General features: G+C 35.3%; 6 protein-coding genes and 1 pseudogene across 6 annotated transcripts; all 7 read right to left on the reverse strand.

Annotated features, from left to right (window-relative positions):
- Positions 1-2,667: 2,667 nt before the first annotated feature.
- On the reverse strand, positions 2,668-4,098 carry LOC143608798 (putative indole-3-pyruvate monooxygenase YUCCA11). Its single transcript, XM_077083737.1, has 4 exons — positions 3,484-4,098; positions 3,128-3,361; positions 2,918-3,040; positions 2,668-2,841 (listed from the first exon to the last, which is right to left on the reverse strand). Exons 1-4 carry the CDS (start codon positions 4,096-4,098, stop codon positions 2,668-2,670), a joined length of 1,146 nt encoding a protein of 381 aa, XP_076939852.1.
- Positions 4,099-7,981: 3,883 nt separating this feature from the next.
- Positions 7,982-9,411, reverse strand: LOC143608799 (putative indole-3-pyruvate monooxygenase YUCCA11; annotated as a pseudogene).
- A 33,560-nt stretch (positions 9,412-42,971) lies between these two features.
- On the reverse strand, positions 42,972-44,514 carry LOC143608800 (putative indole-3-pyruvate monooxygenase YUCCA11). Its single transcript, XM_077083739.1, has 5 exons — positions 43,900-44,514; positions 43,544-43,777; positions 43,334-43,456; positions 43,102-43,257; positions 42,972-42,983 (listed from the first exon to the last, which is right to left on the reverse strand). The coding sequence occupies exons 1-5, from the start codon at positions 44,512-44,514 to the stop codon at positions 42,972-42,974; spliced, it is 1,140 nt and encodes a 379-aa protein (XP_076939854.1).
- Positions 44,515-48,400: 3,886 nt separating this feature from the next.
- LOC143608801 (putative indole-3-pyruvate monooxygenase YUCCA10) lies at positions 48,401-49,831 on the reverse strand. Its single transcript, XM_077083740.1, has 4 exons — positions 49,217-49,831; positions 48,861-49,094; positions 48,651-48,773; positions 48,401-48,574 (listed from the first exon to the last, which is right to left on the reverse strand). The coding sequence occupies exons 1-4, from the start codon at positions 49,829-49,831 to the stop codon at positions 48,401-48,403; spliced, it is 1,146 nt and encodes a 381-aa protein (XP_076939855.1).
- Positions 49,832-63,089: 13,258 nt separating this feature from the next.
- LOC143608802 (putative indole-3-pyruvate monooxygenase YUCCA10) lies at positions 63,090-64,520 on the reverse strand. The gene is made up of 4 exons (XM_077083741.1): positions 63,906-64,520; positions 63,550-63,783; positions 63,340-63,462; positions 63,090-63,263 (listed from the first exon to the last, which is right to left on the reverse strand). The coding sequence occupies exons 1-4, from the start codon at positions 64,518-64,520 to the stop codon at positions 63,090-63,092; spliced, it is 1,146 nt and encodes a 381-aa protein (XP_076939856.1).
- Positions 64,521-68,400: 3,880 nt separating this feature from the next.
- Positions 68,401-69,831, reverse strand: LOC143608803 (putative indole-3-pyruvate monooxygenase YUCCA11). The gene is made up of 4 exons (XM_077083742.1): positions 69,217-69,831; positions 68,861-69,094; positions 68,651-68,773; positions 68,401-68,574 (listed from the first exon to the last, which is right to left on the reverse strand). The coding sequence occupies exons 1-4, from the start codon at positions 69,829-69,831 to the stop codon at positions 68,401-68,403; spliced, it is 1,146 nt and encodes a 381-aa protein (XP_076939857.1).
- Positions 69,832-73,714: 3,883 nt separating this feature from the next.
- On the reverse strand, positions 73,715-75,145 carry LOC143608804 (putative indole-3-pyruvate monooxygenase YUCCA10). Its single transcript, XM_077083743.1, has 4 exons — positions 74,531-75,145; positions 74,175-74,408; positions 73,965-74,087; positions 73,715-73,888 (listed from the first exon to the last, which is right to left on the reverse strand). Exons 1-4 carry the CDS (start codon positions 75,143-75,145, stop codon positions 73,715-73,717), a joined length of 1,146 nt encoding a protein of 381 aa, XP_076939858.1.
- Positions 75,146-144,179: the final 69,034 nt, after the last annotated feature.

Here is a 144,179-nt window from a genome sequence, read left to right on the forward strand (position 1 = left end):
TGCTATTACACCCCACATGTTAAATTCACTTATATGATATGTCTATAGCCACCTTCTTTTTTTTTCTTAACAAACTCATATAAATCAAATAAATCAATAACCTTGTCATTCTCAAAACATGATGGGAACAAATTTGATCAGCTCAAGTAACAGTGTGCAAACCGTTATGTCATAACAGAAAATTTAGGTTTGAGAATGGACCGATGTTATTGAATAGAGGTTGGATCCTACAATATGCTAAGAAAGTAACATATTCCATCAAATGATTCAATGTAAGTGAATCCTCCCTGCGTAAATCTCTTTGCATCTTCATCAATTTGCAAAGTACCCATCCAAATACTCCTCCTTTCTCTGTTCATATCATTCATCTTCAATTCTCTCCATACTTTGTGTACATCATCATCCGTCCGTATTGAACTCCTGCTTTCAAACATATTCGACAAGTAACACACCGATCCCTCAAGATGATATTAAATACGTGGAGTCGTAATTGATCCAGACCTAATATATTCTTGTCAAGATCAGGCGTGTAAAACACACTAGGAATCAGAAAAGATTTGTCAAATATGCTCATTTCTATTGGTAATCAATCATAGAAGCCACAAACAGACAAACTAATTGATGATTGTAAACAGAAATTATGAACAAGAGATTGTATATGGAATGGAAATTATTATTGTTTACACTGATGATTCGATTACAATTGTATAGCCAGCCATATATATACATATGAGGCGTCGCTTTGTAAATCGACACACCGATTCACATCGCTTTTATCTAAACGACGTTTACAAACGACAGCTATTGTACCCCTAACTGCCTAACGGGCCTAATTACAAAATTATATATATTCCCCTGTTAATAATTAATATTTATATAATAAGGGAAAAGATCCAATACAATAATGCCTTAACGTACAATACGTACGGGAATCCATTTTTTCACGAATCGATCCATGAAATCACATCCAAACATCTCGGAATCGTCAATACATATCCAATCAATCATTGGTTTACCCAAAAAAAAAACAGTTTTGAATGGTTAATCGATCAATTTTTCACTTTTTTTTCACAAAGACCGTTTTTGTGCGTTTAAATTTTTGTGAGCGTTTTCTGAGCGTTTTAGGTTTTTTCCTTTGTTTTTTGCCTTTGAGCATCTCGCATACCGTACGTTAAGGCATTAGCGTACTGCACCCTACATAATAATACACATATCATTATATCTTTAGTATCTGTATGTGATTAATACTTCATTGTCCCCCTTAATCACAAACAATCTTAGGTCTTCATCTTCTTTACATGGCCATCTTTTTTTTCTTGAAACCGGGTGGTGCAGACGAGGTTCCCGATTTGGTCTTCATTTATCATGTTCACTACAAGCCTTCAAGATATGTAGGTCCAGGCATTGTTCGCTGTTGCTTCTACATATCTTCCATGTAACATTGCCATCATTAATAGATCATATAAATATATTTCTGTACCATCGCTCAGGTACGATGGAATGGGCTTCTCGAAATAGTATTTAAGGTACACTTTGTGGTACCATTCCACGAGTTCCTAGAACATATTTATGAACTCATTAACTTGTAAATGAGATTTATAAGCCTGCAAAGTGTTTAACAGATTCATACAGTCACTTATTAACGATATTGCTGGAAGAGTTGAGTAATCTTCTTCCATTCTTGAGTCTTGTTGGGCCTGCAAATCAATCGCGTCAAAGTAATTTGCCAAATACTCGCCCCTCTTCACTTTCAAACGCCTCTGACCCATTTGAATCTTCCCCATCAATATTCAGATTAATTGTGACATAAATCTCCTTTAAATATGACTTTAAATCCTTGTTTAGTTAATTGTTTTAGGATTAATATATTATTATTATTATTATCAACGCTAGGCACGTAATACACACTCTTCTAAGGTGTATTTATTCCATCAGAACAGATTTTCATGTCTTCTGTTACTTTTATAACATTATGACATATTTTTTCACATTATTATGGCAAAGTACCCAACCGCCAGACTAACTAATGGTTGGGTATTGTTATTGAGAAATACATAACTTATTCTATATCTGGAATCTGGATTTGTAAAGCAAAAATGAGACTGATCAGTTGCTACGGAGCTAAACTGTTTAGCACTCATGTAATATTTCATTAATGACTTTGTATGCAATTTTATGTTATCGAAATGACTAAACTATATTGACATCTTTTTGTGATTCTTATAATGTCGCAGGTCAGTATTTTTACTTGTAAGATAAACGGCTTGTATTTTGGTCTTACACTAATTTTGTAATGTACGTGTTCATGACATTATGACATTAAACCACACGTCCACCAAACATGTATAAAACTAGTTGGATAAGTTTAAAAAAAAAACAAAACATTTTTAGTTTTTTGATAAATTGTACGTATTTATATACTTTTTTGTAAATGGTACTAAATATGTAGAAATTTCATATTTAGGCTATTTTGATCGTATTATAGTTACCATAGTAATACAATGTAAACATGGAGATAAATTTAATACCAATCAAAATATATCCGATGATATAAATGCATAATTATAAAGGAAACAAGCATTTAAATAGTAAAATCATTAAACTGGTACGTAGTAATCGTAAACGACTACACGACAACATTCAAACCTACATTTTCTAGATAGGAGCTTAGTTCCCATGAACAATGTTGAAGATATCATCAGCAATGTTTTTCGCATCATTTGAGATACCAAATAATCCGGCACTCGCAAATCCAACACAATAAAGACCATGTTCCCCTTTCCAATGATTAGGGCTTTTATGTTTTGGCATTCCATTCTCGTTGAAGAGCCCTCCATCATCCTAGATCAAACCGAAAATGCTAAGATTAAAAAACAAAAGGTTAAGTAAACAAATTAAGTGTTATAACTTTAGTTACCTTAAGCCATTTTCGCACAGTGCTTTTAAAACCCGTAGCAAAGACAATGCCATCAAATTGTCTCTCTTGACCATTTGAGAATTTGATTTGATCACCTTTTATTTCTTCAATAGCCGTCATTACCTAGAGACGAAAAAAAATAACAGCATGATCGCTAGTTAATGTTTTAATGTTATTAGATATATATGAAAACATGATAGAGGGGTTTACCTCAATGTCTCCTGTTTTGATTTTTGAAATTGTCCCAACATCGATAATAGGTGATCGTCCGGTTTCATTTTTGATCATGAATGGTCCTTTGAATGGCCTTTGTATTCCATATACACCAAGATCTCCATACAACAACTTACTCAACATTAGGACCATCTTGTCCACGAAAGAGCAAGGAATATATTTTAGTATATACATTCCGAGTTGCACTAGCTCCTTGGTAAGCACATGTATCTGTCACAACAACAAAAAGAATAGCATACAATATTATATTTATCAAAAATATGCTTTTATTATATAAAACGGCGACAACTTTATATTTAAAAATCACACGGGAGAGCGTTTAGCGCGCATACCGGGCTACGAACAACTATTGATGTTTGAGCACCCCAATTGCACAAGTCATATGCAATTTCCATGCCCGAATTTCCAGCACCAACTACAAGCACATCTTTGTGTCCAAATCTTTTTCCATTATCATACTCGCTCGAATGGATGAACAATCCTTTGAAGCTATCTAAACTATTAACATTAGGAATAATACCTTCGCTATTTTCACCGGTTGCCGCCACAAGAAACTCACACTCGTACTCCTCGACCAAACCCGAAATCCAATTTTTGGCGGTAACCACCCATTTTTGTGCAATCCTATTATACCATGCATTCTCAACGCTGCGTTGGTACAACGGAGCTACATTAAACTGATACACATAGTTTTGCAAGTATTGAACAAACATGTCTTTTGGTACAAATGTGGGTGCGGACAAAGGGAATGGCATATGAGGGAGTTCACAGAAGCTTTTAGCCAAGTGAAGCTTTAAGCGATCATAAGCCTTTTTTTGCCATAAAGATGCATAGCAATCTTCCCTTTCAAGAACAATGTTTGGGATAGAAAGAAGATTGAGACATGCTGATGTTGCAATGCCGGCAGGTCCTGCTCCGACTATCACAACAACTGTTTCTTGTTTCATTTTCTTTCAAGCTCTTTCTAATGAATAATGTATGTTTATTGATGCAATATGTAATGCACAATGCACATACCCTTTTTATAGGAATTACAAAAAGGAGGCAAAAGAGACTATTTCCCACCTTTATTGGAACCGTTACTGAAAAACTTATTTTTTAAAAGTTTGAAATGTCATCCGCGCTAAAATTTCTGAGTTATTATTCATTGAAGTATTCCTGCTTTTTTGTAAAAATAAAAACTATTAGAACTTACGTTACAAACTTAATTTACTTGACTAGAATCTACACGTTCATATTGGCTTAATGTGTGAACACATGAATATGGTAATTAATATCTTTACAAATAAGTAAAAGATGAGATTTCGTGTATTATCATATGCGGTTGTAGAGCACCGGAGTCGTCGTGTCAAGTTCAAACATGAGACAGAGTCGAAACAAATACATTTAAACACTCTAATTTACGATAGTCGTTAGTATCATATTCAAATATCATGCAAAAATCATGTATGCGATATGTAAAATGTATTCAATTGAATTAAACCTTCCGCACACGTGGTTAAACTAAGTTTAAAATTGAAAGCAAATAACAACCATAAAGTGAAGCGATTCAAACATGTTGGAATACATGTGAACGGTTTCGATAGTTAATTTGATAGAACACATGTGAACGACGATATGATGGTTAAACGAAGATTTTGATTAACGTGGTGAATAAAACGGATACAAACAAATCTTTTAAAATACACAAAGGTAGTTATGTAAAGCGTTTAACGGTAACATAGCTTTAACTATGGTTATAAACTGGTTAACAGTTATTAATACCTAGGATAATTGCGTATTAATACAACTAATGTCTTAGGGTTACATAATGCAAATAGCATAATTAAATTTAATTAAATAGGATAATTGTATCATTCCCTAAACTTTAGTTGCCTTGTTAAAAACAAATGTCCTCCCTTTTCCAAATCTTTGAGCACCCACCCTGTCATTGCCAATGTAAAGATCAAAGCTAGTGCTGGCTTTATCTTGTTTATAAGTTTCGTTCTAGCTTTTAGTCTCTTTTGGTCTAAGCGTGCTTTTGTCTTCATCATCCCCATCATCACTTAAGTGCCTAGCTCTAACCGCGTTCTCTGAGCGTTGAGGTTCCAAACTAAAACATCCAAATACTGAATGTATATATATCCTAAGCATAATCACATCTTCAACCAGTATTCCCAAGTTGGTTGCTATTACACCCCACATGTTAAATTCACTTATATGATATGTCTATAGCCACCTTCTTCTTTTTTCTTAACAAACTCATATAAATCAAATAAATCAATAACCTTGTCATTCTCAAAACATGATGGGAACAAATTTGATCAGCTCAAGTAACAGTGTGCAAACCGTTATGTCATAACAGAAAATTTAGGTTTGAGAATGGACCGATGTTAATGAATAGAGGTTGGATCCTACAATATGCTAAGAAAGTAACATATTCCATCAAATGATTCAATGTAAGTGAATCCTCCCTGCGTAAATCTCTTTGCATCTTCATCAATTTGCAAAGTACCCATCCAAATACTCCTCCTTTCTCTGTTCATATCATTCATCTTCAATTCTCTCCATACTTTGTGTACATCATCATCCGTCCGTATTGAACTCCTGCTTTCAAACATATTCGACAAGTAACACACCGATCCCTCAAGATGATATTAAATACGTGGAGTCGTAATTGATCCAGACCTAATATATTCTTGTCAAGATCAGGCGTGTAAAACACACTAGGAATCAGAAAAGATTTGTCAAATATGCTCATTTCTATTGGTAATCAATCATAGAAGCCACAAACAGACAAACTAATTGATGATTGTAAACAGAAATTATGAACAAGAGATTGTATATGGAATGGAAATTATTATTGTTTACACTGATGATTCGATTACAATTGTATAGCCAGCCATATATATACATATGAGGCGTCGCTTTGTAAATCGACACACCGATTCACATCGCTTTTATCTAAACGACGTTTACAAACGACAGCTATTGTACCCCTAACTGCCTAACGGGCCTAATTACAAAATTATATATATTCCCCTGTTAATAATTAATATTTATATAATAAGGGAAAAGATCCAATACAATAATGCCTTAACGTACAATACGTACGGGAATCCATTTTTTCACGAATCGATCCATGAAATCACATCCAAACATCTCGGAATCGTCAATACATATCCAATCAATCATTGGTTTACCCAAAAAAAAAAGTTTTGAATGGTTAATCGATCAATTTTTCACTTTTTTTTCACAAAGACCGTTTTTGTGCGTTTAAATTTTTGTGAGCGTTTTCTGAGCGTTTTAGGTTTTTTCCTTTGTTTTTTGCCTTTGAGCATCTCGCATACCGTACGTTAAGGCATTAGCGTACTGCACCCTACATAATAATACACATATCATTATATCTTTAGTATCTGTATGTGATTAATACTTCATTGTCCCCCTTAATCACAAACAATCTTAGGTCTTCATCTTCTTTACATGGCCATCTTTTTTTTCTTGAAACCGGGTGGTGCAGACGAGGTTCTCGATTTGGTCTTCATTTATCATGTTCACTACAAGCCTTCAAGATATGTAGGTCCAGGCATTGTTCGCTGTTGCTTCTACATATCTTCCATGTAACATTGCCATCATTAATAGATCATATAAATATATTTCTGTACCATCGCTCAGGTACGATGGAATGGGCTTCTCGAAATAGTATTTAAGGTACACTTTGTGGTACCATTCCACGAGTTCCTAGAACATATTTATGAACTCATTAACTTGTAAATGAGATTTATAAGCCTGCAAAGTGTTTAACAGATTCATACAGTCACTTATTAACGATATTGCTGGAAGAGTTGAGTAATCTTCTTCCATTCTTGAGTCTTGTTGGGCCTGCAAATCAATCGCGTCAAAGTAATTTGCCAAATACTCGCCCCTCTTCACTTTCAAACGCCTCTGACCCATTTGAATCTTCCCCATCAATATTCAGATTAATTGTGACATAAATCTCCTTTAAATATGACTTTAAATCCTTGTTTAGTTAATTGTTTTAGGATTAATATATTATTATTATTATTATCAACGCTAGGCACGTAATACACACTCTTCTAAGGTGTATTTATTCCATCAGAACAGATTTTCATGTCTTCTGTTACTTTTATAACATTATGACATATTTTTTCACATTATTATGGCAAAGTACCCAACCACCAGACTAACTAATGGTTGGGTATTGTTATTGAGAAATACATAACTTATTCTATATCTGGAATCTGGATTTGTAAAGCAAAAATGAGACTGATCAGTTGCTACGGAGCTAAACTGTTTAGCACTCATGTAATATTTCATTAATGACTTTGTATGCAATTTTATGTTATCGAAATGACTAAACTATATTGACATCTTTTTGTGATTCTTATAATGTCGCAGGTCAGTATTTTTACTTGTAAGATAAACGGCTTGTATTTTGGTCTTACACTAATTTTGTAATGTACGTGTTCATGACATTATGACATTAAACCACACGTCCACCAAACATGTATAAAACTAGTTGGATAAGTTTAAAAAAAAACAAAACATTTTTAGTTTTTTGATAAATTGTACGTATTTATATACTTTTTTGTAAATGGTACTAAATATGTAGAAATTTCATATTTAGGCTATTTTGATCGTATTATAGTTACCATAGTAATACAATGTAAACATGGAGATAAATTTAATACCAATCAAAATATATCCGATGATATAAATGCATAATTATAAAGGAAACAAGCATTTAAATAGTAAAATCATTAAACTGGTACGTAGTAATCGTAAACGACTACACGACAACATTCAAACCTACATTTTCTAGATAGGAGCTTAGTTCCCATGAACAATGTTGAAGATATCATCAGCAATGTTTTTCGCATCATTTGAGATACCAAATAATCCGGCACTCGCAAATCCAACACAATAAAGACCATGTTCCCCTTTCCAATGATTAAGGCTTTTATGTTTTGGCATTCCATTCTCGTTGAAGAGCCCTCCATCATCCTAGATCAAACCGAAAATGCTAAGATTAAAAAACAAAAGGTTAAGTAAACAAATTAAGTGTTATAACTTTAGTTACCTTAAGCCATTTTCGCACAGTGCTTTTAAAACCCGTAGCAAAGACAATGGCATCAAATTGTCTCTCTTGACCATTTGTGAATTTGATTTGATCACCTTTTATTTCTTCAATAGCCGTCATTACCTAGAGACGAAAAAAAATAACAGCATGATCGCTAGTTAATGTTTTAATGTTATTAGATATATATGAAAACATGATAGAGGGGTTTACCTCAATGTCTCCTGTTTTGATTTTTGAAATTGTCCCAACATCGATAATAGGTGATCGTCCGGTTTCATTTTTGATCATGAATGGTCCTTTGAATGGCCTTTGTATTCCATATACACCAAGATCTCCATACAACAACTTACTCAACATTAGGACCATCTTGTCCACGAAAGAGCAAGGAATATATTTTAGTATATACATTCCGAGTTGCACTAGCTCCTTGGTAAGCACATGTATCTGTCACAACAACAAAAAGAATAGCATACAATATTATATTTATCAAAAATATGCTTTTATTATATAAAACGGCGACAACTTTATATTTAAAAATCACGCGGGAGAGCGTTTAGCGCGCATACCGGGCTACGAACAACTATTGATGTTTGAGCACCCAATTGCACAAGTCATATGCAATTTCCATGCCCGAATTTCCAGCACCAACTACAAGCACATCTTTGTGTCCAAATCTTTTTCCATTATCATACTCGCTCGAATGGATGAACAATCCTTTGAAGCTATCTAAACCATTAACATTAGGAATAATACCTTCGCTATTTTCACCGGTTGCCGCCACAAGAAACTCACACACGTACTCCTCGACCAAACCCGAAATCCAATTTTTGGCGGTAACCACCCATTTTTGTGCAATCCTATTTTACCATGCATTCTCAACGCTGCGTTGGTACAACGGAGCTACATTAAACTGATACACATAGTTTTGCAAGTATTGAACAAACATGTATTTTGGTACAAATGTGGGTGCGGACAAAGGGAATGGCATATGAGGGAGTTCACAGAAGCTTTTAGCCAAGTGAAGCTTTAAGCGATCATAAGCCTTTTTTTGCCATAAAGATGCATAGCAATCTTCCCTTTCAAGAACAATGTTTGGGATAGAAAGAAGATTGAGACATGCTGATGTTGCAATGCCGGCAGGTCCTGCTCCGACTATCACAACAACTGTTTCTTGTTTCATTTTCTTTCAAGCTCTTTCTAATGAATAATGTATGTTTATTGATGCAATATGTAATGCACAATGCACATACCCTTTTTATAGGAATTACAAAAAGGAGGCAAAAGAGACTATTTCCCACCTTTATTGGAACCGTTACTGAAAAACTTATTTTTTAAAAGTTTGAAATGTCATCCGCGCTAAAATTTCTGAGTTATTATTCATTGAAGTATTCCTGCTTTTATGTAAACAAACTTTTAGAACTTACGTTACAAACTTAATTTACTTGACTAGAATCTACGCGTTCATATTGGCTTAATGTGTGAACACATGAATATGGTAATTAATATCTTTACAAATAAGTAAAAGATGAGATTTCGTGTGTAATCATATGCGGTTGTAGTGCACCAGAGTCGTTGTGTCAAGTTCAAACATGAGACAGAGTCGAAACAAATACATTTAAACACTCTAATTTACGATAGTCTTTAGTATCATATTCAAATATCATGCAAAAATCATGTATGTGATATGTACAATGTATTCAATTGAACTAAACCTTCCGCACACGTGGTTAAACTAAGTTTAAAATTCAAAGAAAATAACAACCATATAGTGAAGCTATTCAAACATGTTGGAATACATGTGAATGGTTTCGATAGTTAATTTGATAGAACACATGTGAACGACGATATGATGGTTAAACGAAGATTTTGATTAACGTGGTGAATAAAACGGATACAAACAGATTTTTTAAAATACACAAAGGTAGTTATGTAAAGCGTTAACATAGCTTTAGCTATGGTTATAAACTGGTTAACAATTATTAATACCAAGGATAATTGCGTATTAATACAATTAATGTCTTAGGGTTACATAATACAAATAGCATAATTAAATTTAAATAAATAGAATAATTGTATCATTCCCTAAACTTTAGTTGCCTTGTTAAAAACAAATGGCCTCCCTTTTCCAAATCTTTGAGCACCCACCCTGTCATTGCCAACGTAAAGATCAAAGCTAGTGCAGGCATTATCTTGTTTATAAGTTTCGTTCTAGCTTTTAGTTTCTTTTGGGTTAGATAACACCAAACAGTGGGCAAGATGATACCAATGAGTTTGAGCACAATTTTAAAAACAATGATGAACAAAGTGAAGAAAGTCTTAATGTTGAAAATATTGATGAGCCACAAGAAAACCAAAATATAGATGAAGACCCACAACCCGAAAAATATTAATGATCCCACTAATAATATTGAGCACTTTCAACCAAACCATCTGCACAATGATGGTGATTTTGGGTCAGAATCTGGACATATGATCCAGCCCAGGCCAAAGAGAAAGAAATTCCAACCGAAGCACTTTGATAATTTTGATGTTAAGCTCCCTCCATCTTTAGACCACAAGCAAACCACTTCTGATCAAGGGTCCTCAACGGTACATCCCTTATCACATTACATTTCCTATAATAAGTTTACTAATACACATAAAGCTTTTGTGTTGGCTATTACTTCGGGTAATGAGCCAAAAAATTATAAACAAGCAGTGAAAGACCCGAAATGGGTACAAGCAATGAAGAAGGAATCCAAGCCCTCAAAGAAAATAAGACATGGGTTTTGGAAGTATTACCAAAAGGAAAATGGCCAGTTGACTCAAAGTGGGTCTACAAAATTAAATACAAACCAAACGAGGATGTTGAAAGGTAAAAGGCTCGTCTTGTGGCAAAGGGATTTACACAGATGGAAAGGGTGGACTTTCACGAGACCTTCACCCCTGTTGCTAAATTGGTAACGGTTCGAACCCTTTAACTGTGACGGTGAAATGAGGATGGCATATCCACCAACTAGACGTCAATAACGCCTTCTTGCATGGGGATTTGCATGAAGGCGTTTACATGAAGATACCTCAAGGTTTCGGAAAGCCAGAAGACAATAGAGTATACAAACTAAAGAAGTCACTTTATGGCCTCAAGCAAGCATCGAGAAACTGGTACCAAAAATTCACAAATTCCTTATTGGAAATTGGTTTCAAACAAACAGGGGCCGACCATTCATTGCTTGTCCTTAAGAATAAGACCGTTTTTTGTTGCCGCCCTAATCTATATAGATGATGTTATTATCGTAGGGAATGATTTAAACATGATACAACAAACCAAAGGCTTCCTTAATAACAAGTTTAGCATCGAAGATCTTGGCATCTTAAAGTTTTTTCTTGTTATCGAAGTGGCTAGAACTAAAGAAGGGATGGTGCTAAGCCAACGGAAGTATACACTCGACATCCTAGAAGAAACGTGTATGTTGGGATGTAGACCGAGCGCGTTTTCAATGGAGCAAAATTTGAAATTGGACAAATGTGAAGAAGAGCCACGTGTGGACCCTCATCAGTACCAAAGAATGGTAAGGAAACTCCTTTACTTGCAAGACACAAGACCTGACGTCACCTATGTTGTCAATGTTTTGAGCCAATTCGTTAGTGACCCACGACAAAGTCACATGGAGGCAGGAAATCGGGTCCTTAGATATCTAAACTCCACCCGGGCAAGGATTTTTAATCTCTAAAGAAGGAGGTTTCGATCTCACTGCATATTATTGTGACTCTGATTGGCTTGGATGTCTGATCACAAGGAGATCTAGAACGGGCTATATGTTACTTTTAGGAGCCTCCATATCATGGAGGTCTAAAAGGCAATCAGTCGTCTCACGATCATCGGCGAATACCGGGCAATGTGAAGTGCAGTTAGTGAAGTTTTGTGGATGGGTTGGCTCCTTACCATCCTAGAAGTGGCTCCTACCAGACCAACACCCTTATTTTGTGACAACCAAGTTACTCGTCATATAGCAAATAACCCAGTTTTTCACGAACGCACTAAGCATGTTGAGATGGACTGTTTTTTGTTCGAGAATGTGTCAAATCAAAACACATACACCCCATGCAGATCAACACCAAAGCACAAATTGCCAAATCCTAACCAAACCTTTGGGCGCATAGTTGTTTCGTACACCACTTGGCAAATTAGCATTCGTGATCTTCATGCTCCAACCTAAGGAGGAGTAATGGAAACCAATTTTTACTTCCGTGAATATCACAATTATCATTTATTTTCCTGCCTTAGCTATAGCCTATGTTATTGTCTTGATTACTACGTTTACAATTATATATAGAGGGGATATGTGCCTTCTATTTCTTTGTAACCCTTTTCAATAACAATAATCATCATCATAATTTATTTATAAGCGTGCTTTTGTCCTCATCATCCCCATCACCACATACTTGCTTGGTTCTAACCGCGCTCTCTGAATGTTGTAGTTCCAAACTAAAACACCCAATACTGATTGTATATATATTCTAAGCATAATCACACTTCAACTAGTAGTCCAAAGTTGGTTGCTATTACACCCCACATGTTAGATTCACATATATGATATATGTCTATAGCCACCTTCTTTTTTTACAAACTCAAATAAATCAATAACCTTTCCAATCTCTAAACATAATGGGAACGAATTTGATCAGTTCAAGTAACAGAGTACAAACCGTTATGTCATAACAGAAAAATTAGGTTTCAGAATGGATCGATGTAAACGAATAAGAAAGTAACACAATTATCAAATGATTCAATGTAATTGAATCCTCCCTGCCTAAATCTCTTTGCATCTTCATGAATTTGCAAAGTACGGTTATTAAAGTACCCATCCAAATACTCCTTTCTCTGTTCATATCATTCATCTTTAATTCTCTCCATACTTTCATTGTGTACATCATCATTCGTCTATATTGATATCCTACTTTCAAACATATTCGACAAGACATCGATCCCTCAAGATGATAATAACTGTGTGGAGTCAGATATAATTGATCCAGACTTAATAAAGATCAGGTGTGTAAAACGCACTAGGAATTAGAAAAGATTTGTCAAATATGCTCAATTCTATTGGTAATCATATAAGCCACAAACGAACTGATGATTGTAAACATAAATTATGAACAAGATATTTGATGTGCTAAAAGTAGTCAAATAATTATCAACTAAATTACGCAAAACTAGACACTAAGTAATACTCTAGAATCTTTAAACTCGACTAAACTACTGACCGACGAGTGAACCGATCGACTCTAGTATAGCTAAGTAAGTCCGGATATCAAACCCAAGAGACTTTTTAAATTACGTAAATTAACTAATTAGACTCAACTGACATGACTATTTGTTTATTATTTATTAAAAGGGGGTTTTTTAATTGATTAATATTAAACTAATAAAATAACTAATTAAGACAAAACAATTAATAAAACACAAGACAAATAAGTTTAACTGATTCAGAAAGTAATGAAAAAACCACTTAGGCCGGAATCGCCAAAGTTTCAGTTATTAAATAGTTGGAAAATAATAGTTATGGAACTGGGATCGTAAAATAGACACCCAAAAGAAAACCCAAACATGACCCCTAACCTTTCTCAAGAAGACACCATTGGGTTTCTAATAAGTTTTAAGACACACCAGTTTTATAAATTAAACTCCCTTATGGTTATCTAATTAATTATGAAAGGGTATCTTTATAGTGAAATCCTACCTTATAGTGCGGAAATCGGTGGTAATTCGATAAACTCAATTGACTCGTTAGACAATATTAATTAATCAAACCTAGACGGACTTCTTACAAAGAACTAAATCTAGCAATCTTAATCAACAAAGATCTAGCAATAATCTATCACCTTACATCTTTCTAGGTTAGCAGCACACTTTTATTCGTTTGACTAATAATATTATTCCTATGAGCTTATTCGAATTCAATCATAAACTACTAAAAAATACACAGTAGATGACTGACAAAATCCTATCATATGAAAAATCACCAAGGATTATGTGGAATAATAAAACTAGAACAACCAAAACCAAGTGCACAAACGCATCAATCAAATAAAATCAAATAGTTTACTGAATTATAATACCATAATGAAAGATAAAATCCAACTAGAATCAAACATTAACGATGGTTCATCATAAGCCTAGACAGTTTATAGAGTTTAGTCTAGCATCTTCAAATCAAACAAAACTATATTGATAATAGAAAACATGGTGAAAATAATGAAAACGGAAAAATCAAAGGTAATAAAATCCGTAATCTTCAATCTTGAGTGTAAGGCTCTTCACCGAATGCTTCCTTGCCTTAAAAACCGCCAAGAATCTCGAATAATAGCTCCACTAATCTCCAAATTTGTCTAGTGGTTGTAGGGTATTCTTCATATTAAGGTTAAGGGTGTATTTATAGTGAACTGGCCAAAACCTGACCAAAATTGAAAACTTTCGGGAAAAATAGGCTTGTCGTGTTGCACCATTAAGTATGGGGTACCTAGTTGCGAAGCGCGGCGTGCTCCTATGAGGGCCGGTCCGACCAGTTCTCCTTCCGGTTCATTTAATGATGCGTTATGGCTTCTTGTTTAGGCTTGTTTTGACTCGTTTTTCTCCATTTTCAACTACGATCAACTTTCGGAACCTACAAAACACAAATATATTGGTAGTATACAAATCTTAACTAAAAACGAGCCAAAACTAATGAAATATTATATAAAATATACAAGGGAAGTATATACATTTATCATTATATCAATATTGTATATGGAATGGAAATTATTATTGATTACACTGATGATTCGATTACAATTGTATAGCCAGCTATATATATACATGTGAGGCGTCGCTTTGTGAATCGACACACCGATTACATCGCTTTTATATAAATGGTGTTTACAAACAACAACTATTGTACCCCTAACTGCCTAACGGGCCTAATCACATAATTATATATATATATATATATGCCCCTGTTAATAATTAATATTTACATAAAAATACACACATATATTATTATGGTGAAAGTTAACGTACAAATGAAATTAACGTGCTAATTGTGAGAATCAAGCAGAGTAATTATGTAATTACACTATGATTATGATGATAATTACTCTATGATGTAATTACATAATTACTATACTTGTATATATAATTACTCTACTTGATTTTTACAATTAGCACGTTAATTTCATTTGTATTTGATCAAAACCCTATTATTATATACTTAGTATATGCATGTGATTAATACTTCATTGTCCCCCTTAATAACAAACAATCTTAGGTCTTCTTCTTTACATTGGCATCTTTCATTTCTTGAAACTGGGTGGAGGTTCCTGATTTGGTCTTCATTTAACTTGCTTTCATCATCATACAGGTTCACTCCAAGCCTTCAAGATAGATTAGTTAGACACGTTAAAGTCACAACCAACATCCATTGCTATGTAAGTCCAGGCATCATTCACTATTGCGTCTACAAATCTACCAAGTAACATTGCAATCATGAGTAGATCGTTTAGATCCATATCTGTACCATCTCTCATGTACGATGGAACGGGATTCTCGAAATCGGATTTAGGGTACACAGTATGGTACCATTCCACGAGTTCCTAAAACATATTTTTGAACTCGTTAACTTGTAAATGAGATTTATAAACCTGCAAAGTGTTTAACAGATTCATACAATCACTTATTAATGATATTGTTGGACGAGTTGAGTAATCTTCTTCAATTCTCGAGTCTTTTGGGGCCTACAAATCAATCGCGTCAAAGTAATTTGCCAAATACTCGTCCCTCTTCTTTTCAAAGGTCTCTGACCCACTTGTATCTTCCCCATCAATATTCAAATTAATGTGACATAAATCTCCTTCAAATATGACTTTAAATCCTTGTTTATTTAATTATTTTAGGCTTAATATATTATTATTATTATTATCAACGCTAGGCACGTAATACACACTCTTCTCAGGTGTATTTGTTAAATCAAAACAGATTTTCATGTCTTCTGTTACTTTTATAAACTTACACTCGTTATCTTTCCAATCAGTTTATACTCCAAAACCCAATTATAATTTGTAAACAAAGCCTTGTTACTGATCATATGATTATGGTAATATGTGTTTAAAAACCATACTCTATCCCATGTTTGTAAATTAGTCCCCGAGATTAGGACTCCTTAGTTTGAGTACAATCAAAGTTGAATATTAATGTGGGACTGATTTAGAGGACATTCATACGAAAAATGTCCATACATATTGCAAATATGACAATTAGGCAATGTCTCATGAATGGGATTAGGACTTACAGTGGGCGTTTGAAATTGTCCTTCTGGTTTTGTTTCTTCAGTTAAGGGTCGGTTCGGTTATTGGGTGAAACCCAAACCAAAACCGAAGCTATCGGTTATTTTAGAATACCAACCGATCAATTTTTAGTTATTCGGTTTACGGTTATTTTCGGTTTTGGTTTTGGTTACTTTCAATTATTTTTATTGTGAATAGAAATTACAAAAAAAGAATCAAAAAAATAGAGTACTGATGGTCGGGTAAAAGTCGTGTGTTGTAGTATATTAATTGTTTAGTTTTAGTTTAAATATTGCCACAAGCAAGCAGATTAGCTCCGTCATTCCATTGGGCGAGCGAGGTAGGCTTAGATTAGAGGGAGGGGGACCGTGATAATGGAATGCACGCATTAATAATCTATGATGATCTGAGTAAGCAAGCTCTTTACCCTCAAATTCAAACATGTGGGCGCAAAAGGCTATCCTGCTCTATTGTTACGTAGCAAGAGAAGCCTGCTTTTGTTGCTTCGGCGGCGTCTACTAAATGAGCTCACGAAGCGATCTGGGAGCGAAGCCTTAAATTGAGTTGCTTCGTGAACAATGGTACTTCAAGCGCGTTTATGTGTTTCAGGGTACAAGACATTAAGGATGCTTATCGGGGTCATTTACGAGCTTGGAACAAGGACTTGGAAGAGCGGAATTGATCGGCACGCTTTCCTATGCAGAAAACAAGAAGAAAACAAAATCCTTGGCAGATAACCCCTTCGCGCGACGCGAATGGATTAGGAAAAATTGCTTCGCGTGACGCGAAGCAAATCAAAGTAGATCCCGACTAAATTGTCCTTCGCGCGACGCAAAGGACTACGTTCAAACTCGTGCGCGCGACGCGAACCATCTATAGACGGGAAAATTAAATCTAATTCTAATATAATCAATTTTCAATCCACATTCGACCTATCTTTCATTCCAGCAAGCAGAGAGAAGCCCTATGACGATTTTCCACCATCCCGAAGCTTCGAGTTCATCGGTTCATCGCATGCTTTCATCCTTTCATCAGCTAAGCAAATCTTTCGTGATGCCGATATCAGGCTAAAACCATTGCATTCACTTTAGGCTAGGGTTTGTGTAAACTAACTTTGATCAGATTCTATGTGTTTGAATGATTATAAACTTAATTGAGTGTTCTTTAATCTTGTTTTACATTATCAATTGATTGTTTAAACAGTTTATGCTTTTGACTATCAAAATTTGCATCACTTTTCTAGTTGTGTTCATCAACATTTAGGTTCAGCTCTTATGTTATTGAACCAATAATCGTTAGTCATTGCTTATACTTGATTTTCGTACATTAAACTGGTAATTGGGTAAACCCGGTTTAGTTATGTCAACAATTCGGTTACGGTATCGTTTGTCATCACAACCCAACTATTAGGTTTAGTAATTATTGTGAAATTAATTAACCTGAATCTATGATTAGTCGGTCATCGCATTACCTGTAATGAACCTGAAGTGAATCATTTTCTCATAATTGTTTACAACTCTTAATTTATAATCGTGTGTTTCTAAATCATAATTCTAATACTGCTTGACATCGTTTGTTCGCCCAATTTAATATATTAAATAATTAGTAAAATATGAGTTTTACTTGCACTTTACTTTGATTCCATGTGGAGACGACCTTACTTACCGTACTAGTTATAGGTACTTAAGTTAATAAAATACTTGTTTTTTATTTGAGCACGACATCTACATCAAAATGGCGCCCCCGAGGAATCAACGCGCAAAGTGCTAGTTTGGTTTAATTTTTTTAGTTTTGTTTTATTATTTCTTCGTTGATTTTATGCACCGTGTTAGTGTTTATGTCTTTGCAGGTCATCTTACTGGTTAATGTAGATAAGTATTCCCGCAAGAAAGAGTTGCTATAGTTTGGTCCAGAATTTGAAAAAACAGCAAAGAGAAACCGACCGGCTCAGAAACCCAAGTTAAACCGAAAACAAGAAGCCACAACTTCAATACAAAAAGCAAAAGATATGAGTAACCGAAACAACCCAGACCCGAATGACTACTAACCAGATAACCAAGATCAACCACCGAACTAAGAATAACCCGTTCCTCGAAACAACCCACCACCTAATCGTAACCAAATATTAACCGTAACAGAAACCAGGTAAACTATGGAGGGGTAAACCGTAACTAGAAAAGGCAGCAGAACTTTGATGACAACCGGTCAGTCAAATCCGCCCCACTAAATCGTCAGTGGCCAGCAGAGTTCAGGGAGGAAAGACTCCGGTTAACCAGGCTAATACAAGGGTCGAAGAATGGAACATTGGGATGATGCAAGGTTAGATTATGAGGATGAAGAGGAGTTTGGGGATGAATATGTGGGTCAATATCAGTATCAGCAACAAAACTTTAAAAAAATCAAAACCCTCAACAAAACCATCCAGAAAATCAGCAATATCAAGCACCAAGACGTCTATTTAACCGCGAGCCACAGATTCCCTTTTACGAATTTGATGATGGAGTCCCGACAATATATATTCCACCACTTATTAGGGGATTTCAAAGCCACTTTCATTCCACAAGTGCCACGAATCCTCTACTGATAATTGTTTCTGTTAGAGATAGGAGAACTTTTTCAGTGAGATAGAGCAATTTAACTAGATTATCCAATTTTCATGGAAAATCTACCGAAGAACCATATCTACTTGAGTTTTTTATTCGATCTGTGATACGATCTCAAGTCATTTTCGGGACACGTTGGATTTTACCGACGGTTTAGAAAAAATTATAGTGTCATTACAAAACCGTTGTGTAATTTGCTACTAAAAGATGTACCATTTGTTTTTGATGAAGATTGCTTAAATGCTTTTGATGTGCTTAAAAACAAATTGGTTGAAGCCCCGATCTTGATGTCACCCGATTGGTCACTTTCATTTGAACTTATGTGCGACGCGAGTGACTATGCGGTCGGCCTGTATTGGGTCAACGGGTGGATAAGAAACCCGTTGGCATATACTACATGAGCAAAACCCTTTACAGAAAAGGAGTTGCTTGCTGTAGTATATTCATTGGATGATCTTATATTTGGGGAAGCAAAGTTGTTGTGTTTTCATATCATAGTGCAGTGAAATACCTAATGGTGAAAAAGGATGTGAAGCCGCGCTTGATAAGATGGATTTTGCTACTTCAAGAGTTCGATTAGAGATCCGTGACAAGAAAAGAAGCGAGAATGTTTTCGCGGACCACTTATCCAGATTGTCTGGAGAAGAGGAGGAAAATGCTAGGCCACTATTGAGTCGTTTCCAGGTGAGTAATAGTTTTCTGTTTGAACCTTACCTTGGTATGCTGATATTATTAATTTTCTTGTTGCATATACAGTTCCCAAATTTTGGCCTAAGAAGAAGAAGCAGCACGTTTTATCACAGGTAAAGTATTATGTTTGGGAAGACCCGGACTTGTTTAGGGTGGATGGAGATCAAGTGATGAGAAATGCAATCAGGAGGAAGAAGTCAAGAATGTCTTATACCACGCCCAATCATCATCTTGTGGTGGGCATTTTGGTGGACAAACAACGGGGCATCGAGTACTGGCTTGTGGATTCTATTTTCCCTCCCTCTTTAAAGAAGCAGCTGAGTTTGTCCAAAATTATGTTAAATGCCAACAAATGGGTGGCATTTCCAAGAGGGACGAGATGCCTGTGCAACCAATCTTTGTTATCGACATCTTTAATGTTTGGGGGATTGATATCATGTGCACATTCCCAAATTCCTACGGGAATTTATATATCTTGGTGGCGGTTGATTATGTTTCTAAATGGGTAGAAGCAATTGCCACCAAGACAAACGGCCATACCGTTGTTTGCAAGTTTGGTCAATCAAACATAGTTTCACGTTTTGGTATTCCCCGAATTATAATTAGTGATATGGGTTCACAATTTAAAATATTTAACATTGGCAAATTGCTTAAACGGTATGGCGTTAACCACTGCATAACCACTCCATATCATCCTCAAATGAGTGGCCAAGTGGAGGTTTCCAATAGGCAAATCAAAGAGATTTTGCAAAAGACGGTAAGGCCCGATCGTAAGGATTGATCAAACAAGCTAAACGGTTTGTATTTGCATGTTCACTAGTTAATAAATACGAGGCATATGCATAGATAATAAGATATAATATTTGGTTTGATAGATTGAGTTTTGTTAGACTATACTAGATCTTATTACTGATGTGAAGCTATAGATCTTCTCTTGTTTGCTGGCAGCCTTAAAATTTGATATGGACCAATGAGTTCACTTATCAAGAGTATGTAAGTATTGTGTGGATTTTATTTGGAAAGAGGTCAATTAAAATGTGTGGGGATAAGTTGTGTAAACAACCAAGAGCGGAGTGAGTAGTGACAACAAAAATACACATTAGTTAGTTTTTATTATTAGGGGTGGGGGTGTTTATTAACATGCTACACATCTTCCCTTACAAATCCCATTTGTCTTTTGTCGTGTCCCCTTTTCAATCAACCAATGCCTCGTTTGTATAAACTTACTATTTTGACTTGATTTTTAACTAAAAAACAAACAGCTTAAGAAAGATAATCTAGAAGGATTGTGAATCGATCATGTTTATGCAAAACTTTGTGTTCGTATACATCATTGAAAGTTGAGTTATTTTATACAAGTGTACAGTACTTTTAAGTAACTTTCACATTCCATTGTTAGCTTCGTGTATATTATAATGTATATTGATGTAGATGTAAATGAACTGTCTTTGTTTTAAGTTTTCTATAATGATGATATAGTTGCTTCATGGTTCGGCTATAAAGGCGACCATGATTTCCCTAAATCGAACAATTTTGTGGATTTTGAGTGTTTCGATTACGATTCAATCATGAACATTCCGTGGTATTGACTTGATGTTTATTGTCGTGGGAGTTTAGACAGCAATAACCTATTTCTTTTATCAACCTTCATTTATGGGCAGTTTGGTAAACTATTCTTATCATTGGCATTTCTTATGATAACAACTAACTAGTGGGATTACCCGCGCTTCGCTGCGCGGGCAAGAAACTAACCATTGTGAGTACATGTTATTGGCTCATTATGTTACATCCGTAACTAAATATCGCAAATCCATAGTGTATTTTTTCAATTATAGCATCATTTGTAACACCATTTTTACAATAATTACTAACATCATGATCTCCTTATATCAATATATTAACCATGTAAAGAGTAAATCAACCTGTTTGGAAAAAAAATTCAAACAAACAAATCATGACAAACTAAATGACATTGAAATTAAAAAAAATGCAATAAAAAGTTTAATGAAAATAAAAATTAGAAATGAAAATTTTACCACCACCATACAATTGTAGTGTTATTTAACGCCTAGATCGGCTCTCAGACAAACCATATACGGGCAAAGCTATTGGAAACAGCAAGTCAACGGCCATTTCTTTGCTTCTCTCTCTAAAATCACCATTTAACCATCGTCGTCAACACTCGCGAGAAAAGAACCGGATGTCACACCCCAACCTACGACGGAAATGTCGGGCGTGAACTGATTGCTCATAGCTCTCAAGGTTGCTATCATGCAACAATATTATAAATTTCACTATCTATTTAATAAATTTAAAATAAAACTAATATTCATTACAATATCCCGAAATACAAATAAAGCATCAAACAAATATAACCATAAAAATAATTGTCTCATTAAATTTTCTCTAATATAATTCCTTAAGTGATCTATTCACATCACACAATGACCTGCATATGCGTTGAAAATAAAGTAGATTTGTCAACATAATGTTGAGTGAGCAACACACCAGTTTAGTGTACATATAATATATCAAAATAAGTAGTGCAACAAGTCATATGAGAATAACAAATTAACCAATGAGCAAATATAAATGAGATTTCGAGAAGCACAAAGGCTACAACGACTGGCGTATGATCATACTATTTCTGAGATTATGCTGGACCTCTGCGAATGCGATTCACAATGAGCACATAAGCACATAACAAGTATGGTATACAATTCGTTAGCACATAAGACAATAGTTGCAGTTTTGTGTATAAGTATATATGAAAAATATATTTACGCATATGTCCCAAAAACGTGGAAAACGAGTAAAATATGAGGAATGTGGTACTCACCTCAAAGACGAACAAAGGTGATTGAGATAATAAGAATGCGGGAAATCACACGCGAATGTTAAAGCCTAATGAGGAACAAAGAAAACGGATACACTAAGTAAAGTACAAGATTTATTACGACAACTAGATAAACAATATTAAGTTCAAATTATAATAATCTACCTATTCTAATAAAGTAAAATAATTGTGACACGTGTCAGTTTGTGGTTAATCCTTACAATTTTTTTCTCTCCAAAACTAATATATGTCATATATCAATAATTATACACTTTCCTTTTATACTCCATTTATATTATATCTAATTAAATTATTTACTTTTCTTTAAACTCTATTTATATTATATCTATACACTTTTATACAAATATATATTTACATATTATACTAACTAGCCTTTGAACCCGTGTATTACACGGGATTTGTCAAATGACGAAAATAAATATGTTATGTTATTTTAAAAAAATAAAATAAGTTAAATGTAAAAATAAAATAAATAAATCAGGTATGATATTTTAAGTGTGATTCTTAAAATACTTCTCATGAATGAAATTGCGTGTAGCTTAACATACCATATAACAAATCTAAAAGATTCATTGATGACGATAAACCGAGTTGCTATAAATGCAAGGTCCTACAAAAGTCTTTGAGGCTATATTAGTTTTTATTGAAGTTGTTTTGAAATGAACCAAAGTCACCATTTTTTAAAATGACCCATGCGTATTCGATGATTGTCTCATGTCAAATCAAAACGAAACATGTGATACAGTTGTAGTCCGAAATGCAAAAACACAATTTGGTAATGGGATTGCATGTCTGAAAGGTGTCTTCACATTAAACGCAACATGTGATGCAAATTTTGTATACAAAGAAATATTTTCAAATTTGTAATCATCAAATTGAGGTCTCATTTACCATGTAAATTAATGTATTAGACAAAGTAAACAATTTATGAATTATAAATTTTCACGTTTCACGATTTATAAAATGTATCTTTTTCATGTTTCACTACTTGTACTACACATGGTGAATAATTTGAACTTAATGTAATTTTCGTGTAATGATATTTAAAAGATAATGATCAATGTGCATATAGACAATAATCTAGAGTATAATGTCATCAGATTACATATATGCACACTTAAATATATACTTTATGCAATGTTGAAAAACCACAACCAACCCAATAATTGATTATATTTAGCATCAATTTTTCTTGAATGGTGATTATAAACTTGGCATTTATACACCTTTAAATAGTTAATAAAATCCATCTAATTATGCTGTGGCGCAATTGATAAAATGGTTTTAACTAATGGATAGTTAGAATGAATGAGATGAGATATTAGGAAGTATGATGAAAAATTAGGCTATGAGTGAATGTAGAATTGACACGTAAGCATCAACATTTTCTATTAGTAGAATAACATAAGATTTGTTTTGTTGAAATTGATTATGTAATAAATGTATATTAAATAAAAAAACAAAATTTTACAGTTTCCCAAAAACAAAGAATTCGATTTTATAACTTTTTAGAAAAAATCTAAATTACAGGACTCCAAATTTCTTTAAGTATAACTGATCATTGTTTCAAATTTTCAATGCTTAAAAGTTTTTTTTTGAATGACTACGTTTAGAATATTAAATTAAAGATACAAAATTAATAATCACATTAGTTGGAAATTTAAATTAATTAGCATAATTAAAATTTTATATATATGAAGTGAGAAGTCTCGCATAATTCAAACTGAATTCACGAGTCGTTATTATTAAAACATGTGTTGACATCTTTAATAAAAAGTAATGTATACATTAAGCAAAGTTATATTTTAGGTTTTATATTATTGTAAATAGTCATTAATGTATGTATTATATCTTGAGATGTAACTTATGGGTCAAACCATTTTCATCAATGACCTATGGATAGCATGGATTAAGGAGAAGGGAGATTAGAAGATTAGTATGAAATTTTAATGTTGGAATGAATATGGTTAGGACATCTAGGCATCATTATTTTTGTTTATTAGTATTGTAAGATGTAGATTATCTATAATATATATAAACAAAAACATAAAAATCCTACGTGTCGCGATGTGGTCGTTCCCCCCTTTTTTGTAGTCACCAGATTTGCTTGATTTTTAAATGGAAGTTTCTCATTCATTTGACCCGAATTCACGGGTATGAGTCTTATCAAACCCAGATATTTCTTAAACGGGGTATAACATCTCATTAAAATAAAAACTAATCTCACCAAATATTTGATACAAAAATCCAATAAAGTATGGATATACTAAAAATTAATATCCGATTTATTTAAAAAAAGTTATATATTATTTATAATTAAAAAACCAATTTTATAGTAAAAAAAGTAAACGGGTCTTGGGTCCCATCAAACTCATATAGCTTTTAAACCGGGATATAACATCTCATTTATTTGTGAAACAATTTAATATCAAACCATAAGTATATTATTAACTTTCATACAATAAAAAATAAAAATTCAAAAAATAGATAAATATTAAAAACAAATAATATAAAACAACCCCCGTAATACGGGGATAAAAACTAGTATAATATTATATATAAGGATTTATTATTTAAAATAATTAGTTTGATTTATGAAAACATAACTTGATAAATATTATTTTTAGTTTTATAAATATATATATATATATATATTTGTTGGGTGCAGATTTTTTATCCTCAGGATTTGTTATGATTCAAGGATTCCGAGCTGTCCTACCGATGCGAATATTCTGAGGATGATATTTGACTAATTCAATTGTCCTATATTATTTTTGTTTGTTTTGCAGATAAGACCACGTGTTTAATATGTTAATATGAACGTGGGTTTGCAACGTTTAGTTCTGAAACTTCGTCAACTCAAACGTGGGCAGCAACGGATCATGGAAGACTTAGTCTAGGGTTTATTCCGAATTTCTCGGAATTTCAATTGTACTCTTTGCTTATTTAAACGAGCTGATAAGATCGATTAGAACACACACTACACTGCTTTAGCTACTAGCACTCATTGTAACACTTAGCATCTGATTTATTATCAGCTCCACCACTTGTAACCACCTTTTTGTTATTAATAAAATTGACAGTGATAGTTTTCACCGTTCGGGGTTTTTTGTGCCGGAGATTCTTACAATCAAGGGCTTTTTCCCTCGTAATCAAATCGTTGTGTTCACTCATTTTTCAATCAAGCACTCTACCTCACGTACTAATTTGATCAAAAGTTACTTTGTTAATTTTTTACCAAAACAATTTGGCGCCCACCGTGGGGCAAACGGTGCTTTGATCATAATTAACTCTCAAACTAAACCCTACTCTCATCCACAACATGTCTTCCCAACCGAATGTTGTTTCTTCTTCTGTCACAATTTCAGACTCCTCCGTGAGGCCTTCTATGCCTCCTCCTCCTGCTGGTGTTATTCCGAAGAAACCGGACAACACTCAGAAGAAAGCTGCTACTCCCGTGTTCTCAGGAGAGAGACCGTCTCCCCCGGATCCCATTATGGTGTCCAACAACGACCTTCTGTCTCTGTATAGACGGTTACAGGAACAAATGGGTTACCAGAACAAGACCAACCAGATGCTTGTGAAGGAACTGGAAGATTTCAGGAAGGCCAAAAAGCCGGTGGAAGAGTTTACACCACTAATCCCAAGATCTCTGGATTTCACTCCTTTAGGATCTTCAGGATTGGTGTGTCCGGAGTCGGCCATGGCGTACAATCCTGGATCCTCATCTTTCCAACAGTCTGGATCTTCAGAATTGTTCCATCGGGCGAGATCCTCAGGATTGTTCCATCAGTCAGGATCCTCATGTCCTTATCAGCAGGCGTTATCCTCAGGATTGTCGCAGCAAGGAGGACCCACAGGATCGTCCCAGTAGTCCGGATCCTCAGGATTATCCCACCAAACGGGATCCTTAGGTCTTTATCAGCAGGCGTTATCCTCAGGATTTCAGCAACAAGTAGGATTCTCAGGAGTGCCTCCATCAGGGACCATCAATCCTCAGCAGCCATTTGCTCACACTCAGCAGTTTGCAGGGTCCTCTGAGGTGCACCAGGGAGATTTCATCCCGATGCAGGCTAACACTTCGGCCACCCCATTTGTCACTCCAGGAAACACTACATTTGGGAATACGAATTACAACACCCAGACTGTTCCTCATAATATTAATCAGGGTAACTCTTTCAATACAATTCCATTTAATGCTAATCAAGGATTTTTGCAGGATGCAGGCATAAGTTCAGGTTTAGCCCGAGAATTACAAAAGCTTAAGGACATGATATCAAATGTTTCTGGTGTAATCCGTCCCATAGCTGAAGTTCCCACTGTTAGTCACAGAGTATCCCGATTTGTACCATCAATTGGTGACGTACAGATCCCTAAACGGTTTCAAACCCCAAATATGAAGCTATATGATGGTTCGACGGACCCCGAGGAACATGTTGCACAGTCTAGAGAGCGTATAGAGATCAACCCAATCCCTATGGAAATCAAGGAAGCATGCCTTTGCAAGGGATTTGGGTCTACCTTGACTGGAGCATCCATGAAATGGCTACTGAGTATTCCTCCTAATACTATCACTTCCTTTTCTCATTTGATTAACTTGTTCAATAACCAATTTTCTTGGAGTAGAACATTTGAGAAAATGACAGGTGATCTTTACAGGGTTACCCAGAATCCTGGGGAATCCTTGAGAGATTTTATTACCAGGTTTAGCAAGGAGTCATTGGAGATTCCAAATCTAAATCCTGCTTCAGCAGTGGAAGCTCTTAAGTTGGGGTTAGAGAAAGACTCCTCTTTCTATGATGATCTTGTTATGACTCCATGCAGGTCATCGGATGAAGCAAGAAGCAGAGCCCTAAGGTTTATCAGGCTAGAAGACGATAAGAAAAACTTTAAAAAGATCGATATCCCGAAGTATGACCAGACGAACAAGAAGGCCGAATCCCCGGGAAAATCATATCGATCAAAGCCTTACTATAAACCTGATAACCCCAAGATCAATGCAATAGATGATGAAGATAATGAAGAATATCCTAATGTTTCTGAATATTGTTTTTCTGTTGATATTGGTAGATTAATGTGTGCCATGCAGGATTTAGGTGAGAAAGCCAGGTAGCCAAAGAAGATGGAAAAACAAGGAGCCTGGAAAGACAAATCAAAGTGGTGTGCCTTCCACGAAGACTTTGGGCACTTGACCGATGATTCCATTGCACTCAGACGGGAGATCAGCTATCTTCTCATCAAAGGCCACTTGAAAGAGCTACTTGGCGGGAAAAAGGGAAGAGAGCAAAATCCTGAAAAAGTTCATGAAAAGCCGACTCCTCCACCAACGGATGCAAAAACAATCATGTTCATATCCGGAGGATCTGACATCTATGAAACCTCTTATTCTGCTGCAAAAAGAAATGCTGACCAACGAAAGTTACAAGTGGTTGACAGGCCAACAAAGACATCTATTCTCACTCAAGCCAAGACCATATCCTTTGATGAAAGCGATAGAGTCAATATTCGGGATCCCCACCATGATAGTTTGGTAATAACATTATATGTGGCTAACCATTATGTGCGCAGGATCCTCATAGATGGTGGAAGCTCTGTCAACATTATTCAACTAGATGTGCTGAGAAAGATGAATATTCCTGAGGATGAGATCATCATCAGTTCCTCAGTATTGGTTGGATTCAGTGGAGAAACTAAGAATACTATTGGGGATATCAAGCTCCCAGTATATGTCGAAGGGGTAAATAAAATGAAAAAATTTTGTTATTGACTGTTTGTCTTGTTGCAATATTATATTAGGCAGGCCCTGGATACACGACATGGAAGCAGTCCCCTACACTTACCACCAGTGTGTGAAACTCCTAATTCCGTGGGGAGTTATCAAAATCATCAGTGATCAACAAGATGCAAAGAATTGCTACACCTCTTCTATGAAGTGTACTGCCAAATTCCAGCAGGCGTAGCAATTACAGAAGCCAGCACGAGACGTAATGGAGGCCAGGGAACAAGAAATTAAAGAAGTACTTCCTTATCCCGAGGATCCTGAAGTCAAAGTGCTGATAGGAACGAGCATTCCTGAGGATATTGAGTCAAAATTGCTCGATTTCCTCAAGTCAAGACTGTCAACATTTGCATGGAAACATGATGATATGACAGATATTTCCAAATATATTATAACACATAAACTTGGAATTGATAATTCTTTCAGGCCAATCCATCAAAAAAGAAGAAATTTTGCACCTGAGAGAAACATAATCATTCAAGAAGAAGTTGAAAGAGTACTCTTGAAGGAAAATATGATTAGGGAAGTCCAATATCCCCGATGGTTAGCAAATGTGGTGGTTGTGCAGAAAAAGAATGGAAAATGGAGAGTTTGTGTGGATTTCACATACTTGAACAAGGCCTGTCCTAAGGATCCATTCCCTCTACCACACATAGATTCAATGGTAGACGCTACAGCCGGCCACGAGATGCTGACATTTATGGATGCATCCTCAGAATTTCAGCAAATCCAAATGGAGCCCTCAGACCAAGAAGACACGGCCTTCATGACTCCCACAGGTATTTATTGTTATATTGCTTTGCCCTTTGGACTTAGAAATGCAGGTGCGACCTATCAGAGAGTAGTTAACATGATGTTCAAAGAGAAAATGGGGGACACGATGGAGGTCTATATTGATGATATGGTGGTGAAGTCCAAGAAAGATGAGGATCACCTCCAGGATCTCAAGACCGCGTTTGATATCCTTGACAAATATAACATGAAGCTGAATCCTGCAAAGTGCCATTTCGAAGTGAAGGCTGGCAAATTCTTGGGATACATGGTCACCAAAAGGGGGATAGAGGCGAGTCCAGAGCAGATACAAGCTATCCTGAATCTAAAATCCCCAGCATCAGTTAAGGACGTTCAAAGGCTGACTGGCAGGATAGCGGCACTCAACAGATTCATATCCAAATCCTCAGAAAAGTGCAAAGAATTTTATGATATCCTGAGGAAAAATAAGAAGTTCGAATGGACCAGTAAGCATGAGGAAGCTTTGATGTCCTTAAAAGCTTATCTTTCTTCTGCTCCTCAACTGGTAAAACCCGAAGAAGGTGAACCTCTATCTATATATCTAGTTGTATCAAATAATGCTGTAAGTGCAGTTTTAGCCAAGGATCTCGAAGGTCAACAGCATCCCATCTATTATGTAAGTAAAAGTCTATTGGATGCTGAAACCAGGTATTCTTATCTTGAGAAATTAATTTTAGCACTTATTATGGCATCTACTAAACTTAGACATTATTTTGAAACTCACCCTATTCATGTCAAAACTAATTACCCTATTAAGTTTATTTTAAGAAAACCAGAAATGTCAGATAAGATGGCAAAATGGGCTGTGAAGCTGAGTGCATATGATATAGCATATGAACCTAGGACTGCCATCAAATCCCAGACATTAGCAGACTTTGTGGCTGATTTCACCAGTGAACTTAAAGAAGAAGCAGACTTGGAAGTCCAACAACTTGAAGAAACCAAAGATAAGTGGACTCTATACACTGATGGTGCTTCAAATGTTAGAGGAACAGGTCTCGGGATCCTGTTGAAATCGTCACAGGGGGACATTATACCTCAATCCATATCCTGCGGATTTCAAGCCACAAATAATGAGGCAGAATACGAAGCTTTGATAGCATGATTACAACTAGCAATCGGCATGTTTATTCAAGTACATGTTGATTCATTATTATTAACTAATCACTTTAATGGTTCGTGTACTGTTAGAGGAGAAAAACTAATGAAATATTTAGAGCTAGTTAAAAAACTAGCAAAGTGTTTCAAAATGTTTGATATTTCACAGGTACCTAGAGAAGAAAATGTTGAAGCAGATGCCCTAGCGTATTTATCTTCATCCTTCTGGATACCAGAAGGTGTCAAGATTCCTATCATACATATCCTGAGTCCAGCAATAGGAGAGCAAGATGTGAACGAAATATCAGAAGATGATGAAGATATGGGAGTTAAAAATCCTGAAGATAATGAAAATTCTTGGATTATCCCAATCAGGAGATATATTCAGGATGGAGTTATCCCCAAGGATGAAAACCCAAGGGCTTTTCGCACAAAGTTAATACCATATACTATAATGAATGATATATTAGACAGGAAATCTCTTGCAGGACCATATCTTAGGTGCTTGGAGAAGACAGAAGCTCAAGAAGTTCTTCAGGATATCCATGAAGGAGATTGTGGGAATCACACTGGGGCAGAGCACTATTCTCCAAAAATCCTGAGGATAGGATACTTTTGGCCAACGATGAAGAGGGATGCTATGAATTATTCTCATAAATGTGATGCATGCCAAAGACATAGCAACATTTTGCACCAGCCAGCAGAACCCTTGTATCCTGTTATATCCCCTTGGCCTTTCATGAAGTGGGGAATGGATATTGTTGGAAAGCTACCCAGAGCTCCAGAAGGAAAAGTCTTTATGCTGGTTATGACAGATTATTTCTCGAAGTGGATTGAAGCGGAAGCTTTTGTTCAAGTCAGAGAGAAAGAAGTTATCTCATTCATAAAGTGCAATATCCTGACAAGATTTGGAATCCCAGCAGAGATAGTGTGTGACAATGGCTCGCAGTTCATTGGCAAAAGAACCACCAACTTTTGTGCCAGTTGGGGAATCAAGATGATCACCTCAACACCTGTCCATCCCCAGGCTAATGGTCAGGACGAGTAAAGCAACAAAATCATTATCAATAACCTGAAGAAAAAGTTGGGGTCTAAGAAGGGAAAGTGGGCCGAGGAACTACCTTTTGTTCTTTGGGCAGATAGGACCACTTCAAAGAATGCTACTGGTCAGACTCCTTTCTCATTAGTATCTATTTTTTCGGGTTAGACTTCAAGGTTTATGACCGGTCAACACGTGTTCAGATGAGAAGTAATGTTAGCAAAATGGATTAGGAGAAAGTTGTCGTTCGAAAAAAAACAAAGTGGATTGGGAGAATAAATGACATTTGCATTTCATTAAGTTTATAATATATACTTATATATTATGTTTCAAATATTTTCTACCTATGTGTAACACAGGTACTATCATATTATAACTAAAACACCAACCCGAGTTTATAACAATATAACCTCATTGTTATTCCGTAATAATATTTCATAAAAGTCGAAAATGTATAAATTACACAAAATCAATTGCAATTTCTTGAAACAAGCTATGAACTAAACACATAATCACTTAGCACACATTTTTACACACATAATATTGTAATGGATGTTTAAAATATTAGTTTCATGATTTCACCAACGTTCGGGGTTAGACTCGCGTGATTCAATAATTCCCCGAATTACTGTTATGTGAATGTTTGTGCAATAACAAACACACTTAATTAACCTTAATTAGGTGATAAACATGAATGAATGTTTGGAATAACTGAGTTTGTGTTAACGGTGTTAACCTGAAATTGTCGGGTGGCACATAACATCTTAAATTTTCTAATAAACAAAATATTTATTTATTACATTTTGGTAATAAATAAAAGATGATGGAGACATTATGCAATTTCAGGAAAAAAAATTAGCATCAACTAACATGGGCTAGCCACCCTATTTTTCTTCATTTTCAAGTAACTCATTATCCAAGTTCAAGAGAAAGAGGGGGAGCGTGTAGAGACAGAAACCGAGCAAATAGCTTCAAGGCCTTAGCTTTTGCATCGAAACAAGCTAAATCAACTTAAATCATCATCATCATTATATGGAATGTGGAATATTCTCCTCCTATTCTATTGCTTCTAGTTAATTTATTTCCTTACTGTTCACCTACAATCATGCATGTATTTTTGATGAATTTTTTCCGGCTTCTTGATCGAGCCATTGACGAATCCGACCTTACTTTTGGCAAACAGGAAATTTAGCATCTCCTTGACCAATCTGCATAATTCCCATCGGTAAGAACGTCGTTAACGTGCATTTGTCTTGGGTAGTCAGAGGGATGGAGATAGTAAGGGGAATCATGATTGATTCCTTCTTCTTTGGTTTTACCCGTCGAATTATCTTGGTCGCCGACCATGCTTCTGGTATTGTTTTGATCGGAGGATCTTTAGAAAGACCGCTCTGATACCATAATAAATTATTATGGGTTGTAATGTTTGATTGATTGTGTTTCGTATATCACAACTGGAAGAATAAAGGCCTCTTTATAGAAAGAGTGCCAAAAATACATGTATGATTTTAGGTGAACAGTAAGGAAAGAAATAAACTAGAAGCAATAGAATATGAGGAGAATATTCCACATTTCATACATTATCAATTCATAGATAGCTAGGGCTCTGGTTCCAATGTGAGTTTTCAATTTAAAACATTTATTTTTCATTAATAGATTTGCATGGGACCTTGGATTATTGTGTTATGAAGGACAAGGATTCATAAAATTGGAATCTTGATGTAGCATTATTCGTTAAATTTCAAAACCCGAAACCCAACCCAGTTTAAACTTTCGGATTTTCGTATTTAGTAAACTCTATTTTTAACTTATAATAATATTATTCCATCTTTTCGATTTTAATCCTAAACTCCATTTTATGTATTTGATACGTTAATTGCATTTTATTCAAGTCTAGGGTAATGTCACATGTTTTCATGTTTGATCTACCATTAACTCGTTTAACACCATTTTAAATGATTTCAGAGGTGTTTCAACTCATTTTATGATAATAGACTTGGTTGAATATATTCCTTATGTTTCAACTCAACCTTTATGGTCATTTTAAAGGTTTTGAATGTTATTCATGTTCATTAACAAGTCTTGACCAAATTTAATTCTCTGTATCATCTTTGGTCATGTTTACCTATAAATAGAGCTCATTTGCTTCCTAATTCACTTTGCCACAAATCAATTTACAAAGTATTGTTATTATTCTCTCATTTAGGTGTATTTTACCGACTTTGACTTTCAAAAGTCAAACCAATCAAGTTTCAAGTTTCTTATTTTTTGTTCTTGTTTTCATTCCTCGGGTATGTTTGTCTTATTTAGTTCATGCTTTAATAGTTTAAAACATGATGTTATGATTAATTTAAAATTAGTATTAGTTCATCAAAAACGAACTTGACTTGCTTATGAATGTATTCGGTTTCGGTTTGGTAATTTGATTATATCTAAAACCAATTTCTTTTAATTTATTATTCTAGAAATATTATTACCAAGCCGGAAACGAACCCGACATAAATGGTTGAGTTCGAGTCCAACCGAAAACGAACCACTCGCTACGACTCATTTTTGGCCCATTTGGGATTTTTCTCGAAACGAGCCCGACTTACATGACTAAGAAATATTATAACCCAGCATTTTATAAATAGTTAAAATTAATCAACTTTAAAACTTTACGACGGAAACTCTAAAAATAAAAAATTATAGAGTAAATATATATTTTTGCTTTCAAAGGTTTAAAACACTAAATCATGAACCGAATCTTCAATGTCTTTCATTTCCGTTTATTTTCTTGAATTTTATTTTGAACCTACAAATATTTTCTAGGCCGCTCGTCGAACCGAACTCATCCGGGTCAGCTCGCTTAAACGCGTAGTTTTCTTTTCACTCGCTTACTTTAACATGTGAGTTTTTAATATCCCCTTTTTAACATTTTTAATATTTTGGGGTGTAGCACGTCACGGATCTGTTTTGGATTTCACCATCACAACCGCCATTGCAGATCATATTTAATGTGTAAATAGTATACTTTACGCATATAGGGACTATGTGCATAGAATAATTCTCGCTTATGGATAGTATTCGCAAAGTATAAAGTATTTACTTTATACTAGTTCCCACATAACAGATAATATACGCATAGAATAGTTCTCACATAGCACAAGTATTCATATTCTAAAGAGAATATTTTACTTATGTGAGTACTTTGATGTGCTAGTAGCCTAGTACTGGAGGACTGGTGAGTACTTAATGTTTAGCGGGTACTTTGTTGTGTACTCAAATTAACACAACAAAGAGATAATCAATTGAGAAGTAATTACTATGATTCAATTTACTCAATAGAGAGATTACAATAAGAAACAAAAAGATAACAAGAGGGAGATGGGAAACAGATTAGAGAATAAGAGATGAGAAGACTAGAACCAACTGCTAACAATATTCATTCATACCCTATTCCATACTCTCGTCGTGCTTATAACCTTTGCTGGTCATTACCAAACCCGTGGGCCTTTCACCAACATCGAACAGGGCTGCAAGGTTGGGTCTACTTGGATTGGGCCAATTGTGTTCATAACATACTTGACATACAAAAACTTGATGTGCTTTGAAGAGTATTCATAGAGTGTGGAATTTGACAGTTCACGTATGGACTTTGCACATATTTGAAGAACAACATGTAAATAGCATAGTTAGTGGCGTAGCCAGGTTTTTATTCCTATTGGCCGGTTCGGAAAATTTTGAGGGACGGGCGACTCATTGTCAATCACTTTAGTTTTGGTTTTCTACGATTTTGATGTCGAAATTTCTACGGAATCGATGTAAAAATACATGAATATATAACATTAAAAAAAATTTGTATGGTTCAACCGAACCCGTTCCACAAAAGTTGTCTACACCCCTAAGCATAGTGCATGTAGTTACACCAACATGTGAGTTTTAGATCCCCTCTTTAACATGTTTTAAGACGGTATGCATACTTGGAAGAATACATAATAGAGAAATGTGTTTTTATAAGTAAAGTCTTATAGTAGAGTAAACATGTTTTATTGTTAAACTAACAAACTTTTTAAAGTAAATACCGAAGTTTGGTAACCATAACCGAAAACACAAACAATATTTTAGATCATAAGCTCGATCCTTGTAACTTTCATTAGCTCGAAAATTACAATGCATAATGATATAACCCATGATTCGGGTATATATATTAGTTTAAACATGAAAACCTAATTAGACTAGAATACAAACTTCTTATCATACTCAAATACTAATTAGTAAAAACATATTTAAACAATTAATTAAATAACTTGTAGCCCAAATAATGTGCTCGACTTGGTCCCGAAGATACTGATCCACCATAGGCTTGATGGACCGGCCCAAACCAGATTATGGCTAAAAAATACAAAATGTATTAAATGGTAAATGTAGTATAATGTCAAGTTTGCTATGTACTATATCCCTTTAGGGGCGAATTGTTATAGTGCCTCCAAAGGTGGCCCTTGAAAACGGGCATAACTTGGCCCACGAACCTCCGTTTCAAGATCATTACCCGTCAAATCGAAGCTTGAGACGAGGAGCACATTGTGGCAAACGGTTATATGTCTACTATTCATTTTGAAGATTTGATATTGCTGCCTACATCGATAAGAGGGTAGAAAGGCGTAAGATTCAAATCGGGGTAAATTCAAACAAGCATACATCGGGTTTTGTATACTGTTATGAGAATAACGAGTTATCAAAGGCTGGCCTAGCTAGCCAAGTCAAATTAATATGAAACCACTCACAAGCGTGTTGACATTGTGGTTGGATGTGAAATCCGTCAATTAAGAATCTAGTTTCGTTTGAAAACATTTACCCTACATTGTATACGTTTTTTGTGTCATTGTTTATTTGTTTCTTTTCAAGTCGCTTTTATATTTTACAATAACGCAACTGACAGCACTCTTTAAGGGGTAAATTGCAACGATTATATGTGTACTATTCATTTTGAAGATTTGATATTGCCGGCTACATCGATAAGATAAGAGGGTAGAAAGGCGTAAGATTCAAATCGGGGTAAATTCAAACAAGCATAAATCGGGTTTTGTATGATGTTCGGAGAATAACAACGAGTTAGCAAAGGCTGGCCTAGTCAAGTAAAATTAAGTAGAAACCACCCGCATGCATGTTGGCATAGTGGTTGGATGTGAAATCGGTCAATTTAGAATCTAGTTTCATTTGAAAACATTTACCCTACATTGTATACGTTTTTGTGTCATTGTGATGGAGGCCCAAGTATTGAAGAACAGGCCATGCTATATTTGGAGGCCCATGATCGTGCCTCCAAAGATGGCCCACGAAAACGGGCATAACTTGGCCCACGAACCTCCGTTTCAAGCCCATTACCAATCAAATCGAAGCTTGAGACGAGGATCACATTGTGGCAAACGATTATATGTGTACTATTCATTTTGAAGATTTGATATTGCCGCCTACATCGATAAGAGGGTAGAAAGGCGCCTTAGTCTTTGTTCACAAGTGTAGTTAAGTAGGAGAACATGTTATAGAGCATTGGTATAAGCACGAAAGCTTCTTGTATTTATTATAACTTTTTAACGATAAATACACATCAAAGAGCACGACTAGGGACGAAGTAGATCAACACAAAACCCTAAGACCGAAATGATTTATATTTACGTTAGGTTCGCCTTTGATACAAACCTGGAAAAGTTGTGTTACTTGGCCTAACTTTGCCAAAGCATAACAAGGTATAAGAGCATTCTCATCAGCTCCTATATATTACACTTTATCTATATAATATATAGAAAAATATTGTTTTCCTCTTATTTAGGTTTACGTCAGGTCCTGTATTTTATTCTCCATCTCTAAAATATGTAGCACCATTCTCTATATTTACTATTCTACTGTTCAATCTATATATGACAATTCCTTCCTTTTTCCTCTGTCCATTCCCTCCCAAAAGAACTTGAAAAGTTTCCTGTAATCACAAAACAATAACAACAGATTTTGAAAGATGCCTTTAATCTTGGTTCTCAGAATAGCTTTTACCAATCTTAGTTGTTTTTATCAGTCTGCTTCCAACTCGTAGGTTTGTGTCGATAGCTTCTACTGGTACATTTCATCTTCTTTTTATTTTTGCATGTTCATCGAGATTCATATGCTAGTTTCTCTTCAATATGTATTGTGTTAGCATATTTGTGAATGATTTTGTAACATTGAGATGTAGATGAATACCTATTATTTTTGTTTATTTTTTCTGCCAGCCAAGTGTTTGATAAAAGTCCTCAATGAGTTTATGTTCTATTTACCTTAAAGAAACGGAATCCATGGTTGTGGTTGCTTAGTGATTATTATATATTGATAAGCATTAATATTTTGTGGCTTGTTAGTGAATAGTTGTATGTTAACACATCATTTCATGTTATTTTGATTACCATTCTAGTTGTAAATTTGCCTTTCTTGTACTTGATGATGAAGACGCCATTGGGACCGTCTTGTTGTGCTTGATGTTTCTGTTTTTTTTAATATGCTTTGATGGTAATGCGTCGGATTTGGGTCAGGTTTAAGTAATTCCAGCCCATACCCGATTATAAAACCTTTTTCCAAACCCGACCCAAAACCCGTCGAGTTTTCATTGGGTAATTACCCGTCGGGTATCGGGCAAACCCACGGGTTTCACGGGTATACAATGAGCTGAATATCTGATGCAATAAACAACCTACAAGTCATACGAAATGTTTTGGAATACATATGATTATTGTCATAAGATACTTTTGGTTGTTCATTTGCTATACCGAATGCTAATATATTTATGTTCTTTAAGACCATTTTATATGTTAATTATAGTTTTCATCTTTTGGCAGTTAGTGGCATTGTAAAACCCCTTTCCCCGTATGGATTCACAGAGTATGGATTCACAAAACATGTCTACACAAGAGCAATGTATGTACTTTACCAACCTTTTAAGCGAAGATCATCAACTCATTCCCAATTATGGTGGACAAAGCGAAACCTCACCAGAGACCTATAATAAAAATTCAAGGGGTGCGAACTTTAGCACTAAAGAAGACACTCTACTTGTCTCCGCATGGCTGAATTGTAGCCTTGATTCTGTTCAAGGAACAGATCAAAAACACTCCCAATTTTGGGAAAAGATCTTTAACTACTTTCAACAACATAGAGATACAACAACTAAGCGGTCATCGAAGTCTTTAAACTTACGATGGTCAGCTATTCAAAAAGCCACAAATAAATTTTGTTCGGCACTAGATCAAGTTAAAAGATTAAATCAAAGTGGCATAACTGATCATGATAAGGTAGCATTTTCTTTCTTATACCTTTATTATTATGATGTTAAATAAAATTGCATTTATTATATCTAACATCTATATTGTTTGTTTAAATGCAAGATTGACAAGGCAAAGATTATGTACCATAAATTAGAAGGTAGCAACTTCCAATTTGAGCATTGTTGGCACCTATTAAAGAATGAACCTAAGTGGATTTTGCATGCCACAAAGAAACCTACAAAGAAAAGGAGGATCAACCCAACCCCGACCCCAACTCAATGCCCCTTTCCTATATATGATGCACCAGTAAATCTCGATGCAGAGAATGCAATTGAGAGCGATGATATCGATTTGGACCGACCAATAGGTAGGAAAGCTAAAAAAAGAAAACGAAAGGCTCAAGGTATGCAATCCGAGGAAATCATCCAACTTAGGAAGATGAAGTATAATCTTTTTGAGCAGTGTCGTGCTCAAGATAAGGAGCTTTATCTCCTAAAAGCTGAAAAGATGAAGTTTGAAAAGGAGAGACAAGAAGAACAACTAAGGTTGGAGGCTGAGAAAATAGAGCTTGCCAAGATGGAATTTAATCAATGAATTATGGTGATGGATTTGAGTGCAATGTCAGATATGCAACGCCAATATTTTGAGGAGCTTCAAATGGAAATCATGAGGAAACGCAATCATACTTGAGATAATTACTTCGAGGAGCTCCCATGTTTTTGTTGGTTACATGGTAACATACCGGTTGTTATTTTGGCGTGTGTTTTAAATCTGATTTTTGGTATGATTAATGTTTTGTTCTAACATGCTCAAGGAACGCGTTTCGCCATTATTGTAAGAGTAACTCCTGAACTAATTTGTTATAATATTTGTCATGAACTCTTGTTTTAATATTTGTCATGAACTCCATCTCTAACCTTTTGCTTTAATATTTGTGCATGTAATGCATTTAAGTAGATTTTTATGCATAATGCTACATGATGTCATATAGCTTGATGCCACATCTAACAGTAAGCTATTTGGGCATACTGCATTTGTTATGGGTATTAATTTATGGCTAACAAGTATAATAGTAGTTTTGTTATCATATCTATTAAACTTAATTAGTGATTAGCTAACTTTCAAACCACGCCTAAGTTCAGATGACGAAGAGCATTTTGATAAGTTGAAAGGATGGCAAGGTTTGTCTCCAGATGTATATTTGTCTTGCATATAAGATATAAACATTAATTAGATGCTAAATTTTGTGAAAATTTATTAAACTCAATATTTGAGAACAAAAATTATAATAAGACAAAGTAAATAGTAGTTAAAGTTTGTTATAGAAAGAGAAAAATAAAATATTATTTTAATAAAATAGAGTTAGAGATAAAGGATGAGATGTGGAGGGATAAACAAAATGTAGATCAAATTATATAGTATGGTGATTTTTCTCTAAATTATAGAGATAGAGATAAAGGAGCTGATGGGAATGCTCTAAAACGTAAACGTAAACAAACACAAACTATATTGTTCATTACATATATGATTAAAGACATAAACCAATGAACAACTGGAACCAAGATGCACCTACAGACACCCCTTGGCATTATTTTCATTTGTTTCTTGTTAGACTTCACTCTGTAACAAAAATCACATATATAAACCATCACTTGAAACTCACAGCGTGCACCCCATGTCTAACAAATACCGAGACAACCTTTTGGTATTCAAACCATCAGTCTTCCAAGCTAGTATATAAAAGATCTTCTTTTAATGAAATACCTGTAAATCAGATTTCGATTGTAACACCACGTCCCTAACCCTCTCAATTTAAGCTTAAAAGTAATAACTTAAGAAGTACAGGGACCAAAAGTACAAATTCTAAAACTTTGTTCCCATCGCGATACGCGATGGGGTAACAATCAACCCATCGCGTAGCGCGATAGGCTTGGTGAGTCACCGGACACGTGTTGAAACCGTGTCGACACGTGGCACAATATGACAGGCCACGTGTCATCACCGCATAAGGCGGTGTAAAATGGCAGCGTCGTGATACGCGACGGGCCATAAGGGACCTATCGCGTATCGCGATAGGGTACTGAATCAGTTATAAAAGGGGGAGACGGGTGTTGAGCTCTCCTCATCCCATTTCACCTCCACTTTCACATAGTTAACATCGAAAGGCATGCCCGGTTGCCGTAGTAAGCCGACGTGCTGTTTTCTCGTAATACGTGCAAGAAACGAAGTTGGAATTAAGCTAGCAATCACATAAGCGAGTAGATCAAGTCCGGCCTTATCGTGTTATCAATCTAAGCATCCGAATTAAGGTAGGAGTTATGTTTAAGTTATTTGAATTATAGCTTAGACTATCAATCGAGGCTATGGCTTTAACCTTGATCGTATTTTACAAACATTCATTCACAATCATGTTTTCATAAAACGTTACTTCATGATGAAGTAATGTTAAACAAAAGAGATATTTTGACGGGCATGTAGTAACTGGAAGGGGGATGTCATTAGTAGTAAGTTTCTTGCCTAAGGAAAAGTAATTCGCATAAATTTCAATCAACCGAGGGACCCGTTTACTTACCAAACTTACCAACGTGATAGAACCTATTAGGCCAAAGCATGCTATATCAAACGTCATATAAAACTTAGTGTTTTCATTCACAATCAAAGATAAACGATTTCAAGGTTAAGCTTACAATCATAGCTTAACATCATTCAAAACATTCATACAAACCTATTTATGTATAGGTTAATATCATTCACAGTCGATCAATCAATCAGTCAAGGTTTACAACACCGACGTTACAGGTGAATACGTTAACCTTTTCAATCAGTCAAAACATATTTATACTCGATAAGATGAACGGGTGTTTGTCTTAACGAGTCAATCAAATGTCTACATGAGATAATGAAATCTCTAAAACATTATAATACAAAGTAGAGAATAATATCAACTCAGACCGAATACGCATGTGTCTGGATCCAAACATAACTGTTAAAGCTCAATCAATCAATCAAAGGCAATGAAGCCGCGAGCTTAAACGGTCATGACAGTTCTCAGTTCTCAGTTTAGGGTCGTTTGGCTCGGGGAATCCCGTTGTGTGTGTAGAGCAGTGGTTATACCGGAAGTAGAAATGCTTCCGCTGAGATTGTCAAGAAAACTACATTTGTATTATATTGTCATTCAAAATATTTATTGAGTCATACGTGTTCACCAGCATATAGCTGACGTATTTTTCTAACCCATTGTAGGTAATTAAGCGTAAGTAGCATTAACAATGATTGGAGTCTTAATGAAGATAGAAGCGCGTACAAGATGGCTCCGTTTTTTATATAAAAATCCTTGTAAAAATATGAAAACATATCTTTTGTAAACCAATACTCGAGTATTTAATTCCCGAGTAAATTTTCAATGTAAATTAATATTATATTCAACCTAAAGTCTTCCGCTAAATTAACCCATAAACTCTGATATATTTACAAAACAGGTACCAACTCGTGGTCACACGCCTAGGCCCTAAGTCGGGGTGTGACATCGATAAAGTTCATAGCGTCATATACTCTCAAAATCTCATGTTTATCTTCATCCTCCATCGTTTCCTTTATAGTCTCACTATCCACATACCACCACTTTAACTTAAATAACACATTCCAAGCCAAAGACTCTAGTCGTATTTGATCGATATCGTTTGGCCGGTCTAAATATGTAACTATGCAGTAAACGAAAGCCGAGTTGCCTCCTCACACAATTTGTGGTAATTATAGTTTCTTCATAATTGTCGAACTAATATTCTAAAAATAAATAATCCTTGTTTAATTTTTAAAACAATGTGAGAAAAAGTAATATTCTCCGAGTTTCGCGTTTGTTAAACAATGCAAATCAAATTGAGCCGGTGGGCAGGTATTAAGAGTGGCTATGTGTATGATTAATATAATGTTAATTGAACTCTAAAAACTTAAGTCGGTCTATGCAGACAATTACCAATTCAATAATATGAGCTAATTAACAAAATCAATTATTTTATGTAAAAAAATACCTATTATATCTTAATTGTTTATTATAAATTCATTATTGTTCCATCATTATCAAAAGTAACAGTTATCTTTGCATTAAATATATTCACTAAAAGATTTCATTTTTTTATTCTATTCAGAATTAAAAAATAAAGAAAATAAAATATAAAGTTTTCCTATTTAAATGAATCAAACATAATCACTAATCAAGAAAAATCAATTTATTTTTTGTTTGAGCATACACAATATATCAAAGTCAACATACTTTTGCTTGGTGCTACTCATTATTGCTGTTGCAGATTTGTTAATTAGTTCTCTTGCTAATTTTTTTATTAAATCATAATGCATATCGAAACACCTATATTTACTTATCACGTAAGTGTTTGTTTTTGTTTGTCTTTCAGCTGAAGTCTCAATGGTCGAAGGCGGCAATGTTACATGGAAGATATCATTAGCAATGTTTTTCGCATCATTTGAGATACCAAATAATCCGGCACTCGCAAATCCAACACAATAAAGACCATGTTCCCCTTTCCAATGATTAGGGCTTTTATGTTTTGGCATTCCATTCTCGTTGAAGAGCCCTCCATCATCCTAGATCAAACCGAAAATGCTAAGATTAAAAAACAAAAGGTTAAGTAAACAAATTAAGTGTTATAACTTTAGTTACCTTAAGCCATTTTCGCACAGTGCTTTTAAAACCCGTAGCAAAGACAATGGCATCAAATTGTCTCTCTTGACCATTTGTGAATTTGATTTGATCACCTTTTATTTCTTCAATAGCCGTCATTACCTAGAGACGAAAAAAAATAACAGCATGATCGCTAGTTAATGTTTTAATGTTATTAGATATATATGAAAACATGATAGAGGGGTTTACCTCAATGTCTCCTGTTTTGATTTTTGAAATTGTCCCAACATCGATAATAGGTGATCGTCCGGTTTCATTTTTGATCATGAATGGTCCTTTGAATGGCCTTTGTATTCCATATACACCAAGATCTCCATACAACAACTTACTCAACATTAGGACCATCTTGTCCACGAAAGAGCAAGGAATATATTTTAGTATATACATTCCGAGTTGCACTAGCTCCTTGGTAAGCACATGTATCTGTCACAACAACAAAAAGAATAGCATACAATATTATATTTATCAAAAATATGCTTTTATTATATAAAACGGCGACAACTTTATATTTAAAAATCACGCGGGAGAGCGTTTAGCGCGCATACCGGGCTACGAACAACTATTGATGTTTGAGCACCCCAATTGCACAAGTCATATGCAATTTCCATACCCGAATTTCCAGCACCAACTACAAGCACATCTTTGTGTCCAAATCTTTTTCCATTATCATACTCGCTCGAATGGATGAACAATCCTTTGAAGCTATCTAAACCATTAACATTAGGAATAATACCTTCGCTATTTTCACCGGTTGCCGCCACAAGAAACTCACACACGTACTCCTCGACCAAACCCGAAATCCAATTTTTGGCGGTAACCACCCATTTTTGTGCAATCCTATTATACCATGCATTCTCAACGCTGCGTTGGTACAACGGAGCTACATTAAACTGATACACATAGTTTTGCAAGTATTGAACAAACATGTCTTTTGGTACAAATGTGGGTGCGGACAAAGGGAATGGCATATGAGGGAGTTCACAGAAGCTTTTAGCCAAGTGAAGCTTTATGCGATCATAAGCCTTTTTTTGCCATAAAGATGCATAGCAATCTTCCCTTTCAAGAACAATGTTTGGGATAGAAAGAAGATTGAGACATGCTGATGTTGCAATGCCGGCAGGTCCTGCTCCGACTATCACAACAACTGTTTTTTGTTTCATTTTCTTTCAAGCTCTTTCTAATGAATAATGTATGTTTATTAATGCAATATGTAATGCACAATGCACATACCCTTTTTATAGGAATTACAAAAAGGAGGCAAAAGAGACTATTTCCCACCTTTATTGGAACCGTTACTGAAAAACTTATTTTTTAAAAGTTTGAAATGTCATCCGCGCGTAAATTTCTGAGTTATTATTCATTGAAGTATTCCTGCTATTTTGTAAAAAAAAAAAACTTTTAGAACTTACGTTACAAACTTAATTTACTTGACTAGAATCTACTCGTTCATATTGGCTTAATGTGTGAACACATGAATATGGTAATTAATATCTTTACAAATAAGTAAAAGATGAGATTTCGTGTATTATCATATGCGGTTGTAGAGCACCGGAGTCGTCGTGTCAAGTTCAAACATGAGACAGAGTCGAAACAAATACATTTAAACACTCTAATTTACGATAGTCGTTAGTATCATATTCAAATATCATGCAAAAATCATGTATGCGATATGTAAAATGTATTCAATTGAATTAAACCTTCCGCACACGTGGTTAAACTAAGTTTAAAATTGAAAGCAAATAACAACCATAAAGTGAAGCGATTCAAACATGTTGGAATACATGTGAACGGTTTCGATAGTTAATTTGATAGAACACATGTGAACGACGATATGATGGTTAAACGAAGATTTTGATTAACGTGGTGAATAAAACGGATACAAACAAATCTTTTAAAATACACAAAGGTAGTTATGTAAAGCGTTTAACGGTAACATAGCTTTAACTATGGTTATAAACTGGTTAACAGTTATTAATACCTAGGATAATTGCGTATTAATACAACTAATGTCTTAGGGTTACATAATGCAAATAGCATAATTAAATTTAATTAAATAGGATAACTGTATCATTCCCTAAACTTTAGTTGCCTTGTTAAAAACAAATGGCCTCCCTTTTCCAAATCTTTGAGCACCCACCCTGTCATTGCCAATGTAAAGATCAAAGCTAGTGCTGGCTTTATCTTGTTTATAAGTTTCGTTCTAGCTTTTAGTTTCTTGTGGTCTAAGCGTGCTTTTGTCTTCATCATCCCCATCATCACTTAAGTGCCTAGCTCTAACCGCGTTCTCTGAGCGTTGAGGTTCCAAACTAAAACATCCAAATACTGAATGTATATATATCCTAAGCATAATCACATCTTCAACCAGTATTCCCAAGTTGGTTGCTATTACACCCCACATGTTAAATTCACTTATATGATATGTCTATAGCCACCTTCTTTTTTTTTCTTAACAAACTCATATAAATCAAATAAATCAATAACCTTGTCATTCTCAAAACATGATGGGAACAAATTTGATCAGCTCAAGTAACAGTGTGCAAACCGTTATGTCATAACAGAAAATTTAGGTTTGAGAATGGACCGATGTTAATGAATAGAGGTTGGATCCTACAATATGCTAAGAAAGTAACATATTCCATCAAATGATTCAATGTAAGTGAATCCTCCCTGCGTAAATCTCTTTGCATCTTCATCAATTTGCAAAGTACCCATCCAAATACTCCTCCTTTCTCTGTTCATATCATTCATCTTCAATTCTCTCCATACTTTGTGTACATCATCATCCGTCCGTATTGAACTCCTGCTTTCAAACATATTCGACAAGTAACACACCGATCCCTCAAGATGATATTAAATACGTGGAGTCGTAATTGATCCAGACCTAATATATTCTTGTCAAGATCAGGCGTGTAAAACACACTAGGAATCAGAAAAGATTTGTCAAATATGCTCATTTCTATTGGTAATCAATCATAGAAGCCACAAACAGACAAACTAATTGATGATTGTAAACAGAAATTATGAACAAGAGATTGTATATGGAATGGAAATTATTATTGTTTACACTGATGATTCGATTACAATTGTATAGCCAGCCATATATATACATATGAGGCGTCGCTTTGTAAATCGACACACCGATTCACATCGCTTTTATCTAAACGATGTTTACAAACGACAGCTATTGTACCCCTAACTGCCTAACGGGCCTAATTACAAAATTATATATATTCCCCTGTTAATAATTAATATTTATATAATAAGGGAAAAGATCCAATACAATAATGCCTTAACGTACAATACGTACGGGAATCCATTTTTTCACGAATCGATCCATGAAATCACATCCAAACATCTCGGAATCGTCAATACATATCCAATCACTCATTGGTTTACCCAAAAAAAAAACAGTTTTGAATGGTTAATCGATCAATTTTTCACTTTTTTTTTCACAAAGACCGTTTTTGTGCGTTTAAATTTTTGTGAGCGTTTTCTGAGCGTTTTAGGTTTTTATCTTTGTTTTTTGCCTTTGAGCATCTCGCATACCGTACGTTAAGGCATTAGCGTACTGCACCCTACATAATAATACACATATCATTATATCTTTAGTATCTGTATGTGATTAATACTTCATTGTCCCCCTTAATCACAAACAATCTTAGGTCTTCATCTTCTTTACATGGCCATCTTTTTTTTCTTGAAACCGGGTGGTGCAGACGAGGTTCCCGATTTGGTCTTCATTTATCATGTTCACTACAAGCCTTCAAGATATGTAGGTCCAGGCATTGTTCGCTGTTGCTTCTACATATCTTCATGTAACATTGCCATCATTAATAGATCATATAAATATATTTCTGTACCATCGCTCAGGTACGATGGAATGGGCTTCTCGAAATAGTATTTAAGGTACACTTTGTGGTACCATTCCACGAGTTCCTAGAACATATTTATGAACTCATTAACTTGTAAATGAGATTTATAAGCCTGCAAAGTGTTTAACAGATTCATACAGTCACTTATTAACGATATTGCTGGAAGAGTTGAGTAATCTTCTTCCATTCTTGAGTCTTGTTGGGCCTGCAAATCAATCGCGTCAAAGTAATTTGCCAAATACTCGCCCCTCTTCACTTTCAAACGCCTCTGACCCATTTGAATCTTCTCCATCAATATTCAGATTAATTGTGACATAAATCTCCTTTAAATATGACTTTAAATCCTTGTTTAGTTAATTGTTTTAGGATTAATATATTATTATTATTATTATCAACGCTAGGCACGTAATACACACTCTTCTAAGGTGTATTTATTCCATCAGAACAGATTTTCATGTCTTCTGTTACTTTTATAACATTATGACATATTTTTTCACATTATTATGGCAAAGTACCCAACCACCAGACTAACTAATGGTTGGGTATTGTTATTGAGAAATACATAACTTATTCTATATCTGGAATCTGGATTTGTAAAGCAAAAATGAGACTGATCAGTTGCTACGGAGCTAAACTGTTTAGCACTCATGTAATATTTCATTAATGACTTTGTATGCAATTTTATGTTATCGAAATGACTAAACTATATTGACATCTTTTTGTGATTCTTATAATGTCGCAGGTCAGTATTTTTACTTGTAAGATAAACGGCTTGTATTTTGGTCTTACACTAATTTTGTAATGTACGTGTTCATGACATTATGACATTAAACCACACGTCCACCAAACATGTATAAAACTAGTTGGATAAGTTTAAAAAAAAAACAAAACATTTTTAGTTTTTTGATAAATTGTACGTATTTATATACTTTTTTGTAAATGGTACTAAATATGTAGAAATTTCATATTTAGGCTATTTTGATCGTATTATAGTTACCATAGTAATACAATGTAAACATGGAGATAAATTTAATACAATCAAAATATATCCGATGATATAAATGCATAATTATAAAGGAAACAAGCATTTAAATAGTAAAATCATTAAACTGGTACGTAGTAATCGTAAACGACTACACGACAACATTCAAACCTACATTTTCTAGATAGGAGCTTAGTTCCCATGAACAATGTTGAAGATATCATCAGCAATGTTTTTCGCATCATTTGAGATACCAAATAATCCGGCACTCGCAAATCCAACACAATAAAGACCATGTTCCCCTTTCCAATGATTAGGGCTTTTATGTTTTGGCATTCCATTCTCGTTGAAGAGCCCTCCATCATCCTAGATCAAACCGAAAATGCTAAGATTAAAAAACAAAAGGTTAAGTAAACAAATTAAGTGTTATAACTTTAGTTACCTTAAGCCATTTTCGCACAGTGCTTTTAAAACCCGTAGCAAAGACAATGGCATCAAATTGTCTCTCTTGACCATTTGTGAATTTGATTTGATCACCTTTTATTTCTTCAATAGCCGTCATTACCTAGAGACGAAAAAAAATAACAGCATGATCGCTAGTTAATGTTTTAATGTTATTAGATATATATGAAAACATGATAGAGGGGTTTACCTCAATGTCTCCTGTTTTGATTTTTGAAATTGTCCCAACATCGATAATAGGTGATCGTCCGGTTTCATTTTTGATCATGAATGGTCCTTTGAATGGCCTTTGTATTCCATATACACCAAGATCTCCATACAACAACTTACTCAACATTAGGACCATCTTGTCCACGAAAGAGCAAGGAATATATTTTAGTATATACATTCCGAGTTGCACTAGCTCCTTGGTAAGCACATGTATCTGTCACAACAACAAAAAGAATAGCATACAATATTATATTTATCAAAAATATGCTTTTATTATATAAAACGGCGACAACTTTATATTTAAAAATCACGCGGGAGAGCGTTTAGCGCGCATACCGGGCTACGAACAACTATTGATGTTTGAGCACCCCAATTGCACAAGTCATATGCAATTTCCATACCCGAATTTCCAGCACCAACTACAAGCACATCTTTGTGTCCAAATCTTTTTCCATTATCATACTCGCTCGAATGGATGAACAATCCTTTGAAGCTATCTAAACCATTAACATTAGGAATAATACCTTCGCTATTTTCACCGGTTGCCGCCACAAGAAACTCACACACGTACTCCTTGACCAAACCCGAAATCCAATTTTTGGCGGTAACCACCCATTTTTGTGCAATCCTATTATACCATGCATTCTCAACGCTGCGTTGGTACAACGGAGCTACATTAAACAGATACACATAGTTTTGCAAGTATTGAACAAACATGTCTTTTGGTACAAATGTGGGTGCGGACAAAGGGAATGGCATATGAGGGAGTTCACAGAAGCTTTTAGCCAAGTGAAGCTTTAAGCGATCATAAGCCTTTTTTTGCCATAAAGATGCATAGCAATCTTCCCTTTCAAGAACAATGTTTGGGATAGAAAGAAGATTGAGACATGCTGATGTTGCAATGCCGGCAGGTCCTGCTCCGACTATCACAACAACTGTTTCTTGTTTCATTTTCTTTCAAGCTCTTTCTAATGAATAATGTATGTTTATTGATGCAATATGTAATGCACAATGCACATACCCTTTTTATAGGAATTACAAAAAGGAGGCAAAAGAGACTATTTCCCACCTTTATTGGAACCGTTACTGAAAAACTTATTTTTTAAAAGTTTGAAATGTCATCCGCGCTAAAATTTCTGAGTTATTATTCATTGAAGTATTCCTGCTATTTTGTAAAAAAAAAAACTTTTAGAACTTACGTTACAAACTTAATTTACTTGACTAGAATCTACTCGTTCATATTGGCTTAATGTGTGAACACATGAATATGGTAATTAATATCTTTACAAATAAGTAAAAGATGAGATTTCGTGTATTATCATATGCGGTTGTAGAGCACCGGAGTCGTCGTGTAAAGTTCAAACATGAGACAGAGTCGAAACAAATACATTTAAAAACTCTAATTTACGATAGTCGTTAGTATCATATTCAAATATCATGCAAAAATCATGTATGCGATATGTAAAATGTATTCAATTGAATTAAACCTTCCGCACACGTGGTTAAACTAAGTTTAAAATTGAAAGCAAATAACAACCATAAAGTGAAGCGATTCAAACATGTTGGAATACATGTGAACGGTTTCGATAGTTAATTTGATAGAACACATGTGAACGACGATATGATGGTTAAACGAAGATTTTGATTAACGTGGTGAATAAAACGGATACAAACAAATCTTTTAAAATACACAAAGGTAGTTATGTAAAGCGTTTAACGGTAACATAGCTTTAACTATGGTTATAAACTGGTTAACAGTTATTAATACCTAGGATAATTGCGTATTAATACAACTAATGTCTTAGGGTTACATAATGCAAATAGCATAATTAAATTTAATTAAATAGGATAACTGTATCATTCCCTAAACTTTAGTTGCCTTGTTAAAAACAAATGGCCTCCCTTTTCCAAATCTTTGAGCACCCACCCTGTCATTGCCAATGTAAAGATCAAAGCTAGTGCTGGCTTTATCTTGTTTATAAGTTTCGTTCTAGCTTTTAGTTTCTTGTGGTCTAAGCGTGCTTTTGTCTTCATCATCCCCATCATCACTTAAGTGCCTAGCTCTAACCGCGTTCTCTGAGCGTTGAGGTTCCAAACTAAAACATCCAAATACTGAATGTATATATATCCTAAGCATAATCACATCTTCAACCAGTATTCCCAAGTTGGTTGCTATTACACCCCACATGTTAAATTCACTTATATGATATGTCTATAGCCACCTTCTTTTTTTTTCTTAACAAACTCATATAAATCAAATAAATCAATAACCTTGTCATTCTCAAAACATGATGGGAACAAATTTGATCAGCTCAAGTAACAGTGTGCAAACCGTTATGTCATAACAGAAAATTTAGGTTTGAGAATGGACCGATGTTAATGAATAGAGGTTGGATCCTACAATATGCTAAGAAAGTAACATATTCCATCAAATGATTCAATGTAAGTGAATCCTCCCTGCGTAAATCTCTTTGCATCTTCATCAATTTGCAAAGTACCCATCCAAATACTCCTCCTTTCTCTGTTCATATCATTCATCTTCAATTCTCTCCATACTTTGTGTACATCATCATCCGTCCGTATTGAACTCCTGCTTTCAAACATATTCGACAAGTAACACACCGATCCCTCAAGATGATATTAAATACGTGGAGTCGTAATTGATCCAGACCTAATATATTCTTGTCAAGATCAGGCGTGTAAAACACACTAGGAATCAGAAAAGATTTGTCAAATATGCTCATTTCTATTGGTAATCAATCATAGAAGCCACAAACAGACAAACTAATTGATGATTGTAAACAGAAATTATGAACAAGAGATTGTATATGGAATGGAAATTATTATTGTTTACACTGATGATTCGATTACAATTGTATAGCCAGCCATATATATACATATGAGGCGTCGCTTTGTAAATCGACACACCGATTCACATCGCTTTTATCTAAACGATGTTTACAAACGACAGCTATTGTACCCCTAACTGCCTAACGGGCCTAATTACAAAATTATATATATTCCCCTGTTAATAATTAATATTTATATAATAAGGGAAAAGATCCAATACAATAATGCCTTAACGTACAATACGTACGGGAATCCATTTTTTCACGAATCGATCCATGAAATCACATCCAAACATCTCGGAATCGTCAATACATATCCAATCAATCATTGGTTTACCCGAAAAAAACAGTTTTGAATGGTTAATCGATCAATTTTTCACTTTTTTTTCACAAAGACCGTTTTTGTGCGTTTAAATTTTTGTGAGCGTTTTAGGTTTTTTCCTTTGTTTTTTGCCTTTGAGCATCTCGCATACCGTACGTTAAGGCATTAGCGTACTGCACCCTACATAATAATACACATATCATTATATCTTTAGTATCTGTATGTGATTAATACTTCATTGTCCCCCTTAATCACAAACAATCTTAGGTCTTCATCTTCTTTACATGGCCATCTTTTTTTTCTTGAAACCGGGTGGTGCAGACGAGGTTCCCGATTTGGTCTTCATTTATCATGTTCACTACAAGCCTTCAAGATATGTAGGTCCAGGCATTGTTCGCTGTTGCTTCTACATATCTTCCATGTCACACCCTCAAAATCCACTAACGGAGTTTTACCGTCAGAGGGTGTGAACTGGCAGGATCGGAATCATTAGTTATAACCAAACCAAAGAAAAACGTTTAAATGAAAGTAAGTGCGGAAGCGTAAAACCTTAATTCAAAAGCTGCGTCACGCAGGACGACTTAAAACCAAATGTAACTGTTAAAATTAAGTTTGCAGAATAAAAGTGTTTTCATTAATGCATGCTCCTAAACCGCGCGCCCGCCTCGGCTACCTGAGAATAACATACTAAAAGTGTCAACACAAGGTTGGTGAGTTCACAAGTTAAATAAGATAAATCGTTTAGCGTTTTGCGTAACCTCGTTACGGCGTTTCAGTATTGCGTAACCCCGTTACGACGTTTAAGTGTTGCGTAACCCCGTTACGACGTTTAAGTGTTGCGTAACCCCGTTACGACGTTTGAGTGTGTAACCACGTTACAGCGTTTAAGTGTGTAACCACGTTACAGCGTTTAAGTGTGTAACCACGTTACAGCGTTTAAGTGTGTAACCACGTTACAGCGTTTAAGTGTTTTGCATTACCAGATAGTGTTATGTCAAATTATATATCGATAGGTAGCTAATCTATACAACAAGTATCGCTAAGTGGTTCGCGACCGAAGCTGACTGTTTATCAAGTGCCCGTCACCAGGTCCTCTAGACCATGGTAAGTGTTAGCCAAAATTTACACCCACTCAACCTCCGATTGAGCTTAGCGTCGGGTGGGGTTTGTCAAACCCAGTAGTACTACCCAAAAGTGACTCGCTATTCCAAATATTAACCGGTCCGATGTGTGGGACTTCAAATGTTACGTATGCCGCTTAGCCTTTACAAGTGATATATAATTTATAACAAAATCTTTCATATGCGTTTATCTCAGAAAATATGTTTATCGGAGTATGTTATCTCCCCCAAGTGAAAAACGTTTGAAAACAGTTTAAGAGTGGGGTAAGTGAACTCACTGTTTGCGAAGAATATCCGATCTAGATCACCGAGTGATGCGCGTCGTAGAAAACTCTCTAGCGTTCTAAAATAACAAAGAGATTTTCTAAGTATCGGAATGTTTAACGAGTCTCTAGACTCGGCACATAATACCTATGCACGTAACATGTTTCGTGTTTCGTTTGTGAATCGTGTGTGACTTAAACAAGTAAAATTGTGATACGATACATGAGTGAGCAATTACTTTCGTGTCACGTATTAATAACATACTTATTAGCAATTATTCCCGTAGGGGCATTTTGGTCAACAAACAAAGACTAACTAACCATTATTCCCCATAAGGGCAATTTGGTCAATTCATGGCAATCAACTAGCAACTATTCCCCGCAAGGGTATTTTGGTCAAAATACAACAATTATATAAAAACTATCATATTTCATGCATTCCTATACAACTCAGCAGCTAGTTTCGTTATGACAGAATTTCTACTTGAAAGGTTGCACTAGTTTACCGATTATAACGTCTCAATTAATTTACCAAAAATTACCACAGGAGCATACATATCTTAGGTTTCCAGAACATCTTTTATCTTATTTTTATTCCATATAGATTGTTCATAATGATCAAAACATTACAGCTAACTTATATCAGTCAGATTCATGCACATCAGAATGTTATTTACCATTCCCGTTAAACGAAAAATCCAATAAATGCAAGACCACTTGGGTTTGGTTCCTAACTCAGTGAGTCAACTTCCAGAAGTGGAACCAACCCAATTGGTCTCGTGGTTCATGAGATATAACATTTACAACATAACCTAACAGCAGGTCTAACAGCTCAGCTTTGCATCACGTTTTTGTAAAATCATAAAAGTATACTTCCACTTATCCAAAAATTACGAATTTATACTTCATAGAAACTAGACTCAACCTAGTTTACTGCAGTACCCACAATCTCAATCAATTTTCACGTTTACACTTCGTTACAGTCAGTTAAACATCGTATATACATTCTGTCCAGAATCTGTTCACATCAAAACTCAACATAATCACAACCTATGAACTATCATGCATCCATATAACCCTCTAGACACTATAACTACTATCCATGCATATCAATCACACCATACATACAAGATTAGGGTTTGTGTTTTAATTCAAATCAAGAACAACAATCAATCATGTATCAATATCAATCTAGTTATTAATCTATTATCCAACTAACAAGAATCCTAACAATCATATTCATGCAATAATCGGCCGATTTAGGGTTTTCACATAACCCATCAAACATCAAATTAAACAATCAAAGAGGTAAGAGATGATCAAGTATACCTTCCTAGCACCTAGTTCTTGGATTAATCTCTTGATTTGATGTGTATGTGTGTGTGGTGGTGGACGGCAGCCGTGGATCAAGAGAGGGAGAGAGAGCCGATCGGGATTTAGGTTTAGGATAATAATAATAAGTTAGGGTTTAGTTTAGGATATATTTATAAGCAAACAAGTTACACTCTAGTCCTTCTACTTTCAAGTGTTGTTTTTCTAGAACATTCTATCCTAACTTGCACATAATCATGACAATAATATAACACATAATCATGACAATGATATAACACATAATCCTAACACATAGTTATCACATCATTAGTGTTTTAGTGTGCTTCGTTTATTCCTCGATCGTTTGCGTTTCGGTGCAAATCCCGAAAGACTACTACACATGTAGTAAGTGTTAAGCGTCATTTAAACCCTAGTTTAAATGTAATGAAGTATGCGTTATAGATTCAACGATCTTAAAGTTTGAATTAACGGAGTTGAGTTAACGAGGTTAACCTGGAATTGGCGATTGTCATCTTTCAAAGCTTCCAGTTGGATCCGTCCGATCTGGTTTCAAGTTGCTTGCTCATGCCCCGCATGAGTTCCGATGGAAGATTATCATCTTTCAAAGCTTCCAGTTGCGCATCGCGAATCTGATCGGGTAAGCTGGCATGAATCGTGAGTTGCAATGCTCTCACCCGTCTGGGTTTATCCGTTTGCTGAGGGCGTCAGCCACCACATTGGCCTTGCCAGGGTGGTACTTGATGGCACAATCATAATCTTTAAGCAGCTCGACCCAACGACGCTGTCGCATGTTCAGCTCCTTTTGATCGTAGATATGTTGGAGACTCTTGTGGTCGGTGTAAATGGTAAACTTGGTACCGTACAAGTAATGCCTCCATATCTTTAGAGCAAACACTACAGCTCCGAGTTCCAAATCGTGGGTCGTGTAGTTCTTCTCGTGAACCCGTAGTTGTCTAGAGGCGTAGGCTATAACCTTCTCGAGTTGCATCAGCACACAACCGAGACCTTGTATAGATGCGTCACAGTGTACCTCAAAGTTTTCCGTTCCCTCGGGGAGAGCTAAAATAGGGGCGCTACAAAGCTTGGTTTTCAACAGTTGAAAAGCGGTTTCTTGCGCGTCACCCCAGTTGTACTTAGTGCCCTTGTGAGTCAAAGCGGTGAGGGGTTGAGCAATCTTTGAAAATCCCTCGATGAAACGCCGATAGTAGCCGGCCAATCCTAGGAATTGTCGCACCTCAGTCAGAGTCTTAGGTGCTTCCCAGTTTTTGATGGCCTCTACCTTACCGGGATCGACATGGATACCATTCTCGTTGATCACATGTCCTAAGAAGTGAACCTCGCGAAGCCAAAATTCACATTTCGAGAGTTTAGCATACAGTTGTTCCTTCTTCAGTAGTTCCAGAATTATCCTTAAATGCTCTTCGTGGTCAGTCTCGTTCTTGGAGTAGACGAGAATATCATCAATGAAAACAATCACAAACTTGTCGAGGTACGCCTTGCATACTCGATTCATGAGATCCATAAATACGGCTGGTGCGTTGGTTAGGCCAAAAGGCATAACCGAAAACTCGTAGTGACCATACCGTGTTCTGAAAGCCGTTTTTGAAATATCTTCTTCGCGCACTCTCAGCTGGTGATAACCGGATCGTAGATCGATCTTCGAGTAGTAACTCGATCCCTGAAGCTGGTCAAACAAATCATCAATTCGGGGTAAAGGATAACGGTTCTTGACCGTCACTTTGTTCAACTCCCGGTAGTCGATGCACATTCGGAAAGTCCCGTCTTTCTTTCGGACAAACAAGACAGGGGCTCCCCATGGCGATGAGCTAGGTCGGATAAAACCTTTATCTAACAAATCTTGCAACTGGGTGGACAACTCCTGAAGTTCCGCCGGTGCGAGTCGATACGGGGCTCGTGCTATGGGTGCTGCACCGGGTGTCAACTCGATTTGGAATTCGACTTGACGAATGGGAGGGAGTCCGGGCAAATCCTCCGGGAAAACTTCCGGAAAGTCTCGGACAACCGGTATGTCTTCAATTCGTTTCTCCTCCGCGGGTTTCTCAACAATCTGCGCCAAAATTGCCGGATGACCCTTTCGTAGATACTTCTGTGCCTTCAAAAGGGTAATGACGCTGGTGGTCATGCCGCTTCTCTCGCCTCGGACCGAAATGATCTCGCCGGAAGGGGTGGTAATATAGACTATCTTATCATGGCATATAATCTCCGCTCGATTCTCGGATAACCAGTCCATGCCGACAACGACATCGAAACTACTAAGCGTAAAAGGATTAAGGTCGATGTCAAAGACATGACCTGACAGTTTTAACTTACATCCCGCAAGTACATGAGTCGTTACTACAGTTTTACCGTTAGCTAATTCAACAGGAAACTTAGCGTCTAACGGGGTTGGAGTAAGGTTTAAAAGTTGGCTAAAGGCCTTTGACACAAAACTCCTATCAGCTCCAGTGTCAAACAAAACAGAAGCAAAACAATCGTTTACAGGGAACTTACCAGACACCACATGCGGATCTCTGCGGGCTTGACCCGATCCAATCACAAACGCTCTTCCTTTGCCATTTCCTCCACCGTTACTGCCACTTCCATTGCCCCCATTGTTGTCATTATGTTTCAGCTTGGGGCAATCCTTCCGGAAATGACCTTCCTGTCCACATTCAAAACATCCCTTAGTCGTCATCGGTGGCTTAGGAGCACCCTTCGCCGCTAGGTCTCCTCTACATTCCTTCGCTTGGTGACCTATCTTTCCGCATCTTTGACACTTGACACGGTCACACTGACCAACATGATGAAAGTTGCACCTGTTGCACTTTGGATATTTCCCAACATATCCGCTCGAAACCTGCCCGCTACCGTTGTTGTTGTTGTTGTGATTCTGAGTGTTGAAACTCCGAGTAAATTCGGGTTTACGGTAGTGGTGTTGCGGTGGGAGGTTTGAGGATGAAGATCTGGTGTTGTCTAACTTTCTCTTCCCGCTGTTCGGGTTGCTGTTGTTGTTACTGTTGCTGACGTGGTCATTACTCGGGTTGTCACGGGCTTTAACAGTCGAACCCCTAGGTGGTAACGCACCTTGGGTCACAGCCTGATCCGTCAGTTTGTGAGCTAAACGGATCGCTTGTTGGATCGTGGCTGGTCTGGTAGACGTCACCATGCCCTGAATCTGTGGTGCTAACCCATCAATGTACATCTCTATTCTCTTGCTCGGCGGATCCAACAACCGTGGACACATCACTGCCAACTCGTGCGAACGAGTAGTGTAGGCTTCAATCTCTGAACCCACCATTTTCAACGACCAAAACTCCGACTCTAACTTCGAAATTTCTTCCCTCGGACAGTACTCCTCTCGCATCATGTTCTTGAACTCCTCCCAGTTCATCGCGTTAGCCAGTTCCAATCCAAGAATTTGCACATCTGCACATCGTCTGGGGACACCTCTGAGTGTGCCTCCTCCTCAGCTGGTTCCTCCTCCGGTTCTTCTTCAGGATCTTCTTCAGGTTCTACATCAGGCTCTGCCTCGGGCTCTGCCTCAGGTTCTGCTACGTTCTGGGCAAGTTGCATTTGTAGGATATCGCAACGTTCTAAGGCTATTTCGGTTCGGGTCCTTGCTTCTTGGAGTTGCTCTTGCAAGTCTATCATCTCGGCTTGCATCTTCATCATAACCTTGGTTTGTTGCTCACTAGTCTCTTGCATTTCTTTCATTGCCGCTGCCATACGGGCAATCTCCTCCTGAGTCTCGGTTCCATCTTTAAACAGTCTGGCAACATTTTCTCTAGTGTAGCGCATGTAACCCACATCACGCTCCAAACAAGAAACGACAGCTGCGAGAACTCGCTCTACAGGTTCGGTTATAGGTGGTAGAGTGTTAGGGTAAGCAGGGTGGTTCGGGTGAGGCAATGGGGGAACTTGTTCACGGTAGACCATACGTCTGATCATGTTGGGGTACCAATCCCAGCTAACGTCGTTTTCATAAAGGCCTCCGGATAGGCGGTACCTCTTCGGTGCAGGAGCTTCGAGTTCCGGGACTACACGGGGTGGCGAGGCAGTAGGTAACTGCGGTTCCTTCCCGTGAGCATGCGTCATCGAATCGGATGATGATGAGGGTGGCGTCGACATTTCTACAGGTAAGCCGTGTATATGCGCGCGTATGAGTGAAGGAGGTAAAGAAATAAGATTTCAAGACTACACAAACCTATGCAGTGCGTATCATTATAACTAATGGGTCGTCGCGGTTATAGTCTAGTATGCATGCAGCTTCTAGTTCGCTATAACCAACGGCTCTGATACCAATCTGTCACACCCTCAAAATCCACTAACGGAGTTTTACCGTCAGAGGGTGTGAACTGGCAGGATCGGAATCATTAGTTATAACCAAACCAAAGAAAAACGTTTAAATGAAAGTAAGTGCGGAAGCGTAAAACCTTAATTCAAAAGCTGCGTCACGCAGGACGACTTAAAACCAAATGTAACTGTTAAAATTAAGTTTGCAGAATAAAAGTGTTTTCATTAATGCATGCTCCTAAACCGCGCGCCCGCCTCGGCTACCTGAGAATAACATACTAAAAGTGTCAACACAAGGTTGGTGAGTTCACAAGTTAAATAAGATAAATCGTTTAGCGTTTTGCGTAACCCCGTTACGACGTTTAAGTGTTGCGTAACCCCGTTACGACGTTTAAGTGTTGCGTAACCCCGTTACGACGTTTGAGTGTGTAACCACGTTACAGCGTTTAAGTGTGTAACCACGTTACAGCGTTTAAGTGTGTAACCACGTTACAGCGTTTAAGTGTGTAACCACGTTACAGCGTTTAAGTGTTTTGCATTACCAGATAGTGTTATGTCAAATTATATATCGATAGGTAGCTAATCTATACAACAAGTATCGCTAAGTGGTTCGCGACCGAAGCTGACTGTTTATCAAGTGCCCGTCACCAGGTCCTCTAGACCATGGTAAGTGTTAGCCAAAATTTACACCCACTCAACCTCCGGTTGAGCTTAGCGTCGGGTGGGGTTTGTCAAACCCAGTAGTACTACCCAAAAGTGACTAGCTATTCCAAATATTAACCGGTCCGATGTGTGGGACTTCAAATGTTACGTATGCCGCTTAGCCTTTACAAGTGATATATAATTTATAACAAAATCTTTCATATGCGTTTATCTCAGAAAATATGTTTATCGGAGTATGTTATCTCCCCCAAGTGAAAAACGTTTGAAAACAGTTTAAGAGTGGGGTAAGTGAACTCACTGTTTGCGAAGAATATCCGATCTAGATCACCGAGTGATGCGCGTCGTAGAAAACTCTCTAGCGTTCTAAAATAACAAAGAGATTTTCTAAGTATCGGAATGTTTAACGAGTCTCTAGACTCGGCACATAATACCTATGCACGTAACATGTTTCGTGTTTCGTTTGTGAATCGTGTGTGACTTAAACAAGTAAAATTGTGATACGATACATGAGTGAGCAATTACTTTCGTGTCACGTATTAATAACATACTTATTAGCAATTATTCCCGTAGGGGCATTTTGGTCAACAAACAAAGACTAACTAACCATTATTCCCCATAAGGGCAATTTGGTCAATTCATGGCAATCAACTAGCAACTATTCCCCGCAAGGGTATTTTGGTCAAAATACAACAATTATATAAAAACTATCATATTTCATGCATTCCTATACAACTCAGCAGCTAGTTTCGTTATGACAGAATTTCTACTTGAAAGGTTGCACTAGTTTACCGATTATAACGTCTCAATTAATTTACCAAAAATTACCACAGGAGCATACATATCTTAGGTTTCCAGAACATCTTTTATCTTATTTTTATTCCATATAGATTGTTCATAATGATCAAAACATTACAGCTAACTTATATCAGTCAGATTCATGCACATCAGAATGTTATTTACCATTCCCGTTAAACGAAAAATCCAATAAATGCAAGACCACTTGGGTTTGGTTCCTAACTCAGTGAGTCAACTTCCAGAAGTGGAACCAACCCAATTGGTCTCGTGGTTCATGAGATATAACATTTACAACATAACCTAACAGCAGGTCTAACAGCTCAGCTTTGCATCACGTTTTTGTAAAATCATAAAAGTATACTTCCACTTATCCAAAAATTACGAATTTATACTTCATAGAAACTAGACTCAACCTAGTTTACTGCAGTACCCACAATCTCAATCAATTTTCACGTTTACACTTCGTTACAGTCAGTTAAACATCGTATATACATTCTGTCCAGAATCTGTTCACATCAAAACTCAACATAATCACAACCTATGAACTATCATGCATCCATATAACCCTCTAGACACTATAACTACTATCCATGCATATCAATCACACCATACATACAAGATTAGGGTTTGTGTTTTAATTCAAATCAAGAACAACAATCAATCATGTATCAATATCAATCTAGTTATTAATCTATTATCCAACTAACAAGAATCCTAACAATCATATTCATGCAATAATCGGCCGATTTAGGGTTTTCACATAACCCATCAAACATCAAATTAAACAATCAAAGAGGTAAGAGATGATCAAGTATACCTTCCTAGCACCTAGTTCTTGGATTAATCTCTTGATTTGATGTGTATGTGTGTGTGGTGGTGGACGGCAGCCGTGGATCAAGAGAGGGAGAGAGAGCCGATCGGGATTTAGGTTTAGGATAATAATAATAAGTTAGGGTTTAGTTTAGGATATATTTATAAGCAAACAAGTTACACTCTAGTCCTTCTACTTTCAAGTGTTGTTTTTCTAGAACATTCTATCCTAACTTGCACATAATCATGACAATAATATAACACATAATCATGACAATGATATAACACATAATCCTAACACATAGTTATCACATCATTAGTGTTTTAGTGTGCTTCGTTTATTCCTCGATCGTTTGCGTTTCGGTGCAAATCCCGAAAGACTACTACACATGTAGTAAGTGTTAAGCGTCATTTAAACCCTAGTTTAAATGTAATGAAGTATGCGTTATAGATTCAACGATCTTAAAGTTTGAATTAACGGAGTTGAGTTAACGAGGTTAACCTGGAATTGGCGATTGTCACATTCCATGTAACATTGCCATCATTAATAGATCATATAAATATATTTCTGTACCATCGCTCAGGTACGATGGAATGGGCTTCTCGAAATAGTATTTAAGGTACACTTTGTGGTACCATTCCACGAGTTCCTAGAACATATTTATGAACTCATTAACTTGTAAATGAGATTTATAAGCCTGCAAAGTGTTTAACAGATTCATACAGTCACTTATTAACGATATTGCTGGAAGAGTTGAGTAATCTTCTTCCATTCTTGAGTCTTGTTGGGCCTGCAAATCAATCGCGTCAAAGTAATTTGCCAAATACTCGCCCCTCTTCACTTTCAAACGCCTCTGACCCATTTGAATCTTCCCCATCAATATTCAGATTAATTGTGACATAAATCTCCTTTAAATATGACTTTAAATCCTTGTTTAGTTAATTGTTTTAGGATTAATATATTATTATTATTATTATCAACGCTAGGCACGTAATACACACTCTTCTAAGGTGTATTTATACCATCAGAACAGATTTTCATGTCTTCTGTTACTTTTATAACATTATGACATATTTTTTCACATTATTATGGCAAAGTACCCAACGACCAGACTAACTAATGGTTGGGTATTGTTATTGAGAAATACATAACTTATTCTATATCTGGAATCTGGATTTGTAAAGCAAAAATGAGACTGATCAGTTGCTACGGAGCTAAACTGTTTAGCACTCATGTAATATTTCGTTAATGACTTTGTATGCAATTTTATGTTATCGAAATGACTAAACTATATTGACATCTTTTTGTGATTCTTATAATGTCGCAGGTCAGTATTTTTACTTGTAAGATAAACGGCTTGTATTTTGGTCTTACACTAATTTTGTAATGTACGTGTTCATGACATTATGACATTAAACCACACGTCCACCAAACATGTATAAAACTAGTTGGATAAGTTTAAAAAAAAAACAAAACATTTTTAGTTTTTTGATAAATTGTACGTATTTATATACTTTTTTGTAAATGGTACTAAATATGTAGAAATTTCATATTTAGGCTATTTTGATCGTATTATAGTTACCATAGTAATACAATGTAAACATGGAGATAAATTTAATACCAATCAAAATATATCCGATGATATAAATGCATAATTATAAAGGAAACAAGCATTTAAATAGTAAAATCATTAAACTGGTACGTAGTAATCGTAAACGACTACACGACAACATTCAAACCTACATTTTCTAGATAGGAGCTTAGTTCCCATGAACAATGTTGAAGATATCATCAGCAATGTTTTTCGCATCATTTGAGATACCAAATAATCCGGCACTCGCAAATCCAACACAATAAAGACCATGTTCCCCTTTCCAATGATTAGGGCTTTTATGTTTTGGCATTCCATTCTCGTTGAAGAGCCCTCCATCATCCTAGATCAAACCGAAAATGCTAAGATTAAAAAACAAAAGGTTAAGTAAACAAATTAAGTGTTATAACTTTAGTTACCTTAAGCCATTTTCGCGCAGTGCTTTTAAAACCCGTAGCAAAGACAATGGCATCAAATTGTCTCTCTTGACCATTTGTGAATTTGATTTGATCACCTTTTATTTCTTCAATAGCCGTCATTACCTAGAGACGAAAAAAAATAACAGCATGATCGCTAGTTAATGTTTTAATGTTATTAGATATATATGAAAACATGATAGAGGGGTTTACCTCAATGTCTCCTGTTTTGATTTTTGAAATTGTCCCAACATCGATAATAGGTGATCGTCCGGTTTCATTTTTGATCATGAATGGTCCTTTGAATGGCCTTTGTATTCCATATACACCAAGATCTCCATACAACAACTTACTCAACATTAGGACCATCTTGTCCACGAAAGAGCAAGGAATATATTTTAGTATATACATTCCGAGTTGCACTAGCTCCTTGGTAAGCACATGTATCTGTCACAACAACAAAAAGAATAGCATACAATATTATATTTATCAAAAATATGCTTTTATTATATAAAACGGCGACAACTTTATATTTAAAAATCACGCGGGAGAGCGTTTAGCGCGCATACCGGGCTACGAACAACTATTGATGTTTGAGCACCCCAATTGCACAAGTCATATGCAATTTCCATACCCGAATTTCCAGCACCAACTACAAGCACATCTTTGTGTCCAAATCTTTTTCCATTATCATACTCGCTCGAATGGATGAACAATCCTTTGAAGCTATCTAAACCATTAACATTAGGAATAATACCTTCGCTATTTTCACCGGTTGCCGCCACAAGAAACTCACACACGTACTCCTCGACCAAACCCGAAATCCAATTTTTGGCGGTAACCACCCATTTTTGTGCAATCCTATTATACCATGCATTCTCAACGCTGCGTTGGTACAACGGAGCTACATTAAACTGATACACATAGTTTTGCAAGTATTGAACAAACATGTCTTTTGGTACAAATGTGGGTGCGGACAAAGGGAATGGCATATGAGGGAGTTCACAGAAGCTTTTAGCCAAGTGAAGCTTTAAGCGATCATAAGCCTTTTTTTGCCATAAAGATGCATAGCAATCTTCCCTTTCAAGAACAATGTTTGGGATAGAAAGAAGATTGAGACATGCTGATGTTGCAATGCCGGCAGGTCCTGCTCCGACTATCACAACAACTGTTTCTTGTTTCATTTTCTTTCAAGCTCTTTCTAATGAATAATGTATGTTTATTGATGCAATATGTAATGCACAATGCACATACCCTTTTTATAGGAATTACAAAAAGGAGGCAAAAGAGACTATTTCCCACCTTTATTGGAACCGTTACTGAAAAACTTATTTTTTAAAAGTTTGAAATGTCATCCGCGCTAAAATTTCTGAGTTATTATTCATTGAAGTATTCCTGCTTTTTTGTAAAAAAAAAACTTTTAGAACTTACGTTACAAACTTAATTTACTTGACTAGAATCTACACGTTCATATTGGCTTAATGTGTGAACACATGAATATGGTAATTAATATCTTTACAAATAAGTAAAAGATGAGATTTCGTGTATTATCATATGCGGTTGTAGAGCACCGGAGTCGTCGTGTCAAGTTCAAACATGAGACAGAGTCGAAACAACTACATTTAAACACTCTAATTTACGATAGTCGTTAGTATCATATTCAAATATCATGCAAAAATCATGTATGCGATATGTAAAATGTATTCAATTGAATTAAACCTTCCGCACACGTGGTTAAACTAAGTTTAAAATTGAAAGCAAATAACAACCATAAAGTGAAGCGATTCAAACATGTTGGAATACATGTGAACGGTTTCGATAGTTAATTTGATAGAACACATGTGAACGACGATATGATGGTTAAACGAAGATTTTGATTAACGTGGTGAATAAAACGGATACAAACAAATCTTTTAAAATACACAAAGGTAGTTATGTAAAGCGTTTAACGGTAACATAGCTTTAACTATGGTTATAAACTGGTTAACAGTTATTAATACCTAGGATAATTGCGTATTAATACAACTAATGTCTTAGGGTTACATAATGCAAATAGCATAATTAAATTTAATTAAATAGGATAACTGTATCATTCCCTAAACTTTAGTTGCCTTGTTAAAAACAAATGGCCTCCCTTTTCCAAATCTTTGAGCACCCACCCTGTCATTGCCAATGTAAAGATCAAAGCTAGTGCTGGCTTTATCTTGTTTATAAGTTTCGTTCTAGCTTTTAGTTTCTTGTGGTCTAAACGTGCTTTTGTCTTCATCATCCCCATCATCACTTAAGTGCCTAGCTCTAACCGCGTTCTCTGAGCGTTGAGGTTCCAAACTAAAACATCCAAATACTGAATGTATATATATCCTAAGCATAATCACATCTTCAACCAGTATTCCCAAGTTGGTTGCTATTACACCCCACATGTTAAATTCACTTATATGATATGTCTATAGCCACCTTCTTTTTTTCTCTTAACAAACTCATATAAATCAAATAAATCAATAACCTTGTCATTCTCAAAACATGATGGGAACAAATTTGATCAGCTCAAGTAACAGTGTGCAAACCGTTATGTCATAACAGAAAATTTAGGTTTGAGAATGGACCGATGTTAATGAATAGAGGTTGGATCCTACAATATGCTAAGAAAGTAACATATTCCATCAAATGATTCAATGTAAGTGAATCCTCCCTGCGTAAATCTCTTTGCATCTTCATCAATTTGCAAAGTACCCATCCAAATACTCCTCCTTTCTCTGTTCATATCATTCATCTTCAATTCTCTCCATACTTTGTGTACATCATCATCCGTCCGTATTGAACTCCTGCTTTCAAACATATTCGACAAGTAACACACCGATCCCTCAAGATGATATTAAATACGTGGAGTCGTAATTGATCCAGACCTAATATATTCTTGTCAAGATCAGGCGTGTAAAACACACTAGGAATCAGAAAAGATTTGTCAAATATGCTCATTTCTATTGGTAATCAATCATAGAAGCCACAAACAGACAAACTAATTGATGATTGTAAACAGAAATTATGAACAAGAGATTGTATATGGAATGGAAATTATTATTGTTTACACTGATGATTCGATTACAATTGTATAGCCAGCCATATATATACATATGAGGCGTCGCTTTGTAAATCGACACACCGATTCACATCGCTTTTATCTAAACGATGTTTACAAACGACAGCTATTGTACCCCTAACTGCCTAACGGGCCTAATTACAAAATTATATATATTCCCCTGTTAATAATTAATATTTATATAATAAGGGAAAAGATCCAATACAATAATGCCTTAACGTACAATACGTACGGGAATCCATTTTTTCACGAATCGATCCATGAAATCACATCCAAACATCTCGGAATCGTCAATACATATCCAATCAATCATTGGTTTACCCAAAAAAAACAGTTTTGAATGGTTAATCGATCAATTTTTCACTTTTTTTTTCACAAAGAACGTTTTTGTGCGTTTAAATTTTTGTGAGCGTTTTCTGAGCGTTTTAGGTTTTTTCCTTTGTTTTTTGCCTTTGAGCATCTCGCATACCGTACGTTAAGGCATTAGCGTACTGCACCCTACATAATAATACACATATCATTATATCTTTAGTATCTGTATGTGATTAATACTTCATTGTCCCCCTTAATCACAAACAATCTTAGGTCTTCATCTTCTTTACATGGCCATCTTTTTTTTCTTGAAACCGGGTGGTGCAGACGAGGTTCCCGATTTGGTCTTCATTTATCATGTTCACTACAAGCCTTCAAGATATGTAGGTCCAGGCATTGTTCGCTGTTGCTTCTACATATCTTCCATGTAACATTGCCATCATTAATAGATCATATAAATATATTTCTGTACCATCGCTCAGGTACGATGGAATGGGCTTCTCGAAATAGTATTTAAGGTACACTTTGTGGTACCATTCCACGAGTTCCTAGAACATATTTATGAACTCATTAACTTGTAAATGAGATTTATAAGCCTGCAAAGTGTTTAACAGATTCATACAGTCACTTATTAATGATATTGCTGGAAGAGTTGAGTAATCTTCTTCCATTCTTGAGTCTTGTTGGGCCTGCAAATCAATCGCGTCAAAGTAATTTGCCAAATACTCGCCCCTCTTCACTTTCAAACGCCTCTGACCCATTTGAATCTTCCCCATCAATATTCAGATTAATTGTGACATAAATCTCCTTTAAATATGACTTTAAATCCTTGTTTAGTTAATTGTTTTAGGATTAATATATTATTATTATTATCAACGCTAGGCACGTAATACACACTCTTCTAAGGTGTATTTATTCCATCAGAACAGATTTTCATGTCTTCTGTTACTTTTATAACATTATGACATATTTTTTCACATTATTATGGCAAAGTACCCAACCACCAGACTAACTAATGGTTGGGTATTGTTATTGAGAAATACATAACTTATTCTATATCTGGAATCTGGATTTGTAAAGCAAAAATGAGACTGATCAGTTGCTACGGAGCTAAACTGTTTAGCACTCATGTAATATTTCGTTAATGACTTTGTATGCAATTTTATGTTATCGAAATGACTAAACTATATTGACATCTTTTTGTGATTCTTATAATGTCGCAGGTCAGTATTTTTACTTGTAAGATAAACGGCTTGTATTTTGGTCTTACACTAATTTTGTAATGTACGTGTTCATGACATTATGACATTAAACCACACGTCCACCAAACATGTATAAAACTAGTTGGATAAGTTTAAAAAAAAACAAAACATTTTTAGTTTTTTGATAAATTGTACGTATTTATATACTTTTTTGTAAATGGTACTAAATATGTAGAAATTTCATATTTAGGCTATTTTGATCGTATTATAGTTACCATAGTAATACAATGTAAACATGGAGATAAATTTAATACCAATCAAAATATATCCGATGATATAAATGCATAATTATAAAGGAAACAAGCATTTAAATAGTAAAATCATTAAACTGGTACGTAGTAATCGTAAACGACTACACGACAACATTCAAACCTACATTTTCTAGATAGGAGCTTAGTTCCCATGAACAATGTTGAAGATATCATCAGCAATGTTTTTCGCATCATTTGAGATACCAAATAATCCGGCACTCGCAAATCCAACACAATAAAGACCATGTTCCCCTTTCCAATGATTAGGGCTTTTATGTTTTGGCATTCCATTCTCGTTGAAGAGCCCTCCATCATCCTAGATCAAACCGAAAATGCTAAGATTAAAAAACAAAAGGTTAAGTAAACAAATTAAGTGTTATAACTTTAGTTACCTTAAGCCATTTTCGCACAGTGCTTTTAAAACCCGTAGCAAAGACAATGGCATCAAATTGTCTCTCTTGACCATTTGTGAATTTGATTTGATCACCTTTTATTTCTTCAATAGCCGTCATTACCTAGAGACGAAAAAAAATAACAGCATGATCGCTAGTTAATGTTTTAATGTTATTAGATATATATGAAAACATGATAGAGGGGTTTACCTCAATGTCTCCTGTTTTGATTTTTGAAATTGTCCCAACATCGATAATAGGTGATCGTCCGGTTTCATTTTTGATCATGAATGGTCCTTTGAATGGCCTTTGTATTCCATAGACACCAAGATCTCCATACAACAACTTACTCAACATTAGGACCATCTTGTCCACGAAAGAGTAAGGAATATATTTTAGTATATACATTCCGAGTTGCACTAGCTCCTTGGTAAGCACATGTATCTGTCACAACAACAAAAAGAATAGCATACAATATTATATTTATCAAAAATATGCTTTTATTATATAAAACGGCAACAACTTTATATTTAAAAATCACGCGGGAGAGCGTTTAGCGCGCATACCGGGCTACGAACAACTATTGATGTTTGAGCACCCCAATTGCACAAGTCATATGCAATTTCCATACCCGAATTTCCAGCACCAACTACAAGCACATCTTTGTGTCCAAATCTTTTTCCATTATCATACTCGCTCGAATGGATGAACAATCCTTTGAAGCTATCTAAACCATTAACATTAGGAATAATACCTTCGCTATTTTCACCGGTTGCCGCCACAAGAAACTCACACACGTACTCCTCGACCAAACCCGAAATCCAATTTTTGGCGGTAACCACCCATTTTTGTGCAATCCTATTATACCATGCATTCTCAAAGCTGCGTTGGTACAACGGAGCTACATTAAACTGATACACATAGTTTTGCAAGTATTGAACAAACATGTCTTTTGGTACAAATGTGGGTGCGGACAAAGGGAATGGCATATGAGGGAGTTCACAGAAGCTTTTAGCCAAGTGAAGCTTTAAGCGATCATAAGCCTTTTTTTGCCATAAAGATGCATAGCAATCTTCCCTTTCAAGAACAATGTTTGGGATAGAAAGAAGATTGAGACATGCTGATGTTGCAATGCCGGCAGGTCTTGCTCCGACTATCACAACAACTGTTTCTTGTTTCATTTTCTTTCAAGCTCTTTCTAATGAATAATGTATGTTTATTGATGCAATATGTAATGCACAATGCACATACCCTTTTTATAGGAATTACAAAAAGGAGGCAAAAGAGACTATTTCCCACCTTTATTGGAACCGTTACTGAAAAACTTATTTTTTAAAAGTTTGAAATGTCATCCGCGCTAAAATTTCTGAGTTATTATTCATTGAAGTATTCCTGCTTTTTTGTAAAAAAAAAAACTTTTAGAACTTACGTTACAAACTTAATTTACTTGACTAGAATCTACACGTTCATATTGGCTTAATGTGTGAACACATGAATATGGTAATTAATATCTTTACAAATAAGTAAAAGATGAGATTTCGTGTATTATCATATGCGGTTGTAGAGCACCGGAGTCGTCGTGTCAAGTTCAAACATGAGACAGAGTCGAAACAAATACATTTAAACACTCTAATTTACGATAGTCGTTAGTATCATATTCAAATATCATGCAAAAATCATGTATGCGATATGTAAAATGTATTCAATTGAATTAAACCTTCCGCACACGTGGTTAAACTAAGTTTAAAATTGAAAGCAAATAACAACCATAAAGTGAAGCGATTCAAACATGTTGGAATACATGTGAACGGTTTCGATAGTTAATTTGATAGAACACATGTGAACGACGATATGATGGTTAAACGAAGATTTTGATTAACGTGGTGAATAAAACGGATACAGACAAATCTTTTAAAATACACAAAGGTAGTTATGTAAAGCGTTTAATGGTAACATAGCTTTAACTATGGTTATAAACTGGTTAACAGTTATTAATACCTAGGATAATTGCGTATTAATACAACTAATGTCTTAGGGTTACATAATGCAAATAGCATAATTAAATTTAATTAAATAGGATAATTGTATCATTCCCTAAACTTTAGTTGCCTTGTTAAAAACAAATGGCCTCCCTTTTCCAAATCTTTGAGCACCCACCCTGTCATTGCCAATGTAAAGATCAAAGCTAGTGCTGGCTTTATCTTGTTTATAAGTTTCGTTCTAGCTTTTAGTTTCTTTTGGTCTAAGCGTGCTTTTGTCTTCATCATCCCCATCCTCACTTAAGTGCCTAGCTCTAACTGCGTTCTCTGAGCGTTGAGGTTCCAAACTAAAACATCCAAATACTGAATGTATATATATCCTAAGCATAATCACATCTTCAACCAGTATTCCCAAGTTGGTTGCTATTACACCCCACATGTTAAATTCACTTATATGATATGTCTATAGCCACCTTCTTTTTTTTTCTTAACAAACTCATATAAATCAAATAAATCAATAACCTTGTCATTCTCAAAACATGATGGGAACAAATTTGATCAGCTCAAGTAACAGTGTGCAAACCGTTATGTCATAACAGAAAATTTAGGTTTGAGAATGGACCGATGTTAATGAATAGAGGTTGGATCCTACAATATGCTAAGAAAGTAACATATTCCATCAAATGATTCAATGTAAGTGAATCCTCCCTGCGTAAATCTCTTTGCATCTTCATCAATTTGCAAAGTACCCATCCAAATACTCCTCCTTTCTCTGTTCATATCATTCATCTTCAATTCTCTCCATACTTTGTGTACATCATCATCCGTCCGTATTGAACTCCTGCTTTCAAACATATTCGACAAGTAACACACCGATCCCTCAAGATGATATTAAATACGTGGAGTCGTAATTGATCCAGACCTAATATATTCTTGTCAAGATCAGGCGTGTAAAACACACTAGGAATCAGAAAAGATTTGTCAAATATGCTCATTTCTATTGGTAATCAATCATAGAAGCCACAAACAGACAAACTAATTGATGATTGTAAACAGAAATTATGAACAAGAGATTGTATATGGAATGGAAATTATTATTGTTTACACTGATGATTCGATTACAATTGTATAGCCAGCCATATATATACATATGAGGCGTCGCTTTGTAAATCGACACACCGATTCACATCGCTTTTATCTAAACGATGTTTACAAACGACAGCTATTGTACCCCTAACTGCCTAACGGGCCTAATTACAAAATTATATATATTCCCCTGTTAATAATTAATATTTATATAATAAGGGAAAAGATCCAATACAATAATGCCTTAACGTACAATACGTACGGGAATCCATTTTTTCACGAATCGATCCATGAAATCACATCCAAACATCTCGGAATCGTCAATACATATCCAATCAATCATTGGTTTACCCAAAAAAAAACAGTTTTGAATGGTTAATCGATCAATTTTTCACTTTTTTTTTCACAAAGAACGTTTTTGTGCGTTTAAATTTTTGTGAGCGTTTTCTGAGCGTTTTAGGTTTTTTCCTTTGTTTTTTGCCTTTGAGCATCTCGCATACCGTACGTTAAGGCATTAGCGTACTGCACCCTACATAATAATACACATATCATTATATCTTTAGTATCTGTATGTGATTAATACTTCATTGTCCCCCTTAATCACAAACAATCTTAGGTCTTCATCTTCTTTACATGGCCATCTTTTTTTTCTTGAAACCGGGTGGTGCAGACGAGGTTCCCGATTTGGTCTTCATTTATCATGTTCACTACAAGCCTTCAAGATATGTAGGTCCAGGCATTGTTCGCTGTTGCTTCTACATATCTTCCATGTAACATTGCCATCATTAATAGATCATATAAATATATTTCTGTACCATCGCTCAGGTACGATGGAATGGGCTTCTCGAAATAGTATTTAAGGTACACTTTGTGGTACCATTCCACGAGTTCCTAGAACATATTTATGAACTCATTAACTTGTAAATGAGATTTATAAGCCTGCAAAGTGTTTAACAGATTCATACAGTCACTTATTAACGATATTGCTGGAAGAGTTGAGTAATCTTCTTCCATTCTTGAGTCTTGTTGGGCCTGCAAATCAATCGCGTCAAAGTAATTTGCCAAATACTCGCCCCTCTTCACTTTCAAACGCCTCTGACCCATTTGAATCTTCCCCATCAATATTCAGATTAATTGTGACATAAATCTCCTTTAAATATGACTTTAAATCCTTGTTTAGTTAATTGTTTTAGGATTAATATATTATTATTATTATCAACGCTAGGCACGTAATACACACTCTTCTAAGGTGTATTTATTCCATCAGAACAGATTTTCATGTCTTCTGTTACTTTTATAACATTATGACATATTTTTTCACATTATTATGGCAAAGTACCCAACCACCAGACTAACTAATGGTTGGGTATTGTTATTGAGAAATACATAACTTATTCTATATCTGGAATCTGGATTTGTAAAGCAAAAATGAGACTGATCAGTTGCTACGGAGCTAAACTGTTTAGCACTCATGTAATATTTCGTTAATGACTTTGTATGCAATTTTATGTTATCGAAATGACTAAACTATATTGACATCTTTTTGTGATTCTTATAATGTCGCAGGTCAGTATTTTTACTTGTAAGATAAACGGCTTGTATTTTGGTCTTACACTAATTTTGTAATGTACGTGTTCATGACATTATGACATTAAACCACACGTCCACCAAACATGTATAAAACTAGTTGGATAAGTTTAAAAAAAAAACAAAACATTTTTAGTTTTTTGATAAATTGTACGTATTTATATACTTTTTTGTAAATGGTACTAAATATGTAGAAATTTCATATTTAGGCTATTTTGATCGTATTATAGTTACCATAGTAATACAATGTAAACATGGAGATAAATTTAATACCAATCAAAATATATCCGATGATATAAATGCATAATTATAAAGGAAACAAGCATTTAAATAGTAAAATCATTAAACTGGTACGTAGTAATCGTAAACGACTACACGACAACATTCAAACCTACATTTTCTAGATAGGAGCTTAGTTCCCATGAACAATGTTGAAGATATCATCAGCAATGTTTTTCGCATCATTTGAGATACCAAATAATCCGGCACTCGCAAATCCAACACAATAAAGACCATGTTCCCCTTTCCAATGATTAGGGCTTTTATGTTTTGGCATTCCATTCTCGTTGAAGAGCCCTCCATCATCCTAGATCAAACCGAAAATGCTAAGATTAAAAAACAAAAGGTTAAGTAAACAAATTAAGTGTTATAACTTTAGTTACCTTAAGCCATTTTCGCACAGTGCTTTTAAAACCCGTAGCAAAGACAATGGCATCAAATTGTCTCTCTTGACCATTTGTGAATTTGATTTGATCACCTTTTATTTCTTCAATAGCCGTCATTACCTAGAGACGAAAAAAAATAACAGCATGATCGCTAGTTAATGTTTTAATGTTATTAGATATATATGAAAACATGATAGAGGGGTTTACCTCAATGTCTCCTGTTTTGATTTTTGAAATTGTCCCAACATCGATAATAGGTGATCGTCCGGTTTCATTTTTGATCATGAATGGTCCTTTGAATGGCCTTTGTATTCCATAGACACCAAGATCTCCATACAACAACTTACTCAACATTAGGACCATCTTGTCCACGAAAGAGCAAGGAATATATTTTAGTATATACATTCCGAGTTGCACTAGCTCCTTGGTAAGCACATGTATCTGTCACAACAACAAAAAGAATAGCATACAATATTATATTTATCAAAAATATGCTTTTATTATATAAAACGGCGACAACTTTATATTTAAAAATCACGCGGGAGAGCGTTTAGCGCGCATACCGGGCTACGAACAACTATTGATGTTTGAGCACCCCAATTGCACAAGTCATATGCAATTTCCATACCCGAATTTCCAGCACCAACTACAAGCACATCTTTGTGTCCAAATCTTTTTCCATTATCATACTCGCTCGAATGGATGAACAATCCTTTGAAGCTATCTAAACCATTAACATTAGGAATAATACCTTCGCTATTTTCACCGGTTGCCGCCACAAGAAACTCACACACGTACTCCTCGACCAAACCCGAAATCCAATTTTTGGCGGTAACCACCCATTTTTGTGCAATCCTATTATACCATGCATTCTCAACGCTGCGTTGGTACAACGGAGCTACATTAAACTGATACACATAGTTTTGCAAGTATTGAACAAACATTTCTTTTGGTACAAATGTGGGTGCGGACAAAGGGAATGGCATATGAGGGAGTTCACAGAAGCTTTTAGCCAAGTGAAGCTTTAAGCGATCATAAGCCTTTTTTTGCCATAAAGATGCATAGCAATCTTCCCTTTCAAGAACAATGTTTGGGATAGAAAGAAGATTGAGACATGCTGATGTTGCAATGCCGGCAGGTCCTGCTCCGACTATCACAACAACTGTTTCTTGTTTCATTTTCTTTCAAGCTCTTTCTAATGAATAATGTATGTTTATTGATGCAATATGTAATGCACAATGCACATACCCTTTTTATAGGAATTACAAAAAGGAGGCAAAAGAGACTATTTCCCACCTTTATTGGAACCGTTACTGAAAAACTTATTTTTTAAAAGTTTGAAATGTCATCCGCGCTAAAATTTCTGAGTTATTATTCATTGAAGTATTCCTGCTTTTATGTAAACAAACTTTTAGAACTTACGTTACAAACTTAATTTACTTGACTAGAATCTACGCGTTCATATTGGCTTAATGTGTGAACACATGAATATGGTAATTAATATCTTTACAAATAAGTAAAAGATGAGATTTCGTGTGTAATCATATGCGGTTGTAGTGCACCAGAGTCGTTGTGTCAAGTTCAAACATGAGACAGAGTCGAAACAAATACATTTAAACACTCTAATTTACGATAGTCTTTAGTATCATATTCAAATATCATGCAAAAATCATGTATGTGATATGTACAATGTATTCAATTGAACTAAACCTTCCGCACACGTGGTTAAACTAAGTTTAAAATTCAAAGAAAATAACAACCATAAAGTGAAGCTATTCAAACATGTTGGAATACATGTGAATGGTTTCGATAGTTAATTTGATAGAACACATGTGAACGACGATATGATGGTTAAACGAAGATTTTGATTAACGTGGTGAATAAAACGGATACAAACAGATTTTTTAAAATACACAAAGGTAGTTATGTAAAGCGTTTACATAGCTTTAGCTATGGTTATAAACTGGTTAACAATTATTAATACCATGGATAATTGCGTATTAATACAATTAATGTCTTAGGGTTACATAATACAAATAGCATAATTAAATTTAAATAAATAGGATAATTGTATCATTCCCTAAACTTTAGTTGCCTTGTTAAAAACAAATGGCCTCCCTTTTCCAAATCTTTGAGCACCCACCCTGTCATTGCCAACGTAAAGATCAAAGCTAGTGCAGGCATTATCTTGTTTATAAGTTTCGTTCTAGCTTTTAGTTTCTTTTGGGTAAGATAACACCAAACAGTGGGCAAGATGATACCAATGAGTTTGAGCACAATTTTAAAAACAATGATGAACAAAGTGAAGAAAGTCTTAATGTTGAAAATATTGATGAGCCACAAGAAAACCAAAATATAGATGAAGACCCACAACCCGAAAAATATTAATGATCCCACTAATAATATTGAGCACTTTCAACCAAACCATCTGCACAATGATGGTGATTTTGGGTCAGAATCTGGACATATGATCCAGCCCAGGCCAAAGAGAAGGAAATTCCAACCGAAGCACTTTGATAATTTTGATGTTAAGCTCCCTCCATCTTTAGACCACAAGCAAACCACTTCTGATCAAGGGTCCTCAACGGTACATCCCTTATCACATTACATTTCCTATAATAAGTTTACTAATACACATAAAGCTTTTGTGTTGGCTATTACTTCGGGTAATGAGCCAAAAAATTATAAACAAGCAGTGAAAGACCCGAAATGGGTACAAGCAATGAAGAAGGAATCCAAGCCCTCGAAGAAAATAAGACATGGGTTTTGGAAGTATTACCAAAAGGAAAATGGGCAGTTGACTCAAAGTGGGTCTACAAAATTAAATACAAACCAAACGAGGATGTTGAAAGGTAAAAGGCTCGTCTTGTGGCAAAGGGATTTACACATATGGAAAGGGTGGACTTTCACGAGACCTTCACCCCTGTTGCTAAATTGGTAACGGTTCGAACCCTTTAACTGTGACGGTGAAATGAGGATGGCATATCCACCAACTAGACGTCAATAACGCCTTCTTGCATGGGGATTTGCATGAAGGCGTTTACATGAAGATACCTCAAGGTTTCGGAAAGCCAGAAGACAATAGAGTATACAAACTAAAGAAGTCACTTTATGGCCTCAAGCAAGCATCGAGAAACTGGTACCAAAAATTCACAAATTCCTTATTGGAAATTGGTTTCAAACAAACAGGGGCCGACCATTCATTGCTTGTCCTTAAGAATAAGACCGTTTTTTGTTGCCGCCCTAATCTATATAGATGATGTTATTATCGTAGGGAATGATTTAAACATGATACAACAAACCAAAGGCTTCCTTAATAACAAGTTTAGCATCGAAGATCTTGGCATCTTAAAGTTTTTTCTTGTTATCGAAGTGGCTAGAACTAAAGAAGGGATGGTGCTAAGCCAACGGAAGTATACACTCGACATCCTAGAAGAAACGTGTATGTTGGGATGTAGACCGAGCGCGTTTTCAATGGAGCAAAATTTGAAATTGGACAAATGTGAAGAAGAGCCACGTGTGGACCCTCATCAGTACCAAAGAATGGTAAGGAAACTCCTTTACTTGCAAGACACAAGACCTGACGTCACCTATGTTGTCAATGTTTTGAGCCAATTCGTTAGTGACCCACGACAAAGTCACATGGAGGCAGGAAATCGGGTCCTTAGATATCTAAAATCCACCCGGGCAAGGATTTTTAATCCCTAAAGAAGGAGGTTTCGATCTCACTGCATACTATTGTGACTCTGATTGGCTTGGATGTCTGATCACAAGGAGATCTAGAACGGGCTATATGTTACTTTTAGGAGCCTCCATATCATGGAGGTCTAAAAGGCAATCAGTCGTCTCACGATCATCGGCGAATACCGGGCAATGTGAAGTGCAGTTAGTGAAGTTTTGTGGATGAGTTGGCTCCTTACCATCCTAGAAGTGGCTCCTACCGGACCAACACCCTTATTTTGTGACAACCAAGTTACTCGTCATATAGCAAATAACCCAGTTTTTCATGAACGCACTAAGCATGTTGAGATGGACTGTTTTTTGTTCGAGAATGTGTCAAATCAAAACACATACACCCCATGCAGATCAACACCAAAGCACAAATTGCCAAATCCTAACCAAACCTTTGGGCGCACAGTTGTTTCGTACACCACTTGGCAAATTAGCATTCGTGATCTTCATGCTCCAACCTAAGGAGGAGTAATGGAAACCAATTTTTACTTTCGTGAATATCACAATTATCATTTATTTTCCTGCCTTAGCTATAGCCTATGTTATTGTCTTGATTACTACGTTTACAATTATATATAGAGGGGATATGTGCCTTCTATTTCTTTGTAACCCTTTTCAATAACAATAATCATCATCATAATTTATTTATAAGCGTGCTTTTGTCCTCATCATCCCCATCACCACATACTTGCTTGGTTCTAACCGCGCTCTCTGAATGTTGTAGTTCCAAACTAAAACACCCAATACTGATTGTATATATATTCTAAGCATAATCACACTTCAACTAGTAGTCCAAAGTTGGTTGCTATTACACCCCACATGTTAGATTCACATATATGATATATGTCTATAGCCACCTTCTTTTTTTACAAACTCAAATAAATCAATAACCTTTCCAATCTCTAAACATCATGGGAACGAATTTGATCAGTTCAAGTAACAGAGTACAAACCGTTATGTCATAACAGAAAAATTAGGTTTCAGAATGGATCGATGTAAACGAATAAGAAAGTAACACAATCATCAAATGATTCAATGTAATTGAATCCTCCCTGCCTAAATCTCTTTGCATCTTCATGAATTTGCAAAGTACGGTTATTAAAGTACCCATCCAAATACTCCTTTCTCTGTTCATATCATTCATCTTTAATTCTCTCCATACTTTCATTGTGTACATCATCATTCGTCTATATTGATATCCTACTTTCAAACATATTCGACAAGACATCGATCCCTCAAGATGATAATAACTGTGTGGAGTCAGATATAATTGATCCAGACTTAATAAAGATCAGGTGTGTAAAACGCACTAGGAATTAGAAAAGATTTGTCAAATATGCTCAATTCTATTGGTAATCATATAAGCCACAAATGAACTGATGATTGTAAACATAAATTATGAACAAGATATTTGATGTGCTAAAAGTAGTCAAATAATTATCAACTAAATTACGCAAAACTAGACACTAAGTAATACTCTAGAATCTTTAAACTCGACTAAACTACTGACCGACGAGTGAACCGATCGACTCTAGTATAGCTAAGTAAGTCCGGATATCAAACCCAAGAGACTTTTTAAATTACGTAAATTAACTAATTAGACTCAACTGACATGACTATTTGTTTATTATTTATTAAAAAGGGGTTTTTTAATTGATTAATATTAAACTAATAAAATAACTAATTAAGACAAAACAATTAATAAAACACAAGACAAATAAGTTTAACTGATTCAGAAAGTAATGAAAAAACCACTTAGGCCGGAATCGCCAAAGTTTCAGTTATTAAATAGTTGGAAAATAATAGTTATGAAACTGGGATCGTAAAATAGACACCCAAAAGAAAACCCAAACATGACCCCTAACCTTTCTCAAGAAGACACCATTGGGTTTCTAATAAGTTTTAAGACACACCAGTTTTATAAATTAAACTCCCTTATGGTTATCTAATTAATTATGAAAGGGTATCTTTATAGTGAAATCCTACCTTATAGTGCGGAAATCGGTGGTAATTCGATAAACTCAATTGACTCGTTAGACAATATTAATTAATCAAACCTAGACGGACTTCTTACAAAGAACTAAATCTAGCAATCTTAATCAACAAAGATCTAGCAATAATCTATCACCTTACATCTTTCTAGGTTAGCAGCACACTTTTATTCGTTTGACTAATAATATTATTCCTATGAGCTTATTCGAATTCAATCATAAACTACTAAAAAATACACAGTAGATGACTGACAAAATCCTATCATATGAAAAATCACCAAGGATTATGTGGAATAATAAAACTAGAACAACCAAAACCAAGTGCACAAACGCATCAATCAAATAAAATCAAATAGTTTACTGAATTATAATACCATAATGAAAGATAAAATCCAACTAGAATCAAACATTAACGATGGTTCATCATAAGCCTAGGCAGTTTATAGAGTTTAGTCTAGCATCTTCAAATCAAACAAAACTGTATTGATAATAGAAAACATGGTGAAAATAATGAAAACGGAAAAATCAAAGGTAATAAAATCCGTAATCTTCAATCTTGAGTGTAAGGCTCTTCACCGAATGCTTCCTTGCCTTAAAAACCGCCAAGAATCTCGAATAATAGCTCCACTAATCTCCAAATTTGTCTAGTGGTTGTAGGGTATTCTTCATATTAAGGTTAAGGGTGTATTTATAGTGAACTGGCCAAAACCTGACCAAAATTGAAAACTTTTGGGAAAAATAGGCTTGTCGTGCTGCACCATTAAGTATGGGGTACCTAGTTGCGAAGCGCGGCGTGCTCCAATGAGGGCCGGTCCGACCAGTTCTCCTTCCGGTTCATTTAATGATGCGTTATGGCTTCTTGTTTAGGCTTGTTTTGACTCGTTTTTCTCCATTTTCAACTACGATCAACTTTCGGAACCTACAAAACACAAATATATTGGTAGTATACAAATCTTAACTAAAAACGAGCCAAAACTAATGAAATATTATATAAAATATACAAGGGAAGTATATACATTTATCATTATATCAATATTGTATATGGAATGGAAATTATTATTGATTACACTGATGATTCGATTACAATTGTATAGCCAGCTATATATATACATGTGAGGCGTCGCTTTGTGAATCGACACACCGATTACATCGCTTTTATATAAATGGTGTTTACAAACAACAACTATTGTACCCCTAACTGCCCAACGGGCCTAATCACATAATTATATATATATATATGCCCCTGTTAATAATTAATATTTACATAAAAATACACACATATATTATTATGGTGAAAGTTAACGTACAATTGAAATTAACGTGCTAATTGTGAGAATCAAGCAGAGTAATTATGTAATTACACTATGATTATGATGATAATTACTCTATGATGTAATTACATAATTACTATACTTGTATATATAATTACTCTACTTGATTTTTACAATTAGCACGTTAATTTCATTTGTATTTGATCAAAACCCTATTATTATATACTTAGTATATGGATGTGATTAATACTTCATTGTCCCCCTTAATAACAAACAATCTTAGGTCTTCTTCTTTACATGGGCATCTTTCATTTCTTGAAACTGGGTGGAGGTTCCTGATTTGGTCTTCATTTAACTTGCTTTCATCATCATACAGGTTCACTCCAAGCCTTCAAGATAGATTAGTTAGACACGTTAAAGTCACAACCAACATCCATTGCTATGTAAGTCCAGGCATCATTCACAATTGCGTCTACAAATCTACCAAGTAACATTGCAATCATGAGTAGATCGTTTAGATCCATATCTGTACCATCTCTCATGTACGATGGAACGGGATTCTCGAAATCGGGTTTAGGGTACACAGTATGGTACCATTCCACGAGTTCCTAAAACATATTTTTGAACTCGTTAACTTGTAAATGAGATTTATAAACCTGCAAAGTGTTTAACAGATTCATACAATCACTTATTAATGATATTGTTGGACGAAGTTGAGTAATCTTCTTCAATTCTCGAGTCTTTTGGGGCCTACAAATCAATCGCGTCAAAGTAATTTGCCAAATACTCGTCCCTCTTCTTTTCAAAGGTCTCTGACCCACTTGTATCTTCCCCATCAATATTCAAATTAATGTGACATAAATCTCCTTCAAATATGACTTTAAATCCTTGTTTATTTAATTATTTTAGGCTTATTATATTATTATTATTATTATTATCAACGCTAGGCACGTAATACACACTCTTCTCAGGTGTATTTGTTAAATCAAAACAGATTTTCATGTCTTCTGTTACTTTTATAAACTTACACTCGTTATCTTTCCAATCAGTTTATACTCCAAAACCCAATTATAATTTGTAAACAAAGCCCTGTTACTGATCATATGATTATGGTAATATGTGTTTAAAAACCATACTCTATCCCATGTTTGTAAATTAGTCCCCGAGATTAGGACTCCTTAGTTTGAGTACAATCAAAGTTGAATATTAATGTGGGACTGATTTAGAGGACATTCATACGAAAAATGTCCATACATATTGCAAATATGACAATTAGGCAATGTCTCATGAATGGGATTAGGACTTACAGTGGGCGTTTGAAATTGTCCTTCTGGTTTTGTTTCTTCAGTTAAGGGTCGGTTCGGTTATTGGGTGAAACCCAAACCAAAACCGAAGCTATCGGTTATTTTAGAATACCAACCGATCAATTTTTAGTTATTCGGTTTACGGTTATTTTCGGTTTTGGTTTTGGTTACTTTCAATTATTTTTATTGTGAATAGAAATTACAAAAAAAAATTCAAAAAAATAGAGTACTGATGGTCGGGTAAAAGTCGTGTGTTGTAGTATATTAATTGTTTAGTTTTAGTTTAAATATTGCCACAAGCAAGCAGATTAGCTCCGTCATTCCATTATTGTGCCGGCAGGCCTGGGCGAGCGAGGTAGGCTTAGATTAGAGGGAGGGGGACCGTGATAATGGAATGCACGCATTAATAATCTATGATGATCTGAGTAAGCAAGCTCTTTACCCTCAAATTCAAACATGTGGGCGCAAAAGGCTATCCTGCTCTATTGTTATGTAGCAAGAGAAGCCTGCTTATGTTGCTTCGGCGGCGTCTACTAAATGAGCTCACGAAGCGATCCGGGAGCGAAGCCTTAAATTGAGTTGCTTCGTGAACAATGGTACTTCAAGCGTGTTTATGTGTTTCAGGGTACAAGACATTAAGGATGCTTATCGGGGTCATTTACGAGCTTGGAACAAGGACTTGGAAGAGCGGAATTGATCGGCACGCTTTTCTATGCAGAAAACAAGAAGAAAACAAAATCCTTGGCAGATAACCCCTTCGCGCGACGCGAATGGATTAGGAAAAATTGCTTCGCGTGACGCGAAGCAAATCAAAGTAGATCCCGACTAAATTGTCCTTCGCGCGACGCAAAGGACTACGTTCAAACTCGTGCGCGCGACGCGAACCATCTATAGACGGGAAAATTAAATCTAATTCTAATATAATCAATTTTCAATCCACATCCGACCTATCTTTCATTCCAGCAAGCAGAGAGAAGCCCTATGACGATTTTCCACCATCCCGAAGCTTCGAGTTCATCGGTTCATCGCATGCTTTCATCCTTTCATCAGCTAAGCAAATCTTTCGTGATGCCGATATCAGGCTAAAACCATTGCATTCACTTTAGGCTAGGGTTTGTGTAAACTAACTTTGATCAGATTCTATGTGTTTGAATGATTATAAACTTAATTGAGTGTTCTTTAATCTTGTTTTACATTATCAATTGATTGTTTAAACAGTTTATGCTTTTGACTATCAAAATTTGCATCACTTTTCTAGTTGTGTTCATCAACATTTAGGTTCAGCTCTTATGTTATTGAACCAATAATCGTTAGTCATTGCTTATACTTGATTTTCGTACATTAAACTGGTAATTGGGTAAACCCGGTTTAGTTATGTCAACAATTCGGTTACGGTATCGTTTGTCATCACAACCCAACTATTAGGTTTAGTAATTATTGTGAAATTAATTAACCTGAATCTATGATTAGTCGGTCATCGCATTACCTGAACCTGAAGTGAATCATTTTCTCATAATTGTTTACAACTCTTAATTTATAATCGTGTGTTTCTAAATCATAATTCTAATACTGCTTGACATCGTTTGTTCGCCCAATTTAATATATTAAATAATATTATGAGTTTTACTTGCACTTTACTTTGATTCCATGTGGAGACGACCTTACTTACCGTACTAGTTATAGGTACTTAAGTTAATAAAATACTTGTTTTTTATTTGAGCACGACATCTACATCAAAATGGCGCCCCGAGGAATCAACGCGCAAAGTGCTAGTTTAGTTTAATTTTTTTAGTTTTGTTTTATTATTTCTTCGTTGATTTTATGCGCCGTGTTAGTGTTTATGTCTTTGCAGGTCATCTTACTGGTTAATGTAGATAAGTATTCCCGCAAGAAAGAGTTGCTATAGTTTGGTCCAGAATTTGAAAAAACAGCAAAGAGAAACCGACCGGCTCAGTAACCCAAGTTAAACCGAAAACAAGAAGCCACAACTTCAATACAAAAAGCAAAAGATATGAGTAACCGAAACAACCCAGACCCGAATGACTACTAACCAGATAACCAAGATCAACCACCGAACTAAGAATAACCCGTTCCTCGAAACAACCCACCACCTAATCGTAACCAAATATTAACCGTAACAGAAACCAGGTAAACTATGGAGGGGTAAACCGTAACTAGAAAAGGCAGCAGAACTTTGATGACAACCGGTCAGTCAAATCCGCCCCACTAAATCGTCAGTGGCCAGCAGAGTTCAGGGAGGAAAGACTCCGGTTAACCAGGCTAATACAAGGGTCGAAGAATGGAACATTGGGGATGATGCAAGGTTAGATTATGAGGATGAAGAGGAGTTTGGGGATGAATATGTGGGTCAATATCAGTATCAGCAACAAAACTTTAAAAAAATCAAAACCCTCAACAAAACCATCCAGAAAATCAGCAATATCAAGCACCAAGACGTCTATTTAACCGCGAGCCACAGATTCCCTTTTACGAATTTGATGATGGAGTCCCGAGAATATATATTCCACCACCTATTAGGGGATTTCAAAGCCACTTTCATTCCACAAGTGCCACGAATCCTCTACTGATAATTGTTTCTGTTAGAGATGGGAGAACTTTTTCAGTGAGATAGAGCAATTTAACTAGATTATCCAATTTTCATGGAAAATCTACCGAAGAACCATATCTACTTGAGTTTTTTATTCGATCTGTGCTACGATCTCAAGTCATTTTCGTGACACGTTGGATTTTACCGACGGTTTAGAAAAAATTATAGTGTCATTACAAAACCGTTGTGTAATTTGCTACTAAAAGATGTACCATTTGTTTTTGATGAAGATTGCTTAAATGCTTTTGATGTGCTTAAAAACAAATTGGTTGAAGCCCGATCTTGATGTCACCCGATTGGTCACTTTCATTTGAACTTATGTGCGACGCGAGTGACTATGCGGTCGGCCTGTATTGGGTCAACGGGTGGATAAGAAACCCGTTGGCATATACTACGTGAGCAAAACCCTATACAGAAAAGGAGTTGCTTGTTGTAGTATATTCATTGGATGATCTTATATTTGGGGAAGCAAAGTTGTTGTGTTTTCATATCATAGTGCAGTGAAATACCTAATGGTGAAAAAGGATGTGAAGCCGCGCTTGATAAGATGGATTTTGCTACTTCAAGAGTTCGATTAGAGATCCGTGACAAGAAAAGAAGCGAGAATGTTTTCGTGGACCACTTATCCAGATTGTCTGGAGAAGAGGAGGAAAATGCTAGGCCACTATTGAGTCGTTTCCAGGTGAGTAATAGTTTTCTGTTTGAACCTTACCTTGGTATGCTGATATTATTAATTTTCTTGTTGCATATACAGTTCCCAAATTTTGGCCTAAGAAGAAGAAGCAGCACGTTTTATCACAGGTAAAGTATTATGTTTGGGAAGACCCGGACTTGTTTAGGGTGGATGGAGATCAAGTGATGAGAAATGCAATCCGGAGGAAGAAGTCAAGAATGTCTTATACCACGCCCAATCATCATCTTGTGGTGGGCATTTTAGTGGACAAACAACGGGGCATCGAGTACTGGCTTGTGGATTCTATTTTCCCTCCCTCTTTAAAGAAGCAGCTGAGTTTGTCCAAAATTATGTTAAATGCCAACAAATGGGTGGCATTTCCAAGAGGGACGAGATGCCTGTGCAACCAATCTTTGTTATCGACATCTTTAATGTTTGGGGGATTGATATCATGTGCACATTCCCAAATTCCTACGGGAATTTATATATCTTGGTGGCGGTTGATTATGTTTCTAAATGGGTAGAAGCAATTGCCACCAAGACAAACGGCCATACCGTTGTTTGCAAGTTTGGTCAACCAAACATAGTTTCACGTTTTGGTATTCCCCGAATTATAATTAGTGATATGGGTTCACAATTTAAAATATTTAACATTGGCAAATTGCTTAAACGGTATGGCGTTAACCACTGCATAACCACTCCATATCATCCTCAAATGAGTGGCCAAGTGGAGGTTTCCAATAGGCAAATCAAAGAGATTTTGCAAAAGACGGTAAGGCCCGATCGTAAGGATTGATCAAACAAGCTAAACGGTTTGTATTTGCATGTTCACTAGTTAATAAATACGAGGCATATGCATAGATAATAAGATATAATATTTGGTTTGATAGATTGAGTTTTGTTAGACTATACTAGATCTTATTACTGATGTGAAGCTATAGATCTTCTCTTGTTTGCTGGCAGCCTTAAAATTTGATATGGACCAATGAGTTCACTTATCAAGAGTATGTAAGTATTGTGTGGATTTTATTTGGAAAGAGGTCAATTAAAATGTGTGGGGATAAGTTGTGTAAACAACCAAGAGCGGAGTGAGTAGTGACAACAAAAATACGCATTAGTTAGTTTTTATTATTAGGGGTGGGGGTGTTTATTAACATGCTACACATCTTCCCTTACAAATCCCATTTGTCTTTTGTCGTGTCCCCTTTTCAATCAACCAATGCCTCGTTTGTATAAACTTACTATTTTGACTTGATTTTTAACTAAAAAACAAACAGCTTAAGAAAGATAATCTAGAAGGATTGTGAATCGATCATGTTTATGCAAAACTTTGTGTTCGTATACATCATTGAAAGTTGAGTTATTTTATACAAGTGTACAGTACTTTTAAGTAACTTTCACATTCCATTGTTAGCTTCGTGTATATTATAATGTATATTGATGTAGATGTAAATGAACTGTCTTTGTTTTAAGTTTTCTATAATGATGATATAGTTGCTTCATGGTTCGGCTATAAAGGCGACCATGATTTCCCTAAATCGAACAATTTTGTGGATTTTGAGTGTTTCGATTACGATTCAATCATGAACATTCCGTGGTATTGACTTGATGTTTATTGTCGTGGGAGTTTAGACAGCAATAACCTATTTCTTTTATCAACCTTCATTTATGGGCAGTTTGGTAAACTATTCTTATCATTGGCATTTCTTATGATAACAACTAACTAGTGGGATTACCCGCGCTTCGCTGCGCGGGCAAGAAACTAACCATTGTGAGTACATGTTATTGGCTCATTATGTTACATCCGTAACTAAATATCGCAAATCCATAGTGTATTTTTTCAATTATAGCATCATTTGTAACACCATTTTTGCAATAATTACTAACATCATGATCTCCTTATATCACTATATTAACCATGTAAAGAGTAAATCAACCTGTTTGGAAAAAAAATTCAAACAAACAAATCATGACAAACTAAATGACATTGAAATTAAAAAAAATGCAATAAAAAGTTTAATGAAAATAAAAATTAGAAATGAAAATTTTACCACCACCATACAATTGTAGTGTTATTTAACGCCTAGATCGGCTCTCAGACAAACCATATACGGGCAAAGCTATTGGAAACAGCAAGTCAACGGCCATTTCTTTGCTTCTCTCTCTAAAATCACCATTTAACCATCGTCGTCAACACTCGCGAGAAAAGAACCGGATCGTAGGAAATGTCGGGCGTGAACAGATTGCTCATAGCTCTTAAGGTTACTATCATGCAACAATATTATAAATTTCACTGTCTATTTAATAAATTTAAAATAAAACTAATATTCATTACAATATCCCGAAATACAAATAAAGCATCAAACAAATATAACCATAAAAATAATTGTCTCATTAAATTTTCTCTAATATAATTCCTTAAGTGATCTATTCACATCACACGATGACCTGCATATGCGTTGAAAATAAAGTAGATTTGTCAACACAATGTTGAGTGAGCAACACACTAGTTTAGTGTACATATAATATATCAAAATAAGTAGTGCAACAAGTCATATGAGAATAACAAATTAACCAATGAGCAAATATAAATGAGATTTCGAGAAGCACAAAGGCTACAACGACTGGCGTATGATCATACTATTTCTGAGATTATGCTGGACCTCTGCGAATGCGATTCACAATGAGCACATAAGCACATAACAAGTATGGTATACAATTCGTTAGCACATAAGACAATAGTTGCAGTTTTGTGTATAAGTATATATGAAAAATATATTTACGCATATGTCCCAAAAACGTGGAAAACGAGTAAAATATGAGGAATGTGGTACTCACCTCAAAGACGAACAAAGGTGATTGAGATAATAAGAATGCAGGAAATCACACGCGAATGTTAAAGCCTAATGAGGAACAAAGAAAACGGATACACTAAGTAAAGTACAAGATTTATTACGACAACTAGATAAACAATATTAAGTTCATATTATAATAATCTACCTATTCTAATAAAGTAAAATAATTGTGACACGTGTCAGTTTGTGGTTAATCCTTACAATTTTTTTCTCTCCAAAACTAATATATGTCATATATCAATAATTATACACTTTCCTTTTATACTCCATTTATATTATATCTAATTAAATTATTTACTTTTCTTTAAACTCTATTTATATTATATCTATACACTTTTATACAAATATATATTTACATATTATACTAACTAGCCTTTGAACCTGTGTATTACACGGGATTTGTCAAATGACGAAAATAAATATGTTATGTTATTTTAAAAAATAAAAAAAGTTAAATGTAAAAATAAAATAAATAAATCAGGTATGATATTTTAAGTGTGATTCTTAAAATACTTCTCATGATTGAAATTGCGTGTAGCTTAACATACCATATAACAAATCTAAAAGATTCATTGATGACGATAAACCGAGTTGCTATAAATGCAAGGTCCTACACAAGTCTTTGAGGCTATATTAGTTTTTATTGAAGTTGTTTTGAAATGAACCAAAGTCACCATTTTTTAAAATGACCCATGCGTATTCGATGATTGTCTCATGTCAAATCAAAACGAAACATGTGATACAGTTGTAGTCCGAAATGCAAAAACACAATTTGGTAATGGGATTGCATGTCCGAAAGGTGTCTTCACATTAAACGCAACATGTGATGCAAATTTTGTATACAAAGAAATATTTTCAAATTTGTAATCATCAAATTGAGGTCTCATTTACCATGTAAATTAATGTATTAGACAAAGTAAACAATTTATGAATTATAAATTTTCACGTTTCACGATTTATAAAATGTATCTTTTTCATGTTTCACTACTTGTACTACACATGGTGGATAATATGAACTTAATGTAATTTTCGTGTAATGATATTTAAAAGATAATGATCAATGTGCATATAGACAATAATCTAGAGTATAATGTCATCAGATTACATATATGCACACTTAAATATATACTTTATGCAATGTTGAAAAACCACAACCAACCCAATAATTGATTATATTTAGCATCAATTTTTCTTGAATGGTGATTATAAACTTGGCATTTATACACCTTTAAATAGTTAATAAAATCCATCTAATTATGCTATGGCGCAATTGATAAAATGGTTTTAACTAATGGATAGTTAGAATGAATGAGATGAGATATTAGGAAGTATGATGAAAAATTAGGCTATGAGTGAATGTAGAATTGACACGTAAGCATCAACATTTTCTATTAGTAGAATAACATAAGATTTGTTTTGTTGAAATTGATTATGTAATAAATGTATATTAAATAAAAAAACAAAATTTTACAGTTTCCCAAAAACAAAGAATTCGATTTTATAACTTTTTAGAAAAAATCTAAATTACAGGACTCCAAATTTCTTTAAGTATAACTGATCATTGTTTCAAATTTTCAATGCTTAAAAGTTTTTTTTGAATGACTACGTTTAGAATATTAAATTAAATATACAAAATTAATAATCACATTAGTTGGAAATTTAAATTAATTAGCATAATTAAAAATTTATATATATGAAGTGAGAAGTCTCGCATAATTCAAACTGAATTCACGAGTCGTTATTATTAAAACATGTGTTGACATCTTTAATAAAAAGTAATGTATACATTAAGCAAAGTTATATTTTAGGTTTTATATTATTGTAAATAGTCATTAATGTATGTATTATATCTTGAGATGTAACTTATGGGTCAAACCATTTTCATCAATGACCTATGGATAGCATGGATTAAGGAGAAGGGAGATTAGAAGATTAGTATGAAATTTTAATGTTGGAATGAATATGGTTAGGACATCTAGGCATCGTTATTTTTGTTTATTAGTATTGTAAGATGTACATTATCTATAATATATATAAACAAAAACATAAAAATCCTACGTGTCGCGATGTGGTCGTTCCCCCCTTCTTTGTAGTCACCAGATTTGCTTGATTTTTAAATGGAAGTTTCTCATTCATTTGACCCGAATTCACGGGTATGAGTCTTATCAAACCCAGATATTTCTTAAACGGGGTATAACATCTCATTAAAATAAAAACTAATCTCACCAAATATTTGATACAAAAATCCATATACTAAAAATTAAATAAAGTATGGATATACTAAAAATTAATATCCGATTTATTTAAAAAAGTTATATATTATTTATAATTAAAAAACCAATTTTATAGTAAAAAAAAGTAAACGGGTCTTGGGTCCCATCAAACTCATATAGCTTTTAAACCGGGATATAACATCTCATTTATTTGTGAAACAATTTAATATCAAACCATAAGTATATTATTAACTTTCATACAATAAAAATAAAAATTCAAAAAATAGATAAATATTAAAAACAAATAATATAAAACAACCCCCGTAATACGGGGGATAAAAACTAGTATAATATTATATATAAGGATTTATTATTTAAAATAATTAGTTTGATTTATGAAAACATAACTTGATAAATATTATTTTTAGTTTTATAAATATATATATATATATATATATGTTGGGTGCAGATTTTTTATCCTCGGGATTTGTTATGATTCAAGGATTCCGAGCTGTCCTACCGATGCGAATATTCTGAGGATGATATTTGACTCATTCAATTGTCCTATATTATTTTTGTTTGTTTTGCAGATAAGACCACGTGTTTAATATGTTAATATGAACGTGGGTTTGCAACGTTTAGTTCTGAAACTTCGTCAACTCAAACGTGGGCAGCAACGGATCATGGAAGACTTAGTCTAGGGTTTATTCCGGATTTCTCGGAATTTCAATTGTACTCTTTGCTTATTTAAACGAGCTGATAAGATCGATTAGAACACACACTACACTGCTTTAGCTACTAGCACTCATTGTAACACTTAGCATCTGATTTATTATCAGCTCCACCACTTGTAACCACCTTTTTGTTATTAATAAAATTGACAGTGATAGTTTTCACCGTTCGGGGTTTTTTGTGCCGGAGATTCTTACAATCAAGGGCTTTTTCCCTCGTAATCAAATCGTTGTGTTCACTCATTTTTCAATCAAGCACTCTACCTCACGTACTAATTTGATCAAAAGTTACTTTGTTAATTTTTTACCAAAACAATTTGGCGCCCACCGTGGGGCAAACGGTGCTTTGATCATAATTAACTCTCAAACTAAACCCTACTCTCATCCACAACATGTCTTCCCAACCGAATGTTGTTTCTTCTTCTGTCACAACTTCAGACTCCTCCGTGAGGCCTTCTATGCCTCCTCCTCCTGCTGGTGTTATTCCGAAGAAACCGGACAACACTCAGAAGAAAGCTGCTACTCCCGTGTTCTCAGGAGAGAGACCGTCTCCCCCGGATCCCATTATGGTGTCCAACAACGACCTTCTGTCTCTGTATAGACGGTTACAGGAACAAATGGGTTGCCAGAACAAGACCAACCAGATGCTTGTGAAGGAACTGGAAGATTTTAGGAAGGCCAAAAAGCCGGTGGAAGAGTTTACACCACTAATCCCAAGATCTCTGGATTTCACTCCTTTAGGATCTTCAGGATTGGTGTGTCCGGAGTCGGCCATGGCGTACAATCCTGGATCCTCATCTTTCCAACAGTCTGGATCCTCAGAATTGTTCCATCGGGCGGGATCCTCAGGATTGTTCCATCAGTCAGGATCCTCATGTCCTTATCAGCAGGCGTTATCCTCAGGATTGTCGCAGCAAGGAGGACCCACAGGATCGTCCCAGTAGTCCGGATCCTCAGGATTATCCCACCAAACGGGATCCTTAGGTCTTTATCAGCAGGCGTTATCCTCAGGATTTCAGCAACAAGTAGGATTCTCAGGAGTGCCTCCATCAGGGACCATCAATCCTCAGCAGCCATTTGCTCACACTCAGCAGTATGCAGGGTCCTCTGAGGTGCACCAGGGAGACTTCATCCCGATGCAGGCTAACACTTCGGCCACCCCATTTGTCACTCCAGGAAACACTACGTTTGGGAATACGAATTACAACACCCAGACTGTTCCTCATAATATTAATCAGGGTAACTCTTTCAATACAATTCCATTTAATGCTAATCAAGGATTTTTGCAGGATGCAGGCATAAGTTCAGGTTTAGCCCGAGAATTACAAAAGCTTAAGGACATGATATCAAATGTTTCTGGTGTAATCCGTCCCATAGCTGAAGTTCCCACTGTTAGTCACAGAGTATCCCGATTTGTACCATCAATTGGTGACGTACAGATCCCTAAACGGTTTCAAACCCCAAATATGAAGCTATATGATGGTTCGACGGACCCCGAGGAACATGTTGCACAGTCTAGAGAGCGTATGGAGATCAACCCAATCCCTATGGAAATCAAGGAAGCATGCCTTTGCAAGGGATTTGGGTCTACCTTGACTGGAGCATCCATGAAATGGCTACTGAGTATTCCTCCTAATACTATCACTTCCTTTTCTCATTTGATTAACTTGTTCAATAACCAATTTTCTTGGAGTAGAACATTTGAGAAAATGACAGGTGATCTTTACAGGGTTACCCAGAATCCTGGGGAATCCTTGAGAGATTTTATTACCAGGTTTAGCAAGGAGTCATTGGAGATTCCAAATCTAAATCCTGCTTCAGCAGTGGAAGCTCTTAAGTTGGGGTTAGAGAAAGACTCCTCTTTCTATGATGATCTTGTTATGACTCCATGCAGGTCATCGGATGAAGCAAGAAGCAGAGCCCTAAGGTTTATCAGGCTAGAAGACAATAAGAAAAACTTTAAAAAGATCGATATCCCGAAGTATGACCAGACGAACAAGAAGGCCGAATCCCCGGGAAAATCATATCGATCAAAGCCTTACTATAAACCTGATAACCCCAAGATCAATGCAATAGATGATGAAGATAATGAAGAATATCCTAATGTTTCTGAATATTGTTTTTCTGTTGATATTGGTAGATTAATGTGTGCCATGCAGGATTTAGGTGAGAAAGCCAGGTGGCCAAAGAAGATGGAAAAACAAGGAGCCTGGAAAGACAAATCAAAGTGGTGTGCCTTCCACGAAGACTTTGGGCACTTGACCGATGATTCCATTGCACTTAGACGGGAGATCAGCTATCTTCTCATCAAAGGCCACTTGAAAGAGCTACTTGGCGGGAAAAAGGGAAGAGAGCAAAATCCTGAAAAAGTTCATGAAAAGCCGACTCCTCCACCAACGGATGCAAAAACAATCATATTCATATCCGGAGGATCTGACATCTATGAAACCTCTTATTCTGCTGCAAAAAGAAATGCTGACCAACGAAAGTTACAAGTGGTTGACAGGCCAACAAAGACATCTATTCTCACTCAAACCAAGACCATATCCTTTGATGAAAGCGATAAAGTCAATATTCGGGATCCCCACCATGATAGTTTGGTAATAACATTATATGTGGCTAACCATTATGTGCGCAGGATCCTCATAGATGGTGGAAGCTCTGTCAACATTATTCAACTAGATGTGCTGAGAAAGATGAATATTCCTGAGGATGAGATTATCCCCAGTTCCTCAGTATTGGTTGGATTCAGTGGAGAAACTAAGAATACTATTGGGGATATCAAGCTCCCAGTATATGTCGAATGGGTAAATAAAATGAAAAAAATTTTGTTATTGACTGTTTGTCTTGTTGCAATATTATATTAGGCAGGCCCTGGATACACGACATGGAAGCAGTCCCCTACACTTACCACCAGTGTGTGAAACTCCTAATTCCGTGGGGAGTTATCAAAATCATCAGTGATCAACAAGATGCAAAGAATTGCTACACCTCTTCTATGAAGTGTACTGCCAAATCCCAGCAGGCGTAGCAATTACAGAAGCCAGCACGAGACGTAATGGAGGCCAGGGAACAAGAAATTAAAGAAGTACTTCCTTATCCCGAGGATCCTGAAGTCAAAGTGCTGATAGGAACGAGCATTCCTGAGGATATTGAGTCAAAATTGCTCGATTTCCTCAAGTCAAGACTGTCAACATTTGCATGGAAACATGATGATATGACAGGTATTTCCAAATATATTATAACACATAAACTTGGAATTGATAATTCTTTCAGGCCAATCCATCAAAAAAGAAGAAATTTTGCACCTGAGAGAAACATAATCATTCAAGAAGAAGTTGAAAGAGTACTCTTGAAGGAAAATATGATTAGGGAAGTCCAATATCCCCGATGGTTAGCAAATGTGGTGGTTGTGCAGAAAAAGAATGGAAAATGGAGAGTTTGTGTGGATTTCACATACTTGAACAAGGCCTGTCCTAAGGATCCATTCCCTCTACCACACATAGATTCAATGGTAGACGCTACAGCCGGCCACGAGATGCTGACATTTATGGATGTATCCTCAGAATTTCAGCAAATCCAAATGGAGCCCTCAGACCAAGAAGACACGGTCTTCATGACTCCCACAGGTATTTATTGTTATATTGCTTTGCCCTTTGGACTTAGAAATGCAGGTGCGACCTATCAGAGAGTAGTTAACATGATGTTCAAAGAGAAAATGGGGGACACGATGGAGGTCTATATTGATGATATGGTGGTGAAGTCCAAGAAAGATGAGGATCACCTCCAGGATCTCAAGACCGCGTTTGATATCCTTGACAAATATAACATGAAGCTGAATCCTGCAAAGTGCCATTTCGAAGTGAAGGCTGGCAAATTCTTGGGATACATGGTCACCAAAAGGGGGATAGAGGCGAGTCCAGAGCAGATACAAGCTATCCTGAATCTAAAATCCCCAGCATCAGTTAAGGACGTTCAAAGGCTGACTGGCAGGATAGCGGCACTCAACAGATTCATATCCAAATCCTCAGAAAAGTGCAAAGAATTTTATGATATCCTGAGGAAAAATAAGAAGTTCGAATGGACCAGTAAGCATGAGGAAGCTTTGATGTCCTTAAAAGCTTATCTTTCTTCTGCTCCTCAACTGGTAAAACCCGAAGAAGGTGAACCTCTATCTATATATCTAGTTGTATCAAATAATGTTGTAAGTGCAGTTTTAGCCAAGGATCTCGAAGGTCAACAGCATCCCATCTATTATGTAAGTAAAAGTCTATTGGATGCTGAAACCAGGTATTCTTATCTTGAGAAATTAATTTTAGCACTTATTATGGCATCTACTAAACTTAGACATTATTTTGAAACTCACCCTATTCATGTCAAAACTAATTACCCTATTAAGTTTATTTTAAGAAAACCAGAAATGTCAGATAAGATGGCAAAATGGGCTGTGAAGCTGAGTGCATATGATATAGCATATGAACCTAGGACTGTCATCAAATCCCAGGCATTAGCAGACTTTGTGGCTGAAGTGAACTTAAAGAAGAAGCAGACTTGGAAGTCCAACAACTTGAAGAAACCAAAGATAAGTGGACTCTATACACTGATGGTGCTTCAAATGTCAGAGGAACAGGTCTCGGGATCCTGTTGAAATCGTCACAGGGGGACATTATACCTCAAGCCATATCCTGCGGATTTCAAGCCACAAATAATGAGGCAGAATACGAAGCTTTGATAGCATGATTACAACTAGCAATCGGCAGGTTTATTCAAGTACATGTTGATTCATTATTATTAACTAATCACTTTAATGGTTCGTGTACTGTTAGAGGAGAAAAACTAATGAAATATTTAGAGCTAGTTAAAAAACTAGCAAAGTGTTTCAAAATGTTTGATATTTCACAGGTACCTAGAGAAGAAAATGTTGAAGCAGATGCCCTAGCGTATTTATCTTCATCCTTCTGGATACCAGAAGGTGTCAAGATTCCAGTCATACATATCCTGAGTCCAGCAATAGGAGAGCAAGATGTCAACGAAATATCAGAAGATGATGAAGATATGGGAGTTAAAAATCCTGAAGATAATGAAAATTCTTGGATTATCCCAATCAGGAGATATATTCAGGATGGAGTTATCCCCAAGGATGAAAACCCAAGGGCTTTTCGCACAAAGTTAATACCATATACTATAATGAATGATATATTAGACAGGAAATCTCTTGCAGGACCATATCTTAGGTGCTTGGAGAAGACAGAAGCTCAAGAAGTTCTTCAGGATATCCATGAAGGAGATTGTGGGAATCACACTGGGGCAGAGCACTATTCTCCAAAAATCCTGAGGATAAGATACTTTTGGCCAACGATGAAGAGGGATGCTATGAATTATTCTCATAAATGTGATGCATGCCAAAGACATAGCAACATTTTGCACCAGCCAGCAGAACCCTTGTATCCTGTTATATCCCCTTGGCCTTTCATGAAGTAGGGAATGATATTGTTGGAAAGCTACCCAGAGCTCCAGAAGGAAAAGTCTTTATGCTGGTTATGACAGATTATTTCTCGAAGTGGATTGAAGCGGAAGCTTTTGTTCAAGTCAGAGAGAAAGAAGTTATCTCATTCATAAAGTGCAATATCCTGACAAGATTTGGAATCCCAGCAGAGATAGTGTGTGACAATGGCTCGCAGTTCATTGGCAAAAGAACCACCAACTTTTGTGCCAGTTGGGGAATCAAGATGATCACCTCAACACTTGTCCATCCCCAGGCTAATGGTCAGGACGAGTAAAGCAACAAAATCATTATCAATAACCTGAAGAAAAAGTTGGGGTCTAAGAAGGGAAAGTGGGCCGAGGAACTACCTTTTGTTCTTTGGGCAGATAGGACCACTTCAAAGAATGCTACTGGTCAGACTCCTTTCTCATTAGTATCTATTTTTTCGGGTTAGACTTCAAGGTTTATGACCGGTCAACACGTGTTCAGATGAGAAGTAATGTTAGCAAAATGGATTAGGAGAAAGTTGTCGTTCGAAAAAAAACAAAGTGGATTGGGAGAATAAATGACATTTGCATTTCATTAAGTTTATAATATATACTTATATATTATGTTTCAAATATTTTCTACCTATGTGTAACACAGGTACTATCATATTATAACTAAAACACCAACCCGAGTTTATAACAATATAACCTCATTGTTATTCCGTAATAATATTTCATAAAAGTCGAAAATGTATAAATTACACAAAATCAATTGCAATTTCTTGAAACCAGCTATGAACTAAACAAATAATCACTTAGCACACATTTTTACACACATAATATTGTAATGGATGTCTAAAATATTAGTTTCATGATTTCACCAACGTTCGGGGTTAGACTCGCGTGATTCAATAATTCCCCGAATTACTGTTATGTGAATGTTTGTGCAATAACAAACACACTTAATTAACCTTAATTAGGTGATAAACATGAATGAATGTTTGGAATAACTGAGTTTGTGTTAACGGTGTTAACCTGAAATTGTCGGGTGGCACATAACATCTTAAATTTTCTAATAAACAAAATATTTATTTATTACATTTTGGTAATAAATAAAAGATGATGGAGACATTATGCAATTTCAGGAAAAAAAATTAGCATCAACTAACATGGGCTAGCCACCCTATTTTTCTTCATTTTCAAGTAACTCATTATCCAAGTTCAAGAGAAAGAGGGGGAGCGTGTAGAGACAGAAACCGAGCAAATAGCTTCAAGGCCTTAGCTTTTGCATCGAAACAAGCTAAATCAACTTAAATCATCATCATCATTATATGGAATGTGGAATATTCTCCTCCTGTTCTATTGCTTCTAGTTTATTTATTTCCTTACTGTTCACCTACAATCATGCATGTATTTTTGATGAATCTTTTTCCGGCTTCTTGATCGAGACATTGACGAATCCGACCTTACTTTTGGCAAACAGGAAATTTAGCATCTCCTTGACCAATCTGCATAATTCCCATCGGTAAGAACGTCGTTAACGTGCATTTGTCTTGGGTAGTCAGAGGGATGGAGATAGTAAGGGGAATCATGATTGATTCCTTCTTCTTTGGTTTTACCCGTCGAATTATCTTGGTCGCCGACCATGCTTCTGGTATTGTTTTGATCGGAGGATCTTTAGAAAGACCGCTCTAATACCATAATAAATTATTATGGGTTGTAATGTTTGATTGATTGTGTTTCGTATATCACAACTGGAAGAATAAAGGCCTCTTTATAGAAAGAGTGCCAAAAATACATGTATGATTTTAGGTGAACAGTAAGGAAAGAAATAAACTAGAAGCAATAGAATATGAGGAGAATTCCACATTTCATACATTATCAACTCATAGATAGCTAGGGCTCTGGTTCCAATGTGAGTTTTCAATTTAAAACATTTATTTTTCATTAATAGATTTGCATGGGACCTTGGATTATTGTGTTATGAAGGACAAGGATTCATAAAATTGGAATCTTGATGTAGCATTATTCGTTAAATTTCAAAACCCGAAACCCAACCCAGTTTAAACTTTCGGATTTTCGTATTTAGTAAACTCTATTTTTAACTTATAATAATATTATTCCATCTTTTCGATTTTAATCCTAAACTCCATTTTATGTATTTGATACGTTAATTGCATTTTATTCAAGTCTAGGGTAATGTCACATGTTTTCATGTTTGATCTACCATTAACTCGTTTAACACCATTTTAAATGATTTCAGAGGTGTTTCAACTCATTTTATGATAATAGACTTAGTTGAATATATTCCTTATGTTTCAACTCAACCTTTATGGTCATTTTAAAGGTTTTGAATGTTATTCATGTTCATTAACAAGTCTTGACCAAATTTAATTCTCTGTATCATCTTTGGTCATGTTTACCTATAAATAGAGCTCATTTGCTTCCTAATTCACTTTGCCACAAATCAATTTACAAAGTATTGTTATTATTCTCTCATTTAGGTGTATTTTACCGACTTTGACTTTCAAAAGTCAAACCAATCAAGTTTCAAGTTTCTTATTTTTTGTTTTTGTTTTCATTCCTCGGGTATGTTTGTCTTATTTAGTTCATGCTTTAATAGTTTAAAACATGATGTTATGATTAATTTAAAATTAGTATTAGTTCATCAAAAACGAACTTGACTTGCTTATGAATGTATTCGGTTTCGGTTTGGTAATTTGATTATATCTAAAACCAATTTCTTTTAATTTATTATTCTAGAAATATTATTACCAAGCCGGAAACGAACCCGACATAAACGGTTGAGTTCGAGTCCAACCGAAAACGAACCACTCGCTACAACTCATTTTTGGCCCATTTGGGATTTTTCTCGAAACGAGCCCGACTTACATGACTAAGAAATATTATAACCCAGCATTTTATAAATAGTTAAAATTAATCAACTTTAAAACTTTACGACGGAAACTCTAAAAATAAAAAATTATAGAGTAAATATATATTTTTGCTTTCAAAGGTTTAAAACACTAAATCATGAACCGAATCTTCAATGTCTTTCATTTCCGTTTATTTTCTTGAATTTTATTTTGAACCTACAAATATTTTCTAGGCCGCTCGTCGAACCGAACTCATCCGGGTCAGCTCGCTTAAACTCGTAGTTTTCTTTTCACTCGCTTACTTTAACATGTGAGTTTTTAATATCCCCTTTTTAACATTTTTAATATTTTGGGGTGTAGCACGTCACGGATCTGTTTTGGATTTCACCATCACAACCGCCATTGCAGATCATATTTAATGTGTAAATAGTATACTTTACGCATATAGGGACTATGTGCATAGAATAATTCTCGCTTATGGATAGTATTCGCAAAGTATAAAGTATTTACTTAATACTAGTTCCCACATAACAGATAATATACGCATAGAATAGTTCTCACATAGCACAAGTATTCATATTCTAAAGAGAATATTTTACTTATGTGAGTACTTTGATGTGCTAGTAGCCTAGTACTGGAGGACTGGTGAGTACTTAATGTTTAGCGGGTACTTTGTTGTGTACTCAAATTAACACAACAAAGAGAGAATCAATTGAGAAGTAATTACTATGATTCAATTCACTCAATAGAGAGATTACAATAAGAAACAAAAAGATAACAAGAGGGAGATGGGAAACAGATTAGAGAATAAGAGATGAGAAGACTAGAACCAACTGATAACAATATTCATTCATACCCTATTCCATACTCTCGTCGTGCTTATAACCTTTGCTGGTCATTACCAAACCCGTGGGCCTTTCACCAACATCGAACAGGGCTGCAAGGTTGGGTCTACTTGGATTGGGCCAATTGTGTTCATAACATACTTGACATACAAAAACTTGATGTGCTTTGAAGAGTATTCATAGAGTGTGGAATTTGACAGTTCACGTATGGACTTTGCACATATTTGAAGAACAACATGTAAATAGCATAGTTAGTGGCGTAGCTAGGTTTTTATTCCTATTGGCCGGTTCGGAAAATTTTGAGGGACGGGCGACTCATTGTCAATCACTTTAGTTTTGGTTTTCTACGATTTTGATGTCGAAATTTCTACGGAATCGATGTAAAAATACATGAATATATAACATTAAAAAAAATTTGTATGGTTCAACCGAACCCGTTCCACAAAAGTTGTCTACACCCCTAAGCATAGTGCATGTAGTTACACCAACATGTGAGTTTTAGATCCCCTCTTTAACATGTTTTAAGACGGTATGCATACTTGGAAGAATACATAATAGATAAATGTGTTTTTATAAGTAAAGTCTTATAGTAGAGTAAACATGTTTTATTGTTAAACTAACAAACTTTTTAAAGTAAATACCGAAGTTTGGTAACCATAACCGAAAACACAAACAATATTTTAGATCATAAGCTCGATCCTTGTAACTTTCATTAGCTCGAAAATTACAATGCATAATGATATAACCCATGATTCGGGTATATATATTAGTTTAAACATGAAAACCTAATTAGACTAGAATACAAACTTCTTATCATACTCAAATACTAATTAGTAAAAACATATTTAAACAATTAATTAAATAACTTGTAGCCCAAATAATGTGCTCGACTTGGTCCCGAAGATACTGATCCACCATAGGCTTGATGGACCGGCCCAAACCAGGCTAAAAAATACAAAATGTATTAAATGGTAAATGTAGTATAATGTCAAGTTTGCTATGTACTATATCCCTTTAGGGGCGAATTGTTATAGTGCCTCCAAAGGTGGCCCTTGAAAACGGGCATAACTTGGCCCACGAACCTCCGTTTCAAGATCATTACCCGTCAAATCGAAGCTTGAGACGAGGAGCACATTGTGGCAAACGGTTATATGTCTACTATTCATTTTGAAGATTTGATATTGCTGCCTACATCGATAAGAGGGTAGAAAGGCGTAAGATTCAAATCGGGGTAAATTCAAACAAGCATACATCGGGTTTTGTATACTGTTATGAGAATAACGAGTTATCAAAGGCTGGCCTAGCTAGCCAAGTCAAATTAATATGAAACCACTCACAAGCGTGTTGACATTGTGGTTGGATGTGAAATCCGTCAATTAAGAATCTAGTTTCGTTTGAAAACATTTACCCTACATTGTATACGTTTTTTGTGTCATTGTTTATTTGTTTCTTTTCAAGTCGCTTTTATATTTTACAATAACGCAACTGACAGCACTCTTTAAGGGGTAAATTGCAACGATTATATGTGTACTATTCATTTTGAAGATTTGATATTGCCGGCTACATCGATAAGAGGGTAGAAAGGCGTAAGATTCAAATCGGGGTAAATTCAAACAAGCATAAATCGGGTTTTGTATGATGTTCGGAGAATAACAACGAGTTAGCAAAGGCTGGCCTAGTCAAGTAAAATTAAGTAGAAACCACCCGCATGCATGTTGGCATAGTGGTTGGATGTGAAATCGGTCAATTTAGAATCTAGTTTCATTTGAAAACATTTACCCTACATTGTATACGTTTTTGTGTCATTGTGATGGAGGCCCAAGTATTGAAGAACAGGCCATGCTATATTTGGAGGCCCATGATCGTGCCTCCAAAGATGGCCCACGAAAACGGGCATAACTTGGCCCACGAACCTCCGTTTCAAGCCCATTACCAATCAAATCGAAGCTTGAGACGAGGATCACATTGTGGCAAACGATTATATGTGTACTATTCATTTTGAAGATTTGATATTGCCGCCTACATCGATAAGAGGGTAGAAAGGCGCCTTAGTCTTTGTTCACAAGTGTAGTTAAGTAGGAGAACATGTTATAGAGCATTGGTATAAGCACGAAAGCTTCTTGTATTTATTATAACTTTTTAACGATAAATACACATCAAAGAGCACGACTAGGGACGAAGTAGATCAACACAAAACCCTAAGACCGAAATGATTTATATTTACGTTAGGTTCGCCTTTGATACAAACCTGGAAAAGTTGTGTTACTTGGCCTAACTTTGCCAAAGCATAACAAGGTATAAGAGCATTCTCATCAGCTCCTATATATTACACTTTATCTATATAATATATAGAAAAATATTGTTTTCCTCTTATTTAGGTTTACGTCAGGTCCTGTATTTTATTCTCCATCTCTAAAATATGTAGCACCATTCTCTATATTTACTATTCTACTGTTCAATCTATATATGACAATTCCTTCCTTTTTCCTCTGTCCATTCCCTCCCAAAAGAACTTGAAAAGTTTCCTGTAATCACAAAACAATAACAACAGATTTTGAAAGATGCCTTTAATCTTGGTTCTCAGAATAGCTTTTACCAATCTTAGTTGTTTTTATCAGTCTGCTTCCAACTCGTAGGTTTGTGTCGATAGCTTCTACTGGTACATTTCATCTTCTTTTTATTTTTGCATGTTCATCGAGATTCATATGCTAGTTTCTCTTCAATATGTATTGTGTTAGCATATTTGTGAATGATTTTGTAACATTGAGATGTAGATGAATACCTATTATTTTTGTTTATTTTTTCTGCCAGCCAAGTGTTTGATAAAAGTCCTCAATGAGTTTATGTTCTATTTACCTTAAAGAAACGGAATCCATGGTTGTGGTTGCTTAGTGATTATTATATATTGATAAGCATTAATATTTTGTGGCTTGTTAGTGAATAGTTGTATGTTAACACATCATTTCATGTTATTTTGATTACCATTCTAGTTGTAAATTTGCCTTTCTTGTACTTGATGATGAAGACGCCATTGGGACCGTCTTGTTGTGCTTGATGTTTCTGTTTTTTTTAATATGCTTTGATGGTAATGCGTCGGATTTGGGTCAGGTTTAAGTAATTCCAGCCCATACCCGATTATAAAACCTTTTTCCAAACCCGACCCAAAACCCGTCGAGTTTTCATTGGGTAATTACCCGTCGGGTATCGGGCAAACCCACGGGTTTCACGGGTATACAATGAGCTGAATATCTGATGCAATAAACAACCTACAAGTCATACGAAATGTTTTGGAATACATATGATTATTGTCATAAGATACTTTTGGTTGTTCATTTGCTATACCGAATGCTAATATATTTATGTTCTTTAAGACCATTTTATATGTTAATTATAGTTTTCATCTTTTGGCAGTTAGTGGCATTGTAAAACCCCTTTCCCCGTATGGATTCACAGAGTATGGATTCACAAAACATGTCTACACAAGAGCAATGTATGTACTTTACCAACCTTTTAAGCGAAGATCATCAACTCATTCCCAATTATGGTGGACAAAGCGAAACCTCACCAGAGACCTATAATAAAAATTCAAGGGGTGCGAACTTTAGCACTAAAGAAGACACTCTACTTGTCTCCGCATGGCTGAATTGTAGCCTTGATTCTGTTCAAGGAACAGATCAAAAACACTCCCAATTTTGGGAAAAGATCTTTAACTACTTTCAACAACATAGAGATACAACAACTAAGCGGTCATCGAAGTCTTTAAACTTACGATGGTCAGCTATTCAAAAAGCCACAAATAAATTTTGTTCGGCACTAGATCAAGTTAAAAGATTAAATCAAAGTGGCATAACTGATCATGATAAGGTAGCATTTTCTTTCTTATACCTTTATTATAATGATGTTAAATAAAATTGCATTTATTATATCTAACATCTATATTGTTTGTTTAAATGCAAGATTGACAAGGCAAAGATTATGTACCATAAATTAGAAGGTAGCAACTTCCAATTTGAGCATTGTTGGCACCTATTAAAGAATGAACCTAAGTGGATTTTGCATGCCACAAAGAAACCTACAAAGAAAAGGAGGATCAACCCAACCCCGACCCCAACTCAATGCCCCTTTCCTATATATGATGCACCAGTAAATCTCGATGCAGAGAATGCAATTGAGAGCGATGATATCGATTTAGACCGACCAATAGGTAGGAAAGCTAAAAAAAGAAAACGAAAGGCTCAAGGTATGCAATCCGAGGAAATCATCCAACTTAGGAAGATGAAGTATAATCTTTTTGAGCAGTGTCGTGCTCAAGATAAGGAGCTTTATCTCCTAAAAGCTGAAAAGATGAAGTTTGAAAAGGAGAGACAAGAAGAACAACTAAGGTTGGAGGCTGAGAAAATAGAGCTTGCCAAGATGGAATTTAATCAATGAATTATGGTGATGGATTTGAGTGCAATGTCAGATATGCAACGCCAATATTTTGAGGAGCTTCAAATGGAAATCATGAGGAAACGCAATCATACTTGAGATAATTACTTCGAGGAGCTCCCATGTTTTTGTTGGTTACATGGTAACATACCGGTTGTTATTTTGGCGTGTGTTTTAAATCTGATTTTTGGTATGATTAATGTTTTGTTCTAACATGCTCAAGGAACGCGTTTCGCCATTATTGTAAGAGTAGCTCCTGAACTAATTTGTTATAATATTTGTCATGAACTCTTGTTTTAATATTTGTCATGAACTCCATCTCTAACCTTTTGCTTTAATATTTGTGCATGTAATGCATTTAAGTGGATTTTTATGCATAATGCTACATGATGTCATATAGCTTGATGCCACATCTAACAGTAAGCTATTTGGGCATACTGCATTTGTTATGGGTCTTAATTTATGGCTAACAAGTATAATAGTAGTTTTGTTATCATATCTATTAAACTTAATTAGTGATTAGCTAACTTTCAAACCACGCCTAAGTTCAGATGACGAAGAGCATTTTGATAAGTTGAAAGGATGGCAAGGTTTGTCTCCAGATGTATATTTGTCTTGCATATAAGATATAAACATTAATTAGATGCTAAATTTTGTGAAAATTTATTAAACTCAATATTTGAGAACAAAAATTATAATAAGACAAAGTAAATAGTAGTTAAAGTTTGTTATAGAAAGAGAAAAATAAAATATTATTTTAATAAAATAGAGTTAGAGATAAAGGATGAGATGTGGAGGGATAAACAAAATGTAGATCAAATTATATAGTATGGTGATTTTTCTCTAAATTATAGAGATAGAGATAAAGGAGCTGATGGGAATGCTCTAAAACGTAAACGTAAACAAACACAAACTATATTGTTCATTACATATATGATTAAAGACATAAACCAATGAACAACTGGAACCAAGATGCACCTACAGACACCCCTTGGCATTATTTTCATTTGTTTCTTGTTAGACTTCACTCTGTAACAAAAATCACATATATAAACCATCACTTGAAACTCACAGCTAGTGCTGGCTTTATCTTGTTTATAAGTTTCGTTCTAGCTTTTAGTTTCTTTTGGTCTAAGCGTGCTTTTGTCTTCATCATCCCCATCATCACTTAAGTGCCTAGCTCTAACGTCGTTCTCTGAGCGTTGAGGTTCCAAACTAAAACATCCAAATACTGAATGTATATATATCCTAAGCATAATCACATCTTCAACCAGTATTCCCAAGTTGGTTGCTATTACACCCCACATGTTAAATTCACTTATATGATATGTCTATAGCCACCTTCTTTTTTTTTCTTAACAAACTCATATAAATCAAATAAATCAATAACCTTGTCATTCTCAAAACATGATGGGAACAAATTTGATCAGCTCAAGTAACAGTGTGCAAACCTTTATGTCATAACAGAAAATTTAGGTTTGAGAATGGACCGATGTTAATGAATAGAGGTTGGATCCTACAATATGCTAAGAAAGTAACATATTCCATCAAATGATTCAATGTAAGTGAATCCTCCCTGCGTAAATCTCTTTGCATCTTCATCAATTTGCAAAGTACCCATCCAAATACTCCTCCTTTCTCTGTTCATATCATTCATCTTCAATTCTCTCCATACTTTGTGTACATCATCATCCGTCCGTATTGAACTCCTGCTTTCAAACATATTCGACAAGTAACACACCGATCCCTCAAGATGATATTAAATACGTGGAGTCGTAATTGATCCAGACCTAATATATTCTTGTCAAGATCAGGCGTGTAAAACACACTAGGAATCAGAAAAGATTTGTCAAATATGCTCATTTCTATTGGTAATCAATCATAGAAGCCACAAACAGACAAACTAATTGATGATTGTAAACAGAAATTATGAACAAGAGATTGTATATGGAATGGAAATTATTATTGTTTACACTGATGATTCGATTACAATTGTATAGCCAGCCATATATATACATATGAGGCGTCGCTTTGTAAATCGACACACCGATTCACATCGCTTTTATCTAAACGATGTTTACAAACGACAGCTATTGTACCCCTAACTGCCTAACGGGCCTAATTACAAAAATATATATATTCCCCTGTTAATAATTAATATTTATATAATAAGGGAAAAGATCCAATACAATAATGCCTTAACGTACAATACGTACGGGAATCCATTTTTTCACGAATCGATCCATGAAATCACATCCAAACATCTCGGAATCGTCAATACATATCCAATCAATCATTGGTTTACCCAAAAAAAAAACAGTTTTGAATGGTTAATCGATCAATTTTTCACTTTTTTTTCACAAAGACCGTTTTTGTGCGTTTAAATTTTTGTGAGCGTTTTCTGAGCGTTTTAGGTTTTTTCCTTTGTTTTTTGCCGTTGAGCATCTCGCATACCGTACGTTAAGGCATTAGCGTACTGCACCCTACATAATAATACACATATCATTATATCTTTAGTATCTGTATGTGATTAATACTTCATTGTCCCCCTTAATCACAAACAATCTTAGGTCTTCATCTTCTTTACATGGCCATCTTTTTTTTCTTGAAACCGGGTGGTGCAGACGAGGTTCCCGATTTGGTCTTCATTTATCATGTTCACTACAAGCCTTCAAGATATGTAGGTCCAGGCATTGTTCGCTGTTGCTTCTACATATCTTCCATGTAACATTGCCATCATTAATAGATCATATAAATATATTTCTGTACCATCGCTCAGGTACGATGGAATGGGCTTCTCGAAATAGTATTTAAGGTACACTTTGTGGTACCATTCCACGAGTTCCTAGAACATATTTATGAACTCATTAACTTGTAAATGAGATTTATAAGCCTGCAAAGTGTTTAACAGATTCATACAGTCACTTATTAACGATATTGCTGGAAGAGTTGAGTAATCTTCTTCCATTCTTGAGTCTTGTTGGGCCTGCAAATCAATCGCGTCAAAGTAATTTGCCAAATACTCGCCCCTCTTCGCTTTCAAACGCCTCTGACCCATTTGAATCTTCCCCATCAATATTCAGATTAATTGTGACATAAATCTCCTTTAAATATGACTTTGAATCCTTGTTTAGTTAATTGTTTTAGGATTAATATATTATTATTATTATTATCAACGCTAGGCACGTAATACACACTCTTCTAAGGTGTATTTATTCCATCAGAACAGATTTTCATGTCTTCTGTTACTTTTAATCCCTAAAGAACAGATTTCCATCACACTCTTCTGTATTTAATCCCTAAAGAAGGAGGTTTCGATCTCACTGCATATTATTGTGACTCTGATTGGCTTGGATGTCTGATCACAAGGAGATCTAGAACGGGCTATATGTTACTTTTAGGAGCCTCCATATCATGGAGGTCTAAAAGGCAATCAGTCGTCTCACGATCATCGGCGAATACCGGGCAATGTGAAGTGCAGTTAGTGAAGTTTTGTGGATGAGTTGGCTCCTTACCATCCTAGAAGTGGCTCCTACCGGACCAACACCCTTATTTTGTGACAACCAAGTTACTCGTCATATAGCAAATAACCCAGTTTTTCACGAACGCACTAAGCATGTTGAGATGGACTGTTTTTTGTTCGAGAATGTGTCAAATCAAAACACATACACCCCATGCAGATCAACACCAAAGCACAAATTGCCAAATCCTAACCAAACCTTTGGGCGCACAGTTGTTTCGTACACCACTTGGCAAATTAGCATTCGTGATCTTCATGCTCCAACCTAAGGAGGAGTAATGGAAACCAATTTTTACTTCCGTGAATATCACAATTATCATTTATTTTCCTGCCTTAGCTATAGCCTATGTTATTGTCTTGATTACTACGTTTACAATTATATATAGAGGGGATATGTGCCTTCTATTTCTTTGTAACCCTTTTCAATAACAATAATCATCATCATAATTTATTTATAAGCGTGCTTTTGTCCTCATCATCCCCATCACCACATACTTGCTTGGTTCTAACCGCGCTCTCTGAATGTTGTAGTTCCAAACTAAAACACCCAATACTGATTGTATATATATTCTAAGCATAATCACACTTCAACTAGTAGTCCAAAGTTGGTTGCTATTACACCCCACATGTTAGATTCACATATATGATATATGTCTATACCCACCTTCTTTTTTTACAAACTCAAATAAATCAATAACCTTTCCAATATCTAAACATCATGGGAACGAATTTGATCAGTTCAAGTAACAGAGTACAAACCTTTATGTCATAACAGAAAAATTATGTTTCAGAATCGATGTAAACGAATAAGAAAGTAACACAATCATCAAATGATTCAATGTAATTGAATCCTCCCTGCCTAAATCTCTTTGCATCTTCATGAATTTGCAAAGTACGGTTATTAAAGTACCCATCCAAATACTCCTTTCTCTGTTCATATCATTCATCTTTAATTCTCTCCATACTTTCATTGTGTACATCATCATTCGTTTATATTGATATCCTACTTTCAAACATATTCGACAAGACATCGATCCCTCAAGATGATAATAACTGTGTGGAGTCAGATATAATTGATCCAGACTTAATAAAGATCAGGTGTGTAAAACGCACTAGGAATTAGAAAAGATTTGTCAAATATGCTCAATTCTATTGGTAATCATATAAGCCACAAACGAACTGATGATTGTAAACATAAATTATGAACAAGATATTTGATGTGCTAAAAGTAGTCAAATAATTATCAACTAAATTACGCAAAACTAGACACTAAGTAATACTCTAGAATCTTTAAACTCGACTAAACTACTGACCGACGAGTGAACCGATCGACTCTAGTATAGCTAAGTAAGTCCGGATATCAAACCCAAGAGACTTTTTAAATTACGTAAATTAACTAATTAGACTCAACTGACATGACTATTTGTTTATTATTTATTAAAAGGGGGTTTTTTAATTGATTAATATTAAACTAATAAAATAACTAATTAAGACAAAACAATTAATAAAACACAAGACAAATAAGTTTAACTGATTCAGAAAGTAATGAAAAAACCACTTAGGCCGGAATCGCCAAAGTTTCAGTTATTAAATAGTTGGAAAATAATAGTTATGGAACTGGGATCGTAAAATAGACACCCAAAAGAAAACCCAAACATAACCCCTAACCTTTCTCAAGAAGACACCATTGGGTTTCTAATAAGTTTTAAGACACACCAGTTTTATAAATTAAACTCCCTTATGGTTATCTAATTAATTATGAAAGGGTATCTTTATAGTGAAATCCTACCTTATAGTGCGGAAATCGGTGGTAATTCGATAAACTCAATTGACTCGTTAGACAATATTAATTAATCAAACCTAGACGGACTTCTTACAAAGAACTAAATCTAGCAATCTTAATCAACAAAGATCTAGCAATAATCTATCACCTTACATCTTTCTAGGTTAGCAGCACACTTTTATTCGTTTGACTAATAATATTATTCCTATGAGCTTATTCGAATTCAATCATAAACTACTAAAAAATACACAGTAGATGACTGACAAAATCCTATCATATGAAAAATCACCAAGGATTATGTGGAATAATAAAACTAGAACAACCAAAACCAAGTGCACAAACACATCAATCAAATATAATCAAATAGTTTACTGAATTATAATACCATAATGAAAGATAAAATCCAACTAGAATCAAACATTAACGATGGTTCATCATAAGCCTAGGCAGTTTATAGAGTTTAGTCTAGCATCTTCAAATCTAACAAAACTATATTGATAATAGAAAACATGGTGAAAATAATGAAAACGGAAAAATCAAAGGTAATAAAATCCGTAATCTTCAATCTTGAGTGTAAGGCTCTTCACCGAATGCTTCCTTGCCTTAAAAACCGCCAAGAATCTCGAATAATAGCTCCACTAATCTCCAAATTTGTCTAGTGGTTGTAGGGTATTCTTCATATTAAGGTTAAGGGTGTATTTATAGTGAACTGGCCAAAACCTGACCAAAATTGAAAACTTTCGGGAAAAATAGGCTTGTCGTGCTGCACCATTAAGTATGGGGTACCTAGTTGCGAAGCGCGGCGTGCTCCAATGAGGGCCGGTCCGACCAGTTCTCCTTCCGGTTCATTTAATGATGCGTTATGGCTTCTTGTTTAGGCTTGTTTTGACTCGTTTTTCTCCATTTTCAACTACGATCAACTTTCGGAACCTACAAAACACAAATATATTGGTAGTATACAAATCTTAACTAAAAACGAGCCAAAACTAATGAAATATTATATAAAATATACAAGGGAAGTATATACATTTATCATTATATCAATATTGTATATGGAATGGAAATTATTATTGATTACACTGATGATTCGATTACAATTGTATAGCCAGCTATATATATACATGTGAGGCGTCGCTTTGTAAATCGACACACCGATTACATCGCTTTTATATAAATGGTGTTTACAAACAACAACTATTGTACCCCTAACTGCCTAACGGGCCTAATCACATAATTATATATATATATATGCCCCTGTTAATAATTAATATTTACATAAAAATACACACATAAATTATTATGGTGAAAGTTAACGTACAAATGAAATTAACGTGGTAATTGTGAGAATCAAGCAGAGTAATTATGTAATTACACTATGATTATGATGATAATTACTCTATGATGTAATTACATAATTACTATACTTGTATATATAATTACTCTACTTGATTTTTACAATTAGCACGTTAATTTCATTTGTATTTGATCAAAACCCTATTATTATATACTTAGTATATGCATGTGATTAATACTTCATTGTCCCCCTTAATAACAAACAATCTTAGGTCTACTTCTTTACATGGGCATCTTTCATTTCTTGAAACTGGGTGGAGGTTCCTGATTTGGTCTTCATTTAACTTGCTTTCATCATCATACAGGTTCACTCCAAGCCTTCAAGATAGATTAGTTAGACACGTTAAAGTCACAACCAACATCCATTGCTATGTAAGTCCAGGCATCATTCACTATTGCGTCTACAAATCTACCAAGTAACATTGCAATCATGAGTAGATCGTTTAGATCCATATCTGTACCATCTCTCATGTACGATGGAACGGGATTCTCGAAATCGGATTTAGGGTACACAGTATGGTACCATTCCACGAGTTCCTAAAACATATTTTTGAACTCGTTAACTTGTAAATGAGATTTATAAACCTGCAAAGTGTTTAACAGATTCATACAATCACTTATTAATGATATTGTTGGACGAGTTGAGTAATCTTCTTCAATTCTCGAGTCTTTTGGGGCCTACAAATCAATCGCGTCAAAGTAATTTGCCAAATACTCGTCCCTCTACTTTTCAAAGGTCTCTGACCCACTTGTATCTTCCCCATCAATATTCAAATTAATGTGACATAAATCTCCTTCAAATATGACTTTAAATCCTTGTTTATTTAATTATTTTAGGCTTAATATATTATTATTATTATTATTATCAACGCTAGGCACGTAATACACACTCTTCTCAGGTGTATTTGTTAAATCAAAACAGATTTTCATGTCTTCTGTTACTTTTATAAACTTACACTCGTTATCTTTCCAATCAGTTTATACTCCAAAACCCAATTATAATTTGTAAACAAAGCCCTGTTACTGATCATATGATTATGGTAATATGTGTTTAAAAACCATACTCTATCCCATGTTTGTAAATTAGTCCCCGAGATTAGGACTCCTTAGTTTGAGTACAATCAAAGTTGAATATTAATGTGGGACTGATTTAGAGGACATTCATACGAAAAATGTCCATACATATTGCAAATATGACAATTAGGCAATGTCTCATGAATGGGATTAGGACTTACAGTGGGCGTTTGAAATTGTCCTTCTGGTTTTGTTTCTTCAGTTAAGGGTCGGTTCGGTTATTGGGTGAAACCCAAACCAAAACCGAAGCTATCGATCAATTTTTAGTTATTCGGTTTACGGTTATTTTCGGTTTTGGTTTTGGTTACTTTCAATTATTTTTATTGTGAATAGAAATTACAAAAAAAAATTCAAAAAAATAGAGTACTGATGGTCGGGTAAAAGTCGTGTGTTGTAGTATATTAATTGTTTAGTTTTAGTTTAAATATTGCCACAAGCAAGCAGATTAGCTCCGTCATTCCATTATTGTGCCGGCAGGCCTGGGCGAGCGAGGTAGGCTTAGATTAGAGGGAGGGGGACCGTGATAATGGAATGCACGCATTAATAATCTATAATGATCTGAGTAAGCAAGCTCTTTACCCTCAAATTCAAACATGTGGGCGCAAAAGGCTATCCTGCTCTATTGTTACGTAGCAAGAGAAGCCTGCTTATGTTGCTTCGGCGGCGTCTACTAAATGAGCTCACGAAGCGATCTGGGAGCGAAGCCTTAAATTGAGTTGCCTCGTGAACAATGGTACTTCAAGCGTGTTTATGTGTTTCAGGGTACAAGACATTAAGGATGCTTATCGGGGTCATTTACGAGCTTGGAACAAGGACTTGGAAGAGCGGAATTGATCGGCACGCTTTCCTATGCAGAAAACAAGAAGAAAACAAAATCCTTGGCAGATAACCCCTTCGCGCGACGCGAATGGATTAGGAAAAATTGCTTCGCGTGACGCGAAGCAAATCAAAGTAGATCCCGACTAAATTGTCCTTCGCGCGACGCAAAGGACTACGTTCAAACTCGTGCGCGCGACGCGAACCATCTATAGACGGGAAAATTAAATCTAATTCTAATATAATCAATTTTCAATCCACATTCGACCTATCTTTCATTCCAGCAAGCAGAGAGAAGCCCTATGACGATTTTCCACCATCCCGAAGCTTCGAGTTCATCGGTTCATCGCATGCTTTCATCCTTTCATCAGCTAAGCAAATCTTTCGTGATGCCGATATCAGGCTAAAACCATTGCATTCACTTTAGGCTAGGGTTTGTGTAAACTAACTTTGATCAGATTCTATGTGTTTGAATGATTATAAACTTAATTGAGTGTTCTTTAATCTTGTTTTACATTATCAATTGATTGTTTAAACAGTTTATGCTTTTGACTATCAAAATTTGCATCACTTTTCTAGTTGTGTTCATCAACATTTAGGTTCAGCTCTTATGTTATTGAACCAATAATCGTTAGTCATTGCTTATACTTGATTTTCGTACATTAAACTGGTAATTGGGTAAACCCGGTTTAGTTATGTCAACAATTCGGTTACGGTATCGTTTGTCATCACAACCCAACTATTAGGTTTAGTAATTATTGTGAAATTAATTAACCTGAATCTATGATTAGTCGGTCATCGCATTACCTGAACCTGAAGTGAATCATTTTCTCATAATTGTTTACAACTCTTAATTTATAATCGTGTGTTTCTAAATCATAATTCTAATACTGCTTGACATCGTTTGTTCGCCCAATTTAATATATTAAATAATTAGTAAAATATGAGTTTTACTTGCACTTTACTTTGATTCCATGTGGAGACGACCTTACTTACCGTACTAGTTATAGGTACTTAAGTTAATAAAATACTTGTTTTTTATTTGAGCACGACATCTACATCAAAATGGCGCCCCCGAGGAATCAACGCGCAAAGTGCTAGTTTAGTTTAATTTTTTTAGTTTTGTTTTATTATTTCTTCGTTGATTTTATGCGCCGTGTTAGTGTTTATGTCTTTGCAGGTCATCTTACTGGTTAATGTAGATAAGTATTCCCGCAAGAAAGAGTTGCTATAGTTTGGTCCAGAATTTGAAAAAACAGCAAAGAGAAACCGACCGGCTCAGAAACCCAAGTTAAACCGAAAACAAGAAGCCACAACTTCAATACAAAAAGCAAAAGATATGAGTAACCGAAACAACCCAGACCCGAATGACTACTAACCAGATAACCAAGATCAACCACCGAACTAAGAATAACCCGTTCCTCGAAACAACCCACCACCTAATCGTAACCAAATATTAACCGTAACAGAAACCAGGTAAACTATGGAGGGGTAAACCGTAACTAGAAAAGGCAGCAGAACTTTGATGACAACCGGTCAGTCAAATCCGCCCCACTAAATCGTCAGTGGCCAGCAGAGTTCAGGGAGGAAAGACTCCGGTTAACCAGGCTAATACAAGGGTCGAAGAATGGAACATTGGGGATGATGCAAGGTTAGATTATGAGGATGAAGAGGAGTTTGGGGATGAATATGTGGGTCAATATCAGTATCAGCAACAAAACTTTAAAAAAATCAAAACCCTCAACAAAACCATCCAGAAAATCAGCAATATCAAGCACCAAGACGTCTATTTAACCGCGAGCCACAGATTCCCTTTTACGAATTTGATGATGGAGTCCCGAGAATATATATTCCACCACCTATTAGGGGATTTCAAAGCCACTTTCATTCCACAAGTGCCACGAATCCTCTACTGATAATTGTTTCTGTTAGAGATGGGAGAACTTTTTCAGTGAGATAGAGCAATTTAACTAGATTATCCAATTTTCATGGAAAATCTACCGAAGAACCATATCTACTTGAGTTTTTTATTCGATCTGTGCTACGATCTCAAGTCATTTTCGTGACACGTTGGATTTTACCGACGGTTTAGAAAAAATTATAGTGTCATTACAAAACCGTTGTGTAATTTGCTACTAAAAGATGTACCATTTGTTTTTGATGAAGATTGCTTAAATGCTTTTGATGTGCTTAAAAACAAATTGGTTGAAGCCCCGATCTTGATGTCACCCGATTGGTCACTTTCATTTGAACTTATGTGCGACGCGAGTGACTATGCGGTCGGCCTGTATTGGGTCAACGGGTGGATAAGAAACCCGTTGGCATATACTACGTGAGCAAAACCCTTTACAGAAAAGGAGTTGCTTGCTGTAGTATATTCATTGGATGATCTTATATTTGGGGAAGCAAAGTTGTTGTGTTTTCATATCATAGTGCAGTGAAATACCTAATGGTGAAAAAGGATGTGAAGCCGCGCTTGATAAGATGGATTTTGCTACTTCAAGAGTTCGATTAGAGATCCGTGACAAGAAAAGAAGCGAGAATGTTTTCGCGGACCACTTATCCAGATTGTCCGGAGAAGAGGAGGAAAATGCTAGGCCACTATTGAGTCGTTTCCAGGTGAGTAATAGTTTTCTGTTTGAACCTTACCTTGGTATGCTGATATTATTAATTTTCTTGTTGCATATACAGTTCCCAAATTTTGGCCTAAGAAGAAGAAGCATCACGTTTTATCACAGGTAAAGTATTATGTTTGGGAAGACCCGGACTTGTTTAGGGTGGATGGAGATCAAGTGATGAGAAATGCAATCCGGAGGAAGAAGTCAAGAATGTCTTATACCACGCCCAATCATCATCTTGTGGTGGGCATTTTAGTGGACAAACAATGGGGCATCGAGTACTGGCTTGTGGATTCTATTTTCCCTCCCTCTTTAAAGAAGCAGCTGAGTTTGTCCAAAATTATGTTAAATGCCAACAAATGGGTGGCATTTCCAAGAGGGACGAGATGCATGTGCAACCAATCTTTGTTATCGACATCTTTAATGTTTGGCGGATTGATATCATGTGCACATTCCCAAATTCCTACGGGAATTTATATATCTTGGTGGCGGTTGATTATGTTTCTAAATGGGTAGAAGCAATTGCCACCAAGACAAACGGCCATACCGTTGTTTGCAAGTTTGGTCAATCAAACATAGTTTCACGTTTTGGTATTCCCCGAATTATAATTAGTGATATGGGTTCACAATTTAAAATATTTAACATTGGTAAATTGCTTAAACGGTATGGCGTTAACCACTACATAACCACTCCATATCATCCTCAAATGAGTGGCCAAGTGGAGGTTTCCAATAGGCAAATCAAAGAGATTTTGCAAAAGACGGTAAGGCCCGATCGTAAGGATTGATCAAACAAGCTAAACGGTTTGTATTTGCATGTTCACTAGTTAATAAATACGAGGCATATGCATAGATAATAAGATATAATATTTGGTTTGATAGATTGAGTTTTGTTAGACTATACTAGATCTTATTACTGATGTGAAGCTATAGATCTTCTCTTGTTTGCTGGCAGCCTTAAAATTTGATATGGACCAATGAGTTCACTTATCAAGAGTATGTAAGTATTGTGTGGATTTTATTTGGAAAGAGGTCAATTAAAATGTGTGGGGATAAGTTGTGTAAACAACCAAGAGCGGAGTGAGTAGTGACAACAAAATACACATTAGTTAGTTTTTATTATTAGGGGTGGGGGTGTTTATTAACATGCTACACATCTTCCCTTACAAATCCCATTTGTCTTTTGTCGTGTCCCCTTTTCAATCAACCAATGCCTCGTTTGTATAAACTTACTATTTTGACTTGATTTTTAACTAAAAAACAAACAGCTTAAGAAAGATAATCTAGAAGGATTGTGAATCGATCATGTTTATGCAAAACTTTGTGTTCGTATACATCATTGAAAGTTGAGTTATTTTATACAAGTGTACAGTACTTTTAAGTAACTTTCACATTCCATTGTTAGCTTCGTGTATATTATAATGTATATTGATGTAGATGTAAATGAACTGTCTTTGTTTTAAGTTTTCTATAATGATGATATAGTTGCTTCATGGTTCGGCTATAAAGGCGACCATGATTTCCCTAAATCGAACAATTTTGTGGATTTTGAGTGTTTCGATTACGATTCAATCATGAACATTCCGTGGTATTGACTTGATGTTTATTGTCGTGGGAGTTTAGACAGCAATAACCTATTTCTTTTATCAACCTTCATTTATGGGCAGTTTGGTAAACTATTCTTATCATTGGCATTTCTTATGATAACAACTAACTAGTGGGATTACCCGCGCTTCGCTGCGCGGGCAAGAAACTAACCATTGTGAGTACATGTTATTGGCTCATTATGTTACATCCGTAACTAAATATCGCAAATCCATAGTGTATTTTTTCAATTATAGCATCATTTGTAACACCATTTTTACAATAATTACTAACATCATGATCTCCTTATATCACTATATTAACCATGTAAAGAGTAAATCAACCTGTTTGGAAAAAAAATTCAAACAAACAAATCATGACAAACTAAATGACATTGAAATTAAAAAAAAAATGCAATAAAAAGTTTAATGAAAATAAAAATTAGAAATGAAAATTTTACCACCACCATACAATTGTAGTGTTATTTAATGCCTAGATCGGCTCTCAGACAAACCATATACGGGCAAAGCTATTGGAAACAGCAAGTCAACGGCCATTTCTTTGCTTCTCTCTCTAAAATCACCATTTAACCATCGTCGTCAACACTCGCGAGAAAAGAACCGGATGTCACACCCCAACCTACGACGGAAATGTCGGGCGTGAACTGATTGCTCATAGCTCTCAAGGTTGCTATCATGCAACAATATTATAAATTTCACTATCTATTTAATAAATTTAAAATAAAACTAATATTCATTACAATATCCCGAAATACAAATAAAGCATCAAACAAATATAACCATAAAAATAATTGTCTCATTAAATTTTCTCTAATATAATTCCTTAAGTGATCTATTCACATCACACGATGACCTGCATATGCGTTGAAAATAAAGTAGATTTGTCAACACAATGTTGAGTGAGCAACACACCAGTTTAGTGTACATATAATATATCAAAATAAGTAGTGCAACAAGTCATATGAGAATAACAAATTAACCAATGAGCAAATATAAATGAGATTTCGAGAAGCACAAAGGCTACAACGACTGGCGTATGATCATACTATTTCTGAGATTATGCTGGACCTCTGCGAATGCGATTCACAATGAGCACATAAGCACATAACAAGTATGGTATACAATTCGTTAGCACATAAGACAATAGTTGCAGTTTTGTGTATAAGTATATATGAAAAATATATTTACGCATATGTCCCAAAAACGTGGAAAACGAGTAAAATTCTCACATCAAAGACGAACAAAGGTGATTGAGATAATAAGAATGCGGGAAATCACACGCGAATGTTAAAGCCTAATGAGGAACAAAGAAAACGGATACACTAAGTAAAGTACAAGATTTATTACGACAACTAGATAAAAAATATTAAGTTCATATTATAATAATCTACCTATTCTAATAAAGTAAAATAATTGTGACACGTGTCAGTTTGTGGTTAATCCTTACAATTTTTTTCTCTCCAAAACTAATATATGTCATATGTCAATAATTATACACTTTCCTTTTATACTCCATTTATATTATATCTAATTAAATTATTTACTTTTCTTTAAACTCTATTTATATTATATCTATACACTTTTATACAAATATATATTTACATATTATACTAACTAGCCTTTGAACCCGTGTATTACACGGGATTTGTCAAATGACGAAAATAAATATGTTATGTTATTTTAAAAAAATAAAAAAAGTTAAATGTAAAAATAAAATAAATAAATCAGGTATGATATTTTAAGTGTGATTCTTAAAATACTTCTCATGATTGAAATTGCGTGTAGCTTAACATACCATATAACAAATCTAAAAGATTCATTGATGACGATAAACCGAGTTGCTATAAATGCAAGGTCCTACACAAGTCTTTGAGGCTATATTAGTTTTTATTGAAGTTGTTTTGAAATGAACCAAAGTCACCATTTTTTAAAATGACCCATGCGTATTCGATGATTGTCTCATGTCAAATCAAAACGAAACATGTGATACAGTTGTAGTCCGAAATGCAAAAACACAATTTGGTAATGGGATTGCATGTCCGAAAGGTGTCTTCACATTAAACGCAACATGTGATGCAAATTTTGTATACAAAGAAATATTTTCAAATTTGTAATCATCAAATTGAGGTCTCATTTACCATGTAAATTAATGTATTAGACAAAGTAAACAATTTATGAATTATAAATTTTCACGTTTCACGATTTATAAAATGTATCTTTTTCATGTTTCACTACTTGTACTACACATGGTGGATAATATGAACTTAATGTAATTTTCGTGTAATGATATTTAAAAGATAATGATCAATGTGCATATAGACAATAATCTAGAGTATAATGTCATCAGATTACATATATGCACACTTAAATATATACTTTATGCAATGTTGAAAAACCACAACCAACCCAATAATTGATTATATTTAGCATCAATTTTTCTTGAATGGTGATTATAAACTTGGCATTTATACACCTTTAAATAGTTAATAAAATCCATCTAATTATGCTATGGCGCAATTGATAAAATGGTTTTAACTAATGGATAGTTAGAATGAATGAGATGAGATATTAGGAAGTATGATGAAAAATTAGGCTATGAGTGAATGTAGAATTGACACGTAAGCATCAACATTTTCTATTAGTAGAATAACATAAGATTTGTTTTGTTGAAATTGATTATGTAATAAATGTATATTAAATAAAAAAACAAAATTTTACACTTTCCCAAAAACAAAGAATTCGATTTTATAACTTTTTAGAAAAAATCTAAATTACAGGACTCCAAATTTCTTTAAGTATAACTGATCATTGTTTCAAATTTTCAATGCTTAAAAGTTTTTTTTTGAATGACTACGTTTAGAATATTAAATTAAAGATACAAAATTAATAATCACATTAGTTGGAAATTTAAATTAATTAGCATAATTAAAAATTTATATATATGAAGTGAGAAGTCTCGCATAATTCAAACTGAATTCACGAGTCGTTATTATTAAAACATGTGTTGACATCTTTAATAAAAAGTAATGTATACATTAAGCAAAGTTATATTTTAGGTTTTATATTATTGTTAATAGTCATTAATGTATGTATTATATCTTGAGATGTAACTTATAGGTCAAACCATTTTCATCAATGACCTATGGATAGCATGGATTAAGGAGAAGGGAGATTAGAAGATTAGTATGAAATTTTAATGTTGGAATGAATATGGTTAGGACATCTAGGCATCATTATTTTTGTTTATTAGTATTGTAAGATGTACATTATCTATAATATATATAAAAAAAAAATAAAAATCCTACGTGTCGCGATGTGGTCGTTCCCCCCTTTTTTGTAGTCACCAGATTTGCTTGATTTTTAAATGGAAGTTTCTCATTCATTTGACCCGAATTCACGGGTATGAGTCTTATCAAACCCAGATATTTCTTAAACGGGGTATAACATCTCATTAAAATAAAAACTAATCTCACCAAATATTTGATACAAAACTCCAATAAAGTATGGATATACTAAAAATTAATATCCGATTTATTTAAAAAAAGTTATATATTATTTATAATTAAAAAACCAATTTTATAGTAAAAAAAGTAAACGGGTCTTGGGTCCCATCAAACTCATATAGCTTTTAAACCGGGATATAACATCTCATTTATTTGTGAAACAATTTAATATCAAACCATAAGTATATTATTAACTTTTATACAATAAAAAATAAAAATTCAAAAAATAGATAAATATTAAAAACAAATAATATAAAACAACCCCGTAATACGGGGGATAAAAACTAGTATAATATTATATATAAGGATTTATTATTTAAAATAATTAGTTTGATTTATGAAAACATAACTTGATAAATATTATTTTTAGTTTTATAAATATATATATATATATATATATATATGTTGGGTGCAGATTTTTTATCCTCAGGATTTGTTATGATTCAAGGATTCCGAGCTGTCCTACCGATGCGAATATTCTGAGGATGATATTTGACTAATTCAATTGTCCTATAATATTTTTGTTTGTTTTGCAGATAAGACCACGTGTTTAATATGTTAATATGAACGTGGGTTTGCAACGTTTAGTTCTGAAACTTCGTCAACTCAAACGTGGGCAGCAACGGATCATGGAAGACTTAGTCTAGGGTTTATTCCGGATTTCTCGGAATTTCAATTGTACTCTTTGCTTATTTAAACGAGCTGATAAGATCGATTAGAACACACACTACACTGCTTTAGCTACTAGCACTCATTGTAACACTTAGCATCTGATTTATTATCAGCTCCACCACTTGTAACCACCTTTTTGTTATTAATAAAATTGACAGTGATAGTTTTCACCGTTCGGGGTTTTTTGTGCCGGAGATTCTTACAATCAAGGGCTTTTTCCCTCGTAATCAAATCGTTGTGTTCACTCATTTTTCAATCAAGCACTCTACCTCACGTACTAATTTGATCAAAAGTTACTTTGTTAATTTTTTACCAAAACAATTTGGCGCCCACCGTGGGGCAAACGGTGCTTTGATCATAATTAACTCTCAAACTAAACCCTACTCTCATCCACAACATGTCTTCCCAACCGAATGTTGTTTCTTCTTCTGTCACAACTTCAGACTCCTCCGTGAGGCCTTCTATGCCTCCTTCTCCTGCTGGTTTTATTCCGAAGAAACCGGACAACACTCAGAAGAAAGCTGCTACTCCCGTGTTCTCAGGAGAGAGACCGTCTCCCCCGGATCCCATTATGGTGTCCAACAACAACCTTCTGTCTCTGTATAGACGGTTACAGGAACAAATGGGTTGCCAGAACAAGACCAACCAGATGCTTGTGAAGGAACTGGAAGATTTCAGGAAGGCCAAAAAGCCGGTGGAAGAGTTTACACCACTAATCCCAAGATCTCTGGATTTCACTCCTTTAGGATCTTCAGGATTGGTGTGTCCGGAGTCGGCCATGGCGTACAATCCTGGATCCTCATCTTTCCAACAGTCTGGATCCTCAGAATTGTTCCATCGGGCGGGATCCTCAGGATTGTTCCATCAGTCAGGATCCTCATGTCCTTATCAGCAGGCGTTATCCTCAGGATTGTCGCAGCAAGGAGGACCCACAGGATCGTCCCAGTAGTCCGGATCCTCATGATTATCCCACCAAACGGGATCCTTAGGTCTTTATCAGCAGGCGTTATCCTCAGGATTTCAGCAACAAGTAGGATTCTCAGGAGTGCCTCCATCAGGGACCATCAATCCTCAGCAGCCATTTGCTTACACTCAGCAGTTTGCAGGGTCCTCTGAGGTGCACCAGGGAGACTTCATCCCGATGCAGGCTAACACTTCGGCCACCCCATTTGTCACTCCAGGAAACACTACGTTTGGGAATACGAATTACAACACCCAGACTGTTCCTCATAATATTAATCAGGGTAACTCTTTCAATACAATTCCATTTAATGCTAATCAAGGATTTTTGCAGGATGCAGGCATAAGTTCAGGTTTAGCCCGAGAATTACAAAAGCTTAAGGACATGATATCAAATGTTTCTGGTGTAATCCGTCCCATAGCTGAAGTTCCCACTGTTAGTCACAGAGTATCCCGATTTGTACCATCAATTGGTGACGTACAGATCCCTAAACGGTTTCAAACCCCAAATATGAAGCTATATGATGGTTCGACGGACCCCGAGGAACATGTTGCACAGTCTAGAGAGCGTATGGAGATCAACCCAATCCCTATGGAAATCAAGGAAGCATGCATTTGCAAGGGATTTGGGTCTACCTTGACTGGAGCATCCATGAAATGGCTACTGAGTATTCCTCCTAATACTATCACTTCCTTTTCTCATTTGATTAACTTGTTCAATAACCAATTTTCTTGGAGTAGAACATTTGAGAAAATGACAGGTGATCTTTACAGGGTTACCCAGAGAATCCTGGGGAATCCTTGAGAGATTTTATTACCAGGTTTAGCAAGGAGTCATTGGAGATTCCAAATCTAAATCCTGCTTCAGCAGTGGAAGCTCTTAAGTTGGGGTTAGAGAAAGACTCCTCATTCTATGATGATCTTGTTATGACTCCATGAAGGTCATCGAATGAAGCAAGAAGCAGAGCCCTAAGGTTTATCAGGCTAGAAGACGATAAGAAAAACTTTAAAAAGATCGATATCCCGAAGTATGACCAGACGAACAAGAAGGCCGAAATCCCCGGGAAAATCATATCGATCAAAGCCTTACTATAAACCTGATAACCCCAAGATCAATGCAATAGATGATGAAGATAATGAAGAATATCCTAATGTTTCTGAATATTGTTTTTCTGTTGATATTGGTAGATTAATGTGTGTCATGCAGGATTTAGGTGAGAAAGCCAGGTGGCCAAAGAAGATGGAAAAACAAGGAGTCTGGAAAGACAAATCAAAGTGGTGTGCCTTCCACGAAGACTTTGGGCACTTGACCGATGATTCCATTACACTCAGACGGGAGATCAGCTATCTTCTCATCAAAGGCCACTTGAAAGAGCTACTTGGCGGGAAAAAGGGAAGAGAGCAAAATCCTGAAAAAGTTCATGAAAAGCCGACTCCTCCACCAACGGATGCAAAAACAATCATGTTCATATCCGGAGGATCTGACATCTATGAAACCTCTTATTCTGCTGCAAAAAGAAATGCTGACCAACGAAAGTTACAAGTGGTTGACAGGCCAACAAAGACATCTATTCTCACTCAAACCAAGACCATATCCTTTGATGAAAGCGATAGAGTCAATATTCGGGATCCCCACCATGATAGTTTGGTAATAACATTATATGTGGCTAACCATTATGTGCGCAGGATCCTCATAGATGGTGGAAGCTCTGTCAACATTATTCAACTAGATGTGCTGAGAAAGATGAATATTCCTGAGGATGAGATTATCCCCAGTTCCTCAATATTGGTTGGATTCAGTGGAGAAACTAAGAATACTATTGGGCCAGTATATGTCGAAGGGGTAAATAAAATGAAAAAATTTTGTTATTGACTGTTTGTCTTGTTGCAATATTATATTAGGCAGGCCCTGGATACACGACATGGAAGCAGTCCCCTACACTTACCACCAGTGTGTGAAACTCCTAATTCCGTGGGGAGTTATCAAAATCATCAGTGATCAACAAGATGCAAAGAATTGCTACACCTCTTCTATGAAGTGTACTGCCAAATCCCAGCAGGCGTAGCAATTACAGAAGCCAGCACGAGACGTAATGGAGGCCAGGGAACAAGAAATTAAAGAAGTACTTCCTTATCCCGAGGATCCTGAAGTCAAAGTGCTGATAGGAACGAGCATTCCTGAGGATATTGAGTCAAAATTGCTCGATTTCCTCAAGTCAAGACTGTCAACATTTGCATGGAAACATGATGATATGACAGGTATTTCCAAATATATTATAACACATAAACTTGGAATTGATAATTCTTTCAGGCCAATCCATCAAAAAAGAAGAAATTTTGCACCTGAGAGAAACATAATCATTCAAGAAGAAGTTGAAAGAGTACTCTTGAAGGAAAACATGATTAGGGAAGTCAAATATCCCCGATGGTTAGCAAATGTGGTGGTTGTGTAGAAAAAGAATGGAAAATGGAGAGTTTGTGTGGATTTCACATACTTGAACAAGGCGTGTCCTAAGGATCCATTCCCTCTACCACACATAGATTCAATGGTAGACGCTACAGCCGGCCACGAGATGCTGACATTTATGGATGCATCCTCAGAATTTCAGCAAATCCAAATGGAGCCCTCAGACCAAGAAGACACGGCCTTCATGACTCCCACAGGTATTTATTGTTATATTGCTTTGCCCTTTGGACTTAAAAATGCAGGTGCGACCTATCAGAGAGTAGTTAACATGATGTTCAAAGAGAAAATGGGGGACACGATGGAGGTCTATATTGATGATATGGTGGTGAAGTCCAAGAAAGATGAGGATCACCTCCAGGATCTCAAGACCGCGTTTGATATCCTTGACAAATATAACATGAAGCTGAATCCTGCAAAGTGCCATTTCGAAGTGAAGGCTGGCAAATTCTTGGGATACATGGTCACCAAGATGGGGATAGAGGCGAGTCCAGAGCAGATACAAGCTATCCTGAATCTAAAATCCCCAGCATCAGTTAAGGACGTTCAAAGGCTGACTGGCAGGATAGCGGCACTCAACAGATTCATATCCAAATCCTCATAAAAGTGCAAAGAATTTTATGATATCCTGAGGAAAAATAAGAAGTTCGAATGGACCAGTAAGCATGAGGAAGCTTTGATGTCCTTAAAAGCTTATCTTTCTTCTGCTCCTCAACTGGTAAAACCCGAAGAAGGTGAACCTCTATCTATATATCTAGTTGTATTAAATAATGCTGTAAGTGCAGTTTTAGCCAAGGATCTCGAAGGTCAACAGCATCCCATCTATTATGTAAGTAAAAGTCTATTGGATGCTGAAACCAGGTATTCTTATCTTGAGAAATTAATTTTAGCACTTATTATGGCATCTACTAAACTTAGACATTATTTTGAAACTCACCCTATTCATGTCAAAACTAATTACCCTATTAAGTTTATTTTAAGAAAACCAGAAATGTTAGATAAGATGGCAAAATGGGCTGTGAAGCTGAGTGCATATGATATAGCATATGAACCTAGGACTGCCATCAAATCCCAGGCATTAGCAGACTTTGTGGCTGATGTCACCAGTGAACTTAAAGAAGAAGCAGACTTGGAAGTCCAACAACTTGAAGAAACCAAAGATAAGTGGACTCTATACACTGATGGTGCTTCAAATGTTAGAGGAACAGGTCTCGGGATCCTGTTGAAATCGTCACAGGGGGACATTATACCTCAATCCATATCCTGCGGATTTCAAGCCACAAATAATGAGGCAGAATACGAAGCTTTGATAGCATGATTACAACTAGCAATCGGCAGGTTTATTCAAGTACATGCTGATTCATTATTATTAACTAATCACTTTAATGGTTCGTGTACTGTTAGAGGAGAAAAACTAATGAAATATTTAGAGCTAGTTAAAAAACTAGCAAAGTGTTTCAAAATGTTTGATATTTCACAGGTACCTAGAGAAGAAAATGTTGAAGCAGATGCCCTAGCGTATTTATCTTCATCCTTCTGGATACCAGAAGGTGTCAAGATTCCTATCATACATATCCTGAGTCCAGCAATAGGAGAGCAAGATGTCAACGAAATATCAGAAGATGATGAAGATATGGGAGTTAAAAATCCTGAAGATAATGAAAATTCTTGGATTATCCCAATCAGGAGATATATTCAGGAAGGAGTTATCCCCAAGGATGAAAACCCAAGGGCTTTTCGCACAAAGTTAATACCATATACTATAATGAATGATATATTAGACAGGAAATCTCTTACAGGACCATATCTTAGGTGCTTGGAGAAGACAGAAGCTCAAGAAGTTCTTCAGGATATCCATGAAGGAGATTGTGGGAATCACACTGGGGCAGAGCACTATTCTCCAAAAATCCTGAGGATAGGATACTTTTGGCCAACGATGAAGAGGGATGCTATGAATTATTCTCATAAATGTGATGCATGCCAAAGACATAGCAACATTTTGCACCAGCCAGCAGAACCCTTGTATCCTGTTATATCCCCTTAGCCTTTCATGAAGTGGGGAATGGATATTGTTGGAAAGCTACCGAGAGCTCCAGAAGGAAAAGTCTTTATGCTGGTTATGACAGATTATTTCTCGAAGTGGATTGAAGCGGAAGCTTTTGTTCAAGTCAGAGAGAAAGAAGTTATCTCATTCATAAAGTGCAATATCCTGACAAGATTTGAAATCCCAGCAGAGATAGTGTGTGACAATGGCTCGCAGTTCATTGGCAAAAGAACCACCAACTTTTGTGCCAGTTGGGGAATCAAGATGATCACCTCAACACCTGTCCATCCCCAGGCTAATGGTCAGGACGAGTAAAGCAACAAAATCATTATCAATAACCTGAAGAAAAAGTTGGGGTCTAAGAAGGGAAAGTGGGTCGAGGAACTACCTTTTGTTCTTTGGGCAGATAGGACCACTTCAAAGAATGCTACTGGTCAGACTCCTTTCTCATTAGTATCTATTTTTTCGGGTTAGACTTCAAGGTTTATGACCGGTCAACACGTGTTCAGATGAGAAGTAATGTTAGCAAAATGGATTAGGAGAAAGTTGTCGTTCGAAAAAAAACAAAGTGGATTGGGAGAATAAATGACATTTGCATTTCATTAAGTTTATAATATATACTTATATATTATGTTTCAAATATTTTCTACCTATGTGTAACACAGGTACTATCATATTATAACTAAAACACCAACCCGAGTTTATAACAATATAACCTCATTGTTATTCCGTAATAATATTTCATAAAAGTCGAAAATGTATAAATTACACAAAATCAATTGCAATTTCTTGAAACAAGCTATGAACTAAACACATAATCACTTAGCACACATTTTTACACACATAATATTGTAATGGATGTCTAAAATATTAGTTTCATGATTTCACCAACGTTCGGGGTTAGACTCGCGTGATTCAATAATTCCCCGAATTACTGTTATGTGAATGTTTGTGCAATAACAAACACACTTAATTAACCTTAATTAGGTGATAAACATGAATGAATGTTTGGAATAACTGAGTTTGTGTTAACGGTGTTAACCTGAAATTGTCGGGTGGCACATAACATCTTAAATTTTCTAATAAACAAAATATTTATTTATTACATTTTGGTAATAAATAAAAGATGATGGAGACATTATGCAATTTCAGGAAAAAAAATTAGCATCAACTAACATGGGCTAGCCACCCTATTTTTCTTCATTTTCAAGTAACTCATTATCCAAGTTCAAGAGAAAGAGGGGGAGCGTGTAGAGACAGAAACCGAGCAAATAGCTTCAAGGCCTTAGCTTTTGCATCGAAACAAGCTAAATCAACTTAAATCATCATCATCATTATATGGAATGTGGAATATTCTCCTCCTATTCTATTGCTTCTAGTTAATTTATTTCCTTACTGTTCACCTACAATCATGCATGTATTTTTGATGAATTTTTTCCGGCTTCTTGATCGAGCCATTGACGAATCCGACCTTACTTTTGGCAAACAGGAAATTTAGCATCTCCTTGACCAATCTGCATAATTCCCATCGGTAAGAACGTCGTTAACGTGCATTTGTCTTGGGTAGTCAGAGGGATGGAGATAGTAAGGGGAATCATGATTGATTCCTTCTTCTTTGGTTTTACCCGTCGAATTATCTTGGTCGCCGACCATGCTTCTGGTATTGTTTTGATCGGAGGATCTTTAGAAAGACCGCTCTGATACCATAATAAATTATTATGGGTTGTAATGTTTGATTGATTGTGTTTCGTATATCACAACTGGAAGAATAAAGGCCTCTTTATAGAAAGAGTGCCAAAAATACATGTATGATTTTAGGTGAACAGTAAGGAAAGAAATAAACTAGAAGCAATAGAATATGAGGAGAATATTCCACATTTCATACATTATCAATTCATAGATAGCTAGGGCTCTGGTTCCAATGTGAGTTTTCAATTTAAAACATTTATTTTTCATTAATAGATTTGCATGGGACCTTGGATTATTGTGTTATGAAGGACAAGGATTCATAAAATTGGAATCTTGATGTAGCATTATTCGTTAAATTTCAAAACCCGAAACCCAACCCAGTTTAAACTTTCGGATTTTCGTATTTAGTAAACTCTATTTTTAACTTATAATAATATTATTCCATCTTTTCGATTTTAATCCTAAACTCCATTTTATGTATTTGATACGTTAATTGCATTTTATTCAAGTCTAGGGTAATGTCACATGTTTTCATGTTTGATCTACCATTAACTCGTTTAACACCATTTTAAATGATTTCAGAGGTGTTTCAACTCATTTTATGATAATAGACTTGGTTGAATATATTCCTTATGTTTCAACTCAACCTTTATGGTCATTTTAAAGGTTTTGAATGTTATTCATGTTCATTAACAAGTCTTGACCAAATTTAATTCTCTGTATCATCTTTGGTCATGTTTACCTATAAATAGAGCTCATTTGCTTCCTAATTCACTTTGCCACAAATCAATTTACAAAGTATTGTTATTATTCTCTCATTTAGGTGTATTTTACCGACTTTGACTTTCAAAAGTCAAACCAATCAAGTTTCAAGTTTCTTATTTTTTGTTCTTGTTTTCATTCCTCGGGTATGTTTGTCTTATTTAGTTCATGCTTTAATAGTTTAAAACATGATGTTATGATTAATTTAAAATTAGTATTAGTTCATCAAAAACGAACTTGACTTGCTTATGAATGTATTCGGTTTCGGTTTGGTAATTTGATTATATCTAAAACCAATTTCTTTTAATTTATTATTCTAGAAATATTATTACCAAGCCGGAAACGAACCCGACATAAATGGTTGAGTTCGAGTCCAACCGAAAACGAACCACTCGCTACGACTCATTTTTGGCCCATTTGGGATTTTTCTCGAAACGAGCCCGACTTACATGACTAAGAAATATTATAACCCAGCATTTTATAAATAGTTAAAATTAATCAACTTTAAAACTTTACGACGGAAACTCTAAAAATAAAAAATTATAGAGTAAATATATATTTTTGCTTTCAAAGGTTTAAAACACTAAATCATGAACCGAATCTTCAATGTCTTTCATTTCCGTTTATTTTCTTGAATTTTATTTTGAACCTACAAATATTTTCTAGGCCGCTCGTCGAACCGAACTCATCCGGGTCAGCTCGCTTAAACGCGTAGTTTTCTTTTCACTCGCTTACTTTAACATGTGAGTTTTTAATATCCCCTTTTTAACATTTTTAATATTTTGGGGTGTAGCACGTCACGGATCTGTTTTGGATTTCACCATCACAACCGCCATTGCAGATCATATTTAATGTGTAAATAGTATACTTTACGCATATAGGGACTATGTGCATAGAATAATTCTCGCTTATGGATAGTATTCGCAAAGTATAAAGTATTTACTTTATACTAGTTCCCACATAACAGATAATATACGCATAGAATAGTTCTCACATAGCACAAGTATTCATATTCTAAAGAGAATATTTTACTTATGTGAGTACTTTGATGTGCTAGTAGCCTAGTACTGGAGGACTGGTGAGTACTTAATGTTTAGCGGGTACTTTGTTGTGTACTCAAATTAACACAACAAAGAGATAATCAATTGAGAAGTAATTACTATGATTCAATTTACTCAATAGAGAGATTACAATAAGAAACAAAAAGATAACAAGAGGGAGATGGGAAACAGATTAGAGAATAAGAGATGAGAAGACTAGAACCAACTGCTAACAATATTCATTCATACCCTATTCCATACTCTCGTCGTGCTTATAACCTTTGCTGGTCATTACCAAACCCGTGGGCCTTTCACCAACATCGAACAGGGCTGCAAGGTTGGGTCTACTAGGATTGGGCCAATTGTGTTCATAACATACTTGACATACAAAAACTTGATGTGCTTTGAAGAGTATTCATAGAGTGTGGAATTTGACAGTTCACGTATGGACTTTGCACATATTTGAAGAACAACATGTAAATAGCATAGTTAGTGGCGTAGCCAGGTTTTTATTCCTATTGGCCGGTTCGGAAAATTTTGAGGGACGGGCGACTCATTGTCAATCACTTTAGTTTTGGTTTTCTACGATTTTGATGTCGAAATTTCTACGGAATCGATGTAAAAATACATGAATATATAACATTAAAAAAAATTTGTATGGTTCAACCGAACCCGTTCCACAAAAGTTGTCTACACCCCTAAGCATAGTGCATGTAGTTACACCAACATGTGAGTTTTAGATCCCCTCTTTAACATGTTTTAAGACGGTATGCATACTTGGAAGAATACATAATAGAGAAATGTGTTTTTATAAGTAAAGTCTTATAGTAGAGTAAACATGTTTTATTGTTAAACTAACAAACTTTTTAAAGTAAATACCGAAGTTTGGTAACCATAACCGAAAACACAAACAATATTTTAGATCATAAGCTCGATCCTTGTAACTTTCATTAGCTCGAAAATTACAATGCATAATGATATAACCCATGATTCGGGTATATATATTAGTTTAAACATGAAAACCTAATTAGACTAGAATACAAACTTCTTATCATACTCAAATACTAATTAGTAAAAACATATTTAAACAATTAATTAAATAACTTGTAGCCCAAATAATGTGCTCGACTTGGTCCCGAAGATACTGATCCACCATAGGCTTGATGGACCGGCCCAAACCAGATTATGGCTAAAAAATACAAAATGTATTAAATGGTAAATGTAGTATAATGTCAAGTTTGCTATGTACTATATCCCTTTAAGGGCGAATTGTTATAGTGCCTCCAAAGGTGGCCCTTGAAAACGGGCATAACTTGGCCCACGAACCTCCGTTTCAAGATCATTACCCGTCAAATCGAAGCTTGAGACGAGGAGCACATTGTGGCAAACGGTTATATGTCTACTATTCATTTTGAAGATTTGATATTGCTGCCTACATCGATAAGAGGGTAGAAAGGCGTAAGATTCAAATCGGGGTAAATTCAAACAAGCATACATCGGGTTTTGTATACTGTTATGAGAATAACGAGTTATCAAAGGCTGGCCTAGCTAGCCAAGTCAAATTAATATGAAACCACTCACAAGCGTGTTGACATTGTGGTTGGATGTGAAATCCGTCAATTAAGAATCTAGTTTCGTTTGAAAACATTTACCCTACATTGTATACGTTTTTTGTGTCATTGTTTATTTGTTTCTTTTCAAGTCGCTTTTATATTTTACAATAACGCAACTGACAGCACTCTTTAAGGGGTAAATTGCAACGATTATATGTGTACTATTCATTTTGAAGATTTGATATTGCCGGCTACATCGATAAGAGGGTAGAAAGGCGTAAGATTCAAATCGGGGTAAATTCAAACAAGCATAAATCGGGTTTTGTATGATGTTCGGAGAATAACAACGAGTTAGCAAAGGCTGGCCTAGTCAAGTAAAATTAAGTAGAAACCACCCGCATGCATGTTGGCATAGTGGTTGGATGTGAAATCGGTCAATTTAGAATCTAGTTTCATTTGAAAACATTTACCCTACATTGTATACGTTTTTGTGTCATTGTGATGGAGGCCCAAGTATTGAAGAACAGGCCATGCTATATTTGGAGGCCCATGATCGTGCCTCCAAAGATGGCCCACGAAAACGGGCATAACTTGGCCCACGAACCTCCGTTTCAAGCCCATTACCAATCAAATCGAAGCTTGAGACGAGGATCACATTGTGGCAAACGATTATATGTGTACTATTCATTTTGAAGATTTGATATTGCCGCCTACATCGATAAGAGGGTAGAAAGGCGCCTTAGTCTTTGTTCACAAGTGTAGTTAAGTAGGAGAACATGTTATAGAGCATTGGTATAAGCACGAAAGCTTCTTGTATTTATTATAACTTTTTAACGATAAATACACATCAAAGAGCACGACTAGGGACGAAGTAGATCAACACAAAACCCTAAGACCGAAATGATTTATATTTATGTTAGGTTCGCCTTTGATACAAACCTGGAAAAGTTGTGTTACTTGGCCTAACTTTGCCAAAGCATAACAAGGTATAAGAGCATTCTCATCAGCTCCTATATATTACACTTTATCTATATAATATATAGAAAAATATTGTTTTCCTCTTATTTAGGTTTACGTCAGGTCCTGTATTTTATTCTCCATCTCTAAAATATGTAGCACCATTCTCTATATTTACTATTCTACTGTTCAATCTATATATGACAATTCCTTCCTTTTTCCTCTGTCCATTCCCTCCCAAAAGAACTTGAAAAGTTTCCTGTAATCACAAAACAATAACAACAGATTTTGAAAGATGCCTTTAATCTTGGTTCTCAGAATAGCTTTTACCAATCTTAGTTGTTTTTATCAGTCTGCTTCCAACTCGTAGGTTTGTGTCGATAGCTTCTACTGGTACATTTCATCTTCTTTTTATTTTTGCATGTTCATCGAGATTCATATGCTAGTTTCTCTTCAATATGTATTGTGTTAGCATATTTGTGAATGATTTTGTAACATTGAGATGTAGATGAATACCTATTATTTTTGTTTATTTTTTCTGCCAGCCAAGTGTTTGATAAAAGTCCTCAATGAGTTTATGTTCTATTTACCTTAAAGAAACGGAATCCATGGTTGTGGTTGCTTAGTGATTATTATATATTGATAAGCATTAATATTTTGTGGCTTGTTAGTGAATAGTTGTATGTTAACACATCATTTCATGTTATTTTGATTACCATTCTAGTTGTAAATTTGCCTTTCTTGTACTTGATGATGAAGACGCCATTGGGACCGTCTTGTTGTGCTTGATGTTTCTGTTTTTTTTAATATGCTTTGATGGTAATGCGTCGGATTTGGGTCAGGTTTAAGTAATTCCAGCCCATACCCGATTATAAAACCTTTTTCCAAACCCGACCCAAAACCCGTCGAGTTTTCATTGGGTAATTACCCGTCGGGTATCGGGCAAACCCACGGGTTTCACGGGTATACAATGAGCTGAATATCTGATGCAATAAACAACCTACAAGTCATACGAAATGTTTTGGAATACATATGATTATTGTCATAAGATACTTTTGGTTGTTCATTTGCTATACCGAATGCTAATATATTTATGTTCTTTAAGACCATTTTATATGTTAATTATAGTTTTCATCTTTTGGCAGTTAGTGGCATTGTAAAACCCCTTTCCCCGTATGGATTCACAGAGTATGGATTCACAAAACATGTCTACACAAGAGCAATGTATGTACTTTACCAACCTTTTAAGCGAAGATCATCAACTCATTCCCAATTATGGTGGACAAAGCGAAACCTCACCAGAGACCTATAATAAAAATTCAAGGGGTGCGAACTTTAGCACTAAAGAAGACACTCTACTTGTCTCCGCATGGCTGAATTGTAGCCTTGATTCTGTTCAAGGAACAGATCAAAAACACTCCCAATTTTGGGAAAAGATCTTTAACTACTTTCAACAACATAGAGATACAACAACTAAGCGGTCATCGAAGTCTTTAAACTTACGATGGTCAGCTATTCAAAAAGCCACAAATAAATTTTGTTCGGCACTAGATCAAGTTAAAAGATTAAATCAAAGTGGCATAACTGATCATGATAAGGTAGCATTTTCTTTCTTATACCTTTATTATAATGATGTTAAATAAAATTGCATTTATTATATCTAACATCTATATTGTTTGTTTAAATGCAAGATTGACAAGGCAAAGATTATGTACCATAAATTAGAAGGTAGCAACTTCCAATTTGAGCATTGTTGGCACCTATTAAAGAATGAACCTAAGTGGATTTTGCATGCCACAAAGAAACCTACAAAGAAAAGGAGGATCAACCCAACCCCGACCCCAACTCAATGCCCCTTTCCTATATATGATGCACCAGTAAATCTCGATGCAGAGAATGCAATTGAGAGCGATGATATCGATTTAGACCGACCAATAGGTAGGAAAGCTAAAAAAAGAAAACGAAAGGCTCAAGGTATGCAATCCGAGGAAATCATCCAACTTAGGAAGATGAAGTATAATCTTTTTGAGCAGTGTCGTGCTCAAGATAAGGAGCTTTATCTCCTAAAAGCTGAAAAGATGAAGTTTGAAAGGAGAGACAAGAAGAACAACTAAGGTTGGAGGCTGAGAAAATAGAGCTTGCCAAGATGGAATTTAATCAATGAATTATGGTGATGGATTTGAGTGCAATGTCAGATATGCAACGCCAATATTTTGAGGAGCTTCAAATGGAAATCATGAGGAAACGCAATCATACTTGAGATAATTACTTCGAGGAGCTCCCATGTTTTTGTTGGTTACATGGTAACATACCGGTTGTTATTTTGGCGTGTGTTTTAAATCTGATTTTTGGTATGATTAATGTTTTGTTCTAACATGCTCAAGGAACGCGTTTCGCCATTATTGTAAGAGTAGCTCCTGAACTAATTTGTTATAATATTTGTCATGAACTCTTGTTTTAATATTTGTCATGAACTCCATCTCTAACCTTTTGCTTTAATATTTGTGCATGTAATGCATTTAAGTAGATTTTTATGCATAATGCTACATGATGTCATATAGCTTGATGCCACATCTAACAGTAAGCTATTTGGGCATACTGCATTTGTTATGGGTCTTAATTTATGGCTAACAAGTATAATAGTAGTTTTGTTATCATATCTATTAAACTTAATTAGTGATTAGCTAACTTTCAAACCACGCCTAAGTTCAGATGACGATGAGCATTTTGATAAGTTGAAAGGATGGCAAGGTTTGTCTCCAGATGTATATTTGTCTTGCATATAAGATATAAACATTAATTAGATGCTAAATTTTGTGAAAATTTATTAAACTCAATATTTGAGAACAAAAATTATAATAAGACAAAGTAAATAGTAGTTAAAGTTTGTTATAGAAAGAGAAAAATAAAATATTATTTTAATAAAATAGAGTTAGAGATAAAGGATGAGATGTGGAGGGATAAACAAAATGTAGATCAAATTATATAGTATGGTGATTTTTCTCTAAATTATAGAGATAGAGATAAAGGAGCTGATGGGAATGCTCTAAAACGTAAACGTAAACAAACACAAACTATATTGTTCATTACATATATGATTAAAGACATAAACCAATGAACAACTGGAACCAAGATGCACCTACAGACACCCCTTGGCATTATTTTCATTTGTTTCTTGTTAGACTTCACTCTGTAACAAAAATCACATATATAAACCATCACTTGAAACTCACAGCTAGTGCTGGCTTTATCTTGTTTATAAGTTTCGTTCTAGCTTTTAGTTTCTTTTGGTCTAAGCGTGCTTTTGTCTTCATCATCCCCATCATCACTTAAGTGCCTAGCTCTAACGTCGTTCTCTGAGCGTTGAGGTTCCAAACTAAAACATCCAAATACTGAATGTATATATATCCTAAGCATAATCACATCTTCAACCAGTATTCCCAAGTTGGTTGCTATTACACCCCACATGTTAAATTCACTTATATGATATGTCTATAGCCACCTTCTTTTTTTTTCTTAACAAACTCATATAAATCAAATAAATCAATAACCTTGTCATTCTCAAAACATGATGGGAACAAATTTGATCAGCTCAAGTAACAGTGTGCAAACCTTTATGTCATAACAGAAAATTTAGGTTTGAGAATGGACCGATGTTAATGAATAGAGGTTGGATCCTACAATATGCTAAGAAAGTAACATATTCCATCAAATGATTCAATGTAAGTGAATCCTCCCTGCGTAAATCTCTTTGCATCTTCATCAATTTGCAAAGTACCCATCCAAATACTCCTCCTTTCTCTGTTCATATCATTCATCTTCAATTCTCTCCATACTTTGTGTACATCATCATCCGTCCGTATTGAACTCCTGCTTTCAAACATATTCGACAAGTAACACACCGATCCCTCAAGATGATATTAAATACGTGGAGTCGTAATTGATCCAGACCTAATATATTCTTGTCAAGATCAGGCGTGTAAAACACACTAGGAATCAGAAAAGATTTGTCAAATATGCTCATTTCTATTGGTAATCAATCATAGAAGCCACAAACAGACAAACTAATTGATGATTGTAAACAGAAATTATGAACAAGAGATTGTATATGGAATGGAAATTATTATTGTTTACACTGATGATTCGATTACAATTGTATAGCCAGCCATATATATACATATGAGGCGTCGCTTTGTAAATCGACACACCGATTCACATCGCTTTTATCTAAACGATGTTTACAAACGACAGCTATTGTACCCCTAACTGCCTAACGGGCCTAATTACAAAAATATATATATTCCCCTGTTAATAATTAATATTTATATAATAAGGGAAAAGATCCAATACAATAATGCCTTAACGTACAATACGTACGGGAATCCATTTTTTCACGAATCGATCCATGAAATCACATCCAAACATCTCGGAATCGTCAATACATATCCAATCAATCATTGGTTTACCCAAAAAAAAAACAGTTTTGAATGGTTAATCGATCAATTTTTCACTTTTTTTTCACAAAGACCGTTTTTGTGCGTTTAAATTTTTGTGAGCGTTTTCTGAGCGTTTTATGTTTTTTCCTTTGTTTTTTGCCTTTGAGCATCTCGCATACCGTACGTTAAGGCATTAGCGTACTGCACCCTACATAATAATACACATATCATTATATCTTTAGTATCTGTATGTGATTAATACTTCATTGTCCCCCTTAATCACAAACAATCTTAGGTCTTCATCTTCTTTACATGGCCATCTTTTTTTTCTTGAAACCGGGTGGTGCAGACGAGGTTCCCGATTTGGTCTTCATTTATCATGTTCACTACAAGCCTTCAAGATATGTAGGTCCAGGCATTGTTCGCTGTTGCTTCTACATATCTTCCATGTAACATTGCCATCATTAATAGATCATATAAATATATTTCTGTACCATCGCTCAGGTACGATGGAATGGGCTTCTCGAAATAGTATTTAAGGTACACTTTGTGGTACCATTCCACGAGTTCCTAGAACATATTTATGAACTCATTAACTTGTAAATGAGATTTATAAGCCTGCAAAGTGTTTAACAGATTCATACAGTCACTTATTAACGATATTGCTGGAAGAGTTGAGTAATCTTCTTCCATTCTTGAGTCTTGTTGGGCCTGCAAATCAATCGCGTCAAAGTAATTTGCCAAATACTCGCCCCTCTTCGCTTTCAAACGCCTCTGACCCATTTGAATCTTCCCCATCAATATTCAGATTAATTGTGACATAAATCTCCTTTAAATATGACTTTAAATCCTTGTTTAGTTAATTGTTTTAGGATTAATATATTATTATTATTATCAACGCTAGGCACGTAATACACACTCTTCTAAGGTGTATTTATTCCATCAGAACAGATTTTCATGTCTTCTGTTACTTTTAATCCCTAAAGAACAGATTTCCATCACACTCTTCTGTATTTAATCCCTAAAGAAGGAGGTTTCGATCTCATTGCATATTATTGTGACTCTGATTGGCTTGGATGTCTGATCACAAGGAGATCTAGAACGGGCTATATGTTACTTTTAGGAGCCTCCATATCATGGAGGTCTAAAAGGCAATCAGTCGTCTCACGATCATCGGCGAATACCGGGCAATGTGAAGTGCAGTTAGTGAAGTTTTGTGGATGAGTTGGCTCCTTACCATCCTAGAAGTGGCTCCTACCGGACCAACACCCTTATTTTGTGACAACCAAGTTACTCGTCATATAGCAAATAACCCAGTTTTTCACGAACGCACTAAGCATGTTGAGATGGACTGTTTTTTGTTCGAGAATGTGTCAAATCAAAACACATACACCCCATGCAGATCAACACCAAAGCACAAATTGCCAAATCCTAACCAAACCTTTGGGCGCACAGTTGTTTCGTACACCACTTGGCAAATTAGCATTCGTGATCTTCATGCTCCAACCTAAGGAGGAGTAATGGAAACCAATTTTTACTTCCGTGAATATCACAATTATCATTTATTTTCCTGCCTTAGCTATAGCCTATGTTATTGTCTTGATTACTACGTTTACAATTATATATAGAGGGGATATGTGCCTTCTATTTCTTTGTAACCCTTTTCAATAACAATAATCATCATCATAATTTATTTATAAGCGTGCTTTTGTCCTCATCATCCCCATCACCACATACTTGCTTGGTTCTAACCGCGCTCTCTGAATGTTGTAGTTCCAAACTAAAACACCCAATACTGATTGTATATATATTCTAAGCATAATCACACTTCAACTAGTAGTCCAAAGTTGGTTGCTATTACACCCCACATGTTAGATTCACATATATGATATATGTCTATAGCCACCTTCTTTTTTTACAAACTCAAATAAATCAATAACCTTTCCAATATCTAAACATCATGGGAACGAATTTGATCAGTTCAAGTAACAGAGTACAAACCTTTATGTCATAACAGAAAAATTATGTTTCAGAATGGATCGATGTAAACGAATAAGAAAGTAACACAATCATCAAATGATTCAATGTAATTGAATCCTCCCTGCCTAAATCTCTTTGCATCTTCATGAATTTGCAAAGTACGGTTATTAAAGTACCCATCCAAATACTCCTTTCTCTGTTCATATCATTCATCTTTAATTCTCTCCATACTTTCATTGTGTACATCATCATTCGTCTATATTGATATCCTACTTTCAAACATATTCGACAAGACATCGATCCCTCAAGATGATAATAACTGTGTGGAGTCAGATATAATTGATCCAGACTTAATAAAGATCAGGTGTGTAAAACGCACTAGGAATTAGAAAAGATTTGTCAAATATGCTCAATTCTATTGGTAATCATATAAGCCACAAACGAACTGATGATTGTAAACATAAATTATGAACAAGATATTTGATGTGCTAAAAGTAGTCAAATAATTATCAACTAAATTACGCAAAACTAGACACTAAGTAATACTCTAGAATCTTTAAACTCGACTAAACTACTGACCGACGAGTGAACCGATCGACTCTAGTATAGCTAAGTAAGTCCGGATATCAAACCCAAGAGACTTTTTAAATTACGTAAATTAACTAATTAGACTCAACTGACATGACTATTTGTTTATTATTTATTAAAAGGGGGTTTTTTAATTGATTAATATTAAACTAATAAAATAACTAATTAAGACAAAACAATTAATAAAACACAAGACAAATAAGTTTAACTGATTCAGAAAGTAATGAAAAAACCACTTAGGCCGGAATCGCCAAAGTTTCAGTTATTAAATAGTTGGAAAATAATAGTTATGGAACTGGGATCGTAAAATAGACACCCAAAAGAAAACCCAAACATGACCCCTAACCTTTCTCAAGAAGACACCATTGGGTTTCTAATAAGTTTTAAGACACACCAGTTTTATAAATTAAACTCCCTTATGGTTATCTAATTAATTATGAAAGGGTATCTTTATAGTGAAATCCTACCTTATAGTGCGGAAATCGGTGGTAATTCGATAAACTCAATTGACTCGTTAGACAATATTAATTAATCAAACCTAGACGGACTTCTTACAAAGAACTAAATCTAGCAATCTTAATCAACAAAGATCTAGCAATAATCTATCACCTTACATCTTTCTAGGTTAGCAGCACACTTTTATTCGTTTGACTAATAATATTATTCCTATGAGCTTATTCGAATTCAATCATAAACTACTAAAAAATACACAGTAGATGACTGACAAAATCCTATCATATGAAAAATCACCAAGGATTATGTGGAATAATAAAACTAGAACAACCAAAACCAAGTGCACAAACACATCAATCAAATAAAATCAAATAGTTTACTGAATTATAATACCATAATGAAAGATAAAATCCAACTAGAATCAAACATTAACGATGGTTCATCATAAGCCTAGGCAGTTTATAGAGTTTAGTCTAGCATCTTCAAATCTAACAAAACTATATTGATAATAGAAAACATGGTGAAAATAATGAAAACGGAAAAATCAAAGGTAATAAAATCCGTAATCTTCAATCTTGAGTGTAAGGCTCTTCACCGAATGCTTCCTTGCCTTAAAAATCGCCAAGAATCTCGAATAATAGCTCCACTAATCTCCAAATTTGTCTAGTGGTTGTAGGGTATTCTTCATATTAAGGTTAAGGGTGTATTTATAGTGAACTGGCCAAAACCTGACCAAAATTGAAAACTTTCGGGAAAAATAGGCTTGTCGTGCTGCACCATTAAGTATGGGGTACCTAGTTGCGAAGCGCGGCGTGCTCCAATGAGGGCCGGTCCGACCAGTTCTCCTTCCGGTTCATTTAATGATGCGTTATGGCTTCTTGTTTAGGCTTGTTTTGACTCGTTTTTCTCCATTTTCAACTACGATCAACTTTCGGAACCTACAAAACACAAATATATTGGTAGTATACAAATCTTAACTAAAAACGAGCCAAAACTAATGAAATATTATATAAAATATACAAGGGAAGTATATACATTTATCATTATATCAATATTGTATATGGAATGGAAATTATTATTGATTACACTGATGATTCGATTACAATTGTATAGCCAGCTATATATATACATGTGAGGCGTCGCTTTGTGAATCGACACACCGATTACATCGCTTTTATATAAATGGTGTTTACAAACAACAACTATTGTACCCCTAACTGCCTAACGGGCCTAATCACATAATTATATATATATATATATATATGCCCCTGTTAATAATTAATATTTACATAAAAATACACACATAAATTATTATGGTGAAAGTTAACGTACAAATGAAATTAACGTGGTAATTGTGAGAATCAAGCAGAGTAATTATGTAATTACACTATGATTATGATGATAATTACTCTATGATGTAATTACATAATTACTATACTTGTATATATAATTACTCTACTTGATTTTTACAATTAGCACGTTAATTTCATTTGTATTTGATCAAAACCCTATTATTATATACTTAGTATATGCATGTGATTAATACTTCATTGTCCCCCTTAATAACAAACAATCTTAGGTCTACTTCTTTACATGGGCATCTTTCATTTCTTGAAACTGGGTGGAGGTTCCTGATTTGGTCTTCATTTAACTTGCTTTCATCATCATACAGGTTCACTCCAAGCCTTCAAGATAGATTAGTTAGACACGTTAAAGTCACAACCAACATCCATTGCTATGTAAGTCCAGGCATCATTCACTATTGCGTCTACAAATCTACCAAGTAACATTGCAATCATGAGTAGATCGTTTAGATCCATATCTGTACCATCTCTCATGTACGATGGAACGGGATTCTCGAAATCGGATTTAGGGTACACAGTATGGTACCATTCCACGAGTTCCTAAAACATATTTTTGAACTCGTTAACTTGTAAATGAGATTTATAAACCTGCAAAGTGTTTAACAGATTCATACAATCACTTATTAATGATATTGTTGGACGAGTTGAGTAATCTTCTTCAATTCTCGAGTCTTTTGGGGCCTACAAATCAATCGCGTCAAAGTAATTTGCCAAATACTCGTCCCTCTACTTTTCAAAGGTCTCTGACCCACTTGTATCTTCCCCATCAATATTCAAATTAATGTGACATAAATCTCCTTCAAATATGACTTTAAATCCTTGTTTATTTAATTATTTTAGGCTTAATATATTATTATTATTATTATCAACGCTAGGCACGTAATACACACTCTTCTCAGGTGTTTTTGTTAAATCAAAACAGATTTTCATGTCTTCTGTTACTTTTATAAACTTACACTCGTTATCTTTCCAATCAGTTTATACTCCAAAACCCAATTATAATTTGTAAACAAAGCCCTGTTACTGATCATATGATTATGGTAATATGTGTTTAAAAACCATACTCTATCCCATGTTTGTAAATTAGTCCCCGAGATTAGGACTCCTTAGTTTGAGTACAATCAAAGTTGAATATTAATGTGGGACTGATTTAGAGGACATTCATACGAAAAATGTCCATACATATTGCAAATATGACAATTAGGCAATGTCTCATGAATGGGATTAGGACTTACAGTGGGCGTTTGAAATTGTCCTTCTGGTTTTGTTTCTTCAGTTAAGGGTCGGTTCGGTTATTGGGTGAAACCCAAACCAAAACCGAAGCTATCGGTTATTTTAGAATACCAACCGATCAATTTTTAGTTATTCGGTTTACGGTTATTTTCGGTTTTGGTTTTGGTTACTTTCAATTATTTTTATTGTGAATAGAAATTACAAAAAAAAATTCAAAAAAATAGAGTACTGATGGTCGGGTAAAAGTCGTGTGTTGTAGTATATTAATTGTTTAGTTTTAGTTTAAATATTGCCACAAGCAAGCAGATTAGCTCTGTCATTCCATTATTGTGCCGGCAGGCCTGGGCGAGCAAGGTAGGCTTAGATTAGAGGGAGGGGGACCGTGATAATGGAATGCACGCATTAATAATCTATAATGATCTGAGTAAGCAAGCTCTTTACCCTCAAATTCAAACATGTGGGCGCAAAAGGCTATCCTGCTCTATTGTTACGTAGCAAGAGAAGCCTGCTTATGTTGCTTCGGCGGCGTCTACTAAATGAGCTCACGAAGCGATCTGGGAGCGAAGCCTTAAATTGAGTTGCCTCGTGAACAATGGTACTTCAAGCGTGTTTATGTGTTTCAGGGTACAAGACATTAAGGATGCTTATCGGGGTCATTTACGAGCTTGGAACAAGGACTTGGAAGAGCGGAATTGATCGGCACGCTTTCCTATGCAGAAAACAAGAAGAAAACAAAATCCTTGGCAG

This window comes from Bidens hawaiensis, unplaced genomic scaffold, assembly GCF_021521415.1.
Source record: "Bidens hawaiensis isolate Kalapana, Puna unplaced genomic scaffold, B.hawaiensis_p1.1 tig00419431_1, whole genome shotgun sequence".
Classification (NCBI taxonomy): Eukaryota; Viridiplantae; Streptophyta; class Magnoliopsida; order Asterales; family Asteraceae; genus Bidens; species Bidens hawaiensis.

Bases quoted from the DNA above. Each gene is read 5' to 3' on its own strand.
- LOC143608798 (XM_077083737.1), bottom strand. From the start codon at position 4,098: ATGAAACAAGAAACAGTTGTTGTGATAGTCGGAGCAGGACCTGCCGGC. The intron at 3,362-3,483 runs GTATGCGCGCTA...TTGTTGTGACAG, and splicing joins CAATAGTTGTTCGTAGCCCG to ATACATGTGCTTACCAAGGA. The intron at 3,041-3,127 runs GTAAACCCCTCT...TTTCGTCTCTAG, and splicing joins TCAAAACAGGAGACATTGAG to GTAATGACGGCTATTGAAGA.
- LOC143608800 (XM_077083739.1), bottom strand. From the start codon at position 44,514: ATGAAACAAAAAACAGTTGTTGTGATAGTCGGAGCAGGACCTGCCGGC. The intron at 43,778-43,899 runs GTATGCGCGCTA...TTGTTGTGACAG, and splicing joins CAATAGTTGTTCGTAGCCCG to ATACATGTGCTTACCAAGGA. The intron at 43,258-43,333 runs GTAACTAAAGTT...GGTTTGATCTAG, and splicing joins CTGTGCGAAAATGGCTTAAG to GATGATGGAGGGCTCTTCAA.
- LOC143608801 (XM_077083740.1), bottom strand. From the start codon at position 49,831: ATGAAACAAGAAACAGTTGTTGTGATAGTCGGAGCAGGACCTGCCGGC. The intron at 48,774-48,860 runs GTAAACCCCTCT...TTTCGTCTCTAG, and splicing joins TCAAAACAGGAGACATTGAG to GTAATGACGGCTATTGAAGA. The intron at 48,575-48,650 runs GTAACTAAAGTT...GGTTTGATCTAG, and splicing joins CTGTGCGAAAATGGCTTAAG to GATGATGGAGGGCTCTTCAA.
- LOC143608802 (XM_077083741.1), bottom strand. From the start codon at position 64,520: ATGAAACAAGAAACAGTTGTTGTGATAGTCGGAGCAGGACCTGCCGGC. The intron at 63,784-63,905 runs GTATGCGCGCTA...TTGTTGTGACAG, and splicing joins CAATAGTTGTTCGTAGCCCG to ATACATGTGCTTACCAAGGA. The intron at 63,463-63,549 runs GTAAACCCCTCT...TTTCGTCTCTAG, and splicing joins TCAAAACAGGAGACATTGAG to GTAATGACGGCTATTGAAGA.
- LOC143608803 (XM_077083742.1), bottom strand. From the start codon at position 69,831: ATGAAACAAGAAACAGTTGTTGTGATAGTCGGAGCAAGACCTGCCGGC. The intron at 69,095-69,216 runs GTATGCGCGCTA...TTGTTGTGACAG, and splicing joins CAATAGTTGTTCGTAGCCCG to ATACATGTGCTTACCAAGGA. The intron at 68,575-68,650 runs GTAACTAAAGTT...GGTTTGATCTAG, and splicing joins CTGTGCGAAAATGGCTTAAG to GATGATGGAGGGCTCTTCAA.
- LOC143608804 (XM_077083743.1), bottom strand. From the start codon at position 75,145: ATGAAACAAGAAACAGTTGTTGTGATAGTCGGAGCAGGACCTGCCGGC. The intron at 74,088-74,174 runs GTAAACCCCTCT...TTTCGTCTCTAG, and splicing joins TCAAAACAGGAGACATTGAG to GTAATGACGGCTATTGAAGA. The intron at 73,889-73,964 runs GTAACTAAAGTT...GGTTTGATCTAG, and splicing joins CTGTGCGAAAATGGCTTAAG to GATGATGGAGGGCTCTTCAA.